Genomic DNA, 117,056 nt, shown 5'->3' with positions numbered 1-117,056 from the left:
CATGCACTGTCCTGAGCCTCACATCACCATATCTTTATCTGCTGGTACCCAGGATTAGGCTCAGTTTTGGAAACTGTTATCATAAATAGAAAGAGTTGGGAGGGAACCTTCAGTCTCAAATCTGCATTTCCTACTGTAATCACTGAGCGGAGTCTAACATGGTCCTATAAATCCATTTAGGGGCTTTTAGTGAATGTAATGCATCTCCTACTCTGCTATGATGCAGTGGTATGTTTATTATAACAACTATGCAAATACTCACACTATTTACTCCTAAGCTAAATCGTAGTCAAAATAGAGTGCAGATGTCCAACATGCAACACTAAAACAATCAAGCCTATCCATATTGTTTTTTCAGTGCAATTCATGTTCAGTTTTTCTCTGGTACCTGTGAAGATCAGCAAGATAAGGGAGAGATTCAGCTTTCACTTCTCTTGTACCAGTATTGACATTCCAAAGGATTACAAATTGTTACAAGAATCTCTCTGAAATCTTAAGCTCAGGTAAGTATCATTTCAAAACTCACAGTCTCTCCAACTCCAGTGATGTTCTTTTCTCAACTACCTAAAAAGAACAAGCTAAGCAAGCTATGACAGGACTGCCTGACCTTAGGCCCACCACGTTCAACTTGAAAGGGTGGGAGTGGTGAGCTGTACTATAGAAGTAGTCTTGCAGTCAAAAATCACTTTTTTTTCTCGTGCAGGTATTTCTCAGTTTGATCACTTCCTTAAGCCAGTTCATCGCTGAGCTGCGAGATGTACCTGTGCCTATTGACACATGATAATGAGACAAAGAAGAGAGGAACTATGGGGACCTGTGAGGAAAGGGAAGCTTTTTTTTTAAATCACAATTATAGCAAAAGTATCCCTCTAAAGTAACATCTTCTGCGACACAAACTATCAAAGCTTTACTTACGTGACACATTCTACACATCCCCATAAGAACAAGGGAGAACATGTCTCTTAAAAAAATACTGTAAAATGTTACAACAGTTTGATAACAAGGTTAATTACACACTGCAGCTCTTCAGAAGGCAGTGGCCCTACCATATGATAGCCTGCCATATTTTCTACTCCCTGAACAAATCCACATCTCAAGCAGCCTGTGGTGAGGGTTCTGGAATCTAACAAAAAGCCTGTTTTCAATCACTAAATGTTTTGAAAGATGTAATTCTTTCTACAGTGAAATATAAAGGTATTGAAACTTCATAAATAAGCTCTAATACTCTAATTTTGAAATTGTGCCAAGAATCAAAGCATGCTGTCTGAATACAGCATTTATACAATATATAGAAGGATGGAAAACCCCTGACTTTCTCTCTTCAGTTTTTCATTTTATTTTCAACTTGCTTTAACCTACAGCTGTGTCATCTTTTTTTCCAGGAAACATCTTCTGTGTATCAGTCTCAAAACCCCCACACATTTTGTTCTCTTTCCTTTTATAGTTATCAGCTGTCAGGGAAGATCATTAGCAATTTTTTTCTTTTTCTCCACAATTTATTTCCGATCCAACATATCCCTGGGGATATGGATCGGCAAAGCTCCACTGACTTTAATGCCACAGTTTACAGTAGATGAGGATCTGGCCTTCAGATGGGGCTTTTATTTCAACTTCTGCAGTAATCTTTCCTTGGAAAGAAAAAGAAAAGCCAACATATTTTGGACTGCCTGACTGCTGACGATGAGTAAGTACTGTACAACAGACTCTACTGTTCACAAGGTACTAGAGAGATCTTTTAGTTCAGTTCCAGTGGAAGAAATATTTAATAGAGAAATCCATCCTTCCTAAATGCAGTTTCTGAAAAAGGTGTAAGAAACAGGGCTAGATGCAGCCATGATGTGGATGAGATGGCAATTCCACTACAACCAATGCTAATGCTGAAAGAAAGATCACATAGTTTAGGTTCCTGGTGAGTCTCTCTTTTCCCATCAAAGAGCTCTCTCTACGCACTGTGGACTACAGCATGCCAAGTACTTGGACGATAGTTCAGTTTCTTTGATAAAACATAGGTGGCTTACCTTTAAAAAACAACAAAAAACACAATCAAACCACTTCTTCTAGTCTGCTGGCAGAAGCATGACAGTCTGAATGATATAAGTAATATGAAGTCTTCTTTTTTTTTCCTAATTGGAAAAAATCCTATAGTGACATTGATTCCAGACCCCAAATTATAGGTCGTCCTTCTTCATAACCCTACTTTTATACTCTGTGTAATTAATCCATCAGTGCTGTAATCAGTGACATGTTAAATTTGGAAAAAAAATGCCACTAAATTTATAATCCTGAGGGCTGGTCACAAGAAAAACTATATGATCTACCTGAAAATTTTAAGAATGCAGCAAAAGAGGACTAAATGACAGCAAATAGACAGTGTCTCTGACTGAAACATCCTCCTCATGGCTGCACATTCGCACAGGTACACTTCTGCAAGTCTAGTATTTTTGTACTCTACTGACACCGTACTGTGGGTTTTTTTCCCCACTAGTCTGAGCAGCTCTTAGATGAAAACTGCTTTCAAGGTAGCTGCACAAACACTTGTACACATACACAAAGAAGTACACTTAAGCAATTTTTTTGTGCATTCCGCAAGTGTTTTACAATGAAAAACAGGTCTCAACAAATGAGGTACAGTACTGCTAAGAAATTAAATATTAGGCTTAGGGACTCTGCAGTTATCCAACAAGATCTGTTCCAGATCTGTGTGAAAAACTTTGTTGCCTTTAAATGCATAAACACTTTCTTTTTTAATTAATGTGCAGGATGAAAACGCATCAACACAAAAGCTGGAAGCAATAAATCACATAAATTTGAAGTTCAACAGAAATTGTCTGATGATCTGATAAAAAGCACAGATGTGAACAGGCTTACAGTAAAACTTCTGTTAACTACTACATTTTCCCCTGGTGGCAGCTTTTGCTTATGCACATAAATACCATGTATTTTGCAAGTGGATGTAAAGACTGCCAAAACTGCTTTGTTTTAGACAGCTCATTTTAATTCATGTTCAGATTATCTCCCAGAACATCCATTTATTAGTCAGACTTGCATCATTAAGCTCACCTAAGAAACTCTGTGTGCCTCAGCTCCCAGTATAGTTTCATGTCATTTCATAAACCCTATTTATGGAAGAAATGAAATCGATGGTAAACTAAATGATAACTGAAAAACTCCCCACCCTTCTCTGTCCCTCTACTCCCCTTTAAAGTAGATACTGGTCTGTCAGTGGTGGGGAAGCAAACCTGTATGCCATTCACTAAATGCCAGTTTCCTACAAAAGAGTAAAATCCCCAAAGATTTGAACTGGCAACACTGCAGCAAGCTACAAAGTTTTCTAAAATAAATTTGACAGGTTTACTGTAAGGCAAGCTTCTCACCTGAAAGGGTAGGGACGTTTAGTTTCATGAGCTTGATGCATCCTTGTTTACAGTCCATTGTCCTAAAAGATAAATAAAGACTCACCTACTATCCTTTTCCTTACAAACATACATCATACCTATCATTGCAAGTAGCAGGTTAAATTCTTACTGCTGGACAACTTCTATTTATTGTGCCTTTCACTGAACAACTGAATTCAGGTATCAAAATACTGTAGTGTTTTGCTAATCCCTTCCATACTGGGGCAGGGTGGAAGGGGCTTACTGCTCAGTGTATGGGACTGACACCGCTGGATGTTTGCACTTTCCAAAGGATCATTCCAGCAGTATCTATCTGCAGCATATCCAACGAAGTTTCTAGAACACCGTGTTCCTGCGGCAGAATCACAGAAACACTTAGGTTGGAAAAGACATTTGAGACCATCAAGTCCAACCATTAACACAGCACTGCCAAGTCACGGCATGACAATACACAGCTTATGCCTTAATCCTACACAGGCAAGAAGTTCTCACTCCTTAGGAAAATAGTATTTGATAAGTCAGCAAAGGAAAGTGAAAATCTTTCAGAAAAACACATCTGTAAGAACTTGTCAGTTTTCTAAAATGCCACTGTCTCAATTTTAAAACCTGCAGTGACATCTCATGTCTCCATGGTACTACCAGCAGTGAACACATGTCAAAAAGCAGGGAGAAAACAGGGGAACATATAGGGATGTAGAACACTGGGTAGCTGGTATTAATGTGATCTAACCTCTTTAGTTAATTACAGCCAACTCATTTATCCTCCCAAATGAAGTTAGTACAATACAAATTTTCTGTTATAAGGCAGATAAGGCTGTTTGTGCACACAGACTCATAACATGTCAAGAAAGCTAGTTTTAAATAACAGGAAAGAATCTGTGGGGAAAATGAAATTAAATTCATGAAACCTTGTCTAGTTTCTTTTAAGGAACAAGGCCAGAGGATTAAAACCATCACATGAACATCACTACAGGAAGCTTTATATCTGCTTTGCAAAAGCCAGCAAGAAGTGAACTAATATTCTATATTAATAAAGTTAACATGTTCTCTCAAAACAACTTGTCTAAATGCTCAGTCAAAACTGAGATCTAGGACTAAAACCATTCCAGTCTAAGAAATCACTGCATCCTTATATTCTCCCACAATTAAATGAAAGATCAGATTTTATTCTTTAATTAACTCAAACCACAATATCCTTTTATAGGTCAGAGGAAAACCACCGTATAATTGATTTTCTGTGATGAACAGCAAAGCTTCTAACTAGGTGTCTTGGGAGTCTGGTTTCTTTCTTGCTTACGTTGCTGCAAACATTAAGGCACCTCATGGATAGAAAGAAACCAGGGAGAAAAACAATAGGCACGTTATTTTGTTGTTGTTGAGATTGGGTTTTGAGCCCAATACAATTCCAGTGTGATTATTTGGGTGATCAAACTCAGGCTCTGGGTGAAAACTCAACTACTCGTACCTGTGTACTACCATGCCACCTCTGAGTCGTTACATTTCACTGTAGCAAATCCTCACTTTGCATCTTTCACGTGTGCACTCTGTAGAAAAAAAAAAGCAACACATTGGAAACACAGTTGATTAGCTCATTTGACTAATTTTGTGTCCAACTACAAATATTGAAAAGTGAGTATGCCAAAGCAGGAAATGTAATAAGTAAAACCTCTAAAGCCTTAATGAGGGGAAAAAATCTAAACTGTAAGACTATACATTGTTTTATCTCTAAACACTTGGCTTTTAGTGAAGTTAATTACTGAAGCCAAATTTCGCAATGGCAATTTTTGGTATTTAGTGAGTATGACAGCGATTTTAACTAGAGGACATAAAGACAATCCTCAGAGAAATGCCCCGTCTTTTGTAGAAATATTTTTTCCTCATTTGGTAATCACTGGTCTTAGCACAAAAGGAAGGAATATAGAATATCTGGAAAAGTGACCTCTGCAATGTTCCTAAGAATAGATGGTTTACTGAGCTCCCTTACATAAACTGCTGATCTTTGCACTTGATTGCCACATGAAGATGAAATTAGATCAAGTTAATATAACTTTCAGAAATGCACATCCTTTTTTTCTTTTTTTTTTTCTTTAACGTTTCATAACCCATATCACCTTCACTTAAAAATTGATTTTGCCTGCTCTTTATGCCTGTTCTTGTGTCATATTGTTGGTTTCGGAGATTTTTGACCTATCCTAAAGAATTTTATCACAGAGTGTCATACAAGAGAAACAGAAGCAGCAATGTTTGCATAACTGCCTCTAATCACAGGAGAACTTGACAGCTCAGACCTGTCAATCCCATGTTTTTTGTTGTTGTTGTTTTTAATATTTTTCCTTCCCATGAGAACAAAACCTCATGTCCCCAATGCAGTAAAGTAGCAGTCATTTCAGAGACCAGGATAATTCAGCAGATTCAGTCAGGCACAGAGCAAGGCAAAAGCGCTAACACAGCTATGGAAAGAGTTCCAAGTGAAAAATAACTGAGGAAAGATATGGCAGATGTTTATAAAGCTGTGGGAAATTTGCAGACAATGTCTCATTAATAAAAGGATAGGATGTCAACTAAATGCAGATGCTGGCAGATTCAGAGTAAGCAAAATGTGCATGTATTATGTACTTAAGTTATAGAACATTTCACACCATGATTTTGTGATTGCTAAGAGTTCAAATCAGCAGACAGTGTGAGCAGTAAAATTGAAAGTAAAGTATATCAGAGGTCATTAAATATAAAGATGCCATCTTTTAGCTTTAGGAGACCCCAGTCCTTGAGCTGTTGGAGAATGGGAAAAATCTGGAAGTATTACTACATTTCTGCTTTGTTTTGTGCTCTTTATACAGCTGCATTTGTGCATTGTCAGACAGGATAGCAGCTTAGAGACACATTGGTCGTATCAACTGTTGCCATCCAGGCTTCTATGGCTAGTTATCCAAATGTCAAAAGTGAAGCGACATGAAAACAAAAGCAAGCAATCAAGCTCTACAGATCAAGTGCAAGCGTATTGCAACATTGTTTAATTTACTGCCTCAGAGAAGCAAAAGATTATGCCTATTAAAGAAAAACTCTGATTTTTAAAGCAGTGTTCATACTTAAGGACTGGTTTAAGGACAAGAGCTCTTGTAGCATCATTTATCCCACACTGACTTTCAGGGACAAGGAAAAATAATTTGAAAAGTTTCTGCTCAGCCAAGGATCTGACAATTTATCATCATACAGAACACAAGGAAAAAAGATTGCTACATAGAGCCTGAAGTTAAGCTCTCTCTAACAGTAGGATGAACTTAATAAAAGGATGTACACAAGTCACTTATTAAACGGAGCAGAAAGACAATTTCCTGTAATGAACACCAGGGATTTTGTCCTGAACAGTTACAATTTCCAGACTGCTCTGCTTCCAGCTCTAAACTGCTCCTTTGTATGTCTCTAGGAAGAAAAACAGGTGAAGAAGTATTTGGCTACCAGTACTGCTGGAGGTTCCACTTCTGACTTCCAGAACACAGTCAATACCGCCTTCCTTGCCTGCAGTACCTAAAAAATAAATTATAGAAATTGTCTTAGTTTAGAAGGACATTTTCAGAACATCCTTTTGTTCACTGTCTTCTGAAGGATACTTATCCTACTGAAAACCAAACAAGTACCCTATTTGTTTCAAACTTTAAAGCATTCAATATACAAAAAGCTGTAAGAACAAGACTGTCATTCGTAAAGCCACCTCCAGGTGGAAATGTAGGGTGATGATAGCCAGGTTGGAAGTGACATTTCCACCTAACGTTTTTCTGCTCTTGACTCCTTTGGATTGTATTCATCCATTGCACATTAAAGAGCCTAAATATCTATACTTCAAGAGTCAGTGTGAACTCATTTTTGGAAGTTTGTAGTAGATATCCTATATTGACGAGGGAGCTAGAGCTCCATACTAGATTCTACTTGGATATTTTATCACACAGTTAACACACTGCACAGTGGTCCCATAGGACTAAAGGGAGATTCCGGTTACTTACAGAGAGGAAAAAATAGCTAGCTTTTCATTTGAAGAACTAAGGGTTGTTTGTTTTTAGTTTTTCCACACTTGTTTTGGTAATAGCTGAAGAATTATGGTTAGATTAAGGGGACTCAAACATAGTGTACATCATTTCTTCTGTTCCAGCTGTGTAAACACTTATGCATGTGACCAAATTTAAGCTTGAAAATGTCACCGGGATAAATTATAAGTTTAGTATATGCAAAAACTGAATCAAGTCTATCAATGCATACATATTTGTGTCACAAACACTGGAGCGTCTTTACCTTTTCTGACACATTCTTACACAGTGCAAGTGGCATTATTTATTTATTTATTTATTTAGTGGCATTGTGAGGTCTGCCTGCTGTCTGTCTGTTTATATGACAACAATACTGCATCTGGCCTCTTACAAAATAATAACAAAAAAAACACATCATTTTCTGATATTTAAAAATAGAGATAATCTATAGGTAAAAATGGCTCGACTGAACACAAACATATTTGTACATAACAGGAAAGACTGGGGAAGTTTAAGATGCAGGCTAAATCTTTACTCGGAATACTATGAAATTGGTTTTCTGCATCAATTGACGAGGACAAACTTTCTCACTAGAGTGACATTTACCACGATCAAGAAAAATAGTCTTGAAGGAGTTCTTCAGTACCCTAGTGTCCTCCCCTTACAGGTATTCTGAGCAGATTTGTTTGTTTTTCCCCTTTTCCTCATTCCCTCACATACATTTGTTCTTCCCACCTAGATCTTATGGCATAAGGACATGAAAACACTTTTACTAAAAAGGTTCCTCCATAATTATTAAAGTCCAATGTCATTAGCATAGTAATGAAGTTCATTTGTGAAAGAAAAATAACTTTGACAATCCAAAAATCTTGCTAGCCCCAAAATACACTAATAAAAATAAAGGTATTTGATAAAATCCTGCAAGAATGTGCTTTATTGAAGAAGCACACTTCTAATTATCAAAGATTTTTCTGCTAACGAGAGTAAGTATATCAAGCACAAAAAAGATGCAGTTTCCAAGGCAAAGTTTATGGATCAACTTTATCATCAGTAGCAACAGGAGGATAAACTACCCGGTTCAAATGTCAAACCAGCTTAAGTGCAATCTAGAGACCACTGCTGTGATCCCAGGCATTTCTCAGGAATATCAGTTTCCCCACAGTTCACTGAGGTAACCTTCTCATTAAATGCAAATGCTGTGAATTTTCTCCAAGCCTTCCATACAGCTGGGTATTTCCATGCTTAAACGTCAGTTGAATTTTAACCCGTTTTGATATGTCTGTAATCTACTGGAAGCATTAAAGATGCTATCAAATCAAAGACACTGATCAAAGCTCAAACGCAAAGTGAGACTGGGTCTCTTCCTAAAGGGACATAATACCAGTCTTGCCACTGGGTGTATACAGGACACACCATTGAATTCCACCTGCCCAGATTCAGCTGCAAGGTTAAGAAGCACTAACCAGTAATCTCACCTTACATGTAGGCGTTTCTAAAGACAGTTACAGATGCAGTTCAGAAATGGATGTTTGATTGAATTTCTTTGTGCCACAGAGTTTACAGGAAGCAGAAGCTCTAAAGCAATCTGCTCCAGACATTTGAGTACATCATGCTGCATGCTTAGCTCCAACCTAGAGCTATGTATTTCAGCCTCAGATGTTGCTCTACAGAAAAGACCATCCTTGCCAAGTGTCTCCAAATGACTTGGAATTGATAAACTGAGATCAACTCTGATGAACCTACCATCTAATTAGACACGTTTCAGAAGAATCAAACAAAAAGGGGTCAAAGCCCTGTCACACATCTGAAGGACTCTCTGTATTGAGACATGCAAATAAAATCACTGTTTGGGAAGATCCAGTGTAAACTATATCAGCAGCTGCCCCAAGCACATGACATTCCTGAATACAGTATGCACAAACTAGTTTCCTTCTCACTGATCTCACACTTACTACTTAGTATTGCAGGGCGAAAGCATTTGCAAGGTAAATTGGCACAGAGCAGCAGATACTCCTCAAGGTCACACCGTGTGGTGAAAACACGTGAACACCCTTACAGTACGAGAAATCAACTCTTAATATCCAAACGTTCACAGGACCAGCAGCTGCAGGAGGGTACAAATCACTGGAGGTGTCAGTGGTTCTAACTTTTGTCCCCTTGATAAACATGTTCCAAGTGGGTCTTCAACAGGGGCTATCCCTGTGTGATTCAGCAACATCAGGTTAGGCAGACCCTGTTGCCTAACTTCCTTCTGCAGCTGCGGATGTAGTTTAATAGAGAAACTTCACTTTGGGGTACACCTGTTACCAATAGCACAAGGTAACCCCAGAATGGGAATCTGAACTACTTGTACCATGGCTCCCCTCCAATGGGTATCTTATCTTCAGTCATGCCTTGCATGCATAAGATCAATTAGCAACTAACCCAGCCCAACTGACTACTGCAGCAGAAGCTTCTCTCATTTTCCATACGAATTTTATCAGCCTGATGCACATGATTGATTATATATATCTATATATGCATAAATAGTATGTGCAGACCTCTTAATGCAATAGTTCATTCAGTGGAAGTCATCAGTACCTTCCACTCTAACATTAATTTCATATAAATCTTTATTTAATAAAACTTCCTTTCATTAATCTCATTTTCCCAGTCAACACAGAAGGAAGGATCTGCAGATGCAATTCCAAAAGGAAGTGTGCTTACTAAGGTGAAGAATAATATTTCTAACAAAATACACTTTTCACTTTTCTTCCTTTATTTCATAGTTAGGATCACAGTTCCTATCACCATGACTGTTTACTTCCAAACAGACACCAAAAGTTACAGCCTCTAAGAAAGCTGAGAGACAGCATTTTAACTGTATAAAGAGGGATTCTTTACTTTCAGTGAATCACAGTACTTTTTCTAAGAAACTAATCTAAAGAAATTTCAGAGGAATTCAATCTCTGGTGAAACAGCTCTATTTAAACAAAAATTATCTACAGAATGACAGTAACATGATTTTATAATTTCAAAATGAACCAAAGCAACTTAAGACACATCTTTAATAAACCAGAGCCAAAATAAACTTCTGCTTTTTTCACCATGCAAAAACTTCTAGAGCTAGTTTTATCTAACAGTAGATGGACATCTAGTGGTGCAATGTAATTGACTCCTTTTATTTAGTAGCTTCATGCATTCAAAGCCCCATCAACAGAACTGCTTCCTAACATACTAATAATTGCAATAGTATATGCCCTCTTAAAGGTTTTATTTGTTCCTTAACTGCCTTTCAATAATCCTCGGGATAGTGTTCTCCAGAACTTTTCCAGGGACTGAAGTTAAACTAACAGGTCTGTAGCTTCCGGGGCCTTTTCTCGTGTCTTTTCTGTAAATGGATGTAACATGGCAGGGGGTTGGAACTCGATGATCTTTAAGGTCCCTTCCAACCCAAGTCGTTCTATGATTCTACGGGCTAACCTCCACCTGGCAGAAACCTCCCCAGATTCCTGAGGCCTTCGGTAAATTGTTGATAGGGAACTAGTTAGCTGTAGCTAGCAAACTGTAACATCTGCTAACTCCCTCAGTACTCTGGGGTGAACCCCATGGGGCCCCATGGACTTACGAACGTTCAACCTATACAACAGGTCCCTTACAATCCCAGTGACCACAGACAGAAAGTCACTGTTCCCTCAATCAGGGTCCTCCAAATCTGAGGACCAGGCAGATGACGAGAAGCAAGTCATCTTTCACATAGAATATTACTGCATTTTATATCACTGCAGTCTATAAAGTTTAAAAAGTATAAGGCAGAAAAGAAGACAGAATGAGAACAGCATCTCTATACATACGAAATTCAGAGATGAAAAATAATAGATTTTAGTATTTCGGTACTTAGTATTCCAACATTTAGCTGCACCTCTTATTAAGTCTATTCAGAATCAAAGAATGGGTTGGGTTAGAAGGGACCTTAAAGATCACCCAGGTCCATCTCCCTGCCATGTGCAGGGACACCTCCCACCAGACCAGGTTGCCCAAAGCCCCATCCAGCCTGGCCTTGAGCACCTCCAGGGATGGGGCATCCACAGCTTCTCTGGGCAGCCTGTGACAGTGCCTCACCACCGTCACAGTAAGGAATTTCTTCCTTATATATAATTTAAATCTGCTCTCTTTTAGTCTAAAACTGTTCCCTGTTGCCCTATCATTATCTGCCTGAGCAAACGGTTGCTCTCCATCTTTTTTATAAGCCCCCTTTAAGTATTGAAAAGCTGCAATAAGGTCTCCCTAGAGCCTTCTCTTCTCTAGGCTGAACATCCCCAACTCTCTCAGACTTTCTGCATAGGAGAGGTGCTCCAAAAAGCCTCCAAATAAATTTCCAGGGCATATTTTCACATCTCCTGAAAACAACATTTTGTGGTAAGTTATGTTTTCAGAGAGAAGTAAAATCTTACATTATCTTGCAGTATCATGTTAGGTAGAAACTCTGAAAGAATAAACATATAGCTGAACTGGTTTTCACACTGACATGCAGTTTATGAATTCACAGAAACAATACTTCCAGGACACAGCCTTGAAAACACTTCTCGCAATGCACACAGACAAGGCCTTCTAGCCTGGAGCTCTCATCAGCTCAACCCTCCCAACTTGCAGGAATTCATCCTGCAACAAAAGCTCGGTGGAAGAGGCAGGCGATAGAGGGCAAACAAGATATCAGATACTAGCAGCAGCCTTTGAATGAGGACAGACTTTTCCTTGATTAGTCCTGAGTTTAAAACAAAAAATAATAATGAAAAAAATACAGATTACAGAACTACCAGCCTGCAGCACACCAAAAGAAATGTGATTTTTTTAAGAGGGGGAATCATAACGAACTTTTTAATAAATGTTTGCTACTTTAGGTTTATAATGACATACAGGCATAAAACTAAAATGCTCCCTTTACAAATATATTAACAGTAAGAGGAAGGCCAAGGAGAATCTCCATCTTTTACTGGATGCAGGGGAGAATATGACTACTGAGGATAAGGAAAAAGCTGAGGTTCTTAATGCTTTCCTAGCCAGATCACTTATCCTCAGGGTACTCAGCCTCCCGGCCTGGAAGTCTGGGACAGGGAGCAGAAGAATCCCTCATGATTCAGATGGAAAGAGTTAGAGACCTGCTGCTCCACCTGGACTGTCACAAGTCCATGGGGCCACATGGGAGCCACTCGAGGGTGCTGAGGGAGTTGGTGGATGTGATTGCTGGGCCGCTTTCTATCATCTACCAGCGGTCATGGTCACCTGGAGAGGTTCTGGATGACTGGAGAATTGCTAATGTGATGTCCATCTATAAGAAGGGCCGTAAGGAGGACCCAGGGAACTACTACAGGCCTGTCAGCCCAACCTTGGTACCACGAAAGGTGATGGAACGGCTCATCGTGAATGGAATCATGCAGCATATGTGGGACAACCGAGGGATCAGGCCCAGTCAGCACAGGTTCATGAAAGGCAAGTCCTGCCTGACCAACCTCATCTCCTTCTATGACCAGGTGGCCTGCCTGGTGGATGAGGGAAAGCCTGTTGACAAAGGCTACCTAGACTTCAGGAAAGCCTTTGACACGATCTCCCACAGTATTCTCCTGGAGAAGCTGGCAGCCCATGGCTTGGACAGGTACACTTTCTGCTGGGTTAAAAACTGATTGGATGGCTTGAAGGCAGGGATAGAAGAATGGGGGCTTGCTTAATCATATTAATGATTTCTAAATAAAACAATCATAATTATTAAAGCCAGGAATGAAAGAATGGGGGCTTGCTTAATCGCTTTAAAATAGATATTGCTGAGTGTCTTTGCTTACTACTGTGCAAATTAACCAAAACAAGGAGTCTCGGGGCCCCTCACAGAAGACGTTTTCTGACAAAAATGGGGAACCTGTCTCAAAAACCAGCTGAGACCGACCTTGTGGTTTGGACAAGAGCCAAGGAGCAGCTGAGTCTGTACAAAGGCAGGGGGTCAACTAGTGGTGATGAAGAGGAGTTATCGGACTTCATCAACACGACCCCCCGATGACCACCACCAGAAGGCACTGCGCAGGCACAGATGGGAGGAGTTTATGGAAATGACTTCTTGGAGATAGGTTATGAATAGGCATATGTATGTATGTATAGGCGTATTGGAAAACTTCATGAATATGTAACTTTTTACTGCATATAACCAAAGCAAGTTGCCGTGTTAAGGTGCGCATGCCTTTGGGAGCTATCTCGCATGTGCCCGGCGCCAAAACAAACCACATACCTACTTTATAACTTATTTGCTTTGAGTTATAGAGTTCTTCCACGAATCAGGCTGGGCTCAGAGAGTGGTGGTGAATGGAGTGAAATCCAGCTGGAGATTGGTCACCAGTGGTGTTCCCCAGGTGTCAGTGTTGGGGCCCATCCTCTTTAATATCTTTATTGATGATGTGGATGAGGGAACTGAGTGCACCCTCAGTTGTCTGCAGACAACACCAAGCTGGGGGGAAGTGTTGATCTGCCGGAGGGTAGGAAGGCCCTGCAGAGGGACCTGGACAGGATGGGTCGATGGGCAGAGGCCAGTGGGATGAGGTTCACCATGGCTAAGTGACGGGTCCTGCACTTTGGTCACAACAACCCCGTGCAGTGCTACAGGCTTGGGGCAGAGTGACTGGAAAGCTGTGCAGAGGAAAGGATCTGGGGGTGCTGGCTGATGCTCGCCTGAACATGAGCCAGAAGTGTGCCCAGGTGGCCAAGAAGGCCAATGGCATCTTGGATTGTATCAGGAATAGTGTAGCCAGCAGGACCAGGGAGGTGATCGTCCCCCTGTACTCTGCTCTGGTGAGGCTGCACGTCGAGTGCTGTGTTCAGCTTTGGGCCCCTTAGTACAAGAATGACATCGAGGTCCTGGAACGGGTCCAGAGAAGGGCTACGAAGCTGGTGAAGGGCCTGGAACACAAGTCCTGTGAGGAGCAGCTGAGGGAACTGGGGTTGTTTAGTCTGGAGAGGAGGAGGCTCAGGGGAGATCTTATTGCTCTCTACAACTACCTGAAAGGAAGGTGTGGGGAGCTGGGGGTCGGCCTCTTCTCGCAGGTGACAGGACTAGAGGGAATGGCCTCAAGTTGTTCCAGGGGAAGTTCAGGTTGGAAATGAGGAGACATTTATTCTCAGAAGAGTAGTCAGGCATTGGAACAAGTTGCCCAAGGAGGTGGTAGTCAGTGTCTCTGGGGCTGTTTAACGTGGTTGGACGTGGTGCTTAGGGACATGGTTTAGTGGGTGACACCGGTGGTAGGGGGTTGGTTGGACCAGACGATCTTGGAGGTCTTTTCCAATGCTAGTGATTCTATGATTCTATGAACTAAAAGAGCCACCTGCACAGCACAGGGCTTTGAAGAAGCTACTGCACTGAGCACCTCCATTAAAAAAGCAAAAAGCACAAAACAAACAAAACCCCTCCCTTTGCCTCAGAGGACAGCAGCAACACCCCCACAACCTCCCCATCGGCAGCCCACACCCCGGCGCTAGGCGGGGGGACGCACCCCACCCGCCACACCGCAGGCGGGCGCCACCTCAAGCGCCCTCCCCCGGGCGCGCATGCGCCGCCCCGCTTCCGTGTCAGGGCGGGGGCGGAGGCCGGGGAAGGGGAGGGGAAGGCGGGGAGGGGAAGGGCCGAGAGGGGCCGGGGAGGGGGCGGCAGGACCCGGCCATGGACGCCAGCGCGCTGGAGCTGGACGCGGTGAAGTTCGCGCAGCTGGCGGTGCAGCGGGACCAGAGCGGGCGCTACCAGGAAGCCGTCTTCTACTACAGGGTATGGGGCGGGGGGGCAGCGCCGGGCGGGGGGCGGCGGGGTCCCTGCCCCGGGGCTGGGGGGCTGCGGGCGGCCCCTGGCGGAGGGGAAGCGGCGCTGTACGCCTCGTCCTGGGGGTGTGAGTGTGGCGGGGTTAGGCTGGAGATCGGGAGGGTTTCCTGGAAGCCGGTGTTTGTTGTTCGTCGCAGCAGCAGCCTCAGATGTTCCATCATCCTTCCGTCAGCTGGGCAAGTGCTTCCTCCGTGGGCGCTGCCTGGCTTTGAAGTGTGTGTGAGCCTGCGGGTGCCAAAGGGTCGGAAAAGGTCTTTAACCTGTTAACGTGGGGTGAGCTAAGTTTGCTTATGGGAAGTGTATGCGTTCCCAAGGTATAATTGCCAATAATAATGCCGGTGAGCCCTGTGCTTATCAGCAGCGGTGTGCGCATGTTAGCTGTGCGCAGAGCTACTTTATTACAGGACATTGCTCAACATATCTATAAGAAATCATCAGGTGCTCCTCAGGAGAAAACTACCCTTCTGTGCAAATAATCACTTTTTCACATTTTCATTCAGCATACAGAAAATCTCTTTCCCTTGCTGCATAGAGGTGGTATTCTCGCTAAAAGCGGAAGCGCGCCCATAGCGGTGTTGGCGCACCTCGTGCTGTGTGTGGCGAAGAGAGTAATGCAGAGAAGGTTTTGTGGTGTGGAGATGCTAGGCCACAGAGCAGCATGAGTATGGACATCGCTTTGTATGAGAAAAGCTTTGAATCGCGACGCCACGCTTAACGATTTTGGTGTTTGTACAGGTGGCTCTTGGCTGTCTGAGGTCAGGTGGTGAATCTGGTGTCAAATTATACATGAAGGTGTTGGTGTTCAAACATGTTGTGATCAGAAAGGGTGAGAGAGCAAATTCAGCAAGTGTTGATAGAGCAGGATTTTTTTAAGTGTGATTTAGCATAGGTAAGTTTGGCTTTCTAGATGTTGCGCAAAAAGTGTCTGTCAAAGTTGGACTAAACGAGTAATTATAAAATATTATCTAGTATTTTGGGGGTACTTACAAACAGACCTGCCTGAATAGAGTTCCTATGGCTGTTTGCTTCCTGCTGTTGTGCAACTTCGTTGGTCATAAATGCCATGTCTGAACTGCGCTTCCATCGTGTCACTGTAAACAGTTGGTGTGCTGGGTCTGCAGGCATTTGGTCAGCTGCTTCAGCCCTTTGGAGGCTTAATACGTAGAAGCCTGTTGTCACTCTGCTTCTTAAGGCCAGGTAGAACAATTGTGCTTGAAACTGCAGGAGCAGCATCAATTATGCACGGTTTTTGACGCACTGGTTTGAAGATCCACATTTGTTTTGTGTGTCGTACACACGCAGCTTACAAGAGGGATATAACATCTGTCTGATCTATACATACTTCTGGTATGCCGCAGACGTGCATACGGTCCTTGAGCAGGTACCTGTAAGAATGTTTTTCTCAAAAATAGCTGTTTGCTAGACCTTAACAGTAGTTAATTGCTACGCATAAAAGGAACAGAACTTCTGTTTTCCTTTGTGATATGGTGATGGATGTTGACCATGAGCATGAAGTTCTTGGTTCTGCGATGCCCATCAGTAAAATACAGCCTGTACTTACGACGATAAATATTTAAGCTTGGGCAAACGAGGCAGGTGCCTATGAGAATAAACTGATCAGCTTGACAACATCATAGCCACAAAGTGAGCAAGAGACGCGCCAGCTGTGACTGTACTTGCCCCGCAAGGAGCAACCTTTCTGGAGACCATCTTTGTGGAGCAGCGCTCAGAGAGTTACTGCTCTGCTTCCTACAAACACAGCCTGCTATGTGACTGCCACCTTCTCTGCTGCTGCTGCTAGGGAGAAAAGCACTGCTGCAGAAGTCTGTCTGTTCTTTGTTTTCCCCCTGTGACAATAATGAGGACAAAGTAAGGTTTTTATCCTCGTTTTTAGGAGTGACAAATTTCAGTTTTCCATATGCCTGTGAGACTGCATCAGCTGTGGCTGTTACATCCCTGCCAAACCTTAAAGTGTTTTTCATAAATTTAGTCAATGGATAGACAGCTTATGCAACTGAAGGCATTTTTTCTACATAGATTTGTGCAGCATAGAAATAGCCTTAACGTGGATAACACACTGTGCATCTGAGCTGGAGACCTATGCTCACTCCTTGAAGTACTTTGAGTAATATCCAGTGTTTTGTGTGCTTACAGACATTTAAAGATCAAAGTTTGAGGAGCTAGGAAACTTTAATTTCATAGAATTTCAAGATTTGATAGCATTATATGAGTAACACTAATAGAAAAGACTTTACAAACCAAAATTCTATGGGTTTGATTTTGAAGAGTTTTTATATTGGTTTTCTTCTCATTATTATCAAATTCAGTGCAAATAAGTTCATTAGCTTTTTTTTTTTTTAACCATAAAGCCGCATTTTTAAAGATAAAAGCTTGTGACCTGTGAGCTTTATTTAAATGATTTTGGTGCATGCTTGTGAAAGCTTATTTAAAGTTTCCGAGTTCATGCATTTAACTATACATGAAGATCTAAGATTAGGCCTTAAAGAACTTCAAAAGGTTTATTATAATTTTACAGGTTGTCCCATGTGTGAGAAATTGAACGTAGGAGATTGGATCTCATTTATAACTTCCTTGCAAAGGATTTTTCCCTCCAGCCACTCTTTATGTAGATGTAGGGTCCTATTTTCATGCAACTTATGGCTGTTATGGGCCCTCTGTTCAATGAAAATAATTTTCCAGGCAGGAAATATTATCTTTGTTTCAAATTATTTTCCTTGCAGGAAGCTGCACAAGCCTTGATTTATGCTGGGATGGCAGGGTCAAGCTTGGAAAATATTCAAGAAAAAATAAATGAGTACTTGGAGAGAGTTCAAGCTCTCCATTCAGCAGGTGGGTGAGGAGCTTTCTAATTAAACCTTTGCTTAAATTGAGTAGAACGCCTTTCAGTGCTGTGAAATATTTATCTGTGATATTTGCTCTGCTTTTCATGTTTCTGATTTTTTTGTACTATGTAACGGACCATGAATACAATAAGCACATCAGTGTTTTGAATTCTGCAGAATACTTCAGAAGTGAAACACGGTGCAGAAGACTTATTTTCTAAGCACTTGGGTGTAGATATTCTTTCCTTTTAAATATTCCTAGGAACCATATCTGCACAGCAAACCTGAGAAAATAATTAAATGTAGCAATAGCAAAAACAAAACAAAAAAACAACAATCAGGAACTAATCAAAACTTCCATCTAAGCCTCAGCAACGTGATGGGTTCGAAGCAGGTGTGTTCTGTTATTTATGTAGAATTATTAACTTCAAGAGGGTGACAGAACACAAGAAGTGTTTGGACATAAATCAAAATCTCCATTTATTGTACACCTGCAATTCTCATTTAGAATCACTCAGCCCAAATGGGATGGTGCGAGGTCTATAGACCAGTCTCCTGCTCAGATCAGGGAAGATTCTGGTTTTTGGACCAGGTTGCTTGGGTGTGGTCAAGTCCAGGAAATCACTACAGACAGAAATTCCCCAGTGTATCTGGGCCGGTGTTCCAGGGTGCAGTTATCTTCCTTGTATTATTATTATTTTGTGTCTAGTTGAACTTCCCATTTCAGTCTGTAGGCAGTTCTCTCACTCCCTTGCTTTGCACCACACTGAAGAGTCTGAATCCATTTTCTTGATAACCTCGCGGTTATTGGCAGGTTGCTGTTAGGTAGCAGGATGAGTTCTGCTCCTGACCGTGATTAGGGCCCCTCATGACTGGACACAGCATTCCAGATACAGCCTACTGGGCCCTGAGTAGGGAATGGGCATTGCTGCCTTTGATTTCCTGGCTGTGCTCTTGCTGGCATAGCCCAGAGTGCTGCTAGCCTTCATTGCTGCTTGGGGTTGGCAACGCAGCTGCTCCCCGGGACCTCCATGCCCTTTTCTGCAGAGTTGTTCCACAGCTGGGCGGTCCCAGTCTGTCTGGTGATGGGTGTTGGTCTGTCCCAGGTGTGGGGCATGGCACCTCTCCTGGTAGAACTTTCTGAGGTACCTGTCACCCTGTTACTTTAGTTTGTCTGTGTCCTTTTGAATAGCAGCTGTGTCCTGGGGTGAATTGGTTTGGTGGGGTCTGCAGTCTTGATGAAGATGCACCACATGTTCTCCAGGTCACTAATAAAAATATTTAATGTGATATCACCTGCTGCAATATACATGTTCCTTAGGTGTCTGTTTTCAGAAATGATGCAATATTTTATATAATGAAACAACCTTGTCTTGAGTGTAATATGAAAGATTTTGTGTATGGTACTTGACATATGAAATATCCTGAGAGCATCTCTGCTCTGGGGGTCGGGAGGTGGGGTGGTTTTTTTCCTATCTTTGCAAAGATGTCTGTAGCAAACTTTGCAAAGCTTTTGTTTCCAGTCAAAAAATAGATAATGTTCATCTGCTAGAAGTGCTAGAGTTTCAGTGCTGTGTTAAGGATACTTTTACATGTCTGCTGCTGTTCAATGCTAAATACTCTTTTTCATTTAGTTCAGTCACAGAAAACAGATCCTCTGAAGTCAAAGCAACAGTTGGACTTGGAGCGTGCTCACTTCCTCGTTACACAGGCTTTTGATGAAGATGACAAAGGCAATGCAGAAGAAGCTATAGAGTTGTACACAGAAGCGGTGGAACTCTGTTTGAAAACAGTATGTTAAGCTACAAGTTAACTTGGTGGAATTATGTGATGGTAAGAAATTCTTCCACTTACACAAGTGACTGACCCCTAAAGACGCTTAAAAATGGAGTACCTGTATTCCTAAAAACTGCTTTTGGATCTTGTTTCCATTGGTTGTTTTTGTAATGTTTCTTACAGTTGCTATGTTGTTCAACGCTAAATTCATGGGGACTGGTGATTTGTGTATTTTTCTCTGAACCAGATTATACTAAAAACTAGAAATATTCTGGAACTTTTTTCTTGTTAATTTCTGCACTAGAGTGAATGCAGTGTTAAAGCAGAAATTACGAACAGTTAAAACTGAAGATGACTTGCCAGTGTGTCAGCTATATTACTTTCTGAGTATATTAAAGGAAGTAATTTATGGGAAATTTTTCATGTGACACTTCCTGAAAACGTAAGTCCCCGATGCCAAAACTAGTAAGAAAAAAAAAGTACCACTTGATTAGTCAGTGCTCAGCATTAAAGCTGCTACGAGTGAATTTGATTCACGTTGAAGTTAATGGTAGTGATAAATTGGCTGTAATACAAGAAAAATATAATTACAGGTACTGCTTTTTTCTCTTAAGTCCAATTGTCATAACTAACTCATTATAGGAAGAGCTCACCATCATAATGTAACTCCACCAAGTCTGTTTTTCTTTTTTCCTCTTCTCTTCCCTTTTTATAGTGTGAATATATATGGGTTGTTGGGAGGGGGACATTATTATTGCTGCATACTACAGTAAAACCTTTGTTCTGATTTTTGCAAACCAGTTTTAGGTAGCCTGAAAAACCTTGGCCATACAGCATAATCAGACCAAGAGCTAGTAGAACTGCTCTGTTTGTTTTGTTGTTTTTTTTTCCATTTGACCTGTTGCATCAGAACTTCCTCAGTCTATTATATAAAACTTACTGCAGCAGCATACTTTTTTTTTTTCCTCTGCTGCATTCCTCCTTCTGTTGTGTCAGTGCATGCAAATATTGCTTACCTATATAGAAGTTACTCCAAAATTATCTCATGTTAACAACTGATGTTACCTGATCTCTTAGTGTGTGCAGATACTACTGAACTTTCTTTTGATCTTGGTTAGCATATTGTTTTATTAAGGTGACTGTAGGCTTTATCCCTCAAGGGGATCAAAAAGTGCCTTCCTGGGATGAAAGAAGATTGAAGGAACTCTGCTATCTTGAAGCAGTAGTATCTCGTTTTCTGCTCGGTGTATTCAGGTGGAGAGTTCTACTTTCTTACCCTTGGAGCAGTCAGAGAGCAGCCATTCCTATTCTTCTGTGGCTGTCTCCTGGATGGGTCTGTAGGAGTACCACATCCGCTGCTTACCTTCATGGATCTTTCAAAGCCTTTTCCAACAAGGAACTCTTAAGAATAATTTATTACCAGATAAAAGTAGATTCTTATAAAGGGTACTTCTAGTTTCGTTTCTTAGGGTGAAAGTAACTTGCTTTTTGTTTCCTCAATTGACCTAGGATCAGTCAAGGTACAAAGCTAGACCCTGAAACCTGCTTGTGTGTGTCACAGAAGGAGCCACACCTCATGCTGTGCCTCTTGCAGATTACCTAGCTCCACTAGTCATGCTTCACTTGGAAGGAAAAAAAGTGTAAACTGGTTGTACGAGTAACCTATTATGGCCTACCTCCCAACTGGGAATAGAAGCTAGCACACTTGATAACTGTTTTGGTGCCGTGATGTGGATAATTTTATGCTTAACATCTGCAGGAACAAGATTTTTAACTTTCAAGTAGACTCTTTCAATGGAAGTGAACATTCAAGTCCATCTTTTCCTAAGTTACTATGATTATTTTTGACTTGGTTGTAGGGAAAAAACAAAAAAGGAGCACATCTAAGTTCATTAGTGTACAAAACATTTGTTTTTTAATATTTTTTCCTGTCCAGAATTTAATATGGTTAATTCTTCTGGCAGTTTTTTGCATATACTATTTCCCACACTGAAGAATTTTAAATAACACTTTCATTCTACAAGCATTTGCTAGGATTTCAAAATGATATTTACTTGCTAAGTATGCTTTTTATGCTGAGATTTTTAAAAAAACACATCTGCTCCTTTCAAAGGAGAATTGGAAAAAATGGATAGTTACTGTTGGCTGTAATTTAGAAGTGTGGAATTTTACCAACTGAGCTTATAAAACCTGTGTTTTCTTTGGATGTATAGCTTTTCTATTTTGTTTTGAATTTAAGGCTAGTGAAACTTCAGAAGCAGGCCTGCAGTCAAAACTGAAACAGCTGGCTCGGCAAGCACTGGATAGGTGAGTATAGTACTTAGCTTGAGGCAGCGATTTAATTGTGTGGGTAAATCTAGTGCACGGGAGTCTATATCTAAAACAAGTTATGTGAGCCTGAGTTCAATGCAAGTCCTTTTAAATCAGCAGTATGATGGAAATGAACTGTGCTGGGCTGTTTCAGTATAAACTGTTTTCCAGCACTATTTCAGTCTGTGTTTAAAAAAAACAACGTATTGATTTGAATGTGTAGCAAGCCAGCAGTTCAATGCAACAACAAAAAATATGTCTCTTGAAAACATAGTCTTCAAGCAGTTGAAATGCTGGGTTGTAGTAGTGGTAGTGGATTTTTCTGCTATGGTAGTTGCTAGACAAATTAAATCCTGAAGTTCTGAGAGAAGGCAAAGCAGTAGGTGGTGCTGAAGGCAACGTTGGTGAGTTATCGCTCTGATCCTACTATGTCCTGTCTGTGAATTACTCTTAAAAGGGATTTTTTTCTCTTAGAGTTTGTGGTCTTTTTCTGAGGTTCCAGATAACGAATGCTTACCCAAATTCTCCTATTAGCATAGTCTTAAAGGTGACAAAATCTGATGAGTTCTGCTGAAAGTAGTTTATATTTGAATTGCAAATGGTATGTTTTCATTGATTCTAGAATAGGAAAATAAAGAAGTACTGGCATCAGTACTGAACTTTTTCTAAAACACCTATCTTCTATCTATATTATTCGTGAATTGATTTTTCTTAGGAAAAGTGGTATTGGTCAACTTGAGTGTTTGTTCATCCCACTTAACAAATGTGGGAGCGTACACAAGGAAATAAATGACTGAAACATAACTTTATTTTTATTAAGATTGTAAATAGAATATGTATATATTTTTTGCTTTAGAGCAGAGGCACTGAAGGCATCGATGTCAAAGTCCTCTCAGAAGGAGAAGTCAAATGCAGCTAAACCAAATCAGCCGGTCAGAACGTTCTTTCCATTGGGACCTGACTTTTCTTTAAATGATAAACCACAGACAATCAGAGCAGTACAAGCTAGTGAATCTCAAGGTCAGAGATACACTGCAGAGGAGATTGAAGTACTCAGGTAAGTTGAGGCCAAGCTTTTCGAAAGTTTTAAAATTTGTGCGTGCATCCTTTGTGTATCTTAGACAGTAAATTATTATACACAAAACAGTCTTGGAAAAACATTACTTATCAACTGCATTGTTGTCATTATATACATGTTAAATTATTGTTTTCTCTGTGGTCATGCAATCAGTAGCTTTTATCCACAGAGCATACTTTCTGGAGTGTATTTAGAAGACGATTTTTTATAATTGACTATCAGAATTATTTTTTGGTAGCTTTATTTTTGTATATATCTGATTGAATTCATGAAAGATCCAACTCTGAGATGCCAAGGTACAAAGTTGTTTTTACAGATGGTACAACTAATATTTGATTGGAAATTGAGGAAGCATAATATATTTCAGGATTATGCCTTCTGTTATATCTAGCTCTTTTTGCATTGATTTTTTTATTGTACGAGGGATAATATACAAACAGTAAGGAATCCATAAAATCTTTAGCCTAAATTGTGAATTTTGAAAAATATCAAATATGTGCAAAAATGCATTGTCTGATAGGTGTTTCAGCATTCTTCTTTCTCCCTCCATGGTAAATAAGATCGTGTTCAGGGTGATGTTCAGCGCTGTCCAGGATTTGATCTTAAAATATTTAGTCTGTTTTTTACTTTCAGGGACTTAAATGGACTAAGGATGTAGTCATAAAGATGGAAGTGTATGTGCATCTGAAAAGTAGCAGACCGTGTAGAATTGCCTTATTAAAATTTCATTTGTTTGTGCAGTGTATATTTCTGTTCTGTGGATTTTTGGGGGGAGTGTTAGGTCTTGCCAGATAACTTAGAGTTGTTTCTTATCTTTCATTTTAATTTGATTTTAAAATATTTCACATACCTTTTTCAGCTAAATTCTTGATTACAACTTAATTGCATTCACATTTACGTATGAATCTCTTTTTAAAAAAAAATGTTCTCTGCACTTCAATCAAAAATGTACTAATTAACACATGCAGTGTGTTTATTGGTTATTGTTTGACAAAGCATTCCAAAATACTCCCCAATTAGATGAAATTTAATGTCCCTAAGTGTTAATTGCTGTCAATTTACCCTAAAATTTTCTTCAACGAGTTGCTGAAGGAACTTGAGAAATCCTATTTAGAATAAGGTATTTTTACATGTTACTTCTAGACCTATGAAGAGGTTTGTGGCTTAGTCATTTCTCTGCTGGCATGGTGACTTGCCCACAGGGTATGTACTTGTAGGATTAGTGACTGAGCCACCAAATGCTGCACATTTCAAAATCAAATGACAGTGCTTGTTGCATTTTCAAGAGGTGGTCATCTTGTCTTCAGAGGCACCGTTGTTTTTTTTGTTTGCTTGTTTGTTTTAAAAATGAATTTGATCGTCACTTTTATGAATTTAGTCTTGAAAAGATGATAGATAAGTTTGTAACTGTATTTTTCTCTTACGATTTACAGAAAGACTTCAAAAATTAATGGTATCGAATATGTCCCTTTCATGAGCGTTGATCTGAGGGAACGTTTTGCCTTCCCTATGCCATTTTCGTAAGTGCTATTCAATTACTGAACATGTTTTTATTTCCAAAGCTTTCCCATATTATTGCTGTGTTCTCTTCTTCAGAATTTAAAACTGCTTAAGTAGGATTTTAAGCATAATTCAGACTGAGTTATTTCAATACTGTGGCCTCCTTTTTCCAGTCTGGTCTTTGAACTTTAATGTAAGCAGATCCCGCTCTCCTGTGCTTTTGCAGTTGTTTCTTTAGGCCTACAAGCAGAACATTTTATTTGGCTTTTTGGAGTATTGGACTAGGATGGAAGCTTGGGTCCACTTCCTGACTGCAGTATATATCACTCCACCTCAGTTATCCCACCTGTAAAATGAAGGTGATAGCTGTTTCTTCTCTAAAGAACGTTTCAGAGGAAGAGTGATACATAAACTGCTAGATGTTTATTCATGGGCCATGATATATGTTCAGATTACATAGTCATAATAGACAAGACATCTGGTTGGTGAGTGGGTTTTTTTCAGTTTTCTAGTGAAGGCTTGACAATTGGATAAACCTCGATATTTTCTGAACTAAAGAAACTTTTTAGTATTTGTTCATTATGTTGAAGTAAAGGAAATAATTTGGGTTTCTGCTAGTATAGATGGCTTTTTTGCAATTCCTTTTTCCTGTTCAGTCTTGTGAAGGAACCTCCTGGGTTTTATTTTACATTTTCAATATTTTTGCTTTTTTCACCCCAAATCATCAACTTTGGAGTACTGTTCTTTTAAGTTGTCTTACACCTGTGTAATTGTTCTATGTATATTTTGCACCATCTACCAGAAGTACAAGATCTGGATATACCATGAAAAGCTTTTCTAAGCTGTTGATTTATTTCTACTTCCTTCCTCTCTTAAATCTAGCGATAAATGTGGGAAGTTACCGTTATCCCCCAAACAGAAAGCGATGTTTGCAAAGTGGGTCCGGCCAGATGACATAACAAATAACCCTACGATGATTTATACCGTATCAAGTTTCAGCATAAAGCAGGTAAGTTGTTCCCAAAGAGAAATATGTGCTGCTAGAGTTGATTGCAGGGAATATGAGACCTTACAAAAGAGAAGAGGAGTACTTTTTCAGAAATGAACGTCTAAATGTGAGAGAGCTTTCCGTAACTCTCTCAAGACTAAATAAACAAATCAAAAAATAATACCACCTCAGATTCCATGCATTTCCTAGCCATGAAAATGAAGAGGTATGTCATCAATGGAAATGAAAACCAGAATTTGAATTCCAGGTGAAAATCCTTTCTTCCAAAAACAGTAGTAAAGTTAGCATGAAAAAAGACAAGGTGTACTGTGGCAAACAGTTCACTTAGTTTATTTCACACAAAAAGTAACGGACAAGATTTTAATTTTTTTTATTTAAAGCAGAAGTGGCCCATTGAGAATAGTGGAAGTGTTTTGTGTAGTGTTAAGTTGCAGATGGCCTAAGCTATTCTGAAATGGGCAACAGATTTTGCCATGTAGTATAGTTACTGTTACAGAGGGTGTTTTGGGCAGAAAAAGAGGTTAAATGTGAGTGAATGATGAGGGAGCTGCACTTGCCTCTCATTGCCTTTATTAAATCTTTTAAATTTGGTTTGCTCAGTATAACAAGCAACATGTTTCCTGCCTTTTTGTAGTAACTCTTGTTTCTCTCGGTTTAATTCCTTTCCCTTTTGAAGGGCGTAACTAACAATAACTTTTTCCACCTCTCCACAGACTCTGTTTTTTTTTCTCAGTGTCTAAGTATTAGCAAATAGCATCATTGTTCTCTTTTCTTTATAGACAATAGTGTCAGACTGTTCTTTTGTGGCATCACTAGCTATCAGTGCTGCATATGAAAGAAGATATAACAAAAAGTTGATTACAAGGTAAATAGCTATTATTTTGTATGATCTTGTCAGACTTAACACTGCTGAGCTTTGGCAGTATGTTCTACAGTGGTGGTATTTACATTGATATCTATTAAGTTGTATAGCTATATGACTAATAGAAAAATATTTGGATTAATATTCTCTACTTTCATCAACTTTAGCTGAGATTCTATATTTGTATGGTTGGACACAGTAAAAGTTAGTGTTTCTTTCACCTTCATCTCCCTGGGACACGTGTGGCTTTAGCATTTCCAAAAATGAAAACAATTTGAGGTAGATGAGTATAAAGACACTGGAGTCTAACTTCAGATGTGCTTTGAGAACAAATAGTTTGGAAAGCTTGCTTTATTTTTAATAGAAATGTTACTTACAGTGTTTTATAGGTTTGTTTTCTTTATTTGCTATACTGAAGGCTGCCAGATGGTCTGTCTTGAATCTCACTGCAGAGTTTATGTTAACAACACTATCTCAGTTCAGTTTAACTAGCATTCTACGATAAATTTAGCATTTTGGCTGTCTGTCAGGAGCCCATTGCCAGACCAGAGTGTGAATGTTGTGCCTGGAATTTTGTTTCAGCCTCTACTTCTTGAAGTGAACGTGCATTCTTTTCATGAACAGTGAGTTCTGTGCCGTTGCAGTCTTCAAACCTTTGACTTTCATTCAGGCAGTTACTGTATTTAAATGGTATTTGCATATCTTCAGTATGTGTAATAGTAAGATAAACCTGTTTGCATTGCTTCTGTTGGAGAAATGATTAGGTTACTTGTGTACTTTTTCTTAGTCTATTAAGGGAGGAACTGCAGCAAGAGTAAGGTATGAAAATAAAACCTACTTAAACACTATTATCACTTTTACTAAATTGGAGTGACTCTTTCATATAAAATTTCACATTTATCCTTAGTGTAAATTCTAGATACAGACGATATTAATCCTTTTTCTCATGTTATCAGTATATCTACAGCCAAGTGCTTTGTCACAATTTCTTATTTTTTTTTTTTAACAGTATCATTTACCCTCAGAATAAGAAAGGGGAACCAGAGTATAATCCATGTGGCAAATACATGGTGAAACTTCATATCAATGGTGTACCTAGAAAGGTAAATGGTTGGGGGGAAACTTAATACTGTTACTGATTAAACTGTATAATTTGAGGGCTTGGTCTGCTTCACTGTGAAGCTGTACTTACAAAGCAAAAACTTTAGGTATGTTTCTTTGGAAAGTGTTTTTTAATTGTTAAACCTTTTGAGATTCATTTTGGTAGTGAAATATGTAACAGTAGAGATCTTATCTGCATACAATCATGAGAATGGCCTTACTCCCATTCAATTCATAAAAAAAAGTTTACATTACATAAAGGAATTATGAAAACAATACAGGAAAAAAAATGCATCCCATATTCATGAATGAGTATTTTTTCAACCTTTCAACCTTTTTTCAACCTCATCTCAGAAAAGAAGTTACAGAACTAGAAAAGTACAGAGAAGAACTTCCAAGGAAGGCTATAGGCCTGGAATGGTCGAAGGACTAAATCAGATGACCAAAGATTTTTAGTAAAAAGAGGAGATGCGTGAAGATAAATAATAGAGCCTTATAATCTCACAAATACAGTTTTCTTAGAGGATTTAAATAGGGACGTAAAATAAAATTGTGTAGCAGTCACTATTGCAGATCATTGTGGATGATGAATGTTTATGGGAGTTCAAAAATCAAGTGGTTCTATTCATAGAGAAGGGGCTGGGGGGTGAGTCCTCAAATGCTATTAAATGCTAAGATATAACCTCTGGGTCAGGAAGTCTGTTGGCAACCCAACAGATACTTCATGGAAGTATCACTTATGTGCTTGACAAGCTCTTCATACTCTTTCCAAAAGATCTCCTAATTGTTGCTTTTTGTTAGGATGAATGTGTTTTGTGAAAAGGATTGTCTGTTCTTAAATGAATAGGATTTGACCAGAAAATGGGCTGTATTGGTAGTAGAGTAATGTCAATTTGAAACTGAAACATCTATACTGGGAAACTGTTTCAGACCATGATAAGTACTGCATTAATGATCTATACTTATGCAAAGTATATTCCACATAATTTAAAGAAGAAATGGTAGTGTTTTCACAAGTGTTACTTTGACATTATTTTACCCTTCTAGTGAGAAAAAATTTAAATCTGGAACTAGAGACTGTGAAAGTGATATGACGTGTTTTGTTTTGCTGTAGATATGTAACTGCTTATTTTTCTGCTGGCTACTGAACACAGTATACGTTCTTTTTCCTAATTGGGTGAGGGATATTAGTGGCTTTATTTTTTTCTTCTACTGCTGGTAATTACTGAGCTTTTCTGTAGCTGTGTTCAACAGATGTTAAACCCTTTACAAGCAAGTACTGTTAACATCTCTATTTTATATAGGGGAAACTGAGGCAGGTGCTTGCTGGTCACCCGGTGGTCCAGTATACGTAAGAACTGGCAATACAATTTTTTGTTCACTAGAGCAAATCACTGCAGGATTGGTATAGGTGTCCACATCTAAAAAAGTGGTCAGGTCTGGCTGTGTCTCAGAAGATATGTATTGCTGAGAGTTTGGTTTTGTTATTGTTCTTGAAGTATTTCCAGAATACTGTATTAGCTTTAGGATGACTTCTTGTTTGTTTATTTTACACAGGTAATCATAGATGACCAGTTACCTGTTGATCATAGTGGGGAACTCCTCTGCTCTTATTCTAACAATAAGAATGAATTATGGGTATCGCTAATAGAAAAGGCCTACATGAAGGTCATGGGAGGATATGATTTTCCTGGATCAAATTCTGTAAGTACTAGGTTATTTCTAACAAGCCAAAAAAATCCAGTTAGATAACCTGTCAAATAGCTTTCCTTCTAGTGAGATCAAAATAAATTATGTGGGGAGGCAAGTCTGTGATTCCTTCTGTTTGTTTTTTCTGTTTCTTCATTCCACAAGTGTACTTAACTATGCTTGATGAGATCTCTGCCCATGAGGGTGTCTTACTCATTCTAGTTTGATGGAGTTAATCTTGGTACTGGGACTGTAGGACTGGAACGTATGGTTGGAAAGTGTATGTGTTCTTATTGAGTCTAGGTGAGAGTTTTGGGCAAAGTTATACCTCCTTTTGCCTGCACCAATAATGCTGATTTTTGTTTCAATTGTTATTCTGTAAATAGGGCAGTGTTCCCTTGTTAGGTCAAAGAGTTGGATAGGAAAGGAACAGACTGACATATTCCGTGTATATGGAGGGAGCAAGTACTTCTGGTCTGTGAAAGTTTACCACATTGACCTGTGCATTTATATAAGTGTGTTTCAGGTTCCTATAGTGTAGCTACTGAAGAAGCGTTAATAATGCTGCAGCTAAGCTGACATGCAAACTATTCTTTCAAAGAGGCTAGTTGACTCAAATGTGTTGCCCAAATAATCTTCATTTATTACTTAAGAAGTATTTCTGATTTTTTTTTTTTCATTCAAACTTCTTAAGAATGTTAATAGTATATTTTTGATTCCATGGTGCTGTTCGTGTTCTACTTGGTGTCTTGATAATTACATTCTTTGTGGATATGACAGGTAATCATCACCTTTGGAAATATACAAAGCCACGTTTGTCTTGATAAGCATAAGGAGTAAATGTAGCATGCTTTTGTATGCTATAAAAACATGTATGTTTATGTCAGTGGTGGGCTGCTTTGTTTTGCAGAGCAAGAAATTATGAGACAATAGCTGTGTTATTCGCATTGTCCTCCTTTAACTTGCTATCTGGAAAAACAGCTTGACTCATGACATTTAATCTCCACCCATCCCACATCTTTTGACTATATTATAGCTTCCTTGTCTGCTCAAGTTTACTTATTGTCTGTGTTGTATTTGTAATTCCTGAAATTTCCACCCACCAGTGCTGTTTGTTGACCCTTCAAGCATTTATATTTCCTGCTTTTCTTTAGAGGAGTACAAAGCAAAAGAAAGGGGAAGGAGCAGTATTTCAAGGAGATGAAATGGGGAGATTAAAGTGTCTTTTAACCGGAAAGCATGACAGAAAACATGAAAGGCCTTACCAAGAAGAATAAAAATCCTAAACCCTGAGCCTTAGAAATAAAAGTTAAATAATTAAAAATGCATATATAATAGCAAGGTTCCAAATAGTTCTTGAGACTGTGCTTTAAAAGTCTATGAATCAAAGAAGTAAATGGAACGCATCATAGAGCTGGTTGATCACTTTTTACTGCTTCTGTAGCTCTGAAATTCTGGTTCTTCATCAGTTCATTTTCCAATTTATATATTCTTAATCTTGAGCCTTTTATGTATGGAACTGTATTGTAGCATGTATACCTGATTTTTTTTCAAGGCATCAATTTATGTACAAGCATCAGAAGGTTATGGATGGGTTATCTGTTACGATTTCTCTCGAATGTTTGTATTTCAGAATATTGATCTCCATGCACTGACTGGTTGGATACCGGAAAGAATTGCTATGCACTCTGACAATCAAGCTTTCGATAAAGATAGCACTTTCAGAATGCTCTATCAGAGGTAGATATTCTCTCTTAACTAATTAAAATGTTTGCTGTGTAGTAGCTGAATTACCAATGTAAAAGGAGTACAGTCACCACAGAGCCCTCAATAGTATATTATAAAATCTCCATATGTTGTTTGGAAGAATAAAAAATGATGGATTGATGAATTTTATAGAAGAGAAGTGTAAAATACTGTGGAATTTTTTCTTTGCATATGGGGCAGGGGGAACAGTAGCCCATTTCTTGATGAAGAAATTAGAATATAGTCAAAGAAGAGCAGCTTGGAACCACGGTAAAAGCTAAGTCTTTAATAAGTAGAAGGAAGTATAGGAAGCATATCTCCTGGAACTTCAGTGGAACCTGGAATCAGTGGAACTTCTGGAATCAGTGGAATTCCTTTCTGGAATCAGTGGAACAAATAGATGCAGTATGGTGTTAATAGTCGTATCACAAGATCTTGGTTATGTTCCACTAGTAAATCTGGAGGAGCAGCAGTAAGCTGGTCAAAACTGCGATACTGATCTTCAGGCTTACTGTAACAATTCTACTTATAGTGAAAGATACAGCTCTCAGCTGTATTAAACGTCAACTAGCAAATACTTGGATTTATTTCAAAACTTCTTTGCAATCAGTTTCTTTCAACCAGATACTCTGTTGACTGAAACAACTCCATTTATGATGAGAGTGTGTGACTATTTCTACAGTGCTTTTTCAGTAGGTTAGGAACTCACGCTTAATTGCTAATAGCTTTTCAGGTATTCTGGCATTGCAGTTTGGAGGTGTGGCTGCAATTAGGATGAGATTATAGCTTCACTGTTGTTGTTGATCTGTGTTAGACTGACAATCTGTAGTCCAGTGACCCTGTAAACCGTGTAGGGACCCTGAGTGCATACTTGCTTTTCAGCATGTGCTGGAAAGCATGCTAGCAGGTCTTCACAGCCGTACTTGCTGTGGAGTTAATGATTGCAATTCAGAACAATTGCAGAACTGAGTTGTTGATGATTCAGACCCTATAGGCCTGTGCTGAATAACACAAAACCTTAGTGTAAACATTTGCAAAAGTCTAGAAGGATTAATTTTTCTCCCATGTTTGGGAAAGCCACCTCAAAATCCTGTGGTCAGTGGAGTTGTTAATTTACTATATGCAGTGATTTAGCTAAGTGTTGATGAAACCACGTTTGTATTCAGCTCAAGATCTGTGAAGAGTATCTTTAAGTGATACTTGAACTTCAGGTTGACAGATGATGATTTTTCGTTTGTAACAGAAGTAATCATTTTTTTTTACTTGCGGCCTGTACTTAAATACTGGAAGAAAATAGTTCCACTTTCTGAATTTTCTTCAGGTGTGATTTCTGACTACAAAAAATGTATTTCTTTTTTTTTTTTTTTAAAGCATGGTCACACAAGTAGTGTACAAACATACCATTGCAGTGTCTGTCAAATGTTAGTTTGCAACTGGTAACATTTTAAGTTATTTTTCACCTGTTTTTGAACAGATTTCACAAGGGAGATGTCCTTATCACAACAGCAACAGGTGTGATGTCTGAAGAGGAAGGAGAAAAATGGGGTTTAGTTCCAACCCATGCCTACGCAGTCTTGGATATAAGAGAATATAAGGTACCGAGTAAAACTGAAAGCTTTTTCAGATACCTGCTTGAAGCTTGTGTCTGAGATAGGTATCTACTGATTTTTGTTCTAATGACTTATATAGTTTATTTTGTCTGAGCTTCATTGGGAAATTCCAGAAGCCTAATGATGATTTATTTCCTTAAGATATTGGTCTGTATTCCATATTCGTATATTTATAACAAGAATCTTGACAAGATGAATCCGAAAATTTTATTTTGTATTTCTTTAGGGACTTAGATTCCTTCAGCTGAAAAATCCCTGGAGCCACTTACGTTGGAAGGGAAGATACAGTGAGAATGACACAAGAAATTGGACCCCAGATTTACAAAAATATTTGAACTTTGATCCAAGAACAGCTCAGAAAATAGACAATGGTAATAAAGCATAAAAAAGTAGCTATATAATGAAATAATGTAGATCTTTGTGGTTTATCCCTGCAGAAAGATAGAAAGAAATATAGAAAAAAAATAGCAGCCCTGTTTTTTCTGATTGTTATGAATGATTAGCTCATTATTTACTTGGTGATTCATTTAGTAAGGAATTGTATATCTGTAGAACGTAGCAGTTAAAGTTATTCATGTAGTTTTGTATAAATTTTAAGGGAGTTAATTTTTCAAACTATCGACATACTGGTTTTGTTGTCTAAGTGTAGCTATTCTCTGTATATTTTTTTTTAGTGCTGCAAGATCTGCAGCTGCCTATATCAGGGACTTGCATTATGATGGTGTCACTTTTTTTGAGAGTTTACTTCATCGGGAATCTGTCAGTTTGCAGGTGGTGTTGGCTGGAGTCATAATTAAGCGAGCTATAGAGAATTAAAATAAATGCACGAGAATTGTAAAGACAGAGCAGATTTGGGGTGCCAAAACAATCCCGTGGCTATTGGATGAAGTACTCTGGAAATACATTTAAACATACTCAAGTTTATTAAATACTTTATCATGCTACTAAACTAGGTTGCTGAAGTAGGGGAACCTATTTGATTATGTAACTTTTTCTCAAAAACTTAGGAAATAGGCAGTTCATAATCAGTTAGTGATGTCATTGGATACAACAAAGATTTTCTCATGCTCCTGATTAGTGCTTGAGAATGAAAAATGTCCTGACAGCTTCAGGTTGAGAATTTGGAGGTGTGCAGTTATTCTTTGTTTTTCTTGTTTCAACTTGTTTGTTTTGGGGATTAAGTTTAAATTTAGGAATGTGGACAATGCAACATTATGACTATTATTACAGAAATGTGGGTTTATATAAGCTCTATTATTTGCCTGGGAAGAGACTCCTGAAAAAAGAGTAAAAGCAAAGTGTCTGGTAAGCAAACAGTAACAGCAGTCCCTTTTTAGGGATTTTCTGGATTGCCTGGGAGGACCTGTGCCAGTACTATGACGTTGTTTATTTGAGTTGGAACCCAAGTCTTTTTAAAGAGTCTACATGTATTCACAGGTTGGTCCAAGAGAAATTTTCTTGTCAATATAGCAGTAAATTTTTTGATGTTTCCTTCCTTCCATTCTTCCCAGTTACAGCTGAAGAAGTTGGACTCTGACCATGCTCTCGAGCCTGACTTGATACTTCTAAATTCAGAACTCAGGCTTGGAGTGTTTCTGTAACGTTGTTCAAACTCCTGTGACCTTTATGATGATGCTGTGGACATAAGGTTGTGTAAGCAGCTTCTGACCTCAGTCCTATATCTCTGTATTGGAACAGAAATCAGATTTTTGTGCATTCCATGTTTGTTTAATCAGTCACTAGGCTATGCTTGAGTAACCTAGCTTTTATTCGGAATTATTTTTCCTGGACAGTTGCAAGTCATTTGTGCATAGAATCGTAGAATATCCCGAGTTGGAAGGGACCCATAAGGATCATCAAGTCCAACTCCTGGCACCGCACAAGTCTGCCCAAAAGTTTAGACCATGTGACTAAGTGCACAGTCCAATCGCTTCTTAAATTCAGACAGGCTTGGTGCACTGACTACTTCACTGGCGAGCTGGTTCCAGTGTGCAACCACCCTCTCAGTGAAGAACCTCTTCCTGATGTCCAGCCTAAACTTCCCCTCCCTCAGCTTAACGCCATTCCCGCAGGTCCTATCACTGGTGTTTATGGAGAAAAGGTTGGCGCCTGCCTCTCCACTCCCCCTTGCGAGGAAGCTGCAGACCGCAATGAGGTCCCCCCTCAGCCTCCTCTTCTCCAGGCTGAACAGGCCAAGTGACCTCAGCTGCTCCTCATCTGTCTTCCCCTCTAGGCCCTTCACCATCTTCGTCGCCCTCCTCTGGACACTCTCCAACAGTTTAATGTCCTTTTTGTACTGTGGTGCCCAGAACTGCACACAGTACTTGAGGTGAGGCCGCACCAGCACAGAGTAGGGCAGGACAATCCCTTCCCTCGACCGACTAGCAATGCCGTGCTTGGTGCACCCCAGGGTACGGCTGGCCCTCCTGGCCACCAGGGCACACTGCTGGCTCATATTCAACTTGCTGTCAACCGCAACCCCCAGATCCCTCTCTGCGGGGCTGCTCTCCAGCGTCTCGTCACCCAGTCTGTACATATAGCCAGGGTTGCCTTGTCCCAGGTGCAGGACCCAGCACTTGCTTTTGTTAAACTTCATGCGGTTGGTGATCGCCCAGCTCTCCAATCTGTCCGGATCTCTCTGCAAGGCCTTTCAACCCTCATCCGAGTCCACAACTCCTCCAAGTTTGGTGTCGTCGGCAAATTTGCTCAAAACACCTTCTAGTCCTACATCCAAATCATTTATAAAAACATTGAAGAGGACTGGCCCTAAAATGGAGCCTTGAGGGACCCCACTAGTGACCATCCGCCAGCCAGATGTGGCCCCATTTACCACAACCCTTTGAGCCCTGCCCGTCAGCCAATTGCTCACCCATTGTATGATGTTTTTGTTATGTTGTATGCTGGACATTTTGTCCAGTAGGATCCTATGGGAAACCGTATCAAAAGCTTTGCTGAAGTCCAAAAAGATCACATCAGCTGGTTTCCCTTGATCGACTAGATCAACTGCAGTGCCTGTTGTCTTTACAAGGTGTGTTCACTCACATCAGAACGGTCAAATTACATTTTTCACCAGTCACAATTGTTTTAACTTAACTTCCTTGGCCATTGATTTTTTTCTTTTTTCTGAACACAATACCTGTCTCCCACCCAGTATCCATCGCATTCAGCCTTTCTGTTACCCAGTTTCTGGTAGTGAGGGTTTCTCTGTCTTCCTACTCCAGTATGCTGTGCTACACCCCTGTGTTCTCCTCAGGGCTGCTGTCAATCCATTCTTTGCCCAGCCTGTATTTGTGCTTGGGATTGCACCGACCCAGATACAGGACCTTGCACTTGGCTTTGAACCTCATGAGGTTCACACAGGCCCACCTCTCAGGCCTGCCCAAGTCCCTCTGGATGGCATCCCTTCCCTCCAGTGTGTTGACTGCAACACACAGCTTGGTGTCATCAGCAAACTTGCTGAGTGCACATAATGTACATGTTAATCTCAAATCTCATCTATTATTTTGTGTTCCCTTTTATTAGTGATTTTCATGCCTCCGTTTAGGGAAATGCCTAGCACAGTGGCAATCGCCATAAAAAGTGGCGTAATGATAGTAATAATTTGAAGCTTAGCTGATAATGCAGCCAGCCATTCACACATGCTGCTCAGTTAAAAAGGGTGGGAGGGTCAATGGGACTTAAGAATAGCTTCATCCATTTTTGTTCCCAGTTTGTCACATTTTGCATTGTCGTCAATACTTCTTGCTTTTCCACACCATATTTTTCGTGTCTAGACAGTTCATGAAGCAGGCTTTGTAATAGGGTACCTCAAGGATTTAAGACTTTATGCAGGCACCTTTCCAAACATGAAAGAGATTAATTCTTATTTTAAAGTTTACCTGAATAAAAAATTATGGGGAAAAAATTGGCAATCATGACAATATTTGGCTAGCCCGGGCTCTTGTTCACCTTTTTCTATGCTTTGTGTGGTTGCAGTCACCATACCAAACAAGCTGTTTGCATTTAGCATTGCTGATAACCATGCTTGTATTGTAGCAAAGTCATTTATAAAAACAAATATAAGATAAAGCTTCTGACACAGCAATTACCTAATATAGTAGTTGTAGATACCAGTAGAAAATTAGCCTTTGGTAATTTTGTTACTGATAATAGATAGCTCTATGCATGTAGTATTTTGAGTTAGTTTTCAAAGTGCAAATTAATATCCTACTGATCTAACGAAGTGTCTGCGTTGCTTCTAGTTCTTGGGATGCAAAACAAGGTCCAGTGAAGGATGCTTACAGCCTGGCTAATAATCCTCAGTACAAACTGGAGGTCCACTGTCCACAAGGTGGTGCTGCAGTCTGGGTTCTGCTTAGCAGACACATCACAGATAAGGTGCCAAGTTCTTTTCCTTATGTTTTGTAGATTAAATTCTCTAATGTCTTCTGTATTTTTTTCTATACTGCTCTCTCTAGTATGAGCATATTACTGCTTATATGTTCATGTTCAGGTGTATCTGCATGTGAATGTGTACAAATTCTAAATTCAGTGGGTATAGATACCTGCATACAAGATTGTTGAAACAGACTCAGAGTAAAAAATTGAGAGAGTACACCATAAGGGTACTGAAGTAATTCTAAATCCTGAGGGTCTGAAGTTTTTTCAGTGAAATTGGTGATATTTTTTTTTCAGACATTTTAAAAGGAATTGGTGAGGTATTTCAGTAAATACAGCTATGAGACCATACCATGTGATGATCAAAGGGTTTGAGAGAATGTTGTACTTGATCTAATGTTAGTTACATTCCACAGAAATATATCTCTCTACTTAATTTGTGTTTTTATAGGATGACTTTGCACACAATCGGGAATTCATTACAATGGTTGTATACAAGACTGATGGCAAAAAAGTTTACTATCCAGGTTAGTATACTGTGATTGTCAAAAAGATGATGCTTAGAAGTGAATGAATACTTGGCAAAGGATTTTGTAGGAAAGAAAGGCACAGTTTGTTTTAAAACTGTATGTCTCATTCTAAGAGATCAATCTTTTGAAATAGTTGTTCAGGCATTTGACCACCTTCAACAGACTACACTGAAGGAATAAACCAAGCTGCAACTGTTAGAAGTGCTTAACCCTGCTTAAAGGTTTACTGTAGTGCTGCTAACACTTGATTTTGCATTTTCTTTATTGACCTGTTTATTTTTGCAGTGGCAGTAGTTAACTCTAAAAGAGACACTGCTTCTGCTTATCAGATAGCATTGGTGAAATGATTTTGGTTTACAGCTTCTCCTAAATGAAAATAATCAGTGTTAACTGTTCTGTGAGCATGGCTTTGCAAAGTATCCAAAGTAAGTTCATGAGATACTCTAAAGTATTTTGAAGTGTTCAGCTGCATTGCGTATGTAATGTTTAAGAAAATATTTAGATGTTTAATTTTATCCAAGCATTGCATTACTCTTGGTCATTATAGGTCAGATTCTGCTTACCCTAAGAAGAAGGGGATTGATTTTTGGAGCTTTGTTGTAGCTGCAGAAAAGCCATGCATGTTTTATTTCAAGACAAATAGCAGATCTGAGACACAGGAAGTAAAGGTAATGGCTAGGTAGACTGCAACCTTGAAGTAGAACTGATTGATAACATCATGATTTTATTTGTTCTCTATGTCACCATAGAGGTCTTGGCATTTAAAAAACAAACAACACCAATAACAACAACAAAAACTCCGTGAATTAATTCAGTGAAAACACGTCCTAGCATAAGCAGGATTTGGTCTGTTGCTTTTACAGATAGGGAACCCCTTCAGAACTAGAGTTGTGTTCAGGTAGCTGCTCACACAACAGGTAATAGCAGGAGTTAATCAGAGAGCAACTCCTAAAGCTCTTCTGAACAAAGAGTGGAATTTGTGCTTCTGTTTTTTTTGTTTGTTTGTTTTTGGTTTTTTGTGTGTGTGTTTTATTTGTTTCTTCTACTGGAATGGCTGATAAGGGTTCTGGTGTTCATCTCTGGTCTTGTTTCACTGAACTATGCCAACCAGTTTGCCTAGAATCCAAATTCTCCACGATCAGAAAACATCCACTGAGACCTTACCAAATAATCACCACTTGTTGCAAGAGCTGATCTTGTTAAAGAACTTGCTTCTCCTTACTGCCCAAGACATGCTTGAGATTTTGTTAGTTCCTGTAGCAGTGCTTATTTTGCATGTGTGTTATACTGAAAACATTCTCAAGTGGGCAAGTGAAACACATTTGTACAGCGGAGGAACTGCTGGGTTGTGCTTGAAACAGACAGTCTTCCAGAAAGACTATTAACAAGAGCTGGATAATTCATCTGTTTTATCTTGCTACCCAAACTCTTTTATAAACTTTTAATCTCACGAGCTCAAACTCATTTAAAACCTTTTACCATGGAAATAGATTTGTCAAGCTGCAGTATTATTTTTACCATCTGTTAAAATGAGATCAGAACAAAACAGGTTAATCCTTTGGCACAGAGGCAGGGCTTTCCCATTCCTAAGCTTCTCATTGTTTTATATTAATCCTTTCCCCTCTCCCATGTTGTTCTGTAGAACAAAGGACCTGATCCTGGGTCTGTTGAAGTAATTGGCTAGGTTTGTTCGTGCTTTGCTAAAATTAAAAGAAGTCTGGAAATAACCAATTAGAGACTGAATAACACATTGTATTGTGTAATTGTAAAAGAAAATGTTTGGGATGTTTATAATAAATACTGCATTTGCATTGCTACGGGGATGCAGCTACGTGTGTAATGATACCAAGGGGGAGGGAAAAAGATGGAGATAGTGGGGTTTTTGTTGCTTTTTTTTTGTCTCCTGAAGACATTAAAATTGTTGCAGTCTTGTTTACCAACTACAGCTGTCCCGTCAACAGAAAAGGGAGCATCTCTAAAAGATACTTCATAGATTTATTTGTACAGAATACTCAAACATTCTTCATTCTTTTCTTTAAACTTCAACATAATCACAGTAGGTCTCCTTTGGTTAGAGCCATTGGTAGGAGATGGGCAAGCATTTCTTGTAAGTCATGGGACCTAAGCCAAACTTTTAAGTGCAGAATTTGTCCTGACATGTGATGTACCTCTCCTGAAAATGACAGTTGCTCTTAATGTTATTTGTCCTCTTTTATGACCAAATCTTGAGGCTTTCTTTTGAGAGCACTCAAGTCTGGTTATAGTCTGACCTTAGTACCAACAGTCTGACTTTCTGGGCAAAATTCACTGATTATAAAATGGCTAAGAAGTTTACCAAGCTGGGGGATTTTTTTGATGTGCAAAAAGTCCTTTTCCTTTTCAGCTGACCCTCCTCCATATATTGATGGTATTCGGATCAACAGCCCTCATTATCTGACCAAGATAAAGCTGACCTCTCCAGGGACCCATACTTTTACCTTAGTGGTGTCCCAGTATGAGAAGCAAAACACTATCCATTACACGATCAGGGTATGTACTGTTGATTTCAAAATGAATGTAAACAATTATACTGTAAAATGTACTTTATTTGTTAATTTGATGAACAAGAATGCTTTTGGGTTGATATTGTTACTTTGAGGGAGGCTATGAGTGATGGAGCAGAACTGCTGGATAACGTGCTTGATAATGTTCTCCCCTGTAGTTAGGACAATGTATTGTGTCTACACAGTATAGTTGGGGGATAGGGACAGGACTCGCCTGCTTTGGCAGTCAGCCACTACTTTTCCCCTGAGATCTCTTCTGATCAAGACATGGACTCCGATGGCCTCCTTCCTTCTTACCCAAGTATTAAAGCTACATTTCCTTTATGGTGATTTTCAAAGCATGTAAAGTGAACAAGTGTCTAAAAACTGTGTATGTAGGCAATTTTGCTTTTTTTTCTTTTCTAATATGTTATGAATTCACGTGAAAAGTGCCAGATGAATGCATAACCAACTTCTGCTTTTACAACACAGGTGTACTCCTTGTGCAAGTTTAGCTTTTCCAAGATTCCCACACCTTACACCATTTCCAAACGGGTAAAGTAGTATTTTCTTTTATGGGTCGCTATATAATAATTTGGTTTTAGCTTTTCCATATTTGAGATATATAAGGCTTCTAAATATACTTTTATGCTAATGTCCAGAAATGCCAGCTTAGGCTATTGTCTCACAAACAAAACTTCTTAGCGAGGTCAACTGAAGCTTAATCTAAGCATACCTAGCATTAACACCAATCCTGTACTTTTGTTGCATATAACATGCCAAAGCTGCTCTTTAGGTATTGTTTGTACCAACATAAAAGCCTTGGGTGGTTGACTCACTCTGTTCACACCACTCTGTAAGAATAGTTGCTTAACTTTTATTGGCATAAAAATCCTATTTGGTGTGTAAACTCCATCTTCATAGTAGTGTTACAGCTGTACCAGTGCAGGTAATACTATAAAACCTTTGTAGAATAGACAGACCTTTGGAGTAACAGCCTGTACCCTAATATGCAATTATTGTGCAGAGATCAGATTGTGCCAGTGCTACTGTAGAGTAAAAACTCAGCCAAGAATGTCACTCATTTTCCTTTGTGAGAAGTGCATGGTTTTCTTGAAAAGTTCTTGGCATGACAGGGCAAAATCAGCAATGGCAAAGTAAAAGCACCAATACCAACACTGTGACAAATGGACTTAGCATGGCAGTATCACGACACTTTACTGGTCTTCAATTTTGCTAAGACATCTCAAAGGTCTGTAATCACTGGGGGAAGCACTTGCACTGCAAAATAGGAAGAAGGTGATATATGGATGGTACATTTCATATAGAAATGCCCCCCAGGAGTAGAAAGAGTAGAGCAGCAGGGGCAAGAGCAAAAAACTTGACTAAAACTAGCGAGAAGCCCAGGCAGTTTGGGGGCCAGCTGCTGTTAGTATTTCAGATGTTAACATGAGCTGCAGTTATGCATTCAGCTGAAGTATAAATAGACAGGAGATCACAGGATGATGTTTATTTTCAGAGCTATACCTGGTATTAGCAATTTCATCGTCAAGGAAGCATAAATTACCAGCTGTTAACTTTCATCTCTCTACTTACTGTGTACATACCCTGGGAAATCCTATTATAGACAGAAGTCTTCTGTCCAAAGAAGCAATGTCTTCAGGAAAAGAGAAATGGGACTACTTTCAGCCACAGTGGAACAGTCCATTTTCTAGGATGCTGGTGCCTGAAGTTGAGGATTATGTTACTTCATGTAGCCAAGGCACCATACCATCTGGCAGCCAGGCTCTTAAGTTTGGGCAGTGTTTCATACTAGCTTTTAGTTCTGGAAGAGCCCCTTGAATCTAGCTTGTTCAGGAGAATGGTAGGTGGCTAGAGAGGTTCCTGGGAACAATGTAAACACTCAATGCAGAAAATTGTCACTTCTAGCTCTTAAAAACTGAGCTGGGAGAATGGTTTAAGAAGGCAAAAACACACTGAAGGTGACACAACTGTTTGAGGCAGGTCATCTGTTTGATGTTGTAACATGTTTAAAGAGAGAATTAAGTATGTGGAAACCTGTTAATTATTTGAAGATGTGTGTCTAGCCTTCAAATAAAAGGCATGTTCTATCTGTATGATTAAATACAAAAAGCAAGTTGCCTTTCTTTAATGCTTATTTGGTATTTGTTTAGTAGTTAGCACATTTAAAAACAAGCAGATAACTAATTCACAGTTTACCAGCAAAAGAAAGCTCTGTTAGCTGTCTCATACTAAAGCTGAGAGGTCAACTTCTGGCACTAGCCTAGCTATAGTGGGGCTCCTGGAGCAAAGTGCAGCTGAGGTGGAAAAGGTCTGGAAAGCTCGCAAAACACAGCAATTCAGGCTCCTGGGTAGTTGCATGGTGGGGGAAGAAATCCCCCTTGCTTCCAAACATGTCACGTTTGAGGCTTTTGGACACTGGGCAGAGAAACTAAATCACAAGAAAAAATCTTGATCCCTGCTGGTTTGACGGAAAGGGGAGGGAAGTAACATACAAGGAATGTATCTCAGCTATAAATTTGTGTGAATGCCTGGCATGTCTTACAAGTCTAAGCTTTCACTTTAATGACTAGCAGGGGGAACTCGCAAACAGATGGCCTGTTTCTTCAAGTCTGAGCAGCATTCTTTTTCTTGTATTTCTTTGTCCCTTTGGAATCTGTCCTTATCCACCGTTCTTGTCCCTCCAATGCTGTTTCTCAGAGTGCATAGATGTGAATGGAGTAGTGGTGGGAGGAGTGATTTCAAAAGCAAAGGCTGTAACACAAGTCATGTTGTAACTCTTATGCTGTTTGTGCTTCTCATTTGGTACAACAGAGAACAAACAAACAAACAAAAAAGTGACAAACTAAACAAACTACAACAAAAAACCTTGAACTAGGCACAGGATAGATGGGAATACAGATTCTTCATTAGATACAATTTCTCATAGTCAGACATGGTCACTCGGTACTCTTACTAAATATAAGCTGAAATAGACTACCTTTATAAGGGATCTAAGGCTTTGAGTGAGGTATGTGGAGGACTGCAATGAAACTTTCTAAATACTAGCACATTCTGCATTTCACTTACACTTTAAAAATTCAGATTCCCTCAATCAGTGACATATGAAGCGAGAGGAGCATCTAGTCTTGTATTGCTTTTCTATACATGCAAATCCTCAGAATATAAAATTTTCTATATTTTTCATTTTTTAGGTTAATGGACAATGGAAAGGTCACAGTGCTGGAGGATGTGGAAATTTCAGAGATAGCTACAAAAATAACCCCATTTATCAATTCCAGATGGACAAGAGTGGGCCATTACTAATTGAACTACGTGGACCAAGGTTTGTAGAATAAGCATGTACCAACACAGTGTGAGTATTGTGTGTTATGGATGAGTGTTGTGAGTATCTTTCAAGGGGAGGGTGGGAAGCGCCCTGAAAACTCAGAAGATGAGATACAGGAGGCAGTTTAGGTAAATAGTACTACTTATGTTTCTAACTTCACCATCAGTAGCAATTTAAACTTCTTTTGTTTTAGGAGTTGTCTTTTGTTTTAGTTCTGGGGTCTGCGCAGAACTAGGTCTTGCAGAGCAGGGAAGAGGGTACAAAGGATTTGTTTCCTCATAAAATTATCTTATGGTCATACTTCCTTTTCTTTTATAGTGGAGCTAATATGTGGGATACTAAACACTAACTTAAGAGGTTGTTAAATAATGGCCTATGCAGTAGCTTGAGCTCTGGAAGTTCATTTACTCTGTGATCAGCAGATTGGGGCAAGAACTGTATGTCAGTGCCCTGTGGAGTATCTTTCACATTGAAAGCTTCTCCCCAGAGTTGCAAGTAATATTTATAAATTCATGGGCACTCAGCTGTTACTCTGGCAGAATATACCTGTATCAACTACTGCATCCCATTCCTGGAAGGGCTTAAGAGGACTGAAATTTGGAGGGGATATTTGAGAAAGCAGAACATAAAATGGGTTTAACTTAAAATGTAGCTCAAAGCTTTTGACCCTCACAGCCCCATTTGCACACAAAGTAGTGTCAGTATGCTTTAAAAAAAAAAAATGTTTTCTCACAACTGGTAGTCTGTCTGACTGCTGAGGTTATGCAGGTCAAATTCCTTCAGCAAAATTCATTCTCTACCTCAAAATACCAGCATATGGAGCTTCTAAATAGCAATGTATCTCTTAAAGTGCAGTCAAGTGTTGTGGTTCTTTTGTGTTTTTCTTTTTTTTTTTTGCAAAGCTGTACACTATAAAATAGTACATCTTTTTCCTCCCCTTTTGAGGAAACGCCTCTTGTGAAATGAAGATGAGTACAGATGTGCTTCAATGAAGGTGTGGCTCTCCTGCTCCACTAATTAAGCATTTCTTCTTCTGCATGCATTTTCTGCATTTTTAGCTCATTCTCAGGCAGTTTGAATGACAGGGCCAGTTGTGCTTGTTGCATGTATTAAGAAGTAGCAGACAAATTGTCCCAAGTTGTAATGCAACATGAGAGTTCTGCTGAGATGACCAACATTCCCATTCCTCTGACAGTGATCAGATCACAGCCCAGAATCTGTGCCACTCAGCACAGAACTATGTCACCACAAGTTTAACCACTTGCAGTCTGTTTTGGTGCAGAGACAAAACTATCAGTAATTTTCCAGAGAGTACAGTTCTGAAATGGATGTGCGTGTCTTCCTCCAAACTGTACATTCATGTTGTGGTAATTTTCATTAGCATTTTTGTCACAAATGTTACAAAACTTTTAAACGTGTTCCAGCTGTACTATATAGTGGGTTTTTTTAAAGTGCTCTCCTTATGATAGTCCTGGTGACCCAAATGACTAAAATAAGTGTGTCACTTTACTTGCAGGCAATACAGCGTTGGCTTTGAACTTGTCACAGTCTCAACAGTAGGAGATCCTGGTTCCTATGGCTTTCAGAAGAAGAGCAGTGGTGACTACAGGTAATAATAGTTCATTTAATGAAGTCTTAGCAGTCTGAAACATTTCAGATCTTACAATGGATCACTTCTTTTATCATAGGTGTGGATTTTGCTACTTAGAAGTGGAAAACATAGTTGCTGGAGTTTACAACATTATCCCCACCACATTCTTGCCTCAACAAGAGGGTCCTTTTTTCTTAGATTTCAACAGTGGTACTCCTCTTAAGGTATCACAGCTTCAGTAAGGAGACAGACTTGTGCACTACTCTTTAAAGAAGTATTTTTGACCTGTCCTACAGTCTGAGAAGAGGTGAATAACTCTTACTACATAAAGAATGCAATTTTATTTTACTCATAAGTCATAGCCAAAAGCATGGAGTCACCCATTTGCTGATTAGTTGTGGTAGACAGTTGTGGTTTTTGCTGCTACAGTATGAGAGTGAGCACTGTTCAATAGGCTTGTGAGCAGGCTAAAATGCTTACGTTCAAATGAACTGGCAGAACATAGTTTACTAGAATCTTTCTACATTTCAAATCAAAATATAGGGGGTTTATAAAAGAGAAAAACTAACACTGAAATTTACTTCTCCTGAAATATAGGGTCTATGGGTTTAGGATTTTATTCTTAAAAGTAAACATCTAAGAAAATAATAATATTGTGTATTCTGCTTATTCAGCCTCAGGACCAAATATGTATTAATTGCTATTTGTACTGAATGTCTTGAATGTTTTCAGCACTGAAGTAGCTCTCACATTTAAACGTGAACTTACTACTGCTGAGCATGTATTCCAGGCTGCCACTAACATGTTCAGCTTATCTAGAGTATGTACATAGAAGTAAAGGATAAGGAAGATGCCAGCTTCAGATATTTCTAAAAGAAGAGCAATGGATTCACCCATATTACATGTACTATAAGAACTTATTTTGTATTGGTATTACTTTAATACATATTATAACACAAGGTACTGTATGGCTTTCTTCCTACTAGCTGCAAAACCTAGCCTGATCACAAGCAGCACTAAAATCAAAGTTAACCAACAGTCGTGCACAGACAGTACAGCACGCCGTTCACTTAGCAGACGTGAAATGTTTTCATCTGAAGGTGCACTGTAAGATTCTCAGTATCTACTGAAGTAGTCTCACTTGCTGGTGCTAGGGGGTAGTTCACTCCTTCCTATCAGCATCCTAACAAAAATAAGGCTAAAACACTTCTTTGCAAGTACTTAGCCTGCATAGGAAGAGTCATTTTTAAATTGAAACTGATGAATAAAGGTAGCACTTAACCCTATTTCGATTGACACCATGGGTTAAAGTTCTTCAGAAAACATTAGAATTACTCCAGGGGAAAAAAAAAAAAGTAAAGTCTACTGTATCTGCTGTATCTCTAGCCTGTAAGATATATATACACAAATATAAATATCTGAAAAGGATTGAAGGTTAACTTTTTTTAAACAAATGACAGAAAAAATTCTGTGACAGGAGGAGAGGGTGCTTTTAAAACAGCCATAGGACATTCTTTGCTATTCAGGTTTACCTGGCAATTTTTTGACCAAAAAGATATTACTTAAATAGTACCTGTGCTCTAAAAAATAAGATTTGTTCATTAGGAAAGTAAGCATGTAGTACAGGAGAATATGAAATATCTGTGGGCTCAAGTCACTCTCCTGGAAGTCTGCTATTTACCTTCTCCATGAAGTAAAAGTCCCTTCTTGTTTCATCTCCTTCATCGGACAGCTTTTTAACAAATGTCTAGCTTTCAAAGGACACTGAAAACATGTCGTCTTAGACTGCACTTTTCTCAAAGACCATCTGGGCTTTGTGACAAGTTTGTCATAGTGTGACTTACCTTCTTTTGCAGGGAAGTGTTTGATGATTACTGCAATAAATCAACATAGGGAATTGTATGGGCACAAGATGAGCAAAAAGCAAGTCCTTTATGGTTATCCTTGGCCTTTGGGAGTAGTCAGTTGTGCCAAGGACTGCTTCCTCTCTACAAAATTAAAATTTCACTTAACACAGATTTATAGAGAAAATATAAATCTTAGCACAGGCTAAACCAGAATATATTGCATCTATTTTTAACACCTAAGAAGTCAGAGGTAGTTATGAAATTTAAACAGTATATTCTTGACTGTATAAGAGGCAGATGCCAGAACTAAGTTTTTGCATGTCCTCTGCTGTTTGAGATCAAGCTGGTACACTTGCCTACACTGAAATCTGTTTCTCTTTTGTAGTCGGTTTCTACTCTGTAGGAAGTTGTCCCCTCCCCTTTTTTGTTTCTCTCTCCAAGCACAAGCTAGTGCCAAAGCTTACATTGGATGAAACAAACATATAAGACTCAGCTTCCATATTGTACTAAAGCAAAAGCAAGGAATGCTAGACAAAGCTGTCTCTACCCAGATACAATAACATTTTGTACATACACAGTACAGTCAGTGGATTGGGTTTATGCCCATAAATGCACAGGATTTAAGTTCGGAATCACTGTCCTTTTTAAGACAAGTCCTATTCAAATACTGTACCTGCACAGTTAGTAAAATACCATTACTATATATTTCCTTTCACAGATAGGACAGAACGTTCATGTGGAGCATCTCAAAAGAAATACACACGCTATTCTCGTAAATTTTGGTCTCTGCCAGTTCTGGTTGTGACAAATTACTTTTACAATATTATTTTATTGCCCTCTTTTATTAGGAAATTAGTCACGATTACTTCTTTCTTCTGATATTTTCTGTCAACTACATACTTACATAATTTTTTTCCACAAATCTAGAAAAATGATTGGAGAGCAAACTGCTCCTTAAGTTTTAGTGCAGCCTCAGCCCAAGATGTAGGTTAAGCTTTTCTTTCCCCCTACATCAGTTGTCATTTTTGATCTATAATGACAATATTAGATTTAGTCAAGCTGGGAAATGCTGTATAGAAAATACTTCTACAAAAGAGTGAGGCCTGTGTGGGGAAAAATTGAAATAGCTGCACAACAGCTTAGATTGTAGTGAGGGTACATCGGTCATGTTACTTTACTCCCAGTCATGCAACTCTTGACTATTAAGCGTTCTCTGCCTGTAAACGTTCAATTAAAGCTTTTAAACATTAAAATATAAAGCCTTACAAAGTTGACCAACAAGCAGACAGTATTCCTAACTGTACAGTTGTGAACTGGCTAAGCTGCAGCTAAATGACAATGAAAGCCAGCTGTAAGGGGCTTTAAGAGGATTTATAATTTTTGATTTACTAAGGCTACTATAAAGAAATGATTTTTAATTCTCTCTATTCATTGGTGCTGAGGGATAACTGGAGATACTCTTTTAAGAAGTTTGGATGTTCTCCTTGCTTATGTGCTGAAACACCTTTTCTTAGGTTTTATTTTTTGCCTTTTTTTTTTTTTAAATCCTACCTTAGAGCTCCATACACACCACCATATGCTGCTGTTTATGGCTCAGGGTGAGATGCCCCCCAGACACACACATCTGTTTGTTTTGTTAGGAAGGAATGGGGTTAGTCCTTCATTAATCTAATCCATCAATTTTCAAAGACTTACCAAGAGTTAGTACTTGGATGAATGATATCAAGTTTCTATCTCATCTGTCCTAAGTCTGAGGTTCAGTCCTAGTTTCCTGATGGAAGTTTCATGCAACTATTTTGTACGGTAATTTTTATGCACTTGACCATGTGAACTATTAGGTGTTTGAACAAGCAGCTGCTTAGAATTAAGTTTGTGTACATACAGAGGTTTTTATCACTTAGTGAAAAAATGACATTTGTGTGATAATACCAAAGAGTAGTATAATTCCTAGATTAAAGTTTGCTTTATACATTCTCACTGATCACATATACTTTGATACACCAGAGGCTTATTTTTATACCCATAAAGGTGGCTACCATCATGTTACACTTCAGAATACATAAAGAATTCCTACAAAAAGTAACTAGAGAAAGCTTGTTCATTTGCCTGTACTCCACAGTCATGTATGTTCATTTAAGTTTGTCATATTTGTAATTATACCTTTTATGGAGTTTAAAATAAAATGAGTTTTCCATTAATTTATTAGACATGCAGTTGCGCCTGTTTGCTTGCACATTTCAAATGTAATTTACCTGCTGAGCACTGGGGTTGCCAAAGGAAGAAGGCTGTAGCAAGATCTTTGAACAAATACTGAAGAAACACAGTGTAACAGTATGGGTTTGTTGGGCTCCATACCCTTCCACACTTCTGATCGATCGTTTTAATCTGCTGGGAACTGAACCCCATCATGACATATGCAAGGCAGCACATGCAACATTCTTGTACCCTGCTGAACATAAAGGTTATTCATTACACCAGTGTAGGGTCTTTGGGTTTCCAGTCAGAACTGACACTAGGAGGAAATTTGATAGCAAGAGGCTTAGAAAAAAAAAAAAAGCAAGTGTATTAGAGATTTGACTGGCAGGTGTACAAAAATAGGTATTCAGCCTCAAGTTCCTCCATTGGTTTCTCTAACTGTATGCAATACAGACAGTAGCTTAGTTATGAAATTTTAAGTAAGACATTTAATAGTGTGACACTGCACTACTGCTTTTCATTTCATATTTAACAGTCAGTCCCAGCTTTTCCCCAAGCAATGACAACATCAAAAGCTGGAATCACAGTCTTCTTTTCCTAAGCATGTATTGGGCTGGGAAATGCTGCCAATGGTCTTTGGAAGATGTAAATGCATATATTCACAGCTACTATAGTTTAACAGCTACAATGTGTTGAATCTAATTTTTATGGAAACATGTTTCTTTACCTGTGGTTCTGCACATCCTTAGAGCAAATTTCAGCAGCATTAAGTACAGAGGTGTTTGTCTAACATACACCTTCCTCTTATTGGTGTACTAAGGGACTTGAAAACTTGACTTCATCTCCAGTCTCTCACAATTCAGAGCAAGAAGTGAATCATGGATACAAGGACTCAGAAAGCTGGCAGGAGGTAACAGTTTCCACGCACTGCAAAGGATTCTAAATAGCAAAGTGAGTCTTCAGCTGGAAGTGGATATTTAAAGACTAAACTTGCTGTGGGAGAAGATTCGGTTGAGATACACTTAGCTTGCACAGACTCGAAATGAAATGTGGAAAACAAAAATGTTTACTGTAGTGTGAAGAATTTTACATTAACTTTGAGAATAGATACACAAGCTGTGGCAAGGACAAAATACAACAGGACTGCAAAAACATAGAATAGAAAATACTTCGGGCAATACTAAAATTCCCATCAAATTAACAATAGAAACTGACATTTTAGATAAAATGGTGCTTTCAGAAATGCTTAGCCACCAAAACTGAAGAGTCCTAGGATTTTTACTACCACTTATTAGCATAATTACCAGACACTACTACTGCCTAACAGCTGCTGGCAAAACATGCCCGTGCCCTTTCTAGTTTTATTGAACACTTTCTCTAGGGCATACTAAAACCTCAAGTCCTTTTAACAGTTATAAAACCCCACACAGTACAACCTACGGAGCAATTTAAGAACACATTGTCAATCTACACTGGCAATTCTTTTTCTTCATGCATATTTTAAGGATGAACCCCTTATCATAACTGTCCCGAAAACATCTATCACTCCCATTTTCGAGCAATAACACTTAAAGTGCTGAAAATAATACTTCACTTCTCAGGGGAGGGGAAGGGCGAGGGGCCAATCAACTCTTTTGGTCACTGGATCACGCTCAGAGTCCAAGCCAGACTCAGGAAGGTGGCTAGAAAGGGCCTATCGCTGCTGAGCATTACCATCCCGTTTCTGTCTTACGCCAGTTTTTATAGGCATGACTAATCTTTATCCTTTCTGTGAGCACCAAGGGAAGAGTGAAGGCTTTTAGACCCACACATGCAGCTTTCCTGTACACAAAATATTTCTACAGCTTCAGCATAATACAGACAAATACAGATGTTTAAAGAATATGCCACTTATACTCAAGAGATCCACTGTATCTAAAGAGCATTTCATTCTACAAAACTGAAGCCAAACTGCTCTCTGCAAATGTCTGGCTTGAATTTCAGACCCCCTACTGGCATGAATTTACACAGGAACATTGCTAGTTATTGCTTCAGCCAGGCTGCTACAAAACAATTTACAAAGTCTGTGAAATAGGGGCACAGCTTACCATTTGATATCTTGTCTGGCCTACAAAGGATTTACTGAATAAAAACTTCAGCCCTCAACATCGATTAGACTTCTTAGTGCAGTTTCAAATTCTTAGAGTAAACGCTTAAGATTTGGCATATATTATTGGCACAATGTTCTTCAAACACTCAGAAGTTCATGTATAAATATTTATACTCCCATTAATCAGGACAGGGCACAAGGAGGACTCAGCCAATCTGGGCAGCTTTTCTGCCTGCGCATATTCCCTCTTTGATTTTCATGCACTGAAGGGAGAGCTGCTTCATTCGGTTATCCAAAGCCAGCCCCTCAGTGGAGCTGCTCCTGTTGTTGCTCCTATTCTTGTTCACTCTGTCGCTTGTCTTGTTCTCAGCCCCTTCTGCCCTATCCCCTGCAAAGAAAGGATTAAACTAGATGTTAAATCCAGATTTCATTCTGCAACTTAAGGCTCAAGCGGGTCGTCCCTCTGCAGCTTCCTTTGCCAAAGCACGCAAAAATATAGGAGCAGGAGCAAGATGCTTTAACAAAACCGAAGTTGGCCTTCCAAGCCACGCTCATCTTGTGCACTGCATCAGTAAGATACAGTGTAAACAGACTTAGGTTGGAGTACACAAGAACAGTGGTAATCCTCTAGTCTGAATATGTCAGCAAGGGCTTGCAAAGCCTGCAAGTGGTTCCTTTTGGCACCTTATTTATTTTTTCCCCTCTGAAAAGCAGGAATTTCAGCAAGCAGGACAGTAATTAAAAATTAAACTCAAATTTTCCTTAAAATAAGTGTACCATCAGAATCCCACTGATCACTGATTTCTGAGGAACCTCGAACCCCTCTGCTGCACTGAGACAAAAATGGGGAACCTGCACAGCCAGCAGAAGAACAGTTAAAGCATTTAGATGTCATCGTTAACTGTGGGACACGCAGGGCCTTCAACAAGTGCCTTCCCCAAGGAAGCGGCCAGAGGGTCAGCGCTCAGTGAGCTTGCGACATGCCTAGGGGAGCTGAGAGGGTTTTCCTGCTCCCTTTATAAAGCTGAAAAGCATTGGCCCAGGGCGTATCCAGCTGTGCGTACCTCTTTCGGCTTCACATTCGGGGGACGATGCACCGCTGCATTCGCTTCGGGGGCCGAGGACAGGGAAGATCATCCCAAACTCGGAGAGGGACACAGGGCTGGGCAGATCCAGGCTTCCAGGTCGTGTTGCGGGAGGAAACTGAGTGGGCACCTCACAGGGGCTCGTAGGACCGGAGCTGAAGCTGGATACCGACTGAGTTTCTGAGTCTTCTTCGGATACAAAGCTGCTGCCATTGTCGTCCTCAAACACTTCAGAAGCCACTGCAATGGTGAAAGAAACATTCCCATTAGCAAACCTACTCCCTAATTAAAAGGCAGACGTAGCTCTAGGGGCAGACTGCTTCCACCTTATCTTCCCACTTTTGCAGTTAAAAATCCAACATAAGCTCTTAATATTTCTTTTTGGATGGAGCACTACACAACAAATAATGGAAACAACAACAAACCTCGCCGGTATCATTCTCCCTGATCACGTTTGCTCCTACCTGAACTCTAACTAAAGTAAACCAAAAACTCCAAACTGACTAGATTAAGCTGCTAGCAACAGGAGGAGAAATTCATTAATGAAAGTTCCATTTTGTACTGGATACAGGGTGTAGATTTTGCTAAAAACCAACATTTTTCAGTCTCAGCTCACTGCGGGATGGGGACCTGTGAACCAGGCTTTCTGCACTCCAGGAGTCTCACTGGGATCAGAAGGTTTCTCACGTGCATCAGCCTCTGCACAACCAAAATGTGTGCTGGAATCACACCAGTCTGAAGAAGTCCCGGAAATAGCACGACATTTATGATGACCTGAGGTTATTTTCAGCTATATTTCCTCGCGATTCCTGCTGTCAGAGAGGCTCAGAACCAACTTGAGAGAAGAGCAGGAGCAAAGCGCCAGTGCTAATGAAATGGCTCAAAGGAAATCTTTCAAAGCAGTCCTCCCGTTATCCCTGCACACCACTTGGACACAAAGGGGGCAAGTGGAGGCAGCTGCCACCATGGTTATTTCAGAGATGTCCAGCCTCTTTCTGCTGCATGTTCAGACTGCAGGACTGTATTTACACATTGCAGAACTGACCGAAAAGGCTTCAAAAGCACAAAGCTGATAACCAGCACTATCCACTTTCCTGAGCCCCCTTCCATGGCATTTCATTCTCAGAGACGGTTTGTTGTGGTTTGGGTTTTGTTGTTTTGCTTTTAGATGTCATATCCAAGACTGCAAAGCGGCCTTTCTTTTCACTTACTGTATTTTATCAACGTGTAGGAAGCAATACAGATAACTGCAGGAGGTGAAGGCGAAGAAGGTAGGGTAAAAGAGATGTTTCCCATTACAGGAGTCCTCTACTTGGCCAGGAGCGCTGACACCAGCTAGTCTACAGGAAGCAAAACTTTAACTGTAGCTTATTTATTACCATCTGAGCTTACCATGCCCCACAGGAGCATCTGCTAGGGCAGAAAACCCTTGCTGATACTGCTTTATTTAACTCCAGTAGACAGAAACCATATATAAAAGATATAAAAGGGCCTTGATGGAAACTTCCCACGTTGCAACATGAGAGCTTAACCTTTCGTGGCTATTTCGGTTATTGTGCCCGGCAGGCTGCTGGCCCTGCCCTGCCGTAACCCAGTTCTACACTGGCACTAGACACAACCTGGAGTCCTTCCACCTGTATCACACTGCCCCTGAACTTCTTCAGCACAAGGAAACCCTCAATTCTGTTACACCTAAGTCTCCTGGGAGGCCTTCTGCACAACAAAGAAGCACCTGTGGGCATCCCAAGAGCCAATCCCGACCTTACTCACGGGGACACAACCTAGGGACTTCAGGGAATTCAAAAGCCATACTGAAACCACATCGTACCAGCTGGCCCAGACGCCAAAATTGTTTGCTGTGACAGGAAGGTCCCAGCTGCAAAGTACATGGTGAGGGGGCTCTAGCACACCATGCAGAAGCTCCCACCACTACAGAAGACTGAAACTAGCCCAGGCCCACAGCCCATGGCCCCTAGCCCATGGCACCACTCAGCTGTGCCACAGGCACGCATGGCCTCAGCATCGGTGTGCACCAGCGCTGACAAAGCACTGCACCTTTTGGGCACTGGGGTCATGAAATTATGAACTCCTGCAGTCCTGACCTAGACTTTTCCCTGCAGAAACAGAGCTGAAACACAAGTTGAACTGGGACTGGTGGGACAGGGCAGCAAAAAAGACTTTTTGCACCAAGAAGGGGAGGAAGTATCCAGGAGGGAAGAAAAAGTGGGGCCACATGCAGTATCAATCTATCCACTTTCACCCAAAGCCAGGACAAAAGCAAACCAAATACCACGGACTGTTCCAGTTTTTGCAACCCAAGCTACCCAGTGCTACCAATAAGCACATTAACCAGGCTTACGGCTTGCTCAGTTGCTGCTGTCACACAAGAAAAACATCTCTTATGCAGAGCCTCAGTACGCTGCATTAGCACAGAGCTGTTTCTTCGCTGCATTTGTTTGAAGCACACATGCTCTACTGAAACAGCATATTGGCAAGAGATCTTGCAGTGTAAAGGAGCTTATCCTTACAGCCCTCCTGTGCAAGCACCACACCTCTCCATGCTACTGCGGCCACAGCATTTGTCCCTCGGCCATAAGCCCAGCACCACAAATATAAGAGCTTTACTTTAAAACCAGAGGGCTTATTTTCAAACCAGTACCGCTGCCTCAGCAAACTGGCTGAATGATCTAGAGCAGCCCATGACCGCCCCAGCCAAGTCACCAAAAAAAACGCTGGCTTAAAAATTAGGAGCATGATTTGAAATGCGTTAATTTTGTTCCTGCCATACAAACTGTACAAAGAACAACAGGGAACAGCTTTTGCACTTCAGCTCGTACATCTTCCCCTTGAAAACTGTCTATCGAAGAATACAAACTCCTGCAATAACTGGTAACGTAAATTAACCAGTCCCACAACAGCCAACTAATTTCAACATTTCTTACAATGCCCACGGGATATTCCCAGACACAGAAGTGCTCTGTACTCACTCGAGACGCTGTCTGACTCCAGTTTACTTGCTGACAGGTCTTCCACAGAGGTATTGCTTCCTTCAGCACCCACACCACATCCCCGGGGCCCCATGGCGGTGGACCGTCTCCTCTCATGAATCTCATCTGAGATCATCTCCAGGTTTTTCAAGGCAGTCTTATACTCTCCCTTTGCCAGGGAGAGTTTTGCCTGCAGGTCATCCACTGTTTTCTTCAGTTGCTACGAAGGAAGACAGGTATTAGACGTGCTTTCACTACGAACGACGTGGACTCACAGCATGCAGTTCCCTGTTACGTGTCCACCTCACAGGCCCCTGCTGGGCTGGCACCCCCTGGAGCCCATCCAGCTACATGTCCCAGGCCATGGGCTTGACATCCCACTTCTTCCAAAACCTGAAGTTCACATCTGAGTAATGTTTGAGTACTATGAGCAGCCCTATGCATAAAACATGGGGCGGGGGAAATCCAGAGACGAGAAGCAAAGACAGTCAAACAGTATTTGTTCAGCTCTGAAAATGAGCAGCAGGGTTCAAACAGAGTTGGAGCGCTTTTACTGCACATGAGGAAACAAAACGTCTTATCTTCAAAATGTGCATAGCAAATTGTTGAAGATAAGAGGTTTGGAATGGAATTAGTCTTGTACAGAAATGCAATACGGTTATTCTTGCAGCACTTAATGTGCAATTTCAGTATTTACCACAAGCAGTAGTCTCAGGTGGATCTGAACTATGCACGTACCTCTAGCTGGACATAGTACTTCGCCTTGAGTTCAAAATAAGGTCTGTGGAAAAACAAAGAACATCTGTTTACAACCACTGGGACAAAACACAGAGTACTAGAGTGGGAGTTGCTCTCCTCACAGCACTAACAGAGCTATGTTGTGTTTCAGTGTAATCCTGAGAGACTACTATGTAGGTGATAGAACACCTACAGGTGCTCTCAGCTTCCCCCTCCCCCCCCCCCCCAACACATCTATTTGTTGTGGGTCTTTCGACCTAAAGACAAATAGCAAAATTCCAGTTTTTAGAGCTGACAATGCAATTCCCTCAGGCCTAGATTCTGCAATATTTAAACACAACGTCCAGCTTCAGGCATAGACATCCTGTCTGTAACCAACAGCAACCTTTTCTGAGCAAATAACACTTCCCCGAGCAAACAGCACTTGCCTCTGCTGTAAATCCTACCGCAGCTGCATTGTGGACTGTGCACCAGAACTCAAGAATGTGAAACTCTGGCTTTGCAATCCTATATGCTTGTTTGGGTTGAATTCAATATACAGTCATACACAAAATAACCTGTTCTCATTTCTCTGTGGTTAGTTTATTTCATAGGTCCTATTTTTTATTCAGCCCCCCTTAACTTCGCTAGCAGCACACAGCCAAGCAAGCGCTATACGATGTTGTCGGTGAGACTGATCCAGCCAAATTGCACCTCTGCCTTCCCTCTGCTGGGACACAGCCCTGCCAAAGGCTGCACAGATGGACCTTCCAGGCGTAGTAAGCTGTCACAGCTGGGAGCCTGGATCCCACAGTTAAAGGGCTCCTACAGCCCCACCTCAAAGCAATGGGGGTGCAGGCATGGACAAAACGGCACCTCCCTTTCTTATCCCGGTGCCAAATGGGAGGGCACAGCCAGGCTTGAATCCTGACCTCCCATCGGCTTCCACAAGCCTTTTGTATCAGCAAACGAGCATGTGTGGGTTTGCGTGGTGTAAACACGTATCTGTGCATGCACATGTATATATACACACCCACACACAGATGTACGAGCAGCCATGCTGGCAGGTAAGACACCCAAGCCAGGACAAGGATGCAGCACCACGACAGGTAGGAGCCCAAACACGAGCACTCTTCCTCACCCATCGCTAACAACCACCCAGGCACCCGACACCGAGCCTGAAGAGCAGAGAGCACTGCACTAGCAGGGCAGGGGCTCACGTCTCCTTGGGTCACTCCTTTCTCTCACATCCGCCATCTTGTAGTTACTGAAACCGGGCCCACAACACAGCAGGGCGAGGGATATGCAGAGGCGATCGGCGTCCTGCATCACCAGTTATCTAAACCCACGAGCCATTCAAAGTGCTTTTTAAAGCAGATGACAAGAAGAGTGAAAGGCACTTTGCCCAAGTCACCAGAGCAGAAAGTGACTTCCAAGAACTGGCTAATACAGACAAGTTCATCGTCCTACAGCTCAGTGGCGCTGAGCCATAAGATCTGGTGAATGTTAAGAACATGCAGCCATTAGCACATTCAGAGCTCGCAAGCAAGGACCCAGAAACAAAATTAAAAGCAAAACCAAACCAAAACAATGCAGTAATCATCCACACATCAATTTTACAGGGCAAATCATCTAAATGACTTTCCTCCAGGCTGTCCTGGTCTTACTTTAGAACAGTAATGCTTTAAGCATCTTAATTCAAACTGAAGCGTGGAGCAAACGCAAATTATTTTTTGCATAGAAAACAGCAATTCTTTCAGCATGTCTGCCCATGGGTTTGGGAGAGAGAGGCTGGACAACGTGATCCCAAAACGCACAGGTGTTGCAGGCAAACCTCCTGTGCCACATGGCCCAGGGAGGAGAGCAGAGCAGTTTGCTGTTATTAACTCCTCCATGAAAAGCAGCTACCTGCCAGTTATGCCCTGCAAGACAAGCAGCTGCAAATTCAACGGCCTCAGTTCCCAGTTTATGTAGCCACTTGACAGCACTAACGTTTTCTGCTCAGTTTCAGTTTTCCTTTGTGTGAAAATTGCAATGCTGCGAGACAGGTCACCTTTCCAACATCCCTAGGTAGTATGTCTTCAATACATCCACAATAATACACCTGCTTACGCCATTCGATATCTTCCATTTTAATACTAGGTTACAATAATTGGTGTTTCTCCTTTTTGGAGAGAAACTCCAAAACATCCTAAGTGGTTTATGCTGTCATCCCTGCTGTGAAACAAAAGGGAATACATTGGGATCCCTCCACGCACCAGTGAAAATCTCCTTATTCTGAAGGAAACAACACAACAACATCCCTACAAGGGTAGTTTCAGCAAGAAAATGAAGACTTAAAAGACAAATCACACAAGAGGCAGTTGATGCATCAGGCTCAGCACTATAATCATTATAAAAAAGGTATAGAAGAGCCCACTGACAACTTACCACAGTCTTTACTTTAAATCTTATTGTAAGAAAGAAACTCCTGGTAGCCAAACCACTTCTCAGATATTGCTCTTATCTACAGGAATCTGTCATTTCGTGATCTGATGATATTTTTGCACGGTCCCTGTGCAGTGCCAGACAAACAGCATGCAACTCATTCTAGGAAGCCACATTGCTATACTGTTTTAGCAAACATGCCTGGATCTTCTTTGAGAAGTGCTAACCCTGTCTTGAATTGAGCAAACACCAATCAAAATAGACTTTTAGTTGACCAATTTCATGAAAAAATCATTTTTAAGATAGAGGGATTAAAAGCTAAACACAGCAAGCAGATTGTTTAGACAAGCTACAGTCTGGAACTATAACGAAAGACTGCGAAATACAAAGAGGATTAAGAATTGGTTGTAAACAGGGCCAAAATTTTAAATGGATTCTGAGCAAAAAGCTGTTTTATTTCTCTGCAACAGAGCAAAACTGCTCATCAAATGCACACACATTTATTCGTGACATTTACTGTTTAGCTATGCTCTCTGAAGTCTGTTTCTTTCTCCAAGAACAATTCTCACACAGCTTTGCTACGGCAGCGTTAGGAAGTAAACAAGTCTGATGTACAGCATGCTACTCTGATGCAGTCTCACACTTTTCAGGTTTCTGTCACTTGCCTTGTTGCCTTCCTAACTAAAAATAAGAACTAAATCGCAAAAAAAAAATCCTAAACTGCAAAACATCCACGCACAGAGCTCTGCAGCTCTGTAGGCAGCATCTACGTGAAATCCCATATGCCTGTTTCTCAAGTCACGCGTCACGAAAGGGTTCAACGCACAAGAACACAACTAAGAACATGCCCAGAAAACTTTTCTTATCTCACTTAGTTCACCAATCTATCAAGTCGGGTGCCTCAAAAAGCCACTTAGGATGACAACAAATGCAAGGACAAATATTCTTCTACCAATCATCTTGTAAAGGGCAACACACTTTCACAAGTTTCAAAAACCCCACAGAATCAGTATCTCCTACAAGCAGACTTGATCATTAAACTCATCTCCAAATGTGAAACCTACTTTGATTTATTGATGGCTCTTTTCAGCTTCTTCTCCAGCTGTTTCATCCTTCCCATGGCGGCGTTGTATTTGGCTGCAGTCTCCTTGTGAACCAATTCGCTTCTCGTTTTGGTTTGTTCCGCCTCCATGACCTTCAAGGGAGAAAAGACAATGTTCAAGTATTTGAGTAGCAAGACTCAGTGATCATTTTGCTTAACAGTATCTTCATAATCTCTCCAGTCAGGAGACGGCTGAAGCCCAACCACAGGGGTGAGAGAATTGAAACGCAGTTCAGGCTGTCCCCTCACCATTACCACCAGTCGCCAGAAAACGGCAGCAGACAGCATGTCCAACGAGACAGCCTGCTTGCAGGAGGATAGAAAACTGACTTTTCTCTTTAAAGAGTTGGCCAGCCTCAAACCATGCCTTCAACATCGAAAACACAGAGGTTTGGGCCACAAGCTGACCCACTATAATGCAGGGGTGGTGATGATACGCTGATGACCAGCCCTGTAACACGCATCCGTCCCAGAGTGTCAGCCACTTTCCATGGTGAGCCTGAGCCTTATCCAGCCATCCAGGCTACTGCGCTACACACAAGCTAGCAAGTTCTTCAAGCAGTCATTTGTTCAAAACTTCATAAACAAACACTTGCTGCCAGGGCATTTTGAAGCAATGAGGAGGATTCTGCAAAATTTCTGCGAAAGCAAGAGGAAATGTCCTTTCATTAGCTGCTCTGCTGGCATCTCAGAGTCATGCCTTCCCAGAAGTTCTATCCATGGTACTTTTATTTTGCAAATTTGAGCTGCCTGCGGTGCAAGTCAGAAAATGCGTTTTCCTTAAATGCACTATCAGAGAGGATCCAGAACTGATTTGTTTAAAGTAATAAAACTGGTGACACCTCTCCACGGGTCTGGCAGTAAGGAGAAAGCACGCGATTTCCACACTCCCCCTCCTTCAACTCTGAAGGCATTTGTACAAAAAAGAAAGACAGGGCCTATTTTCTCCAGTACTAAGTTTTCAAATATTTCAGCCCTAAAACTAACTGCTTCAAGCACATTTGTTCCAGCTGGCTTCCACCACCAGAACATGTCATCTATGCTCCTAGATGCACAGAGAGAAAAAATTCAAAGTATCTTTATCTTGAAAAACCTCACTCACAGCTCTATGTTCTTGAAAGTGTCAGCCCTCAGGCTAAACTAACTAGGGAAAAAGAGCACAGTCAACTTTCACCTGCCTGGTGTGCCAGCCTGCTCGGGAGAACTGGTGCGTTGTCCTTTCTGATACCTAAACAGAAGTGTGAAACTGCCACAGGCCAAAGCTGCACTGCATCAGCAACAACTGGAAGCTCCTGCTGCCACAACTGGAGGCCACAGCTGCTCATCCGCACACACCACTTATTATTAAACAAAAGTTGCTAAAGAACTATGAGGAAGAAAGGTTTCCAAATGCTCTTCTGATTACTTAAAATAATATACTCAACTGTAACACCCTTCAACACATATAAGCCCACTTCAACACCCTGCTGCACATATAAATAAGGCAAAAGCTTTGGAAAAAAAGGTCAAAAAATCCATCAGATTCATAGCACGCTCTCCTGCATCCTGAAAACAAGCTGCAGCCTCATCTTGAAATGTTAGAAAGCTGGGCTGATGTGAAGACTTTCCCTGGTGAAATATGTCAGACAAGGCTGGTTTTAGCATGTAAGTGTCTTAAATGAAAATGCAGTCTCCAAAGGCTGCACAGAAGCTGGTTTGCCTTCTTTGTAGTGTGGTAACGAAACTGCAATTTAAAAGCGCTGGAAGCTACAAAATAATGGAGCGGCTGAAATTTGCCAATTTTTAATTAGATGTCAATCCTTGCCATCCATTCTTGGGGCAAAATTAGCATTGACTTTGATACCTGGGATCAACCACCTAAGTACTACCAGCACCAGGGACTTAAAACAGGTTAGGCGTCGAGCACCATGTTGACTTTGCACATCTTTCATCTCAAACATCACAGAAATGCTTCCCCCTGCAAAACTGGGATTTGAGGATGACAGATTGTAAACACCTCAAACTATCTGACAAAACACGGAACTTGCTGCCAGCCATATACACCCACGCTCATTACCCTTTTGGGAAAGGAAAACAGGTTGTATAGTTCATCCTTTTGAGAAATGGGTGATGTGAGGAATGCCATTCCCCCCGCTCCCTGGTTTTCCTATAGGCGTTCTGCTGTCGTGCTCACCTTACCCATACAATCCTGGGGACAGGGCAGGGACAGTGCGTGCCCTTCCCAAAGGAGAGCTGCTCAAGGTGCCAGGCTGAGGACAAAGACGCAGTTCTGCAATACTTGAAGGCAGTCCCACAGAGGTATCTCCATGGAGATCGCTCTACTGCCGAGATGCTTTTAAGCATTTCATTCAGACAAGAAGGAACCACAAGATGATCCACTCCTCCACCAAAGCCAAGCAGCCTCTAAATACAGAAACTGTCAGGGCACGTGGATGGAAACAGACTTGCAAACCATGCAGCCAGCTTTACATCCAGGAGGTTCAATGTAAGACAAGCCAGGGAAAAGCCTTACCTTTTAAAAAGGTCTTAATAGAAGACAGACAAGGCTCGTGTGGGAAAGAAGGATTTTTTATTACACCCAGCAATACTGCTGGGGGGAAAACACATTCTTACATGGACTCCTAAACAAGTTTTTGGTCACACTTTCTGAATAAGCTGCTTTGTTTAGTAAATGTTATTGTGCTTCCACCAACAAACCTTGCTGAGGCCATCACAGATGCAATAATATCACTTCAAAAAAGCCAGAGATAAGCATGAGGATGACACCTGCTCAAATTAAGACTGCTCATAAGACTTCTCCCCCTGACATTGTACCTGCCATTTATACCCAGCAGGGGGGGAAACGTACTGTTACACAGAAACACCCAGAGCAGATGAGCTTCCAGCATGCCCACGCATTCACTGGACATTTCTGTAGCTCACACCTATCCTTTATCACTAGATCACCAGCTCCAGGCAGGACTCACCCTCCCAGGTAGCCCAGGCAACAGGATGCAACTATTGCAAAACAAAAAGAAAAAAAATACCATGAAGGATATCAATCAATTCCTCTTCCCTCCTCTACCCTCTATTTCCAACCCAGACGTCTGGGAAAGGATGGTCAGTACAGAATATATGTTATTAGTGAATAGGTCTGCACAAGTAGCTTTGTTCCTCCCAGCCAAGAAATCTGCATGAGCTGAAGTCAAAGATGGACTCCAGGAAAATTTCAGTAACAACAACAGCTGCAAAAGAAACATTTATCAGTGAAATTGAGCAAAGCTGACCATCTGAGCCAGAGAATTATTCTGGACATCTGTTTCTTTCTCCAAAATTTAAATTGATGACTTTTCTAGAAGTATTAGAAATAAAAGAGGTAAGCCAATGCAAGATCAGTAAACCAGAAGGGCAGAGTCAACGATACAAGGGATAAAGATATTAGAGGGAAGAATAGAAACCATACTGCATTTGACTTCCAGCGTAAAGGGATGGAGAGATTAGGGCAGGGAAGGTATTTTTGTTGTTTCTTTCATCGCCTTTCCCCCCCTTTTTCTCCAAGTAGTTCTATCTGTAGGAAGTATCTCTTCTCTCCACATCACGAAGTACCCACGCATTTTACACTGACAGATGGTACTGCACGGTGTAATATCAAAGGGAGCTTCACAAGCCAAGTTATACCAAGAGGGAGCATGCCTCCTCCCTCTTCGCTCTCCCTTCACCCCTTCCTTTTAAAAATGTTTCATGATCCAGAGCCAAAACATTTCTTCTCCCTGCCAGAACTTACGAAGTGAACATATCTCAGGAAAGACTGTAAAAGCAGATCATTTTGCAGATTGCATCAGCAATTAGATATTAGCAGTTTCTCTTGAAATTCATGCAGTATCTTCCTTTCTGCTCCAACTTGTCTCAAACTTCAGGTAACGCTCTGTTAATACTTCCCTCTTGTATATATTTATGTACAAGAATGGTTTTCTATGGGAGAATAAATGCCAAGATCTCTGCCCTTCATCCCTCCAAAACCTTCCATCCTTTGGCTCTCACATAGCACGGCGCTCTGCACCACAAACTACAGCATCATGACCACAGGTACTAGCACAAACACATCACTTCCACACCCAAAACATATTCTCCAAATTTTAAAGATAAACTGTAATTGCCTAAAACACCGGTAAGCCGACGTCTAACAGCAAACAGCACTTTTCTTCTCCAGGCAGCTTAAGAGCTCATCAGACCTGCCTACGTGCAAGCCAGGTGACTGCGTTTCCATTATAATCAACAGAGAATTCACCTCAGAGTGCACATCCTCATCTGGTCACGCAGATTGTTCTCCAGACACCATCAGCTTGATGATCAGACTCCCTTTGATCACAAGGGAATTTTAAGCAGCTAACTCAGATGTACAAAGTAAGGTTCTGGACACCTAAAACTGATGAGCTAAATCCCAGCCTAAGTGTCATTACAGCCATATCAGATCTGTTGAGAAATGGACTTTTAGAAAAAAAACACAGGAATTTATCCAAAAACATACACCAGGTTAAGAGCCAAGGAAGGAAAAGAAGCTGCCCGACTTGCAGGATCGTTTCACAGCCCTGCGCTTCTCTGTGATCAGCTCATAGCTCAAGCACAGACACTTGCAGGGATCAGTTGCATCTTCACAGGCAGGCTGGCATCTGTTTAAACACACAGCTTCCTTTGCTTTTTTGGAAACCTAGCTCAAAACACAAGGTAAAAAATTACTAACACCCCATACTCCCTGTACCTACTCATGCTGGATGTCTGCTCTGCAAATAAAAGTATCTTCCACATGTTCTGCTTCCAACCCATCCAGGAGAGGCAACATTTCTGCAACACTTCCATTTCTAATCAGTTTACACAGACGACTTCTCTATTTCAGTGGATACAAAAGGCTTGTTTACCGAATCCTGTTAGACTGCTGAATTAGAAATAGCAGTATTAGCAGCTTTTTAATCCATGAAGAAATCAAAAGGCAGTTACACCGTGCAGCCCTTAGCTCCACTTCCTTCCAGCGAGGGTCTGCAAACAGCATTTCCTGCTCAGTGCCCTGGAATACAAGTCTTTGTCCACAGCCACTAGGTCAAGTGCAAAAGCAACCTGGCAGTATTTCCATAAACATTTATATTTAAAAAAAAAAAAAAAGTGTCTCATTTGTTCTCTTGCCTACCCTTTTCCCTTATGTTCTTGCACCGTTTGTCAGCTACCAAGCTGTTGTAGGGCTCGGATTTGTTCCAAATTTTAGATTAATTTAATAGGACCCGCTACCTCTGCCTTAAAATAGCAAATAAAAACACTTTACTCTTGCCTGACATCTCTACCAATATAAAAAACAAGTGAATTAGTAACCCACTTCTGACATTTGGCCCAGAGATGCTTTTCTACACTTGATTCATTGCTGTACAAAGCACAGCACAGGATTATTCTGTCCAATATATCTGTCACTTACAAGTACAGGCAAAAAACCTCGCAAATCCAAAAAAAGGCTAGTGCAACTAAAGTTGTTTTTAGAACTTTCTCCAAGAGTGATTGTGCTATGTGGAAACAGAGGAATTCTTTTTTAAAGCCCAGCCTTCACCCTTAGTAACATTACTTAGCATTAGTAATTTCTAATGTAATTAACAGCTAATGATCTGAGTATGCAAGAACACCAACAGCCAAGAAGTACCTTTGTTCTATGAGATCTCATCTGCCAACTTGTTTTCATTCATGGCTTGGTAGGGACTGATGATGTTTTCTGCTCCTTGAGCCCCCAGCTATTTTGTTTACCTCACTGAACCCTAAGCACTCCACTAAGTGCATGCACTGAAACCAAGAACACATTCACTCTGATCCTAAAAGAGGATATAAAACTCAGTCAGCGCTCCAAAAAACTAATGCCAGATCTGTTCAGTCAACACTTCCAGCAGTATTTTATTTTTCCCCTTGTTGGCTCTGCCCCTAGCCTTGAGATCCCCAGCATGGCTAATGAAAATCAGGAGACAAACTTCCATGTAATTCTTTTGAAACCTGCTGTATCCTGGAAAGGCACAGATACATGCGTTCTGGGAACTGAGTTTACCCAGACTATTTTAAGCACCAGTAAGAGTAGGATAACACAGTTTCCATCCAAGGAGCACTCAGCTGCTCTATACAATTCAGCCCGTGCCTAGGAGGTTGTACATCTGCTGTGAATAAACATGAGGTTCCTATTTACTGTTCAGCTGCAACCATCAGAGACGTCAGGGTTTGAATCTGCCCTCTAACAAGTAGATGTTTTGCACTCAGTGATGATAAACGTGAACACCACCAGCTCCGCATACCACTGTGAGAAATCACCTTCTGCTCTAAGTCACTGGGTCTGCAAATCTCAGGCGTAGTCCTCTTGGCTGCAGACTGTCAGGGAAGCACTAAGGGTTGTAGAAGGACACTGGGATCCCCAGTGGGAAAGAGAAATCCTTCCCCAGAAGGAAAAGAGGAATCCACTTAAACTCTCAAGATGCCCAGCACTTCTTCCCTCGTGCACCACAACACAGATTTTCATTATGTCAGCTAGAGAGAGGCAGCTGATATGTGGTTGCCACCACTCTCCGCCACATCTCAGCAGTTCAGAAGCCAGAAGCTCTAAGCAACTCCTAAACTCCTTAAATGCTTCCAGACTTATTACCTATCTGCTCTTAGAATCAAAGATTCTGTATGCATTTCTGGACTTTGCTCATATCAAACAAGGATAACAACTAGAGAAAAATGACAGCTGCTGGTGTCTTGGCACGCACACAGAGCACGAAGTTGGGTCTCACTTCAAAAATGCACAGAGGGTACCAGATCTGCAAATGCCTTATGACAACAGGGACAGTAACACAAACAATACCCTGGAATATTTTTGTGTGTTTTATTTATTTATATGCCAGGTTTTCCATTTCTCCCCTACACAGACAACATCCTTTTTGTTCCCTGTTTCGTCTTCTGGCAGCTGGTTTTTACAATTCACTCTGAAATAGAGGCTTTTTTATAACTGAGAAGCTTCTGCAACAGAACAGAGCTAACACATTGAGGACTGCAAGACAATGCGAGCATTGTATGGCACGCTCACTACATTTGGAATAGCAAGCTCAGCTTCACTGGCATATCAGGGGAACTCTGACAGAACAAAGGTTTTTAACTTAAATTTTTGTTTCTTTCATGTTAAAAAAACCTTTCTGCATTTTTTTAAACAGACAAGCAAAAAAAAAGAGGCAAGGCAAATGACAGGGAAGATCTTCTTGACAGCTGCTGAAATGAATACTGCCTTTCATTGTTAGAGCATCTTTTCTGTAGATTCAAAAAGACCTTACGAAGAAGGATAAGATCTTGTCTAAATTTAAAAGATAATTCGTAACAGAATAGTGTGCAAACTTAAAATGCAACACACATTCTTGAGTAATTCCACATGCAGACATACTCCAAAAAAACATTGTCTTGTTGAAATTTATTCCATACTGAGAACAGGTTATACTAAAATTGGAACATATCCCTGGTACTCCACAGTCAGGGTTTCCATAACAAATGCATTCAGGAATATCCAACCCTATGCAACTGTTTTGGCATAGCTCCAAACGCAGATATGCCTGAAGTCATTGTTTATTCCTATTACATAGATGGGGATTTTTTTTTTTCTTTTGAGAGCCACTTCTCTAGCTACCAGTAAAGTCAGGTAGAGAATGACAGAGAACTATAGTTTGTCCCAGTAACAGCCCAAAAGTCTCAGGCTTCATTTGCTATATGTCACACATCTGGACCAACAGAAAAATTTGGTCTTTCACAAACTAGCACCGTGTCCTAAAGGAGAAAAAAAATGTGGAAAAGATAGATGCTGTGGCAAACAACTTTGCATTTATATTACCCTCTGAGTAGCATGGTTGAGCATCTCTTGCCAGGCAGAGTCAAACTGACGTTTGTCATCCTCCAGTAGCCTCTGCTCAGCAAGTGAAATGGTCTCCTTTGCAGCACGCAGCACTTCAGTAGCCCTCTGAAAATCCTGAGTCGCTCTCTGAGCTTCCAGCTGTGCCTGAAGAAGGAGAAACCAGGATTAGAGACAAAGGAACTCAGTCATGTTTAAAGATCTACCACGCTAATCCTAGGACTTTAAAAACACTTACTCCAGTGTTACTGTTTCCCAACCATTTGCTTAGAAGTGACACACATTACCTCACTGCAGTAAATACTGCCAAGACACCAGTTCCCACCCAAACAGGTAATTTGCAAAGAACTGTCTCATAGTGTTTGTAGTCAAAATGCAAAGCTGATGGCCTACAAATAAACACCTAGATGAGTGATTAATAACTTATGATGTATGTTTAATCACTGAGAAACAAGAAAAAAATCCAATAGCAAACTTGTAGCATGTCAAGAATACACTGAGAAAGGCACTCCCTCAGTTTGGTCAGGGTAGATTTTTATCTGGTGGACCATTAATCATGCTGAGGAAATGTTTTGCAAGTATTACATCGCTATAAAGCACAAACAACTTTTCCAAGAAGGTAGCAGTTAGTTCTTTGGATGTTCTTGTACCTTACTATCACTGGGACACAAGTGGTACGGCAAGCCCCCAGTATACAGACACAAGGGTAACCAAGGGAATTTGTAATGCACACAAAATACTGATAAAGGCTCTGCTGTGCCCTTTGGAAACTGCTGTTATTTCAGCAAAATAACAGCACGTTTGAGCTTGAAGGAAATGGTTTTGAGCATAAAAACAGGGGAGAACAGACTCTTCTGGTGAAGAAGAGTTGCCATGAGAGCAAACACTGCTCCACAACAATATAAAACGCACCCAACAAAGCAAACACAGCTTAGCAGCCATCCCATCTATAAGCTGGGATCTCTCTTACTCTGAACCAGAAAGTAAAATAAAACAACATCTACCAGAGATTGCATTTACAGACCACCAGCATCTCTCCTGAAAGCTTTAGAGGAGCTCTCGCAATATCTGGACCCCACTCCAAACAGCCCTCAAGATGCTCACACCTCATCTCCCAGGCTGGAGCCGCTTCTGTTTTCCACAGCCAAGTGTCAGCCCCCCAGAGCCGCTAACACAGCACTAAGCCCTTGCCTATTCAACCCGAAAAGGGAGAGGAGCCAAGAAAGCAGAAATAATGCCAGACACGCTGCAGGCTTCAATAGCATCGCGGTGACAAAAGTTGTAATAGAGACTACAGAGTTCAGCAGCCTGCAGTGTTGCACTCGAGCGCCAGCAACGTGTCCTAAATGTTCAAAATGGGTGACTTTGTGATGAACAGACAAAGAATCTCCACAAACAAATGGCCAGTGCTGAGTGTTTGCTGGTTTTGTTGTTGCTTTTTCTTTTTGTCTGGTTTTAAATAAGATTGAGATGTTCTCTCTTTTTATAGTTATCACTGAATCGTCAGCAATTTTAGCATTCAGGCTTTCAAAAGCGCACATTTCACATTGCTTTCCTTCATCAGGTCTTTTTTTATTCAAAGTTTTGTGGTCATTTGCTATTTTTCAACTCTATCAGAAGTTTACTGCAACTCAGGTCCTTTTAAGGTTGACAAACAAATACCTCATTTAACTGAAAATTAAAATCTTTACCTGAGGTTTTCTACACTATATTTTATATGTTTCATAAATTTATAAGTAGTGGTTTTGAGCTGTTTTGCACTGACATAAAGCCCTCCAAACATAAGCTTCACAATCGATTAACTGAACACTGAGCACAGTGAAGACTGTTTTCATTTACACTTCAATGATTTATTTTTTTTTTAATAGACTGGAAATTACTGAGTTTATACCTATGGGAAATGTCTCTGAGCAGCCATGACTGACAGAACAAAATAATGAATAAACCTTTGCATGTCATGATACACAGAGAAGGAGGCTGAGGCTGCAGCAGAGGAACGGACTCACAGAAAACAAAACTGACAAAGATGAAGTCTTTCACGAATAAAGGAAGAGGCTTCGGTGTAAAGGAATGGTGGTCATTTGGGAAGCAGCCAAAAATCCCTGACACAAAGCGGGAAATAAAAAGAATATCAACACATTTCTCCAGCTAACAGCTGGCTATACATCCTCAACACCATCTGCATCAAATACCTTCCCACTTCAGATGCCATCGTTACTTGTAAAGGTAATGGAAAAAAAACACCCTTCCCTCCCTGCCCCATGGCAGGGTGGAGACGAACACCTAATTTAAACACAAGCCTCGAAAGGAAATAAAGCACACTAAGTCTCCCTTATGATGTCCTGAAATAGCAGCAAGCTCTGCTTACTTCCTTCCCTTACCACACAGAAAGGTATTTCACCCCAAAGTGACTGTGGAAAAATGAGTTCCGTGTCAGAGGTCTTTCAGCTATTAGGAGTCAAGGGGGGGGAAATCAAAGTCGTCACAGTCGGAGCAATGATTTCCTTTCAGCCTTGGTCCTTGATGCAATTCCTTCTGAAGCGGCTGTTGTTTTCCACAGAAGAGAAGTTCATCCAGCTGTGCCCTTTGCTGCTTTCAGTCAGCTTACACATCTCCATCTTATCTGAAGTTTTCATTAAGAGCCAGAACATTAAAGTGTGAATTTCCACGCAGGTCTGCACATCCCAAAGCGGCACTGTTCTTTGGGCCATTTAATATTAGCCTAGTGCAAATCCATGGATATGGTCTTTTAGAAATTCTAACAAAAAAAAAAACACACTGATACATGACATTTCGCTACCACCCCAGTCACCAGTTGCCTGTTTCCAACCTGTTAATGCAATTTACAAATTCAGAATATACCTGTTTAAAGAATATTTTGATTTAGCCACTAATATAAGCCCTGGTAACCACCAAGCATAGAAAAGCTTTCTGAGGATCTTTAAATGAGGCTCAACCTAAGCTTTTAACAAAGGACACAGAAGAGACACAGAAGAAGCCTAAATCGTAGTCCCCAAAATATCCTCTACTGAATACTCTGAAAATTCACAACTCTTTTCTCTTCCAGCAAGCTCAATCCATGCTAGTAAAAGCATCAAATACAAATAAATGTCGAAAGCTTTCCGTAAAAATAGTTTGAGCCAGACTTTTACAAAGCAAAATGAAATGCAAGACTCCAGTAACAGCCTGCACCAACTGCTGAGGACACGGGGAAGAACTGTGCCAGAACAGGACAGATTTTCATGGAAGATCATCCCAGAGGGAGCCAGGTCCCAGCAACGAGGCCGCCAAAGCCCAGTCCCAAAGGAGGCTTCAGCTCCACGGCTCTCCCACTGCAGGCGAGGGCCTGCCCGCGCAAGAAGCTCCTTGCGAATGCAGGAAAACAGATTGGCGACCCATTCCTAGCGCAGGCAGAACTGCACCAGCAAGTCTGTTTTCGAAACTCGAGTAAAACCAGATCCCAGGGGCAAGAGGAGCCCAGGAGAAGTACAGTTTTCTCACCGTAACTGCATCAGCACTTGAAAGTTTCTGTTGGCACAGACACCCGGGTCAGGGATCAACACATCTAAGCCAGCAAAGAGTCTGCAGAGCATTAGGAGCCGAGTTTCCAAATCCCCAAGGAAAACAACGCCTAATGGTAGCTCGCAGTACTAGCAGCTCTTTTGATGAAGCCTCTAAAGCACAGCAAGAAAACGTTCTTTATGATAAGAAGCTAAATCTACAATTCAGCTAGACTTCTAGTTGTTTGGTATCTCTAGCACCTGGACGTGTAGGACATTTAAGAGCCAAAGCTGAAAACAGGCAGGCCCATAATTCTAGCCACATATAGTTTCGTGCCTGTAACAGCATGGGCAAATGGAAAGCTCAAACAGAAACATACCTAAATACTCTCAGCTCTATTTGTTGAATGCTAGTCAACAAGGCCGGTTTGAAAACACTACTCCGGAACACAAAATGTTTTTTTTACTTAAGCAAAAGAGTTAGTCCAAATAATTTCATTTCAACAGTTATCTGAAATCAGTGTGCAGTCTCATTTTAAACAACTTACTGAGAGCCTGGCAAAGAGAAAAGCTAAATGGTAGGGTAAAGAGAGATACATTAGTCATTAGAGAAACGTCAACAGGTCTGTGGTTTTGCCGATCTGAAAAGGGATACTCAAACACTTTTTGGTTAGTACAGTTACTCAATAATTAGCCTTCATTTAAAATTCCCTCCAGCACGTACGAGTTTTTTCTGCACCACTACCAACAGACTGCTCCCACAGTCCCAATCTCAAGCCTACCAGTCACTCAGCTTGATGGAAGAGGTCATAGCCATGCTCCTAGGAAGGCTGGGGACAAGTGGGATGTCAGCTTTCTGCCTGTTACCCTTATCGGTGCTGCCTGATAGAAATTAATCAGCATAAAGGCGAGCATCTCTTTCAAAAGTCAGGAGCTCGAGCAGCGAAACCCCTTACTGAAGAGGACAAAACCTTGACATCTTGGGAACTGGGGAACCTGTGCCCCAGCTCTCAGCCCCACAGTGACCAGAAGCTCATTGTGCCTGATCACCAGAACTTTGTGCCAAGAAATGTAAGTGAATGTTTTGACCACTACAGACCCGTCCCCTATTAGTGTAAAGCATAGGACCCCTTGAGAAATGCAATTAAACAACCACCCAGACCTCAGCTAAGGAAAATCCCACTGTCACAGCAGCCTCCTGCACTCGCCCACACCAGCAACCTCCTCTCACCAGCTCATCTCCCTCGCCTCAGCACGCAGAGCCTCAAACTTCCCGGCCAGCTCCCAAATACTCAGAAGTAACACACGGTAGTAGCAGCATTCACAGAAGCCAGTGGAGCTCTGTGATAAAAAATACATCAGCTTTTAAAATTAATAACAACGTAAAATTAAAGGGATACCAATGGGGGTTTGTAATTACAAGCTATTAATTTATTGCTGTAACGAGGTCCCTTTGGGGAGATATGATGAGCTCTCCTTTTTGGGAGATGCATCCTCATGGGCAATTCCCCTCCGAGTCTACACAGGGCCCTGCAGAGAAGGGAGCCATGCCCAACTGCTGGATTATGCTTTTAGCTAAAGATAGTGATGAAAACAGAAAAGGTAGGCTGTGGCGAGCATGTAGTAGAAAACAGAAACACCACCTTTTTAAACAGGGCCATTCTTCTGGAATTGGCAGCAACACACAGACGTACTTTCAGGCCAGCACAGACACATCAGCTTGTCCATTTTCAAAGCAGAAAACCCTGTACTCTTTAATTATGAAATACAATTTTCTCTTCGGTCCACTTAGCTTTTATTGCCCCAATCCCCATCTGTAGTCAGAGCCCTTGCCCAACTGACCTAAGAGAGGATTTTTTCCACCCTACAACACACAGCTTGAATTTTCTGTTTTAACATCAATCAGGACACATACTCCTCTTCCTCATTTCATCTAACCTCCCAGTTTTTGTTGCTGCCCACATAGTTATACCAGACTGTGCAGTTTCTCTTTCACAATGCTGTTCAACGAAGGTGAGCTTTTTCAAGTATTTGCAAAAATGGCTTTTCATTTTGAATAGGCTCACTTCATCACTCGCTGCCAAGATCATGACAACTGCTTTATTTCAGCATTTCTGTGCTTTACCAATAAAAGACATGACAAATTTCTTCTATGAAATGATTATAAGCTGGAGCATGAAGGGAACATTATCTGCTCAGAACAAGGCAGCAGCAAGCCACGCGCTGGCCTAAAGTCTTTGCTCTATAAGGCTCTGTCTGTAAATGTGAAACCAATGTCTCTCTCATTCATTACTCTTTAAAACAATAGCTTAATTGCCACCAGCAAAACTTACTTGCTTACTACAAAACAGATAATGACTTAACTGGCTTCCAGTCATGCTCTTCAGCAGCAAGTAAGTTTCAGATGTTTCCATTCTGGCTTGCTCTCATTAATTTAATGATATCCCATGGATAATTCGCTGTGTAAAGTACAACATGCTTTAAAACAGGAACTTTCGTCCATCAATTGCCTACCAGAGTTGCCAGACCCTGTTTTAGTAGCACAACCTGCGCCTTCGGGGATCACTCTTACCCTGGTGGCTGTGCTGCCGTGTTCTGCACAAGCTTCTCTCAGGGACGAAGACACCAGGATCACTCCTCCCCTACTTTGGCATCACCTGGCTTGCTCACTACTGCAGTGGGTTCAATAATTCAGAAACCTACAAGGTGAAGGCACAAGCTCTCACTGCAGCAGAGTAAGTAGCCACCGAGTGCTGCTGTTTGGCCCCCATTTTCCTGTAACAAGCAGAGCAGCCCAAACATCAACGTGCTTGGCATCCCAACACCAACCTCAATACCAGCACAGCTGCACCCCCAGCAAATCTGCGCGTGATGAGAAATTGGAGGTGGTGGTGGAAAGGACAAATGGCAGAGCCTGAACCTGGTGGGACCTTGTGAAACTCAACCAGGACAAAACAAACCTCATGAGGCTCAACAAAGAGAAGTGATGAGTCTTGCACCTGGGGCAGAAAAACCCCATGGCTAGCGCAGATAGGAAGTTCAGCCCAGCCAAAAAGGGACCTGCACATTACAGTGGGTGCCAGGCTGAAAAAGCTGACTGTGCTCTCTTTGCAAGTACAGCAAACCATGTCCTCAGCTATGTTACAAGGACTGACAGCTGAAGCTGTCAGATCATGGGAAGTTACGACTGCCCCCTACTCAGTGTGGAGGTTCCACATTGAATAGTGTGGAACATCCAGTTTTGGGGAACATCCAGTTTTGGGGCCCTCTGTTCAAGAGAGATGTCAAGACACTGTTCAGGGTCCAGTGAAGATCTATCAGAACGGTCAGAGGCTGTAACAGCTCCTGCAAGGAGTGCTGAGGGATAGGGGCTGGCCTCTCCCTTGCTAGACTAAACTAAGGAGTGATCAGATTAGCTGCCAGCTAAAATTTGAAGAGGAGCTGCCAAGATTGTTGAGTCGAATGAATGCTTCTCAGCAGCAGCAGCAGTATAACATGAAGCAACAGCCACGGCTTGGAGGTTCAGGTTGCACACTGAAAAAAGTTCTTTTCTACAAGAGGGACAGGGTGACCCTCAGACAGGTTACCCAGAGAGGCTGTAAATCTTTGTCTCTGGAGGTTTTCTAAACTTGGCACAGCCACGGCTGATGTAATCCAGCGACAGTGACAGTACAGCTTTGAGCAGGAGGTTGGATCAGATGACCTCCAGAGGTCCTGTACAACCTGCACTTCTCTCAAATACCACATTTTTTTTTTTTGTCAAGCAGTGGGAAATCAACAACACAAAGAACACAGTTACAAAAAAGACCCTGATGCTGAATGTTTTCCTAGATTCTCAGACCCACGCATACAATTTCTAGAATAATTGGAATAGTGACGGGGCTGGGGCACTTTAAAAAAAAGACCATGACCTTCCTTTCCCCTCTCCCTACAGACTAAAAACCCCAAGCCAAACCAGAACTGTGAGTTTGTCAAAAGACAGAAACCCCTTCTTGCTGTAGGCTATGTACAGATGCTTATAAACAACTTATAGAAATACAAAGCCTCTGGAGTGACCTCATTTTGGCAGATCTGAGGCTTTTTGTGATATATACTAATCTGTGATGATTGTCTGCATTACTGACAGAAAATGCAGTCTCTCAAGAGTCTGAAACACCCTTGTATTCTTTAAGCTGATTATCGAAAAGCTATGAAACCACACGGGTTAGAATTTACTTTTTTAAGAATAGGTTTGAAGATTTTTATTCGTGTGGAGGAAGGGAAGAGGCAAGGGGAGGGGGAAAAATAAGTCTCACTAAAGCTTTTTGAAGCACAAACCATTTCCTTCCTGCTGCATAGCCAATGAAATGCCTGTGGAATACAATGACCAGATGTCTCGTAGTTTCTGCTTTCGATTAGGTGTCTTTTTCTTGTGCTAGGCTTTCTGGTGCTGTTCATGCATCTACCTCTCTTCTTCTAACAGCTTAATTGTTACACAACCTGACTTCTGGTTGAGTCAGTTTGTTTTCCTGGTAAACCTGGACTACAAAAAGGCCCAGGAGATAAGAGCAGACCTACGAGGCATGTTGCTAAAGTTAGGTGATGTGCGTAGCTCCCCTAAGACAGGCTCACAAGCCATATTATTCCAAGAGATAAAAGGCTCAGGGCGTCACCAGCAGCTCACTTCATTAACTGTTCTGTTACCAGCAGGCAGGCAGACGTCCTCAAAGAGGGAATCCTACCTCCCTTCTTTGGGAGCTATGGAAAGAAACAAGAAAGAAAATACCTAAGTATACAATACCAAGCCTTTTGGCCTTCCATCCTTTTTTCAAGAGGTTGTTGCAAGTTGCTGGTGTGTCTGGAGTTACCCAGCCTAATTAACTAGTCTACAGCACCAGAATATGCCAAATTGTTCATGCTAACACCACCAGACACAGCTTTCTTGGGCACTCGTTGCCATCTGCCTGCTAGTTGTACAAAATTACAAAGCTGCTGCCTGCTGGAAGGAGGGATCATAGAACACATCCAGGTTTTTCTCTCCAAGGTATAATCACCTTATTAAGAAAAATATCAAGACAAGCCCTCAGAACGCAGCTGAGTGTTGGGAGGAGGGTTAGGCAGTGACTCAGTGAGTCCAGGGCTTACAGCTGGTTTCTAGGTTTACAGACGCTCTGCATGCTCATCTGCACCTGGCAGCAGCCTTCTCAGCTGAAATTAAATATAGAAGCAAGGAACAAACTCCCACAAATACACGCTGCTAGATTTACACCGCCTGCCCTAATGGATCTTGCTAATTAACCAAGATAATAAATGCTTAGTGGGCACAGCAGAAATATGCAGGAGAAACACTGGATCGTTGTCTCACCTCATTGCCTCCAAAGCAGCAAATGTTTGCTCGCAGAACTTTCCAGAGGGCGGGCAAAAGGTTGGCAGCCTGCTTCTGACTGCACACCTTGTGCATGCACAGACACTAAGTGTGCAGTGAGAAGACACATGGACAGGATTTTCACCTGGGCAATGGGGTGTTCTGGACTTTTTCTCCCGTCCCTAGAAAGCCTCACACCCATCAGCAACAGCCCATCCTCAACAGCAGGGACACTCTCTAGCAGAAAGGCCCCGGCTGACCTTGTGCACCTCTGACAGATGTACAAGATGCTCAGACAACTCCTGAGGAGTCCATGGACTATTCCTAAGGGACCTGTCAAAGATAATTCATCTACTGACCCTCCAGCATTTCTCCTAGTGGAATTACATCTCCATAACAGATGTGATTATCAGGCTTGCTTAGCTTAAAGGAAAAAGTTGTGAATGGTGACCTGGACACACGAAGGGCTAAGATCATTACTTGAAGGAGAAAGTCTAGGTAGTATCAGGGACAGAATTTCATTTCCCCTTCACAGCAATAAAATCCTCCTGTAAGAAGAACAAGCCATCAGCACCCTTTACTAAGTGGAAAAGGAACATCAGAAGCAGACACTGCTAAAGAAGATGGCCATTTCTTCCACACCTTACCAGTGACATTTATCTTCTAACAGAACGACTGCAAGTTTGCCACAATTAAGAGATTTTTCTTACAGAAACTGAGTCAATTCAGAGCCATTCTCACACGTGCTATAGAGAAACTGGACTCTTCCAATAATCTTTTTTTCAGCAAGAACAGACAAAAGTTCATAAATTCTTACTGTTTTACTAGAACTCATAATGAAACACCCCCAGAAGGCAGTAACCAACATCCACATTAGATTTGTTTTGGCAGCAGCCTGTAGCATGAGCGTTTATCATCACACAGTGAACTCCCACCTATTTAGACCACTGTATAGACTAAAGATTGGGGTGGTTGAACAACTTCCCAGAAGTTGCAAGACTCGCGCTGCCTTCCAACACTCATCGCTGAGCTGTTACCAAACAAAACAGGTACATAGTATACTACCCTGACCTCATGTCACCCAGTCTCAAATGTTGGCTACTATTTTTAACAGACGAGCATGTCTGTGGCTTACTAATGGATATTTCAAGAGATTGTAACGGCCAGAAGAGACTGGGAGGGGAAAAGTTGAGAGAGAACAACGCAAGAGAATCATTCCTTTAAATTACCAGTTTTTCAAACGCTGTAGATTTGTGTCCTGGGGATGGCAATGCAAAGGATGTGGCTATGAAAAGGAACCCACTATCTTAAACTCTTCAGGTTTTCTGGACTGAAGAGGATGCAAAATAACGTTAATCAAATCCTCAGACAGCAGCAGAGGAAAAAGGGATACACCTCTGTTTTCACATCCCAGCACCTTTTGAGGAGAGCTACTTACACCTTCCCGCCAGTTCCAGCGTTTGCCATCATGTCTGTGGCTAAGCTTGGAAGTCAGATCGCCTGTATTGCTTCTTCCTGCTGAAAGCAGCAGGTATGTGACAGAGAAACAAATCTTTCCTGCCCTAGCTCCCTCCCTGCTACTCCAAAGAAGGGAGGACATTTCCACGCCAGCTTACACACCCCAGCATTCCAATACCCCAGACCTACTTGCACAATACTTGCAATATTTCACAATGGAAAAATGCAAGAAAAAGCATTCTTAAAGAGCAGGAAAATAATTAGCTCATTGTATCATCAGCAATTACTGAAGAGGAGGTTGAACAGCTAGCTGGCTTTGTATTGCTGCCATCCAGAATAGCTAAGGATTTGGGGGGGGGGGGGGGGGGGTGTTGGAAAAAGTAAATAAATATCTCTTCTGGAGAAGCTCTTCAATATGCTTTGATGATAATCAGCATTTTCTTCTACTTCTGGAAAGAAAAGCAGAAGGAGAAAGAGACTAATTTACAATGCACAACTAACACATTTAAATAATGGAGCCCTCCAAGGCACGTCTTCTATTAATGATGATAAAACCAATCACAGTTTTTGCATCAGCAGCTTATACAAATTAGTCATCTATCAACAGAACAGTATGCTCACATAAAGCAAAGATGTGGGATGTATAAATATCAACCCAGAAAATAACTAGACCTCCTCACTGAGGCATAGAAAGTAAAGACAGATGCAGGAGGTCTAACTTTAGAGGGGACTTGTACGTGCACAGAATTAATCAATGCAGGTATTTCAATGGAGTGGCTAAACATTAGTTCATACTTTCCAAAGGTGGTAAGAACATGTTATTTCAAGATGGGTTTGCTACAGGTGCCATCTAGTCTGTAGGAAATATAAGTAACAGCAATATGAATCAGGTAAGTATTTGTGGAGGGTTTTTTTAGTTGGTTTGTGAAGTAGCAGCTGCTAATGTTCCCAAACACAGGCCAGATTTCCAGCTGCTTGGGATTAAGATGTCAGAAAGCTGCCCGTCCCTGTGACCTACTATCCTGCATTAGCAGGGCTGAAGGGAAGACAAATGCTTTTGGGAACGTTCCTTCACAGACCTGATCTTCGGTATAACCTTCCAAATCCTACCAGGCAGCATCTGCTACTGTCTCAGCAGTTTAAGGGCACTGTTTGAGACATTCGAACACCACAATGCTCAAGCAGCCAACAGAGGCAGAACATAACCGTAAAACTTAAGTCTTAAAGTAAATAAATAATGGCACTAATAAATCAGCTGGGAGAAACCCAGGTGCTTGACCCAGGTTAAGTCCCCCTGATCCCCCTGCTTCCTCGGAGATAATCACAACTTTGACACGAAGGAAAATGCTACAGAACCGTAAATACAGTTTGCAGGTTTTAAGCATTCAGGTGAAGCAAACTGAACACACCAAGCACAAGTGTCACCCAGCAGCAGTGAAAGACTGCGCCATATACACCCAAACACAGGTACTCACAGGGTTTCAATCACAACTGAACAAACAGAAAAAGAGGGCACAAGAGGCATTCCAACCAGTTAGGAGTGTGGCAAAACACTTTATTTACTTAACCTGAAGTGCATCCTGCTTTAGAAATAAAGTTTATGAAATACAGTGGGTTCTCTGGTGGAGGTCCAGGAAGTGACTCCTTGCTCTCAGTAGTAATAATAATAATAATAAATAATATGACAGATGTCAGATTCCCTTGCTTGGCTTACTTCCTCTTCAGATGGGTGCCTGGTCCCACAGCCAGCCACACATCATGCAAGGAGGATGAATATACTGGAAATGCCCCTGGGGCTCACAGCAATGGGAACTCCACATTGCACAAGTGGACTAACGTCACATTGACACAGTTTCCCTAAGTGATGTGTTCGGCAACAAAAATGAAATAACCAGTGGGAAGAAAGGGTTCAGGTCTACAGGGGACAAGGTGAGAAAGGACACATACAACTTCTTAGGCCACCCAGTACAACCCACAGCCTCCACATGTCATCCTTCAAAGCCCTAATTTTCACACATCTCACCTCTACATTTCTTTTCCTTACCATTTCTTTACCACGTTGAGCTCTCTGACTACCCACAAGGCAAGTCCATGTCTCCCTTCCCTCCAGAGCACCCCAGCTATAGCTTTCCAGGCAAGGCTTGTGCTACCTCCCTCCCTCCCATGCTTGGCCTCCCCTAACACTGAGGCCACCACCCAAAGAAAAAAATGATGTTTGAGGAAAAAAAGAAAGATGTTTGAGAAACGTAAGTCCCAGTTCAAGGAGGGAACTGCTGCCCCTCTCTCATTGGCCTCTCCACCACACCAGCCTTACAAAGGAATCCAGAGCACAGCCATTCCTCCATGGGTGATTTAGACACCTGGGGAGCAAGCTGCTTTCACACCATTCACCCGCCTTCCTGCACTAAACCAGAAGCATTACCTCCTCTTTCCTCACACTACTATGAGACACCCAGAAGAGCTACCAAGGCAGCTCCATTGGAACAGCATCTTCATGTAAAAGGACACACAATCAGCATAGGCAGAGCACAAGTAACACAACCTAAAGACATGGACCAGTTAGAGAGAGTACAGTGGAGGGCCACAATGATGATCAGAGGGCTGGAGCACATCTGCTATGAAGACAGGCTCAGGGAGTTGGGGTTTTTCAGTCTGGAGAAGAGAAGGCTCCAGGGAGACCTTACAGTGACCTACCAGTACCTAAGGGCCTACAAGAAAGCTGGAAAAGAGCTCTTTGTCAGGGAGTGTAGTTATAGCACAAACAGGAATGGCTTTAAACTAAAAGAAAGTAGGTTTAGACTAGATATAAGGAAGAAATTCTTCACTCAGAGGGTGGTGAGGCCCTGGTGCAGGTTGCCCAGAGAAGCTGTGGATGCCCCAACCCTGGAGGTGTTCAAGGCCAGGCTGGATGGGGCTTTGGGCAACCTGGTCTGGTGGGAGGTGTCCCTGCCCATGGCAGGGGGTTGGAACAAGGTGATCTTTAAGGCCCCTTCCAACCCAAACTATTCTATTCTGCCAGCTTCTGACTGGTTACTGCAATCAGCCAGAGTAGTAATGTCCAAACAGGATACGTCCTGCAGGCTCCACCGCCAAGAACATGTCTGGAAGTGCTCATAGGAGCCTATGACAATTACTGGCTCTGCGTTGACATGGATCATTCTCTTTGATAAAAGGGACACTTCCACACACATCATTTTCTACTGCTTTCTCCCTGCTCAAGAGACTGTAAGAGAGAGACCAGAATTAACACTGTTAATTATGACACTGCACAGATGATCATTACTTACCAATGACAACGCAGCACTGCAGCTGTAGAAAGCAGTCACATGCTTTAGGTGTTTTTGTTTTTTTTTTCCCCCTAAAGAAATTGGAAGGATTTTCTAAGGATTTGTAGAAGTTTTGTCATAGTCAATTTTCAAGTCTCTATATCCTTGATTTGGAAATGGGAATCCACCAGACAGTTTTTTGGTTTCTAAACAGTTAACCAGAAACACTCCTTCAGCCAGGAAGGGTCAGTTGGCTGTTCCTCTGTAACTGTGCCAATAATTTTGCTTTTTACTAACTCCATGGCACGCTGCCAAGCAGGAATTCAAGTTTGTCACAGTTCTGCTGACATTTAATTTTTGCTTCTCAAATTCCCCTTCCCTCCACCTTTTTTTTTGCCAAGATAAGCTTACTAGATAATACAAATCAATCTTAACTCCTTGTTGTCTTAAATGCAAGCATCAGGACTTCAGCTCACAAAAACAGCCGTGTCATAAGGAGCCTCTTTTCCATCCTACCTCCAATATACCAATGGGCAGCACACCTACGAACCAGAGGGGAAGACCTGGATATCCTGCAGTTGGATCTGGACCCAGGAGCTGTCGCTCACCCTCAGAGCTGCCCCCCTGCCTGCAGCCAAGCCAGCTGGTGCTGTGATCCAATTAGTTATCATTCACCGAGTGGATTTGGATGGGAAACTAGGGTGGCTCTAGGAAGCAACACTGGCAAGACAACACTTCCCAGTTCCTAATTAATTTTTAAGAGTGATTGGCAAGTTATGTTGATGTAAAAAGCCTTCATCTATTGAGCTAAGCAAATTACCATCTGTAGAGCCATACTGCTTTCAGACTTCTCAAGCTGAACACCTAGTATCCGAGATGCAATAGCGATTTTGAAAGTTTCATTCAACTACAGGCACTGCAATCTTCTGCACAGAGTGGTTATCAGCCTCATCAGCTGAGGAAGAGTCTTCCAACTAGGTAAATGTGCTCCTACCTGCTTACACCCTGCCCACCTTCACCATCAAGCGGCTAAGTTACTCCTCAGTTCCTGTTCTGCGAGATTACAACAGCCTACCTTTCACCCTGGCTCACTCTGGATGTTAGATTTGCAGAATCACTTGCTGCAGGATTCACCTGACAACTTTTAAATGGTTAAGCAACCAAAGACTAGATGTCTACACTCATTTAAGGAAGACGGATGCATTTCAGAAGGCTTTTCACATGCACCTGCCTCTCACCACTGACCACAGACATTGATTAAGGGCCTGAACGATTACCTTAGAGTCTAAATCCTTCCATAGATAAAGCTAATCAAGTTAAATCCTGCACTCTCACTCAGTCTACTAGTGTCCACTATAACCTTCTGATCCTACTGGTGAAATCCAACCGAAATCCACATCAGAAAGACAAAATAATTGCTCAGCAGTAACTGGGTTCCCCTAAGTTTTGTGAAGACAGGCAGAATAGAGACCCAGGGTCCAAATATCTGAAAGCTCACCCTTAATTCTTTACCTTGTCAGCTGACTTCTTTAAACAGATGTATCGATCCAATATGAAATATGAGAGAAAGATTATCAGTGAAGTGAGGGGAAGGAGCAGTACTGTAAACAAAGTGGTAGAGAGCACAGTGGCTGTCCCTGCTGAGCACAATCTATTTGTCCATCAACTGCGTTTAATCCCAGGTACACCTAGGCATCAGCAGTGAAGACATTGTTGTACAGTGATGCCAGCATGTTTTTCCAAGCCTTTTGTGACAAAAGAGTGCTTTTCAAGAAAGTATGCCAACAAGATGAAAGGCGGAATTAGTTGTAAAGCTAAATCAGGGAAGGTCACCCAAGAGGAAGGAAGATGAGTACACCCTTTCAATGTATCGCTCTCCGAACACTTGTTACAGATGGGTCCCTCAGTGAGTGACACATATACATATGACCCAGCATAGATCTTTCATCTCTTTTTGCCTCAAGCAAGCTTTTCAATGCTCTTTTGTAAAAGCTAGACAGGGCAGGGGGTGGGGGGGGGGAATACCACAAAGCAAAAACGTGTTCCTCCCAAAACAGGCTCAGTACTAAAGCTGAGCAAAGCATCCGCACCTACTCCCACTCTGAGACAGTACTAGGGACTGAAACATAACTTCTCACTCTGTAAAAAGAGCTCAGTAACAGAAGATAAGCTTCATGAAAAGCAACACTCCCAGGGCTTTTATTATGGTAAGGGTCACTACAGATGCATAGATTTTTGTACTTGTAGGGGTGGGGGAATACATTTTTATCCGACTTTTTTTCCCCCATCAGAAGCAAAGCAGGAAAGTCAAGTTCTCCTCTTCGGTTTGTCCCTGGGTTCCCAAGTGATGACGTACGGATAACAATGTTTTAATGGCACCTTTCACCCTGAAGTGCTTTTACTGCCCTTAATGAACTCAGCTTCACAGCAGTTTGACAGCTCCATTTTATACAGAAAGAGAAAAATGAAGTAATATATTTAAGCCATGCAGCAACACAAGATCAACTCTGAACAGCCCGATGACTTACACAACAGACCACACTTATTTTAGCACAGCATCCTGTCCCAGTGCATGATACCACTGGTGAGGTAACACACTTCTCAAACTCTTACCACATGCTCAGACACTACTGCATAGGAGTTTTCCAGACCCAACCCTGCAAAATGCTAAGTCAACTGTGGCTTAAGACACTCCTAGCCTCAGAGGCTCAAGATGTACACTTGTTTACATTATTAATGTTTTCTGGCAATGTCACCCTTCTTCCCCATTACATTTGGGGAGAAGAGAGGCCAATTTTCAGACTAGTCACATCGGGAAGCAGGACCCTATGGGTCCCTTCCAACTCAGGATATTCTATGATTCCATTGAACATGAGCATTAAAGCTTAAGTCAAAGAACAACCTTAAAAAGAAAATATGCCAAATGCAAAAAAGTCCTTGCAGTAGAACAATAAAATTTGATTAAACAACTAATTTGGATCAAAATGCTCTGAAACAGTAGGGTACCCCTGTAGTCAACACAAAAGACCCAACCCACTGTGATACCAAATGAGGAATCACAACAAAGTTGTCTTTGGAGAAGTTGCATGAAATCTTCAGGGTCGAAAGCATTAACTCGCTCTTGCTTCAGCCTCAGCAAAAGCTGAATATTAATGCTTTTGTGCCAACAGACAGCATCCTGATTCCCTGTGCCTCCGCTTCGGAGGACAAAGCACTCGAATGGTAACACTAAGGGCCCATTGTTCTGTTAGAGCAAAGTTCCACCCCGATACAGACCAAGCTGAAATTCTCTTGGCGTATGTTACACAAACAAGATGCTACAGGACTCTTGCATGGGAGAACTAATTTGTTTTGAATTCCCCATCTCCTGCCAACACAGGATTGCACAAGATGGGGATAAGGGTGAAGAGACGAAAGGACTCACGATCCTGAAGCTTCTCCAGGGAGTACTTGACTCGAGGACTTTTTTTTGCTGACCCCACATCAGTGCCCTTGTACCATTTTAATGTGTTTTATTTTAATAGCTTAAATAATATTTCCAGAAGAGAATCATGTTGGTGCCATGAGAAAGCAACCTCCTTGGTTTCACTAAATACAGCTTTTATCAGATAACTTGCCCTACAACTGGCATCTTAAATGCAAGTAACTCTGGACAACTCCTGCTTTTATGTCAAACTAGGTTTCTTTAATTATGCAGTTCTTTGTTCCCAGAAGACTTCAATTTACAGGCCTTATTTTTACCTCCCTTTACTGAGAACAACAAACAAAAATTTACACTTCCCTTTCTCTTACAAGCACAGCAATGCATTTTATCCCTTATTGTTTAATTAAAGCTCTTCCAGCTACACAGAACCTTTTGTCTGTGCTTTCAGAAGTAGCCTAATGGCTCTGAAATAGCTGTAAAGACAGCAGGTAGAAAAGAAACTTCATAAGCTACGTGTTTTTCTAAACTTGAATGGAATGATATCAAGCTATTCTCATGATTTCTTCACAATTTTAGGAATCAAAGTGTAACAGAAAGACGTCAGGCCTCCATCTAAACATACTAATATTCTGGTACTTTCATTTCATATCCCCACCCAATTTGCTCCCAAATAAACTGAATTTTCCTAGACTAAATGAAGACTACAAAAACTCTTTGGGCAGATGCCTTACTGACAATTACTGTACCAACCTTCCCAATCTCCCCATTTCCAGACAGATGCTCTGTTCACTGTCCTTCAACACTAACACTCCTCTTTGCCCTCATATTTTGTATTTCAAGATTTTATTAGACAAGGAACCAAAGGGAAATCAGAGGTGATCTTTCAGCTCTTTCTCCTGAGCAGATACAAAGAGAGAACTCTGTTCCCTGGCTGGCTCCATAACACAAAATGCAGAAAAGTCAAATGAATGGCAGGAAGGGGGAAAAAAACAAAACAAAACAAAAAAAAACAACACTAATAGGGTAAGCTGTCAAGTATCACAGAATTAAAAATAAATCTGTAGAAAATTAGCAGATCAAGGATAAGTAGCATTTAAACCTAGCTAATGACAAAATGAATTAGGAGAAAAATTGGAGAAAAATATGTTATTCTCTAACAAGCTCAAGGCAAGTGTAGTGATTTTGCAAGTCTCAGGACTTGAAGCTGTTTCAGTTTTTTAATGCTCTCATAAAGCACCTTTGAACTAGTATGACCAAATGGATCTCAGAAGCAGCAAAGATGTAGGAATAAGAAATTTCACTTTTAGGACAATCTCCTGCCAACTTCAGGACAGATGACAAAGTTCACTGCTCTCAGTGACTGATGTTACAAACCCCAAAGTCATCTGATTTTTTGGTACTGCAGACTATGGATTTCTACCATTGACTTTTACAAGTATAACTCCTGAAGTCCTATGCATTCTGTACCTTACATAGCTATTTATGGTTTAAAAAAGTATGAGATCATATGTGAGGCAGGGTCAGTTGTGTTTTTTTTTTAAACATTGTACATACTAATTAACACAATATAAACAATCAGCTCCTTGTTCTTATTTCATTACCAACTTCCTCTCTTTCTCCACCTCACTTCTGCTGGTTTATCCCTACCACAGGCACTAGGCCCTGTGAGCAGGGACTGCTTTCAGAACAGTTACAGATGAGCAGTAGATAGCACGCTTTCTTTGGAAGCGGTTTACTTTTTACTACGCTTTCACTAGCCTCAAGGATTAAGTCCAATAATTCCCCCACATCATCTTCACTGCCTGAGACAACAGCTCCAAATAAATGCTGTGCAATTTAAAGGACAAGCATAGTCCCTATTTTCTTGTGTGACACACCTCATCGGCCCAATTCCTGCTTCATCAGCTTTCAAAGCAACAAAGCCTGCATTCACACCTCACTTTTCTGTGCCCTGCTCTGAGGATGTATTCTTTTCCCTTCCCCTTCTTCTATTACCTGGTGAGTTTACTTTCTGCCTCCTGGTGTACACCAACACTACTTCTCTCACCTCTCAACCTCATCCCCTACTTATTTTTATAAACAAAATCATCCTCCTGTCTTTTTTTTTTTTTTTAAAAAAAACACCTTTCACAAGTTGCCCCACCTCTCTTTCACTCTTCCCACGAACACAATCACATCCTGGTTACCCAGCTACCGATTACAACACACACGTCCTTCCAGCTGAGCACAGAAGCAGCAACCCCAGGCAACACTTCCCCCTACTTCTGCCCTCCCTGACATGGGAGAAAACAGCAGTAGCACTCGAGGGCAGCCTCCCCCTTTAAGAAATAAAACATGAAAAAGCCTCAGACACCAGCAGAACCCATCACAGATGACAAGCAGAAGCACTCCCTAAGCCACCATGTGTTCAACTCTCAGCTACTTCATCCTTCAGGTGAGAAGCTGCCTGACATCTCACAAACTTCCCGTTGAAGCCTTTTAACTGCTCAGCATTTTGTTTTAAGGAAAAGTAGCCACACAGGGTCTACACTATATTTTTCAAACAATTACAACTGTTGATAGGACAGAGCAAGGCTCTGAAAGGCCATTCGTAATGAGGAGAGAACAGAACAAGCTTTCTGCTATTCATAGTTCACGTCTGTTGTAGCTGTCCGTGGACTGAAGAATATATGCAGCTGTGACTGTAAAGAAACACACTTTGCCATCGATTCACATGGCCAACATGCAACTCAAGACATGGACAGTGTCAGCCGAGTACATACACTTGGGACGTTATTAATAGCAGGGAAGCGATGCAATCAATATGTGCTCTCTAGCATAAGCTTATAAGGCAGAAAGTTCTCACCTGCCTGGCCACCCTCCGAGCTTCCCAGTAAGGTTTCGAGTCTTCTACAGCTTTCCCAATCTTCTTTACCAGTTCATCCAGTTTTACCGTTGCTTCGACCAGCACGGAGCGGAACTTCTGGCGTGCATCCTTCAAAACGTTGCAGAGCAGGAGAAAGGAAAGAAAGGACAAAGACAGATTAGAACTTTAAACTTTATTTCTACCCATTTGCCGTACCTCCAGGATGTTCTTCAGACTCACCCATGAGCTGACACATTCAAAACAGTTACTGTCATGTGGGCTAAGCCAGAATTCTTCACTAGAGGTAATAATGGGAACCCCGAACTGCATCTGAAAGCTAGCATCCTGGACATCAAATGTCTGTCTTCCAGAGAGAGACAGCTTCTATACAAAGCCTGCAATAGCCTGTGCTAGTTGTAACCTCTGGCAGGACTTCTCAGAGAGGAATAGCTAGTAAATGACTCGGTGGGGGAGCAAATCACAGCGTTACAACTTCTGAGAGACAGTTAAATGGCAAAGACATCTCATCTACTGCATTGTCTCATAGTTCAGGATTGTTCAGGAGCATGCATAATGTTCACAGAAATTCGAGTCTGTCCTCACACTTTCCAGAGAAACCTTACCAGAAGTCTCCCTGTAACTGCTTTACAAATTTTGAAAGTTAGTATTTACTAAGGATTTTCAACATAATTTCCAGAATCCTTCTCACTGAGCCTCTCCTTTCAGTAAGAGGAACTGGGCTGGCAGGCAGGCCTAATCCCACAGCAAACTGGTACTCGGATGGAACCAGCACCTCTTAATCTCAGCATGTGTCCCACCTCTAGCAGCATCCCCCAGCAGAGACACCATTTCACAGCACAGATGAGGATGGACAGGATTTGCTTTCTGCAGGAGGAAGAACTGGACACATCCCACGTGGCAGTGGGACATTTTCAAGTGGGCTCCTCTTTCTGGTTTACAAATGCACCCTACTTACTTCAAGAGCAGCAAAAGCTTTCAGCTTTTCATTGCAGAAAGATTTTCTAGCATCAAAGCACATCTTTTCAGCTATAGTTTGTATCAATGGATAAGGACTTCTACTTTCCGTTTATTATTTATTACATTTATGAAAAGCAAATTCCAGCTACTTCCAAACTAGATGAGTTGCCCTTTTTATGTAATTACCTTTTCTGCTCTACTGCAACTTCCATACCCTCAAGCAGAGCGATCCTGATTTCCATCTCAGCATCCAGCACAAACTAAATCAATGGAATTGTTGCAGAGGGATGCAAATACAGGCTGGGACCTGGCCCAGAATTTAAGGAGACCAAGATGAAGGGCCATGTGAGCTCTTGACAAGCCTTGTAATTCTAATTAGAGAGCAGGATTTAGGCAGACTGCTGGAGTGACATGTTGATAAATCAGGAAGCAGCTGGCTTGAAGAAGTGCTCTAATTCAGAAGGCTTTTGTCATTACTGCTGAGGATTTCTAGAATGCACAACTGTTTATTCAGTGGAAGAACTAAAATACATTGGAGCCTACTACTTTGCTCACAGAAGCAGAAAAAACTGCAACAATACATTAGTTTTACAGAAAAAGAAACATCCTTCAGTAAAAGCTGCTTTCATTCCATTTTAGTCTTCTCTAAAACCTTAGTCAGCATCAGTAGTATTTTTTTCAGTGTAAATAGCTTTGTTTTCTTAAAGTGCTCCAAATTATTCTAAGAAAATACTTAAATGGGTGGCAGGGCCAAAATGGAGAATTAAATGCACTTTAACTTACTGTTGACTGGATTGGAGTTATTAAACTAAAATAGTTTGAAAGATACGCTTCATACTATCACTAAGAAACAACATCTACCAAGTCAATGAGTTTCTTAATGAGAAAAGTTAGATACCTCCATTAAAGTACTGGATGACACACGGTTCACTGCTCAACATGAATTTCACAAGAAACTGAAACAAGACTGCAAGCATGATGACTATATTGCAAGAAAAATGTTAAGTACTGAAATATATTTAACAAGAAATCATTTTCCTATAAATGCCTAAATAATATTTAAAAATTTATTTCTACACAAATGTACCTAAAACTTAGGTTTTCAGTTTGTGAAAGCTGTGTATTTGGATACCAGTTGTGGAAAGTGAATAATTAGAGAGAAACAGAGATATATGCAGTGATTTACCAAAAAAATCAGTTTCCATGTCTGCAAGATAAGCACTTGGAACAAAGAGACCTGTCAACAGCAACAGTGTGTTATCACTAACAAATCTGAGCTTAGAGACCTACCCCAAAATTATTCATGTAATTACATCTACACTTAACCAACGTGAAAAAGACTTATCCAAAAGAAAAACAGCAAATAAAACCCCAAAAATACCCAGTAGAGAGCAGTCTCACAGGAACATCCGGATCCATGAATCTCCCACCAACTGAGTGGAAGCGCATACAAATTACTAAACTGTAATTAATCCTCTAACAGGCACCTGAGGCACAGGTCTTGTAAACGCTTAAGCACGTGTTAATCCATGGACACAGCCCCACCTAACAGGATGCCTAGTTACACACAACGGGGAGTTTCAGCTGAAGAACACACTGGAGCAAACCTACAGTTCTTATTTCCTCCCCAGAGGTGCCAGTTTCCTATTTTGGAGCTTCACACAGGGTCTACCACCCTCATTTTTTCCCATGGAGAAGAATAATGAGTAACAAAATGCCCCAGGAACTTTACATCCATGTCATCCACTACACGACGTATTTAAAATGACATCTTTATTCCCAGGCTCCCGACTGCCACGAATACAAGTCTGCAGGCTCCGCCACCTTCTGCACAAGAGAAAAAGCAGATGCTGACGCTCTGCCTGGATCAGCCCCGCAGCCAAAGGCTTCCAGCCATCTCCTTCAGACACAGCGACCACGAGCAGAGGTCTCTGAGAAGTGGTGACACCAAACCCATGCCCTCTCCTCTCCTGCACTTCACGTGCTGCCCTTAAGCCCTAGCTACACCACAAGCGCAAACGGTTCCCACATCACAAACCCACACAGCGCGCCAGCCCTGCCACGTGTCACCAGAACACCTGTAAGAGTCGTCCCCCTTGGGACAGCACAAAACTCCCCTGGTGGACACCACCAGGGAGGTTTAAATAAGAAATACAGTTGCAGCAGCTATTTTTACTCTTGGTGTGAAACCAGGGGGGGGTCAGAAGTACCAAGGCTTCTGCACCACATGCAGCAGGAGCGTTGGGCTTGGTGCACCTACCACTGACGTGGCGGTCTGACTAACACAGGTGTTTGTCATGCACACAACTCCGGCAGGCACAGCACTTGGTGCATCATGTGAACAACTGCAATCTACTTCTCAACATCTTTTTCTAGTGGCTGCAAGAGCTCCACTTCCTTCCTGGAAATCCTTCACATTTTTCTCCCATGTGATTGATTTTACAAGTGCAGTTTTAGGGAGCATGCCAGACCTCTGTCCCTTAAATGCTTTTCCTGCAAGAAGGTGGAAAGAAACAAAAATTAATTTTTGCACTTAACACGCACCTGTTGAAGGATAAAGCATGCTTGTTTTTCCTTTCTGATTAGTGATGGTGTTGAGCTGGTGTTAGATGCCAGATGACAAGCAAATCACCATCTCTGCCCATCAAAGGAAATACATATTCTCAAACAATTTTCTTTTTAAAATGAACTTACTACATCAACTGTGTATGAAGCATCTTAGCACCAAGTGCATCTTAATTTCATTTACAATGGTTGTCCTCTGATCTTCCTGACGATCTGGTGTGCAGAATCTCTGACAAACCGTTCAATCAGCTTGGGAGGTGCCTGGGAAATGAGATTGCTGCCTGAAAGACAGGCTTCATCTGTTCCCAAGAGGGAGGCAGCATTCACCCCTGCCTTCCTCCGCCACAGAGGCCTACCAGCTGCGAAACCTCTCTTCCAGGTTACAGCTGCGTCAGGATCAACAACCTGCAGGTGCGAGGAGCAGGTAGGCTGCCCAGCTACACACAGAGCAGGTGCAGGTGTGCATGTGCTCAGAGAGCTACCCCAGAGCATTGAATACTGACATTTTGAACATCCATTTGGCACTCAAGCAGTTCAGATAAAGCAGATGGACAACCAAGCCTTAATAACAAAGTGCAAGGAAAGGGCTATGTAACATAGCACTTAATTCTGAAGCATGGGGGGGGGGGGGGGGGGGGGAACTATTTCTTTCTATGCATCTATTAATCTGCCGTTTACGAACAATATAAATCAGTATATGGAAGTTGTTTTAACCTCCTGCTTGCAGACAGTTAGAGACTACAAATACAATCTGATTTTTTTGCCTTTTAGTCCTCTTAGAAAAAGGCCAAGGGAGGCAAGCAGGGAGAGGAACTGGGTGCTCCTTCCAACGCACATTTCTCTGCTGAACTCCTCCTTCCTTCAGCCAGAAACCCATTTCTGCTTCAAGGCTGTGAATCAAGTAAAGCCCTTTGACTCAGGTGACAAAATCTTTCCAGAGTCAGAGTGGAGGAAGAAGCCTTTCCTTACTCATCCACAGACGAAAGCAAAAGGCAAAACAACAAAAGCAATGCACAGTCCACGTGCAGGAGCCATTTCCTAAGGAAACAAGGGAATTATAGACATGGAAAGAGCGGCTATTGCCGGACAAATCCATCACGCATGTATATCACACTGCAAAAGACAGCAAGAAAAACAGCTATGGAGCTGCTCCTCCCTTTTCTGTGCACTCTTCTCTGGGACACTGGAAAATGCTGCACGGGGCTGCTGATAAGGCAGCGGATGTTTCTACAGATAAGTTTCCCCAGCCTGAGCAGGCGTGGTCAGAAGGAGATTCCTGTCACTGACAGGCCATTCTTCTAGAACTTGGAAGGCTGAGGATTTTTTTTAAAAAATACTTAAAATTCATATGTGGAACATGGTCAAAATCTCGAGCTTTACCATGAGAAAACAAGTACATTGAGGAGGAAATCAATAAAAAGACCCTTTCCCTTTTGAGAGGAGTTCAAATGCTGACAAGGCTCACAAGGGAAGGAGCACCACAGCAGATACAACCCTGTCCTGTGACTCTATTCAACACCAACCCAGAGTAACCTTTAGGGTAAACCCAGGCCTAAAATTAGCACTAAGCCCTGGAGATCAGGGCCAGAGGATCTAGGCAAGCATACAAGAAGGATCCTAACCAAACCCTACTTCCAACAAGCGTGGCTGAATCTAGTTTTCATGTGCAATCGCCACCTCTCAACAAACATTGGCAAGCTTGCAGCTCCAGCAGCACAAAAGCTCTCTCTAACATAAACCACACTTCGAGATTGCTGGGATTCCAGTGGTAGTTTTAATGGTATGTGCAGTATTTTTCTCCCCACGATGCTGCCAGAGGGTCCCTCGATGAATCTGCTACATCTGAATTGCACTTTCAAGAGGTGGTCAAAGGCACGGATGAGTTAACAAATGTGCATGACTCACCCACCCAGCTAAGTACATTTGCAACTTCTGATGGAGACACGCTTCCAGTACACAAGAAAAAAGCCCCAATAGTAAAGCACAGCTCTAACGTGCATTTAGTCAAAACGTACTCACATCTCCACTGCAAGATGTTTCCCGCATCTCTTCCCAGAGGCTTGAAACAAACAGGGACGTTAGGAAAGCCAAGTGTTAAAGCCCCTGGAGGACCTTTATCATCGTTTTGCTGTGTCAGTAATGCTCAGAGTTGCACTTAGTATGAGCAGTGTTAAGGATTTTAAATGAAGCCTAATCAAAGATCCATTAACAGGCAATACATTAATGCAACATATAACTACCAGCCGCTCAGTGCCCTTTATCAGGGCCACGTGTCCTGAAGAGGCTGTGAGCATCGTCAGGGCAGGATAATTCTCCAGGGTTTAGTGGGATAGGTCAAAAGAGCAAAGAACGAGTAATTATATCAACTAAAGAACAGATACAGCCAACTTCAGCATATCTACTCAACACATTCCACACATGTAAAACCACACCTTTCGCATGGTGGTTTGGGTGCAAAATTTCTTTTTTTTTTTTTTTTTTTTTAAAAAAAGGCAGACTGGTCAACTTAAAAGAGGATTCCTCATTTTATCACCTCTGTGATCAAGCCAACTTCAATACATCATCAAAACCCTGACATGCCCGCAGCTACACTAGGAGAACACAATATCAAAATCCTAGAAGGATCTACTGATTTTAGCACCTTAACATTTCTAGTGGGTAAACATTACCATTCTGCAAGTGTAGAACTGAGGCACAGGCTTTAAAAACATTTAATACCTACAGCTTTTTTGCAGTTAATGGAAACCAGAGAGAGTGGACACATGCAGCAGCCCAGTTCAGAGCAACTCGTGCAAGGCTACAGAAGTCCAAAACAGTCCCACAGAAAGAAGATGCCACAAGGCTTCTCTTCCTGCTGATCAGGGAGTACACCAAATCACAAAAACCATCATAGTTCATTGTTTTTTTCCCCTAAACTTCCTTCAAAGACATGAACCTTCCACTCAAATGCTCCAGTTGCTTTTTCAGATTATTCAGGAAATATTCCGCAGTGGGAATGAATGGACCACAAAGTAATACCACAAGACGTTGTATGCCGGCTTCCTGTAATATAAATAGCCTAATGATATTGTGTTCCCATTAAAGTCAACTATGATCAGGTATTATTTGCTTCATATTTTCAATAATGGAATGGAATAAGATAGATATATCTCCATTGTTTGGTAGAAGAAAAATAAGCAGAACTTCTAACGAAACATCTTGCAATAGCAACACCACCACAAACTAGGAATGGGCAACAAGAGGGTCACAAAGCTGCTAGTAGCAGTCAAAACAACAAATCTTCAAAGCCAAACTTGGTGTGGCTCTCCCAAAAGACCATGTTCTCAAGCAGCATTCAAGGACTTAAGTCTTTGAAACAGAGCAATCCCGATTCTGAATGCCCCCTTCCAAGCTCTGGATTTATCCTATAAAGCTGCTTGGCAGAGCTCTCTTTTTTTGTCTGGAATGAACATGTGGGATTTTTTATTGTTATATCATAGGGGGAGGGATAAAAAAATATTTCCTCTAGAAATGTTCTGAGTCTATTTAAAATGCATTTATCAGGATGTATATAAATTTAGACCTTACATCACCCAACTGCATTTGTCCTCGAAATTAAAGCAGATCAAAAGCAACGCAAATCTTCCTGGATTAAAAATTATGCAGTTGCATGATGCTACAAACTGGCTTCAATCCAGTAAGATTTTGGATGAAAAGTGAAAGGGAAACTTTCATGGAAACATACTGTTAATGGGATCTTAAATTTAATCCATCAAACATTGCTTACAGTAAGTACAATTCAGATCTGCAGTAAACATTTAATAACACAGAGGTAGAAAGCATCATGTAATTGTTCTCTGTGCTGACACCTAGTATTTCTTAGACTAAGTAAGGTAAACAATAACATAAAATCAAGCTGATGTGGAAACACTGCTATTTCATTTACAATGGCATATCCAAGGGCCTTTCAGCCTTTAGAGCTCAGCATGCGTCTCTCGCATAGTAGCTACAAATCTCCAGACTCTACAAACACTTGAACACATGAATAATTTCAATCAAGCAGTAAAATCCCATCTTCAAGTCACTGGGATTTACTTCATGAGTATGCATTTGCATTATTATTACTACCCTATCTGCTTCATAATATGTCCTCAGCGCAAGGTTATGACAAGATTAATGAAATCCAGGCAACTATCCATAGCACCATCTTTCAATTTCAGTACCTCAGCATGAAATAAGGAGATTGAAAAGACTTATCTATATTTAGATATATAGATATAAATATAGCTAGCACTGCTCCCGAGGAGACTCGGAGCCCATTTAATTGGGACTGTTTTGACTAAACAGATCCACTAGCATACTGTTTTTTTAAAGTTCACTCATAAAATTTAAATCAACGTAGTAACACAGAACGGTTTTCACAGCTGAAATATAGTTTAATTTTGCATAACAAATAGTCCTCCATTCCACTAAGCTTATTTGCCAATAAATTCATGATCTACATGCCAGAAAGCAGAGAAAATGGAAACAAGTAAAGAGAAGAAAACAGCCACGTGACGAGTTCAGGGAATGCTGCATCCTGCCCAATGGAACAGAACAGTTCAGTTGGAAGGGACCTTCAAAGATCATCGAGTCCAACCGCCTGACCACTTCAGGGCTAACCAAGAGTTAAAGCATGTTGTTGAGGACATTGTCCAAATGCCTCTTGAACACAGACAGGCTTGGGACACCAACCACCTGGCTAGGCAGCCTGTTCCAGCGTTTGACCAGCCTCACAGTAAAGAAATTTTTTCTCATGTCTAGTCTGAACCTCCCCTGGCACAGCTTTGTGCCATTCCTTCACGTCCTGATCTCAGTGACCAGGGAGCAGAGACCAGCACCCACCTCTGCTTCATCTCCTCAGGGAAGCCACGGAGAGCCATGAGGTTTCCTCTTGGCCTCCTCTTCTCCAGACTGGAGAACTCAAGTGTCCACAGGACATGCCTTCCAGCCCATTTACCAGCTTTGTTGTCTTCCTCCGGATACTTTCAAGTACCTTGACATCCTTTTTATACTGTGAAGCCCAGAACTGCATACAATATTCAAGGTGAGGCCAAGCCAGTGAACTGTCACACCACCAGCTTCCTAACTATTACCTATTCGCTGCTCTGCTTGGTGTGTACAGTGGCGTTACTCCAATAACTTCAAAATGTTCCAGGTACCCATCCCATGCTTCCCATCTCATGAAAATACACATATAAAGAAAGGAAAAAAAAAAAAAAGAAAAAAACCAAGACCTTGACATTTTTAGATAGAGAATAGATATATATAAAAGTGTACTTTTAGAGTATGTGCAATCTTGGCATGCTTTGATACAGCATTCAAAATATTATGTTATCAAAATTATTTAGGATCTAAAGTAGCATTTTATGCCAGTTCTCCTTTAACAACATATTCACCTTACACTTCCACAGGTTTTATCTTTTGTTTTGCAGTTAACAAAAGAAAACTTAGATGCTCAAGTATGCCAGTTAGTTCTGAGTTGGTATTAGATCAACAACACCAAGCCTTCCAGAATAATGACCAAGTGGCTCAAGAACTTACTATTGGATTTTTAAATGTCAAAAAAAAAAAAAAAAATACTTTTTCCCCTCCAAGTAGGAAATCTTTCCTTCAACATCTGAAGAAAAAAAAAAGGCAAAACCGACAAGCTTAAACAAAAAAAAGCACTCACACACAAAAGTGAGGAGATCCTGGCAGGTACTTGTATGCCAAAGATCTTTCAAACAAACTTTCACTGTCCATAATCACAAGAACACAAATCTAAAACAGTTACTTGTAAAAACAGAACTTGTCTAAGTTTAGTTTCAGAACCTAAAAATAGGGTTTGGCCGTGGGGGAGGTTGGGTGCTCCACTCACTGTCAGCATCCCTCTACCTTTCTCTTTCTGTTCCAGCTGTTATCTCAGTTTACAGCTTTGAAAATTACCAACAGTTCCTTGTAGCCAAATAACCAATCCAGATGACACAATTCAGGAGGGAACGTGCATAAAAATATTGTTCTATTGCTCACAAAACCCAACGTGCAGAGAAGGAAAATGCAAGGATGAATTCTCTACCTCCAGTTCCGTCTCTCTCCGATTGATATCATCTGTAGATTGATTCAATTTTTCAAGCTCGCCCTGGAAAGAAAGAAAGAAAATGTTAAACGTGTATTAAGAAACCTGGGGGGAAAAAAATGTTTCTGAGAATGGTCATTCAGCATCCCAACAGAAAGTTCACAAGGGCTGTGGCTTACATGCTTAATGAAAACAGGAAAACTTGAGACACTTAGAATAACTTTGCCGCTGGTCTTTTACTCTGCAGCTTACAAGAAAAATAATCAGAGAAGTTCTACAGTTTTATTTTAAGGTAGTACGTTTCCTGTTCTGGGCTATTCCTCACTAGAAAAAAATAAACATAAGGTACAATAACGTCTGTCCTGTCGATCAACATAGTGAGCATCTGCTAGTTTCCAGTGAGATACAACTCTCCCCCCCCCCCCCCCCAAAAAAATAAAAATAAAAATAGCATAACCTTAGTACTATCACAGTAGCTCCAGCAAAAGCACAGCATTCATGAGAAGAAACACATGAAAAGCATTTTACTCTGGATTTTGGCAAACCTTTCTATAATAAAACCAGTCAATGGGACGTATGATTGTGTTTACTTAGTCTGCCTTCGTGCCAACATTTTGATCTCTAACAGCAAAACCAAAGGTGTTAAATCCTTTGAATAAATATTTACTAGAGGTGGCGTTGGCATGAATGAAGTTACCGTAAAAACAAAGCTCGCAGTTAATGACTTTCTTACCACAGAAAGCAACCCTGGGGAGCGGATTCCAATAGCCTGAATTATTTCAGCAACACGTTGCTCCGTGCGAGATCCTACCCGCTTCGGCAGGGGTGTCTCACTAAAGAATTACCCGCTTTTCAACCAGGGAAGCGCTGAACCACGCAAACCCAACACCATAAAACCTGACGGGCGCCCGAGCTAGCGATCCCCCGCTCGGTCACAGCGACGTCCCCGGCTACGACCAGAGGGGGATTAACCCAACAGCGCAGCTTGCCTGTCCTCGGAGGTCGGATCTCGCCCCCAGCTCCCAGGATTTGGAAGGCACATTTGGAAGACACATCCCTGCACACCCACGTTTGCTGAGCCAGAAACGACCTGAGCTGCCTCCCGCTGCCAGGCGAGGAAAGCTCCCGTACTCGGAGGCAGGCACGGCACCCTATTTATTTTTTTATTTTTTTTTTAGCCAAACGCCAAAACCGGCGACCGGAGGGGTGCAGACGTAGGGCAGGTGGACACGGGCTGCCAGCGGAGGAACCTGGGGCCAAATTTAGGCCGGCAGAAGCTGAGGCGGCTCGGCCGCGGGCCTGGCTCCTCCGCCGAGCAGCCTCTGGTGAATCCTGCAAGCAGCGCTGGGGCAGAAAGGCTGACGGTGGAGGGAAGGAAAACGGGGTGGCTGTCTGTCCGTCTGTCTGTCCGTCCGTTCGTCCGTCAGCAACGGGTGCTTGCTTCGGGGATTGGGATTTGGGGTTCGGCCGTTCTGGAAGCGGGGCTGAGCAAAAAGGCGTTCGGGAAGGCACGCGCGGAGGGGAACCGCCGTCTGCCATTAAAGCCGCCTCTTAAAAAATAACAGAGAGGCCCGCAGCGTGCTCGCTCGCCTCCCCGCGCGGAGAGGGGACGAGCCCCCCTCCCTCACCTGGATGCGGGGGTCCACCTCTTCTTCCTCCTCCTCCTCCTCCTCCTCTTCCTCCTCCTCGGGCCGCGGGCCCTCCTCGGCGGCGCCGCGACCGCGCCTGGACCCCGGCTCCATGGCGGCGGCAACCGGCGGCGACAGCGACACCGACAGCGACGACACGGACAGCGACACGGCCACCGCCGCCGGGGCCACCTCGGCCCGGCCCCGCCTCCGGGAAACCCCTCCCCGGCCGCAGCCCCCGGCTCTTTGTGCGCTCGCCCCGCGAGGAGGAACTGCGGGCTGGCTTCCTTCCTTCTTCCCTTCCCTCCTCCCTCCCTCCCTCCTTCCTTCCCCCTCCTTCCTTCCTTCCTTCCCCCTCCTCTCCTCTTCTCCTCCTTTATTATTTTTTCCCCCTCTCCCCGCCCGGCACCCCCCAAACCCTCACAAGCCAAAGTGTTGGAACCGCAGGTGTGAGGGAACACCGCCTGCGCCTTGCAGATCCTTTCTCTTCTTAATTATTATTTTACTTTCAAAATAAGGGGCTTTCGGCAACCTTGAAAATAGGAATGAAAGCCAGGTTTGCCATTGTGTGGCAGCTGAGCAAGCAGCTGTTGCACTGACGCTGGATGCGGCAGAAAAAGGCATCCCGAAGCCATGTCCTTGTCGTGTGGGTGTAAAGGAACTTGGTTCCTTTTTAGCTCCAGCCTTCCTCGCTTTCTTCACCTCACTTTCCTCAGGCACAGCCGAAAACCCTTCTGTGGGCAGCAGCAAAGAAATACAAATTTTAAACAATGGTTTTTCTCTTCCCCTCTCACAGCAACCCCAAAGAAAGATTCACACCGTGTTCCTTCCTCATTCCAAAGGAAAACCACCTTATTTCTTCTTTTCCCTCCCAGCAGAGGGCATGGGCCATGCTACCCATATGGGAAAAATCAGGCAAGAAGCGGCAACTGGCTCAGCTGAGGCCCTTCCTCAAATCACACCAGCTGTGCTGAACCACTTCCTCACTGCCTTTGGGTGGGCAGCAGGTCATTTCCAACAGGTGAGGAACACATCTCCGCCTTAAAAGTGTCACTTTTTAATGTAACCCCATTTTTGTTAGAAGATTCTGCAAAGAATACCAAAAAATTAAAAATAAGCGGATATTTCTTATACTTGGAGAAAAAGCTTCCTCTGAGAGACTGAAGATCAAAAAAAGATTTCAGCAAAACGTAAGAAGATAAAAATTCACATTCCTAGCGTGAAAAAGGGGGGAAACAGAAGTATTCAAGCTCTTCCAAACAATATAAAGCAACTGGGAAGAAAAAAAAAATAAAAAGAAAAAGAAAAAAGGAAAAAGAGTGGCACAAACATTTGAAAATAGTATAAACATGGAAAGTGACACCAACAAACTAAAAAAAATCAAGGAACAGAGGAGGTGTTGCAAAAATGCAGATGGGTTGTTTGCAACATCTTCATTTCTCACAGCAAAAGAAATCATGTAAAGAAAAGGAAAACATCACCAACCCCAAGTGGTTTATTCTTACTCATTTCCAGCAAGGGAATTAACCTTGTGCAAACAGCCCAGAGCTTCCAGGGCCTTGGGGTGTCTCATCCCCACTGTGCTGTGGCTCACGCCAAGATGGTGATGGTCCGACATCCTAAAAGGGGCAGAGAAAACACAAAGCAGCACATGGACGAGTTAATGCTGGCAATCCCACCGTCACCGCTTACGTTTCTAGAAAACATGGCTGTGCAGAACAGCTACGGTAGCTTCACCACTTTTCTCCAAAACCCACACGGTCTGACCCACAGCAGTGACACACAAAGCACTTCCTGCTGCTTGGGGTACCCAAATGCTCCCATACAGACCGTGCTCTCCCCACAGGTTTTGTAACGTTTGAGCGAGGACCCTGTTGTTCCATTGCCACCATAACAGTCCCAGTGATTGTCACAGCTCAAATAAAACTAAGCCAAATTCATCAATCTGCCACCATCGTGTCAGAGCAAGCTGTTTCTTTCCACGTTCGTACTTGGAACGAGCGTGGTGGGAGAGCTGCCTGCGCAGCTCAGCCCTGTGCGAGAGACGGTATGAATACACAGCCCCCTTTCCCCACGGCTCCGAAAGCTCACACGCAGGCCCCAGGCTGCTGAGATCATTTTATATCAAACCAACACATCAGGAAGGTTTATTTTTAAGGAACTGCTGAAGAACACACAGATTGTGAGTTTGCCATCACGAAGGTGTAAACAGAAAAGCAGCCTTGAGGGAGAGGTTTGAAGGAAACAAGAAAGAGAGACCACTCGGTACACGTGAATATCAATAAAAGACTCAAGAATATTATTTGCATGGTCAGTTTTCTCTCTTCCCCATGAAAGAGCTCTGGCTGAAACCGCTGTCACATGCAAAGGGCAGCATAGCCCCAGGAGCTGTGAGCAGCCACCCCGCACAGCATGCAGGTGGGCTCCATGCTCTGCTTAAGCCAACGCAGCACAAGAAGTAAACGGCAGATGGTGGTGTTAGGGTATTACTTTCACCAAGTCATGAGTAATCTCATCCCAGCAAATGTCCTACGCAATGTGTTAAAAGTCAGAAGCCTCCCCCCAAAAAAAGAAAGCCAGTCATACTGACCTTTTCACTTCCACCCCAGGTCCAATATGCACAAAGGCAGCTGAGTCAAGCCTGCACAAGGATGGACCGAGACAATCTGTGTGCTTTCTCTTGCATCAATATTTCAAAACCTCGGTCCGAAGCAATGTTTGCATATCAACCGCTGTGCCGTTGAGGCAGGGAGAAACAGCACTCTCTTTCACTAAGGAGATTCCAGGGTGGTCACAGAGGAGAATTAGCGCCGACTCACTGGGTCGGGCTGCAGCTCGACAAAAGTTAGGCCGGAGATGGTACAGCTCATCTAAAAAGCACGGGGAGATGTACCGATGCAGGGAGAGTCGTGATCGAAGCCACTTCAATGACCTTTTTAATCACACCAGGCAATGCGTGGCTGCATTGCACGACACGAGAGCAGCCATTTGGGCTGCAGTCCTTGTCATCAGTGCCAGATCCCAGAGCACAGAAACCTCTGGGCAGGGTGATGCTCAGGCCAAACAGCAATCATACTTTCAGGGGAAGCTGCTAGATGACCCCGTTTTCTGGTCCCACAGAAATCTTCTGTGTACAGGCAGCACTTGGCAGGAAAAAGAGGGAAGCTTCTATAAGGGAGGAGTACAGAGAGGAATTTTCTCCCTTGTTCTGGAGGATGTTTTGTAAATTAGGTATTACATCTTCTGAATAGACATTGGGGAAATACAAGTTACATTTTAAATAAAATCAGCCGGGAAGCAGTATGTATCAGTGAAGGACTGCCTAGGGAAACATACTAATGACTGTTAATAATTTAGGGGGGGGAAATCAAAGCGAATGGTTAGCATAATTTAATGTATACTTGATGATGGTGGATTTTGAATGATTTTTAAGGAAGGGGTTTTTTGTTGTTTTTTTTCAAGTCTAGTCTTACATTCAAATTTCTGCTCATACATGCCCTCAAAGCTTGCTTCTGCCCAAGCACTAGAGGCAAGAACATAAAATACAAATCAATGCTACATCTCCTTCCTCAGAAACAAGACCTACTATCTCCTCTTTTTGAACGTTGATGGCATTTAAGTACAGTTTGGGATTAATTAACACACATTCGCTTACTGAAGACACATTTGCAGTTCATGGGAAACTTTGTGGAGAAAACTGATTGAGACTGCCTTGCTTCCATAATCCCACCTCTCTTTCCTTGAAGGGACTGGAAAAAAAGTTTTGCCCTGAAAAATTCTGCTTTTGTTGATTATGGGGCTAGAGGCTAATTTCCAACTCGCCTCAAATATTGAAGCACTATTGCAATTTGTTTTAAATAATTTACCATCAAATAAACATGGTAGTATAAACAGTCCAATTCTAAGCAAAAAAAAAGTGTATAAAACATGGCTCCCAAAACACGTTTATGGGCATAAAGTCACCTAAGTAATTGCTATAACTGAAGTAATCCTGAAAACCAGTTTACCATACTAACTTTGGCAATATTACACCAGAAATTAGTTTAGCCTGGGGAAATTCTCAGTTAAAACCAAAGTCACCATCTCTCTCTTCCAAACTGCTGCAAAGATATTGCTCTATCAACATTTAAACCCCATATGCTTAGCTGCTTTTCAGAAGTATATTGCACATGTTCGAAACACTTTTAAACACTAAGCAGGATCTCGCCCACAATCCCAGTACATTCAAAGATCTGGTTCTCCAAGTCTTAATCTCACTGATAGGAGGCTAAACTTTTTTTTTTTTTTTTTTTAACATACAGACTGCATTTACAGAACATTTTAAGTTCCCTGGATACACACGCAGGGGGTTAAACACTTCAGAAGTGGTCAGAATCAAAACTTCTGGCTTATTTCTCAGTCAAATTTTCACACTTCCTTACTCACAATGGTTGCAGCATGATTGCACTCTGTATTTTAGGACATGTTAAGAATCAGTTATTCTTTTTTACACCTTTTGTTAAGATGCAATCACCTTTTGAACTTGGATACAAATGAAGCACACAAAGATGCATTAATGGGGCCTGAGCATCTATGGTACAAACATAGATTTCCCCACACACAAGGAACGTATTTAAAGAAAATGCTACATCCCAAAATACCCTTTAGTTTCACTTCTTTTTTAACAAGAACCATTTAAGGATGATTAAAAAAATACCCTCTGGGCTTCACAAGGCTACAACAAAAGTAGGTTCATTTAAAGAGATACAATCTATTTTCTAGCCACACTGATCTTACTATATTTCAGGAAAAAAAAATATAAGAATTATTAGCAAAATTAGTAGTTTGGCTGATTTCTACTGGATATACATTTGTTCCCCATGAGCTACTTTTCTTATTATTCTGAAACCTGATCTTCTTGAAGATGCTTTATACAGATAGTGTGAGTGCAATATATATATTTTACATAAAATTTGCAAAAATGATACTATATATAGTACATGACTAACAGCTTTATGGGCCCCTCTGCTTGTTGCTGTTTCACTGGGAGAGAACCACCACCACCACAGGACTTTCTCCTCCTCCAGGCTGTCCAGGCCAGGGTGGGCAGCATGGAATTTCCCACTAGAAGTCATAGGTACAAAGACACTGTCTACAGAGGAGCAGAGCAGGCCCACTGCCCACCTGCCCAAAATACAAAGTCTGCTGCTTTTGCAGATTTAGGAAATACCACAGTAACATGAGAGAGTCTTCCTTGTATCTGCTGCTGAGCGGTAAGGAAGATCGCCTTTACAGTGCCTGATACTTGAACAGGGAAAACCCTATACTGCATCCTTTTAAGTTGAACATATTCATGGAGGCTCGCCATCCTGACATCTGCTTTCCTCGATAAGTAGTCTCCCATCAGTTTCGATGGGAGCAGGATGAGGTGCAAAGGTGCTGGTCTGTACTCAGAATAAAGCCTTAGACAAGAAGTGTTGCCTTATGAGAGCCAAAATGAGATGCAAGATCCACTCTCCTCTACCCAGCCTGATAATTCAGTAATGCTTCTGCAGTGATCCAGATACATCATTGCTATTCAGTACAAAAACACCCACCTTCATCTTTTATTCTTTATTCTTACGCAAACCACTTTTAAAACATTTATTTAAAGAACAACCTATACTGTCCAAATAACATAAGCCATGTGCAAGAACGTATCTCATTTTCCAGTCCTTTGTTTGTTTAATGTTCAGACAGATTACATATTTGTGCCTATTTAACTATATTAGCAGGTATCTCACTGGTAGATTTAAAGGGTAAAATCCCCTCACTGGTCCCTTGCCACGAGGCCACACTGCTCACAACACTGAGTGCAACACTGACAGATGAATACAGAAATCCCTGCAACACAGCACTACAAAAATGTGATGGTAAACACGAAACCCCAGCTAGCGAAGCTCAGATGGGCCCAGTTCAGAGTATTACCTTGACTGATATAGTCCAGTGGGAGTCACAGTTGCTCAAAGCTGGCAGATTTGTCAGCCCTTCCCTCACACGGGATCCCCACTTGTACATTCGGCACAGAGTTTCCCAGCTCAGGAGGAAGGGGCTCTCACACCTCCCCGCTGCATGCAATGCTCCTCCTGAGAAGTGCTTTGGGGCACTGCCCCATGGTTCTCCCTGTGACCAAGGAGGCACCTCCTGTGGAGCGAGGATGCCTCGTGTGTGCAGGATGGAAGCACAGCTCTGCACAAGAGCGACCTCATGGCTGCTAAAAGCTCCCTGACCACAGACTTTGCTTCTCAGTAATCTTGCCACCAGACGGGAAATTCACTGATCTCCCATTTTAAGCTCATGAGCATATAGCGTTAACAACGTGAGCCTCCAGAGCACTTTTCATCAGAGGACCTCAAAGCACTCCAGCACCAGCTATTCGGGGAAGCTTTCCCTTTGTTTTCCTGCACAAATCCCACATCATAGAGGTACTAATTGATTAAATAGAGGGAAGCAGCAGAGATATTTCAAGTACAAGATGGCCCAGAGAACCACAGAAACAGGCTGAAAATAAATTTTCAAACAGGAGGCTGAGTAGCCCAGATAGCTATAGAAAGGCAGGGGGATTTGGGATCTCATTATCATCATGGCCAATTAATGTGCAAAGAGAAAAGGCAGAAACCAGTGTGTATCTAGAGAAATAAAAGACAGGGGCTGGCAACCACTCAGGGAACTCCTGCCTCGGAGCTGTGGAGAAAAAACAGCAGCCAAGGGGGAAGCCCAGAGATGGGGACAGGCCCTTCCACAGCCAAGCCCAATTAGCAAGGTATTCACCAAGGTCTTTGCACAGTCTCTGTGCTTCCTAACCGTGTCTGGCTGAGCTGTAAGTCATGATAGGAGAAATGGGAAGTATTTCTCTACCCTCCTCTTTAGTATCCTTCTGAGGCTCGTTATAGCCTAATTTACCTTGTGCCAGAAAATATGAGTTTATGCAGCATCTAGACACAGAAACACGTGTCAGTGTAACTAATCTGAGTTTCATGCCTGCATGATGGGTCCACGCTTTGAGTGTCTCCTAAGTAAGGAAACACAAAGGCCATTCAAATACTCAGATGTAAAAATCCGTATCAGCTCCATAGAGGTGAGATGCTTCCTGTGTACCAAGAACCTTTGCCCCCTCTCCCACCATTAATAGCAAGGTTTTCTGCCCCCCCCCCCCCCCCCCCCCACCTGGCAGAATCGCAGTCTTCAGTGCTTCCCGTTACATAAAAACCAGGCGACTGAGCACATTGTGTGTGGGAGTGAAGCAGGGTCTGCTTTAGCACTCAACTTCGTACTTCAGGAGGAGAAGCAGTGCCTGTCTGTGCTCCCTCTCCTGCCCGCCCCGCATGCCACAGGCTCCGGGCACCGCTGCAGAGCGGCCTAGGTGCCCTCCCGCTGGGGTCACCGACAGCAGCCCGGCCCCGGCAGCTCAGAGCTAGCTCCAGGGCTGTGAGACCCGCCCGGGTACAAAGTCGGTAACACAGGGAAGGTTCTGAAGCCTCACTGACAAAGCTGTGCTGCCAGCAGCATCCGAACAATGGCCTCACATCTCCTAAAGCTGAATGAACACTTTGGGATTGTGATGTAGATATAGGATCTCTCCCTGTCATCTCTGCTCCTTCCTCAGCTCTGCCATCTCTACTTCTACCTCACCGCTCAGGCTCAGTCTCGTCTTTTCCACAGTCTTATCACCTTCCCCTTCTTTCTTCCACCTCAAGTATCATTAACTCCTTTCTTTCATTTGCCCTTGTCCTTCCTTTCTCTTTTTCCCTTCTCCTGACCTGCCAGCTTTACATCCTGGAAATCCTTCTCTTAGAGGCAGCATTTGCTGTTCACTCTCCCTGGCTGAGATTTTTCCTCTCATATCCCTCTTTCACCCCATCTCCCACCCACTTCATCACACCCCAACTTTCCACCACCACAACACAGTCTCAGCGGCGCTCTCTGAGCCTTGCAACCCAGACCACATGCCAACCTGTGGGCTGCCCTTCGTCCGTCCCGCTCCTCCTCAGCCCTTCGCCACAGGTCCCACAGCCACCCAACACTTTGCTGCTGCTGCCTCCATAAACCAGAGGCTGGGGGTCGGTCTGAGCCACCCAGCAAGGAACGGAGGCAGCAGCACCAAGACATGGTGTAGGCTCTGCAAAAATGAAAGCAAAGTTGCCCACTGCTCTGGGGACTTCTGAGGATGAGGGAATATCCCTACCGCCTCTGCAACTTGACATTAGGTTTGGAAAGTACAGCACAGATATGGAAAAAGGGGTCTGCAGAGTTTTGTGACAGTGAGCGGTTCAGATCTCCGTCAGCTGAGGAGTGCTATAGGCACAATGTCAGATCTTTAAAGTTACCAGATCACAGGCACCTGATTCTGGTCTCAGTATAAACTGAACTATTTTTTTGAACATATTTTTTTCTTTTACTAGTTCTAGACCTAGGGTTAAGAATATTAACTCAACACCACTAAAGGTCTCTTTCCAAGGCCAGGCTAGCTCTGGTCTCTCCCAGATGGCAAAAACAAGCGCTATAACAGAGGATGCTAACAGAAGTGGCTTTGGGTAAGAGACCAAGAGAAAACCTCTTCTAGTATTATTGTTATATCTACTTTCCAAACAAACCTGTGAAAATACGAGGAGGCTAAATGACTGCAAAAAGGCCACACATAAGAATCTCATGGCAAAATTAAAAATCAGACTTCTAGTCACTTACTTTAATTCTAGCTTCACCTCTCCTCTAAACTTTCCTTTTTAGCATGCTTCACCCTTGCTCCATTTCCCTAGGTCTGCAAAAGATCTTCTCTTGTTTTGAACTAGAATTGCATTTTTAGCACCCATGCCTAACTGCATAGTTCTTGAAAAACTTACTAAAATTTCCATAGCAGAAGTTACACAGTAAAACAAATTCCCCAAAAAGTAAGCCTTGGTATGGCGATAAATTAATTCAAAAACAGGTTTGCTTGTTTACATATGAACTATAGCATCACTCTTACTGTTAGCCATGGTTCAGCACAAGTGTTTGTGCGAACGATGTAGCTACAGCATTTTGACTCTCACTTTGGGGATGTGTCTCCTTGCCTGTTGCAGATACTGGAGAATTCTCGCAGTACAGTCTGGAGTACACTTATCCTCATCAGATCAGTCTCTTTTATCACAAAAAAACCCACACTTAACCCTAGGACAAAATAAAGTATGATGTTGCAACTTCATCTCTACCAAAATCTCTCTGATATGAGGGCAGTTTTATAAACCTGCTTGATAAGAGTTTGTAGGGTCAAAAGAGAAGCATTTCACCTTGGGTGTCCCTGCAGCCCACCCATTGGTCAGAAAACTCATTTTCCCTCTCGTTTTTTTGTTTTTTGTTTTGTTTTTGTTTTTTTTCTTGAGACACCTTCTAGACTTCTAGAGGTGGAGATACACAGGGTTGCTACGTGCCAGGCAACAATTGCTTCAAACAGCTGGATTCTAAAACTGCTCCCTTCCCTGTCCCAAAAGGCCATTCATTGTTTTGTTTCCCTTGCTCCATTGGCACAAGGAGGAAAGGTGGCATTTCCCTCATTCTCAGCCACTGACTGCGTCAGAACAGCACTTTTCCAGCTCATATGTGCAGACAGGCCATGTCCTGGCTGTAATAGGCGGTGTATATCTCAGGAGCAAGCTCCACAACAGCAGGAAGAGATAAGGGAGCATGCTTCAGCCCTCCGGAAAATCCTGCCCAAGAGGACCGTGAGGAGCCAGACAGAATGTCCTTCATTAACGTGCAGATGAACACAGATCATATTCGTGAGGACCATGTTTCTCTGATCTAAAATGTGACCCCTGAGCTTCCCTTTTAGCTCCTTTGGCCTTTCCTCCAGTTTGCTTCCAACTTTCATTTCCTCCAGTCCCACAGGGTAACTCCTTGCAAGTGAGCTGCTGGCAAAAGATGCTGTGCACCTCTGCACCCACATTTCCAACAAGCTGCCGAGGCACAAGCAACTCTCACATGATGAAAAGTATCTGAATGCCCTGCATATGGTAGGCGTGATAAATATGTGGGGCAGGTTCTGGTAGGATGGTGGGATTTGACATGTCCAAAAATTGATCTGAAAGGGTGCCTTCATTTCTCTAAGCTTTTCACATTGCTTTTTGTAAAAAGGAGTATTCAGGCACTGTGTCTAGTAAACGAGAGCATGTGTGGGTGCTTTGCTGCCAGGACCGTTTCAGCAAACGGACTGAGCGGCTCAGGAAATCAGCATGGTCACCAGCCAAAAATGCAGATAAGGAGGAAAGTAGTTGAAAGTCTTTGCATTTGGCAGGTGTGTGAGGATCATCCAGCCCTTGTTTGGAGAGGGATACACATATCTCAAAATATTCTGAGATGCATTTGACATGCAGGTCTTCTCAGGAGCAAGCCAACCAGAAAGAAAATGGATCTTCCTCCTTGGTCATGATCACAGGAGAGGGTTCAGTGTACTCAACTCCCTGAAGACCCAGAAGGTTTGTCTCTCAGATCTCCCAAGCAAAACTGCTGCCAAGATTGTAAATGCAGTCCTGATGCAAGGGGATGAAAATTGCTCTAACTCAGTCTGGCATCCGTGCTGCTCCCCAGTCCCAGCAAGCAGAACTGAGTAGCCCCAGTCTGACAGCAGCTGCGGCGGTGCAAACAGCCCTCCAGCTGCCACTGCAGAGTGCCGGAGATCTGCAGTGGGATGCAAGGACAGGAACCCCCTCCAAACAGCAGGAAATACCATTGATTTTCAGATGCAGGCATTTTGCAGAGAGAGCAAAAGGAACAAAGCAGATGTTGGGCAGCCTGCAGCACAGCTCTCCCCTCGCAGGCACCCCTTTGGAGCAATAAATCCTTCAAGGGGGGCAAGGGAGAAAAAAACCAACCACGCAGCAGCGTACTGATCTTCACAGACTGAGCAGCTTTAATGCTGTGTAATCCTCCAGAGGGAGGAAACAGCATTTCCTTTGTGCTAAAGACATCAAAATGGTTGAAAGTGGCAATCCCCACTGACATTACCTTTATTAAAGGAGGGATATTTCCACAAGCCCTGAGAAGGCTCGGTCAAGAGCCAGCATCTACTTGTAATGATAGAAAATACCAGGCAGTTGGGACTTCTTGAAAGAATATATAGGCAAATGTGCACACCGACTAGAGGCTGCATATCACAGCAGCACACACCAATTATACAGCTATCAAACAATAGCGTAGCGGCAGCGATACGAGTGATGTGAGCAGCTCAATAATTGCCTTTTATTCTTCTTGAATTTGGCACCTGTGTTATTTTGCAGCAGGTATATAATTAACTTGTATTCTGAAGGGGGAAGTGGTGCCCTAGGGTTGTTGTTACATGAGTGCCAAGCCTTCTTGAGCCACTTCCTCAGCAGAGAAACATTTTTCCATGTAAATTGGATAGAGAAGTGAAAGAAGGGAGATAGGCATTCCCAGTAAAAATCTGAGTACTAGGAGCCTACTTTTAATTAAACCTTACTTTGAATAACAGTAGGATTCGTGTTCTTCTCACAGACACTCTCCTGCATCTAAATATCAAACAACTGTCAATTCACAGTGTCACTGAATATAAAATCAGTCCCTGAGCACCTTAAGGCAACATGCAGGAAACATCGTGTAGAGTTCACATTGATATGTCAGTACATCTCACCCGGCCTTGTCTGAAACACCTTAGAAATAGCAGCTTGAGCTGTATGGCACTGCCCAGACATTCAGAGTCGTGTAGAGTTTGTCAGAGTCCCAAGCTACTTTTTAGGCTCAGATACTTTTGTTGCTTATATTTGTATGCATACATATGGTCCCACAGAATTTCTGGAGTGTTTGATGCAGTTGCAAGCCTTGCCTCCTTCTTGCTCAAAACGGGAAGTAAAAATTCTGAATAGAGGATCTGAATTACAAAGTTATATTATAACAGGAGCAAAAAATGCCAATGCATTCACCTCCCCTTCCTTGCGAACTGTTCAGTTATAATCATGTCCCCAAGCACATTCCGTACTGAATCACTGCGACATCTGTTAGGGAAATGAACACAAATCTATATCTGCATGCAGCAAATATATTGGCAAGGTTGCAGCAGGGGGAAGGGAGATTAGGTGTCGCTTTTCACACAAACTAGAAAATGACAGCTTGTCACTTCCATGAGTGAATACCAGGAGAAGCGAGAGTAGGCAAGATACTTCTTCACCTTTTTACCCCACCGTAACATTACAGAGATGCAGATTAAGGACAAAACTGTGGCTTCGTGTCCCCTGCCTGCAGCAATAGCATCTGGATGTGGATCACCCCCCCAGGAACACTAACTATAATGGATTGTATCCGCCACTCACATATGTCGGCAGAGCTCCTCTGAGTGGAAGGGAGCTGTGCCCCTTCTCCAGCTGAAGAGCCAGACCAACACGCCAGCGATGGGGACAGGCTGGCGATGAAGGCAACGTAACAGAGCATGCTGGAGACACATATTGCTCTTTCATCTACAAGAAATGCGTTGCATTAACAATTAGCAGTATATCATAGCTGGTGCAGAGCAGCACAGCACCCTTTCGTTGATTATGGCTTGTTTTTAAGTGCATCTTCCCCACACCCAAAAGCCTGTGTTCAAGGCATTGTGTATTCTGTGATTCATGTAATGAGACTAACATGACTGTAGAAATGATATTATTTCAGTTCCTTTCTAAAGGGATGCACAACCTCCCACCCACTCTTCCTTGTGCTTTTACAGTGAGAATTTGTTCCTAATTGGTATCCAGGCGTGCATAGTCAAATCGATTCCTCTTCAGAAAAGAGTGCTGCTTTTTATCCTGAAGAGAACACATAATACTGACTTCACTTAGAGGATCTGATTTTTAAAATCACTATGAACAGATTTTGATGGAACCATTCTTGATAACAGATGTGTAGTTAAAATATTTCCTGATTTTATGATAATTTGACTACAACAAAGTAAATAATTGACTTGAAAATAAGCAAACCTTTAGGAACTTCGACATCAGAGATGAATGCAAAATTCAGAGCTTAGAATTCTCCTTAGGACTGTTATTAGTCCGTAACCTCCTGCCCTTCCATAATCTTAACCTGAAACTTTAAAGATAAATGTACATAGAGAAAACTTTGACATTTGGACTCCTGACGTGCATTTGTTTTCTCGTGCAAGAGATAAATTTTAAGCCTTCAGGAGTTACATATTTACAGTGTGATTTCACAACAAAGAACATGGATTCTTCCATTTGGTAGAAAAATAGTAACACTTTCTCTGAGAAAGCTGTGCTTTATAGTTTACAGTGAGAAACTGCTTGGAAAAAAAGTAGAACAGAAACAGGAAGGGTTTTTTTTAAGCTCTCTGAAGGACAGTTATTCTTACAACTGTAAGAATTCTTCACATTGAAATAATTTAGTCAGCACACTGAAATAGTTTTCTACTAACTCATACTTTTCCACCAAGCTTTTTAAATTTGTGTTTTCACAAATCCACACTGTCTGATGGGAGGGCTGTTGGCTACAGCCGTCCCACTGCCATTTCAAAGCAGCGGTGTAGGAGAAATACATGAGCTGCCAGGCGCCTGCTCCTGTGCTTGCCACAGCCCGACCGAGAGCCACGCTGCCTCTGCTGCTGCCACCCCCGCCTCCAGCACTGGAGTGGGAGATTGCAGTATGAACGTGCACAGAGACTGCAAAGAAACACCTGTGCGCCCTGAAGGGGAAAAGTAAATGCAGAGAAAGAAAAAAAAATTTCGTTTCAAAATTTAAAATTTAATTCTAAAACTACTTTTCCTTCAAATATGTAGCAAAAACGTCTCATCACTGTTTTACACATAGACCAACAAGCAATCAAAAGTCCAAAAGAAGTTCAAAAGACTCTTTTATCTGTCACACAATTTGCTTTTGAGTCTGCAGTCCTGTGTGGTTTCTCAGATGAGCAGATCTCTCTTCGAGGTGTTTCTAACACACCTACTGACTTAGATCCCTATCCTGCAAACACTAATGTGCACATTCTCATCTGCAGTACCCAGGACATATTTTATGTTCTAGGACACCTTCAAATACTATGAGCACCAAAGACGGACATTACACATGGCACAGTTTGGTGAAACGTTACTATTAAAATAAAATTAAAAGGCTCAGCAGTTTTTAAATCAAGGAATCTTATCCAGCCTTAAGTTAGTCAGGAGTTAATAGAGCACAGCCAGCTGTAGCACTGAAGTTGTCTTGCACTGCTGTTGACTTTTGTCCATATTCATGTTGTAGTAGGGATCCTGACCTGAAGCAACTCTCCAGACAATCATTAGCTCTACCCTCACTTTTCTGGTGGTCACAAGATCTCAGAACTTTTGTTATTTGGAACCAAAGCAGAAGCCCTTCAGCTTGTGTGCCTCTTCTCAGATACGCAGGAGCCACTCATTCACACATGCTGCTCCTCTGTTTCCCCTCCCAGATGGAGATCATCCTAGTGATGAGGCAGATCTCTCTTCCTCTCACCCTTGCTTTCAGAAGGGAACATGACCCAGAACTGGGAAATGGGCACTGGTCCTGGCTCTACAGAGAACCACGCTGCCTTTGCAGAGATGTCCGCAAGCAGCCTTTGGATGAAAAAAATTAGAACATGAACTTATAATGAATTTTTTTTTCTCTTTTTGTGCAACCTTGCAAGCCAGGCTGCATTACATGCAGGCTCACAGATCAATTAATGCAATATAGGGTCTTTAGTAGCCTAAAAGTTTTCTGAGATGGGAACAAACTGATGAAGGGAAGAGGTTGGATGACAGAGTCTGTGTATCTGCACATGAGGAATGATGTACAACTGTTTGAACTCACTAGTCAGAGCAACAATGGGCCAGAGAAGGCTGTTACTGCCCATATAAGAAAAAATAATAATAAACTGGATTGTCAATATTTAGCTTGTGCTTAATAGAAAAAGGAGTAATTAAAAGAAAATTCAAAAAGAAGTTGAATAAGGATATAATAAGGAGTAATTAACCCCATTTTGGGTGTAAAGCAATTTCCTCCAGCACATCTTCTTTGCAAATGAGGAACAGCTAGAATTTGGACCAACAGAGGCAGCACTTTTGCCACAACACATACCAATAGAGCCTGTTTTTCACAAATTATGAGGAAGAACAGGGGTGACTAAATCATAGTAAATTCATCCCAAATTTGCATTCCACTGTTTTAAGTACCACTTAAAAATACAGGAACTCAAACCTGTCCCCAAACAATTGCAGTCTAAAGACAATAAAACCAGAGAAGGAAGGAAATGTTTAGCACATACAAATAGTAAATGCTAGTTATCTGATAGCTTATATGGCTGAAGGAAAGAATGAAGTCAGGCATGTCATGCTACTGGAAGGAAGGAGAATTAGAAAGAAGGACATTATGGAAAAGGGGGAAAAGGGCTGGGTAGAAGGTGATGTACTTATGGGCTCAGTTTCCTGGTTCAGAAATCACTCAGAGCCAAGCAGGCACAGCGGTGTGCCTCGTGCAGTCTGTGCTATGACCTGAGAAAGCAGTGCCCCAGGAATGCAGGAGGTTTAAATACATGCAGGCACTGTTTTTAGGCTAGGAGTGTCTTACAGAACTTTGCTGGTGCAACAAAGTAAAAAAAATATTTGACATCTTCAAACATTTTTCTTCTAGGGCATAGAAAAATGCTCCCTTTTAAATTCTTATTAATTCTTTTTGGGTTCAGGTATGAAGTGGATGATTTGGGATTCTCTCTTCTCCCACAATAATGAGCAAGTGGGTATCTGTTCTTTTAGATCCCCTATTGATTTTGTGATTCCCAAGTGTAATGAATCTGCCTGTCCCTCCCCAGACATCAACCCTAGGGTAAGGAGATCTTTACTAAGGGTGTAAATTCAGTAACAGACTGGCTCTGATTGGTGCAGTGTTGCAAATATTTCTGATCTGTGAACACATTCCCAAATTCTTTTACCACTCTTTTTTTTTTTCTCCCCATCTCTCCAGCGAGTATGGAGGACCTCCACATGAGGAGGTCACCATCTCGGTAAGTCCCACACTCCAATAACTATTACTGCCCTGCTCCATCCCACCCCCCAGCAAACTGTCATAGACTTAACAGTTTACCAAGATGTTCAGTTCACAGTTCACATGTCTTACCATTATCACTTAGGCTTTATCCATTTCTCTTCAGACTTATCAACACCGTTTTATGTTGATATTCCTGTTTCTGATGTAATGTTGGTAGCTTGCTCCACAGGCTACCTCACTGCTAACATGTGCTAGTTGCTTTAGGGAGATTAGTCTATACAGCTTTGGCTGCAGCATTATCCACTTTTCCTTCCTTCCTGAAGGTCACCATACATGCTACACACACTGCTGGCACTAGCAAACAATACAACCCACAGGTGTTCTTGTATCCTTCTTTCAGAGCCACATTGTCTCAGCTCACAATGTTCACCAGCCTGTGCATTGCCACGTTTTGTTCCTTGAGAATCCAGCTTTGAGATCTGGCATGTCCTTCTGTACTTGTGGTATTTTAGTTTTCATTCTCTACTACATCCACAGAGTTGCAGGCTTGTTCAGCCTTCATAAATTTCATAAACTGCTCTGGGCGTTCTTCTCCACTTTGCAAAGTACAATTGATCTACATAACTGGTCAGTTGTGTGTTCTCCAGTAACCTTTGGCTGACTGCTTCGTCTCATATCCCAATCAGCGTAAGGCAATTCATCAGGGCCTGTGTTAACTCCCCCAGTTGGAAAAACTGGTTCCTCAGTTTCCATCTTCATTTTGCGTTCCCATATTGAAACCACAAATCTCCCTCCCTCTTATCTTTATTTGGTTCCTATCATGGAGGGTGAAGCATGCCTCAAAATTCTGGGACACATCAACTGATTTAGAACATCCTATTGCCAGAAAAATAAATAAATAAAAAATAAAAGTATCTCATGAGTGTCCGTTTTTCCTGGTACCCACTGCCTGCATAAAAGGCTTTTTCAGTTGGCCTCTGCTTTTCCAGAGAAGGTCGGCGGTGGTGGCATTTTCAACTGTGACATTTTCCCCACTCAGAACATTTTCCTAGTCCATTATACTCCGGGTACCATCTGCTGTACAAGCCATACACAGCCAAGAAGGCTGGCCACAGTCCCCTTTATTCGGTGGATAAGCCCTAATTGCTTAGCCTGGAACAACGCGAGCCGCTGCGCCGCACAGCGTCCCGCTCCAGTCGCTTGTGCCACGGCTTCTCAGGGGTACAATGCCCCAGCCCCGTTTCAGAGGCAGCTGTGACCAGCGATTAGTTCCAACACGGAACAGTCGTGCCTCCATTCAACTTCTGTGAAGAGAGGAGGGAGCAACCGCTCTGTAGGCCTGCAGAAAGCTTTTGTTCCCAGTTTCATGCTAGGAATGAAGCCATGAGGCTGGGAGCCGAGCAAGGCACTGACTGTCAGAAAAGGACATCTGGGATACAAATTGTCAGTCATCCCACCACCCTGCCTGGTGCTAGGGAGGGCTGGAGGGGCATACAGCAGGAAGGCTGGGGTTATGGTGTTGTCCCGAGCTGTGTTTTGGATGCAGACCCAATGAGTACGTGCCAAGATGGTCAAACCTGTTGAACAAAGGGCAGATGACAGCTTTAGTACCCCTCTTGCAGGCTGTATGGCTGCTGGCTCTTAGTATCTGGCTTGGTGCAAGCACTGTGGAAAGAAGGCTTCCAGGCTCATCCTTATCCCATGTGGGTTGCCCATGCTCTGAGCTGCAGGCAGTGACAAAGATCAACTTGCCAACAGGAACACCGCGGTCCAAGGTACTGCTCACCCCACTCACTTGTGCAAAAAGCAAAGACAGGTTAGTCCTAAACAAAGAGAAAAGGAAATGAAAGACAGGCACACAGCAGAGCTGCCTTTTTTTTTTTTTTTCTTAAACAGATAGGTTTCTGCAGTGACAGATGATTAGCATTTACAATAATTCAAATACTAAATATCCAAAAGAATTACTGCCACATAAAATGTGATTGAGGCAGTCTTACATCGTGGCTTATTCGTAATCGGTTACCAGGCAGCATACTAAACACACAGTGTTTGAAATGAGATATAAAGCCAGCAAGAGGTAAATGTAATTTTGTTCTGTTCTTCCTCTTTCCCTTTAAGCAAGGAGGGCATGCTGGAGACAAAATGGGGATTACTACAGTAGAAAAAAATGCAAAACGGCAAAATAAACTACAGCTGAGTTCAACACTGTAATTAATTAAAAAGATACAGCCTCTCTGGTCGTGTGCATCTCATGCAGTTCTGATGCTGCTCTACTGGAGAGCAGCTCACATACGAAACAAAAGAAGTAGGAAGAAAATGGGTATGGTCCATATAAACAGAGATTTGTCTAGTATTTTTGAGGAGTTAAGAAAATACTGTATTAAGGAAGTGTGCATTTCAAAGCTTTGAAAACTGTCTTAAATCACTGCAGTTTTTAGGGTACCAGTTTAGGGGGAATCCAATTACACAGAAACAACCCGCAAGTCATCAATGCAGCCAATTATTACCTCAGGGGTAGAGGATCCCAGCTGCCATTGCCAGTTAA

At 41.9% G+C, this 117,056-nt stretch overlaps 2 protein-coding genes across 5 annotated transcripts; one reads left to right on the top strand and one right to left on the bottom strand.

Annotated features, from left to right (window-relative positions):
* Window positions 1–15,013: 15,013 nt before the first annotated feature.
* On the top strand, window positions 15,014–49,187 carry CAPN7 (calpain 7). Of its 3 annotated transcripts, XM_066991962.1 has the most exons (21): window positions 15,016–15,191; window positions 17,984–18,092; window positions 19,720–19,877; window positions 22,101–22,168; window positions 23,028–23,228; window positions 24,683–24,769; window positions 25,632–25,758; window positions 26,538–26,623; window positions 27,630–27,723; window positions 29,279–29,425; window positions 31,044–31,150; window positions 32,631–32,751; window positions 32,993–33,137; window positions 34,104–34,203; window positions 37,008–37,143; window positions 37,595–37,670; window positions 40,057–40,202; window positions 40,688–40,750; window positions 43,411–43,541; window positions 45,061–45,153; window positions 45,233–49,187. In XM_066991962.1, exons 1-21 carry the CDS (start codon window positions 15,090–15,092, stop codon window positions 45,375–45,377), a joined length of 2,442 nt encoding a protein of 813 aa, XP_066848063.1. In that variant the 5' UTR covers window positions 15,016–15,089; the 3' UTR covers window positions 45,378–49,187. The 3 variants fall into 3 exon arrangements, with proteins under 3 accessions (XP_066848064.1, XP_066848063.1, XP_013053203.2); XM_066991963.1 differs by lacking the exons at window positions 37,008–37,143; window positions 40,057–40,202 and having other exon boundaries at window positions 15,014–15,191; XM_013197749.3 differs by lacking the exons at window positions 15,016–15,191; window positions 17,984–18,092 and having other exon boundaries at window positions 19,734–19,918.
* A 1,034-nt stretch (window positions 49,188–50,221) lies between these two features.
* Window positions 50,222–98,803, bottom strand: SH3BP5 (SH3 domain binding protein 5). 2 transcript variants are annotated; one of them, XM_048077984.2, is made up of 9 exons: window positions 98,540–98,803; window positions 96,912–96,974; window positions 87,293–87,421; window positions 67,438–67,602; window positions 59,548–59,678; window positions 56,078–56,120; window positions 55,340–55,559; window positions 52,332–52,592; window positions 50,222–51,655 (listed from the first exon to the last, which is right to left on the bottom strand). In XM_048077984.2, the coding sequence occupies exons 1-9, from the start codon at window positions 98,651–98,653 to the stop codon at window positions 51,474–51,476; spliced, it is 1,308 nt and encodes a 435-aa protein (XP_047933941.2). In that variant the 5' UTR covers window positions 98,654–98,803; the 3' UTR covers window positions 50,222–51,473. The 2 variants fall into 2 exon arrangements, with proteins under 2 accessions (XP_047933941.2, XP_066848072.1); XM_066991971.1 differs by lacking the exon at window positions 98,540–98,803 and adding an exon at window positions 97,901–97,981.
* Between the last annotated feature and the right edge of the window lie 18,253 nt (window positions 98,804–117,056).

The sequence above is a fragment of the Anser cygnoides genome, chromosome 2 (genome assembly GCF_040182565.1).
Source record: "Anser cygnoides isolate HZ-2024a breed goose chromosome 2, Taihu_goose_T2T_genome, whole genome shotgun sequence".
NCBI lineage: Eukaryota > Metazoa > Chordata > Aves > Anseriformes > Anatidae > Anser > Anser cygnoides.
The sequence above is the reverse complement of the archived record's forward strand: the minus strand, read 5'-3'. Positions and strand labels throughout refer to the sequence as shown.

Coding starts and splice junctions, on each gene's coding strand:
- CAPN7 (XM_066991962.1), top strand. CDS start 15,090: ATGGACGCCAGCGCGCTGGAGCTGGACGCGGTGAAGTTCGCGCAGCTG. Junction 32,752..32,992: donor TGGATATAAGAGAATATAAG/GTACCGAGTAAA, acceptor GTATTTCTTTAG/GGACTTAGATTCCTTCAGCT. Junction 40,203..40,687: donor CTATCCATTACACGATCAGG/GTATGTACTGTT, acceptor TTTACAACACAG/GTGTACTCCTTGTGCAAGTT.
- SH3BP5 (XM_048077984.2), bottom strand. CDS start 98,653: ATGGAGCCGGGGTCCAGGCGCGGTCGCGGCGCCGCCGAGGAGGGCCCG. Junction 87,422..96,911: donor GGAGAGAGACGGAACTGGAG/GTAGAGAATTCA, acceptor AACGTTTTGAAG/GATGCACGCCAGAAGTTCCG. Junction 55,560..56,077: donor AGTACTATGTCCAGCTAGAG/GTACGTGCATAG, acceptor CTTCCTTCGTAG/CAACTGAAGAAAACAGTGGA.